This window comes from Adiantum capillus-veneris, chromosome 17 (genome assembly GCF_014529385.1).
Source record: "Adiantum capillus-veneris isolate H3 chromosome 17, ASM1452938v2, whole genome shotgun sequence".
In the NCBI taxonomy this organism is placed as follows: Eukaryota; Viridiplantae; Streptophyta; class Polypodiopsida; order Polypodiales; family Pteridaceae; genus Adiantum; species Adiantum capillus-veneris.
The window spans coordinates 120,244,051-120,385,517 of record NC_140947.1 but is presented as its reverse complement, the minus strand read 5'-3'; the positions used below and the strand labels follow the sequence as shown (position 1 = coordinate 120,385,517).

Below are 141,467 nucleotides of genomic sequence, written 5' to 3'. Positions count from 1 at the left end.
ACCATTTTTCAACAACATGCAAACTATAGTACCCAAAATTGTACGCCTAACAACTTGCGTGTGTGTACGCATACGCGTGTACACTATGTGTGTGTGTGTGTGTGTGTGTGTGTGTGTGTGTGTGTGTCACCATCACCGTGTGGGAAATAATTAATTTGCATTGAATTTGGAGTACTTCATGTAATTTTTAAAGGCTCTTTAATGTGTCTATAGCAAGGAGGACAACCAGCAGGGACTCAACAACTCAATTTTGGTGTTGATCCAACATGCTGTGCAAATCAACCAAAAGATGACAGGTGGAGACCCTCACCTTTCTCTAATTTTTCAAGCTCCATTAGAAAGATTATAGATAATGGACTATTGAACAATAGCCAAAAACTATTGTGTATGCAAGTGCTCCAGAAAAACCTAGGTTTAGTGTAATCCCACCTACAAATTCCTTGACTATATCTAATACACCTTGGAGGCCCCTGCCACATGACATAAGGAAAGGGCTTGGAGGGGATGAGAGTTGGAGTTGCCCCTAAAATTTCTCATATTTAAGTTTTTTGAGTTTTTGGGAGAAAGCATTGTGCCTCACCTTGATTTAGTGCAACCCCCCTTACAAATTTTTGAGATTTGCCTCAAAAAATCTAATTTGTCCTTAGGCGCTTGCAAAAACCTAGGTTTAGTGCAATCCCACCTATGACTTTTGAGATTCACCTTTGAATTCTGAGTCAACCCAAGGCAAGAGCAAGAAATCTAGCATAAAAACCCCAAAAATATCCAAGATTTTCCAGAGTTGCCTCTTGTCGTCCGCCTTTGCTATCTATTGAGGTCCGCTCTTGCCTTGGGCTTATACGCCTTCTGCCTTGGATTTGTCGGATCAAAATTTTCCAATTACGTTAATTCTCGATTTTGTAGATGTCAATGTTGATTCATGATTCTTGATTGTGGATTCTATTGATCGTCGCTTTGTTGATTGTTGATTGTAAGACCAATGCTTATTCTCCCTCCCCCTCTCTCTCATGCTAGTGTGATAGCCCTCTCTCTCTCTCTCTCTCTCTCTCTCTCTCTCTCTCTCTCTCACACACACACACACACACACACACATGATGAATGACATGGACCATTCTCTATTTCTCAGCACACACAAAATCTTGCAATCAATAATGTTGCATTCTCTCTCTCTCTCTCTCTCTCTCTCTCTCTCTCTCTCTCTCTCTCTCTCTCTCTCTCATACACACACACACACACAATGCGTGCAGGACATCCACAAAAAATCATTGGACTCCTATTGTTGAGCTCGCTGCACTTCAGTATTGCAATGCAAATGTGGAAGGCCTTTTTGCAACGCTCCCAACACCTCAACGAATGGCACGTCAACTCTGTCTCTCATACACACGCACACACACACACACAAAGGCAACAGGTCTCTCTCTCTCTCTCTCTCTCTCTCTCTCTCTCTCTCTCTCTCTCACACACACACACACACACACACACACAAACAAAACACGAATACATGCGTGCAACTATTGAGCTTTGAACAGTAAGGCTAGAGAGAGATCATTTACGACATGGAAGGTTTGTGCAATCCTACGAAGGGAGGTTCATTAGGACATGGCCACACAAAGCTTAGTTACCTATAAGCCTCGACAATTTTAACTAAGGTAGGATCGACAGTCCAAAACGTCACAGATAGCAGCAAGTAGTGAGGGAGAGTGAGATGCAAACAATAGAGAGAGAGAGAAAGAGGACTGATCGGCAAGAAACCGCCGTAGTTTAAAAATTACGCTCTTTTACACACAATAAGCCGATGAAAATCTACACCTAACGAACAAAAAGGCTGATGTAATGAACCACTAAGCTTCGCATGACCATAGCCTTAAATGACCCATGGAGGGAAGTTCCTTTAAAATGCAAAGGTGAAATTCCATGGCCTTCCCAAGAATTAAAACTATTATAAATATAGACAAAGTACTAAGTTTTCTACTTTACATTTCTAGGACTTAAAAGTCTTCTCATTTTATATCTTTCATTTTTGCATTTCTTAAGGTTTCCTTTTAAATGGAGCAGAGTGTGACACTTGGATGCCTTCTCCTTACTCAAAGATTTTAAGCTCCATTATAAAGAGTATAGATGTGCATTTTAACCAATACATTTATTCTTTCTAGAGGAGAAAGCATTTGACTTTCTAGGACTAAAGTACTTTCTACTACTAAAGACAAGGTGAGGAGTCACGATGGCCTGCAACGACATAGCTAGGCAATGCCGAGAAAAGAGAAAATGAAGGCTTCTTGTGAGAGATTGAAAGAGAGAAAAGTTGCAACCACTAGCGGATAGCCTCAGGTGACAGTGACGTAAACGCCTTCTCCACACCGTTAATACACTCCTCAGCAGGTTGCCCTTGTTTCCTCCTCTATCGCATCGAGTCGTGTCTTCCCCCGCCACATGGACGCCATCCGTCAAAGGATGCCCAACCCGATTTTTTGGTCCGCTAAGTTAAGTGGCAAAACTTACATTCACTTGACTTACCATTTGATGTAAAAATCGAAAGGCTTCACATAGCAGACCAAAAAATCCAAAAATTTATAGAAGATGATTCAAAAAATTCCTAGATTAACATTGACCGAAAGTATAAGATATAGACTCATGGTAATCATCCACAAGACAATATCCCCATCAACTACATCATCCACACAATCAACTACATGTGTGTCTATATATAGTCAGAGTGTGTGTATGTGCACGCACACACACACACAGACTATTTATAGACACGCGCGCGCACACACACACGCAAGCATACAATACAAACACACGAAAGTGTGAGCAGGTATGCATGTCCCTATGTATTTTTCATACATAAGTAAAAAATGTATAATCTAGCACCTACCTATCGTTATCTTTATCTATTTACCTCACACACTCACACACACACACACACACACACACACACACACACACACACACACACACACACGCACGCAAGCATACAATACAAACACACAAAAGTGTGAGTAGGTATGCATGTCCCTATGTATTTTTCATACATAAGTAAAAAATGTATAATATAGCATCTACCTATCGTTATATTTATCTATTTGCGTGTATAACTATATAACCGCACAACTGTATCTATCATATGTACAAACTTTACCAATAATATAAAGATATCCAAGTATATTCAAGTGAATGCAATAATAATACACATACATATGTACACAAGAAAAATTGAAAATGCCTAGTCGTTGACAGTCTAAAGCACCAATGCTGCATAAACATTTCATAAGACAGCACTAGTTCAGCAAACTTTAAAAATACACTTTCTGGAAGGAAATTCAGCCCAGACCGCAGCAGAATATAGATAATAGTGATCACAACCAAGAGCATACCATGTAAGTTCATCCCACCCTCCCCAGAAAAAAAACTACCTTTGCTGCACTTTTCTTAGTGACTGTGGTAGTCCTTGATCTTGCAGATCTAGCCTTGGTAGAGATGGCAAGGGCCAACTTGTTCTTATCCCCACTATCACCTGTCTCACTGAAATCCTCACTGAAGTCTTCAGTGTCAATTGAACCGTTGTACGTCCTGAAAGGAGACCCATTAGGAAACATTCTGTGAAAGTCATCTTGGGAGCCCAAAGCTTTGAGATGCAACTGGCTTGTTAAGTTGTCAGCATGCTGGCCTTCGTAGGCTTGATTTTCATGACTCTCATTTTCAGTATTTCCGCTCTTGCGTCTTGCTAGAAGAAATATCTTCCTTTTCTCAAAAGACTCAGATTGATTCATCGAGGGCAATGGTCCAGAGTGATTATATGCAGGCAATGGTCCAGAATGATTGGACACCACTATGTGCCCTTGATGAACACCAGTTGAAGGAGGGATTGAGAGGCTGTCACAACGGTGGCTCGCCTTGAACAAAGACCACCCATACTGTCAGCCTCGAAAACACCACTTGAGCTAAACCTGTACTAATCTGAGCTCCATTGAAGGACCTGCTGTAAATCCATTCTTATCTGATATCCATGATTGAAGCGACTAATGCTGACCAATCCAACGCAACGGCTCTACGGTTCACATGACCTGCCACATGCACAGTTCTCTTCAAAAAACCAGGGAACCCTCCGATGCATGCAGTCGGAGCGGAGCCCCAACAGAATTACGCGAAGTACCCAGTCTAAATGAATCTGTTGGGCTAGGAGTAGTAACCTGAGCTCGCTAAGGAAATGGGCCGCAACCAAAAGGCGAAATGAGAGTTCAGCGCGTATAGATCAAAGCAGAGAGGCTTGCCTGTGTGGACGAAGACTCGAGTAGCACGTCGAAGAAATGAAGGACAACAAAAGGAACAGGGGAGAGAGGGGAGTGGTCGATGAAGACAGAGGCTCAGAAAAACGAGGTGAGGGGTCACGATGGCTTGCACAGACAGAGCTAGGCAATGCCGAGGAGAGAGAAAATGAAGGCTTCTTGTGAGAGATTGAAAGAGAGAAAAGCTGCAACCACTGGCAGATAGTCTCAGGTGACAGTGACGTAAACGCCTTCTCCACAGCGTTAATGCACTCCTCAGCAGACTGTCATTGTTTCCTCCTCTATCGCATCGACTCGTATCGTCATGCAGCCCCCGCCTTCACACAAAGACCACTGGCCATCCACATGGACGCCATCCATCAAAGGACGCCCAACCCGGCCCAGCACTAAGGCCTTTCTTGAGCATGCCAAAAAAGAAACTCTTTTGATTTTACATTTTGACAAAAGCTGAAAAGCTTCTTACAATCTTAGTCTCCCTTTTGTATTTTAGAGAGGTTTTCTCTTAAGTGAAGCATGAGTGACACATGAAGGGTCTCTTCTTCCTTGAAAAATTTAAGCTGCATTATAAAGAGTATAGATATTGAAAGATTTTAAGTTGTTAGGTAAGGAACATCAATGAAGCACAATGCTTTTTTATATTTTGTTTGGTTATTGAACTTATTGTACTTAACTTGTTTGCTTTCAGGAATCATTATTATTGTGATAACATTTTAATGAAAGTGCATGAGTTTTTTGGAGGACTCCAAGGATACTTTCACATCAATGTGGCTTTGAATCGTATTGCAGGTTCAGCTCACAACGGGTTCGCGAGCTCGGAGATCGCTTATTGACCAATGCAAAATACTCTTATAGGGATAGGTATGAAAATTGGAGGATTGTATTGTACACCTTGCATGAGGGGCATCGTCGTTTCAGTAGGAGTGTTCGTTGTGTGGGCCCATGGGTTCTACAAGTACCAAATGCAACATCCTGAAGGTTGTCGTTTTGAAGTTATAACTATTTTGTTAATTAAGATTTAGTGGCTTTCAAAATACTTTTTCTTTAGAGAAGAATATTAGATTATGCTTACAAAGACTACTTACAGTAATGGAAGTGGATTGTTGTTTTCCTTTTAGTTTCTCTCTCTCTCTCACTCTCTCTCTCTCTCTAAAGTTAAAAAAGCCATGTTCTTCTTCTACTCTTTCTCTCTCTCTCTCTCTCTCTCTCTCTCCCCCCCCCCCCCCCCCCCAAAAAAAAAAAAACGTGCAATCTTTTAAGTTTATGTTTTATAGTTGTTATGTTCATTCAATTCTCTATGCACTTTCTATTGTCGCACAAAGTAGATGCGATTTACGTTGATAACATAAAGTATGTAAAACCTTATTGCACATAATAAAGTATTTAAGATATGATTGTCACTACCTTGAATTGGATGCATAAAGAATACTACACACTTTATCCCTTTGAAGAAAGGGGGAGGGCTTGAAGGGGGGTTACACACAATTGAATGATACTCTTCCTTGATCGCAACAACCACTAGTCACATACTAGTCTCCTTAAAAAGAATTGAATCCAAAATGGTACCTCCCTACCCTCTTCTTTACATTTCTTTAAAATCTCTATATCTGTCTTCACCTTACTTTCAAAGTTTCAAGGGCAAAGAGAATTTTCAAGTGCAAAGAGTACAACTAGTGGAGAGGACATATAATGAGAGCAAGAGGCAAAGTACAACAAGTGGAGATGAGAGGAGATATATTAGACAGCAAAAAGAAAAGTGCAACATGTGGAGAGGACCTCTGCTCGAGAAAAACCGTCCTTGGTTTTTAAGGTCAAACCAATGAGACATATGGAATATGGGATTTATGCCCGAGGAACATGTCCTCGTAGAGAGTAACCAAATACATCCAACGTCTTAAAAACTCATCCAAGGATAATTTTAACATCCCTTTGGGTTAGGGTAGAGCTTGTTGGGTTAATCAACAAGGGGAAGCTTCCCTTATAGCAACTTAAAAACAAATTGTGAAGGAAGTCAATGTCAAGGGACCCCTTCACAAACTAAACAAAGACAAAAAATAAACTTGCTAACCGGACAAAGCCATAAATTAAATATGTAGGTGTTTCTCCCATCCAGGGCTAGAAAAATACATTTTTTCTAACTGACCAAAAGAAGGGGAAACTTGAAATTCTATAGGTTTTCAGGTCAAAATTTAAAGCTTTTGTCAATATTTACACTAAAACTTGTGTAAATTTTCCAGTTTTCTTAAAGGCAAGCTTAAAATTTAATCGAGACTTGATAATTTCAACCTGTTAAAATACATTAGACCCCGGTTTTTTTTCTAACTAAGCTCCCATCTCTGAGTCCTCCACAACATGGTTTTATGCCAAGGACTACCTATGAGATTGCATCTTGGAGCCAAGTGCGCCTAGTGTAGCAGGGGCAAGAGAAAAAAAGATGACCTCTGGTTGTATCCGTAGAGAAAGACAAACTCGACTGCAAAGAAGGAGAAATTATCGATGAGAAGGGAGCACGTTGATTGGGCATATCCAGAGTGAAAAACGGTTCTACATTTCTTTCCAGAATGATAGCTTAAACTCTTGAAAAACATACGGGTTATTATCGCAGCTTTAGCAGGGCTTCTACAATCTTTGCACAAAAAGTCGGATTTTCTAAAGCTGGATACCTTCCTGCCCCCACTCCCCCCACAAACTCTGGGTGCGACTCAGCGCTTAGAAATAAGAGAGGGGGCATGGGGACCAGGTTTATGACCTCTTGGCAAATGAAGCTGAGGGACGGCCCAAGTAGGGCAGGAATATTTTGACTAGAGTTTAAAATATTTGTAACGTTGAACCTTTCATCAAGAAGATGTCTGACGCAGACACACACACACACACACAGAGGGAGAGGAATAGCGTGTCGTTTGTAAACACGACGCTGTGACTTTTGGATTGGGCAATGGTCCCTCTCTCTCTCTCTCTCTCTCTCTCTCTCTCACACACACACACACACACACACACAGCATTGAGGAGCTCCTTCAAGTAGCTGGCGGAGGTATCTCTCTCTCTCTCTCTTTCTCTCTCTCTCTCTCAACACATGTGTAGCATGGCACGTAGCGTTCTGATGAGCGCTGGTGATTGCCTATTTGCCAAGGCGGAATGGAGTGAGCATGGCGCAGCGGCAGTATGCAATGTTGGGTGTTGTTGTAGCTATAATGGGCAGATGTGTTCATAAACTTTCATGTGCATGTTGTTGCTCTGCGTTGTGTCTGCGCGAGTGCATGTGTGCGCATAGATGTGCACAGTCGGGGGCGAAGTGTGATGTATAGATAAGGACACAATTGTTGCCAATGCATGTCTCATGTTAATTAGTGTGCTGTTCAATCGTTAATTCATATTGTTCCACATGCATCCTGTACAGAAAAGAACATGGCAAGCTTGCCGAAGTCGCCCGACAGCTCAGATGCGGCAGAGACAACATTACATATCAGTGCGCTTGATGCACTCGTTAACGTCAACTCCATCTTCTCAGGAGTAGTATTCATAGGCTTGGCATTCAGCAGCAACTCTATAAGCCTAGTGGCATCGGGCGCTGACGATCCATGCAACCCATCCTCCAACACGGCCAGGCGCGTTGTACTCTGTGAAGTGTTGGCGTTTGCGGCGTACTTGCTTTCTAGCTTAATTGCACAGGGATTGAAGCTACAGCTGGCCTTAATAGGCGCAAAGAAGGTAGTACCAAACGCACTGGTGCCAATAAATGAAAGGTTCATACGGATAGGTATGGCGATCACGGCATTTTGCACTGCAATCGGCACAATTTTTCTCACGCTTTCCATTATCTTCCTCATTGAATTGCGGCTTGGTGCCCTTAGTTGCCCTACATCAGCATGGTCGAAAAGTGCGGCCATCCCTCTTGCCGTAGCTGTAATTATTGGTGTTTTGTCCTTCCTGTGCACAGTTTTGTATGCTTTTTTTGCTTAAGATTTTACTGATCTCTAAAGTTTGATAGTTACTTCCCCTGACTTTTTCGCTATGCGGGTTGCAAACTGCAGTGTAAGCCAGCTACAGTTTCTGGGAATTCAATTGCAAATGTCACTTAAAACATGTGAGGGATGATGCCAGTGTAAAGCTCAAGGTTCTTGATTGCTCACAAGCTTCATATTTTTTGTGCACCTTATCCTGGGAAAGTCTTTTTTCCTATGCAGCCAAGTTTCCGATGCAAATAGGAAATACTTGTAGAATTTTTGAACTATTTTCTCATATATTTTACTGGTTTTTCTTCCCTTTACCATGGTTTGCTACGAGCTAAATCTTGATTTTCAATTGGCTCAAGGCTAAGCCGAGGCAAACCTTTCCCGAACATTGTGGTGAAGAGATGGTGAAGTGGCTCAAAAAATGAGTATCTAGTGTTGCTCTCCCATTTTTCCAACACGAGGCTCTCTCGCTGAATGTGGGAAAAATGATGTGGTTTATGTCTCTGTTTACATCACACTAATGTAAATGATCTAATATCGATGCCATCTGTTGTATTGAAGTCTACAAGACCGTGTTTGAAATAGTGCCACTTACAAAACTATTCCCATATATGCAGAGGCATCGAAGAGCTTCGACAGATTGCCTCTTGATAGTTCCACCAAATTGAGACGTTGCACACTGCCCTGTCTTCTGTGTTCTCATAACAACCCGTGGAACGCAGACTATTCTAAAGCGTCTAAGCACAAGAGAACTTGTGAAGTTTGGTCTGGAAAAGAAATCTTGTTTTTGGCATGTTAAACATGCCTTAAGAGGAGAAGGGAGAAAGGCCTGCAAATAAAATTTGCCCTTTCTTTGGAAATAGGTTTCTTCATTTTTAAGTCCTCATGTGGCTTCTTTCCTTTTCTGTATTTCAGAATGCCACTGTGAGCCTTGGCCTTGTCCAAATATTGTCAACTCACAAAGGTTTCTCTTATGCCATACTGCTCCAAGATGTTAGGTGCCTAGGGCATATTCCTCTGAACTGAAGCTTAGCACTAATCGAAGCATTTCATGAAGACGGAAAATGCAACAAACAAGTAGCTAAGTTGGAGCTTATGGTTATGCTATTTTGCGAGTGACTACCACGTGTCTAACTAAGCCCACTTCCATGACATGCGAATTTGGCCTGTCTCTTGATACATGTAGGTCTCTATTTTATGCTCCAAGGGCAATGATTCCTTATTGACATGAGAAAACCAACCTTTGATGTATGCATAAAAATTGACTCACACACACTTGGTTGAATAGAAAGCTAGAAACTTTGTATTGAAAACTTATTGATACTCACTCGCTTACCGTGTCAGATTCAATCACAACACATTTGAGATTGTTTGAGGCAATGGTCATGCGATGCATAGTTATCAGTTAACTTTCAATATAATTGTGCCTCATGCATGGTCACACATGCACGAGTTATTTGTCTAATATGCAATTGTGCAAGGCTTTTTGTAACTATGCCGATTTTGGCATTGTTGCATCAGTAGGATACATCTTACTTTGCCATCTTATTGATAATTAATGAACGTGTGACTACATCCTAAGTTGTTGCTCATGATCATGATCCATTTTTTTACTCCACTTCCTTTGGTAAAGGATGGCAATCAGCCATGCCCCTTTAACTGGCTCCCTTTTGTGTGCATAAACATGTGTAAATAAGTTCCTCTCAAGGAGCCCAAGTCTTAGCATCGCCAATTTTGCTTTTTACAGTATGCTTTTTATGACTTACGAATGCCTTCAATGAGGAAAAATCATAAAAAGGTCAATGTAAAAAGCTGGTTGGTATGAGTTCTCTCCATCGTCCCCTGGCGCATCAATTAGGTGGCCATGATGATGCCTATGCGTGGCTCTTGCTCGATGGTATGCGGCCCTTTGCGCGACCATGTAACATGGCTGATATTTGGAATGGATAAGCACCTCCCCCTTCGAGTCCTCTGGTGTGTCGAGAAAAAATAAAAATAGAAATTTGGTGACAAATAGATTACATTTTGGTGACCTTTTTTGCACTATCACACGTAGTTGGCTAGGGGTGGATATATGTAAGCATACCATTTTTAAAAATTTTACTTGTATCATGGCTCAAATTTCTATCAGATCGATTTCTATAAATCAAGAGATTACAGACAAACGCTCAAGCATTGGCTACCACTAGCTCACTCACCTCCTTCATGTTCTATAGAGAAGCTGCAAGGTTCTTTTGTTTCTTTATATTGCATTCCTTTGTTATATATCAGCTATTTGTTGGAGAATCTGATAGAAGAATTTGTGAGCTCAGAGACAAGTAGGCATTGCTTTATTTGTTTTGCAATGAGGAGACATGTAAGTAGGGTTTTGGAAAGAGTACGTCACAAAACAAAATCCATTCACCACACACTTTTATATGCATTGGACGGCAGAGCTGTATTGCTCCTCTCTCTCTCTCTCACACACACACAATCAATCAATCAAAAGAGGGAAACGGAATGACCTTTCGATCACCCAAGTGTGATAGATTGGTTCTCCCATTTCCCTCTGGAGTAACAGCCTTTGAGTTCGACATAGATGGGCATGGGCATGCAAGCCAAAGGTGCTCAAAGCACATGAAGAAGGCATCATATCACAATGGCTGGGTTATTATTGATGGTGAGGTCATTGCATAGGGACTTGCGGCCTATGGGACACAACATGAGATCCACATTGCAATTTGGAATTGCAACGGTGATCTATGGACCCATCCAGAGCGACTAGAGGAGGTGATGAGCAATCGAGACATTGCCCTACTCGCAGAGACACGTGAGAGCCAGAGAGGGGCCTATTGAGGATCCGCGGATTCGAGTGGGAGTCCACCCACACCCACTAGAAGTGTACAATGTACTCGTCAAAACACTTCTCGAGGCTCAACTTTCACGCGCCGCAAGCGGTTCTTGTTTTTCCTTCTCTTTGTCAAGCATCAAGCATGATTGCTCGATGACCTAAGGTAGCCATACACTACTCTCTTTTACTCCTCCTAGTGAAGCAACTTCTTCAGAGGGTTGTCAGCAAAAAGAGAGGGTTGGCACTTGCATCTCAATGATCACAAAAGCACAATGGAGGTTGTGCACAGCAGAGCCAGTACGGCAGATGTGGCTGACAATGGCAATGCTAGTTCTGGCAGTGACAATGGTGATGATGCAGCCTAAAGTGCATACCACTTGTACTTTCAAGCTTTCTATGCCACATGCTCCAAGTGGCTTCTTGTAGACTTGATTGAGTATGTAGAATATGTCGTTTTTTATGTTGTCTCATCAATGAGCATTTCCTATTTATTCTAGTATAGTAGCACATGATAGTTTGCGTTGCATCAAACAGCCATTGTGCTTGAAAGATGCTCTAAATTTTAATTGATAATATGTTGGCATACATAGTGTGAACTTACCTGCAAGGAAGCCTACTCTTAAGTGCAACATGTGTGCACAGACTCACTCAAGAGCATATGTTGGCTTTTTTTCTTCAAGGATCTTGGTTATATCACCTACTACTACTAGTAAAATCAGCATGAACTTCTTGAACTCTTGAATATGAAGATAGTCCGTTTTCTGCTGCATGATTTTGCTTGCAAAGAACGTTCATGTCACTAGAATGTACACCTTATGTGTGTAACTATTGCTAAAAGTGAGTGTCTTACTCGTGAAAGTGATACTGCAGTTTTTGGCATGTTAAAACATGCCTAAAAGAACAAGGAGGAAGGAGTGTGTATTTTCGAACCCAACTTTTTATTTTGTAAATGGGTCCCTTTGTTGAAGAGCCTCATGACTTCTTTTGTTTTCGAAAGACTTAGTTTAGTTTGTAGATGGTCTCTATCTTGTTTTAAAACTCCATTTGAGTCATGACCTTGTTACATCGCATGTGGATATTCTAGGCAAAACAACCTTTGTCTGCCACAAGTTGGTTAACCTTTCGTTTCCTTGCAGAATGTATACATATATTAGGCTGTGCAATTCCTAAATGCATGTAGTGGTGCAAAATGATTCTTTGAAGGTATTTTACAATGTCAAAATAATGACCCACTCCTCATCATACCAACTGTTCTGAGGCATGCTTCCAGATCGTCTGTGTGTAGGCTGGCTATGGGGATATGCCTCTGTTGCTGCATCATGTAGCGTCTCTGTCACAATCTGGGTGAGCTCATCTAGTGGTCGTCCTGGCTCCTGAGTGCATAGCTGCCTGTATATCTCATCACTGTACACGTGATCCGTCTCCCTCGTGAAGGTATACCGAGTATGTGTGGAGGCCTCTCCCAATGGAGCTGTGTTGAACTGGAACGATAGAGTGAAAGACAATATAGCATGATCGACTGCTACCCCAACCGGCCTAGTTCCCACCACGAAATCCTGAAAGGAAGGAATGAGTCCTGGCGGAGTCATAACATAATCCACTGTACTAGCGCCATGCCGATGTGGAAAGCATGTAAAACCACCAGCTGCAGGGAATCTTTGTAAAAAATTCAAAATGGCCAATCCATGTGCAGTCCCCATATCAATCAAGTATCTGCCATACTCAGTGTGCTCCTCATCCTGTGATAATCTAGACAGGCCCAATTCTATAATATCAAGCTTCCGCATCAACTCCTCTGAGGTATCATAGCATAATGTCTGGTGATGGGCAATCCTAGCATTGAAATCCCCCAAGATAATAACGTCGCCATCTCTGGAAAACTCCCATATATCATCATCTAAAACAAAGAAGGGGGACTGTCCTGTAGGTGATGCACATACTGACGTACTAGGAGGGAAATAGCAAATAGCGATGTGGAGAGAGAGAAATGAAATGAAATGTAATATTAACGTCTTCAAAAGGCCAAAATGACCTATGAGACCAAAAGGTTACATGTGGTGAATCTAATACTAGGTCTGGGTACAAAAAGTACAAAGAACTGAAAAGAAAATAGTGGGTAGGAGTGGGGTGAAAGTTGATACAAAGGGAAGACAAAGAGTGAGCTGATACAATGGAGCTCTCTGACAGTCGAGGCATCATATACATATACATCAATATCCGGGACGGCTCCTATGTCGCGCCAGTATGGTATGGATCCTCTGTCGCAATCTGCGTTGATATCGAGAGGGCCCTCTCATCCGTGGGCGACGCAACCGCCCCAACTCTATCGCCCGATCAAGCAGTATGCCTTTGGTGTTGTTATGTTGTGGGGGCTGCTCGAACTTCTCTGTCTGTGACTGAAAGAAATCTGTGATCTTCTGCTATCGCTGGATCTCTCTCATTGTGCCCCTCTTCAAGAGACCCTCTCTGTGTTTGCGAATCTCCAGTAAGTATAATCCGAGGCATCTCTAATCCTGGTATCTCATGACTCTAGAAAGTGGCCCAAAACCCTCTCTGAATAGACAGTGAAAGTGGCCTCATATCTCATAGTATACTGGGCAGTGACATATGTAATGTAGCTCTGTCTCTGGCTCTATTTGGCATACCTGACAAATCCTGGACTCAGCAGGTACTCTTCTAAATCTGCCTGTCTCGATCTCTAGCTGATGTGAGGATGTGCGTATCTGACCGAGAGAGAGAGAGAGAGAGAGAGAGAGAGAGAGAGAGAGAGAGAGAGAGAGAGAGAGAGAGAGAGCCGAAATGAAATGATATACGAATGTCTTCAAAAGGCCAAAATGACCTATGAGACCAATCCGTTACAGACTGATGTATCTGATACCATGTCTGGGTTTAAAAAAAAGAGATACAAAAATGAATCTAGAAGTGCTACTAGCTGGATCTGCGTGGTGTGTATGTGTGTGTGCGTGCGTGCGTGTGTGTGTGTGTGTGTGTGTGTGTGTGTGTGTGTGTGTGTGTGTGAGAGAGAGAGAGAGAGAGAGAGAGAGAGAGAGAGAGAGAGAGATGACATGAAATGAAATGTTATATTAAACGTCTTCAAAAGGCCAAAATGACCTATGAGACCAAACTGATACAATCTTGGTGGATCTAATACAATGTCTGGGTACAAAATAAAAATGAAGTAAAAACTAAAATGATCATCATCATCAATGTCCAAGGATGCCCGGCATGGGGAGTTGTCCGAGAATGTATTGCATCAGTTGCTGAAGAGCATCATCAATGTCCGCCTCTGTAAATAGTCGTATTGGACGTCTCCCATGTGCTAGAATAGTCCTAATCCTTTGATGGAGCCTCCGTCGATGTGGTGGTGGCCGTCATATACGTGGGCGTCTAGCTCTTCAAGCTCAATGGCTCTGTCAGTTAGTATACTAGACTCGGCTCTAAAGAAGTCAGTGATCACCCTCAGTGAATGTCTCCCATTGTCTTATCTCCTCAGGAGACTCTTTCTCTGTTTGCACACCTCTAGCAAAAACAACCCGAGGCATCCCTGATCTCGTATCTCATAGTATACCGAACAATGACATATGTGATGGCAGCCCACTCCCTGAGAGATCGTGGACTCTCGAGATTAGAGACAGCTAGGGCGTTTCTTATTAGAGATATAGAGCCACCAGGACACACTATTACAGACACACGCAGCTACACAGACAGAGGATAGACAGTTGCAGCTCATAGACTTCTTTCAGAGAGTTACAGCCCCCCCCTCGTCCGACACTCAGACAGGAGTAACACTACCACATGCCGAGGCGAGCTGAGCTAGAAGACGACCACGAGTCACTGGCTACAAGGGTGTGAGCCTCCACCACCGACAGATTAAGGAGATCCGGGCCCAAGAGCACCATGCCACTGAGGAGCGAGTGGCTCAGATCAGTGTAACAGGGAATGGGCGGAACACAGCCCAAACGTTCCGAAACGGCGTTCCGGACGAGTCTCGTTCCCAAAACGGAGTCGGGAACGGAACACCGTTCCGAAACAGGGTGTAACCGGAACGGTGTTCCAGAACGCGGGGAACATGGCGGAACGCGAGGCGGAATGGCGGAACGGGCAAAAGTAGGCATTTGGGGGGCAGATTTGGGGCTGTTTGGGGGGGACATATTTGGGGCAGTTTGAGGGCAGGTTTGGGGACAGATTTGGGGTTGTTTAGGAGTTGATTTGGGACTAAGCTGAATGGAGGTAATTCAAGCCTTACTTTAGGCGACCGTTCCGGGCCCCCCTCCTCCCCGTTCCCGTCCCGTTCCGGACCCTCCCGTTCCCGGTTCCTATTCCCGTTCCGGATAACTATGGCTCAGATGAGGGCCGACCCTACAGCTTTCATCTGGGTAGCCCTGGCACCAGACCCGCCCATGTACCACATATTACACCCCCCCATTAGTACAGGATGGAGCTAGATAGCTTGATGCACTCTCATGATTGTACTACCCTGAGCATATAGACATGCATAAGAGATAGAGCTCCATCCCCCCTCAGATATCCCTTGGATATATCACCACCACCATCTCCAGTACATCACTACTTATTTCCAGTTCAGTTCAGTTTTGTATGAGTTCTATTTCATTTGTCTTTCCAATAGACGGATGACATATACACCATGTATATTTAATTTGTCTCATAGGCCGATTTCGGCCTGACATAGACGTAAAAACTCTCTCTCTCTCTCTCTCTCTCTCTCTCTCTCTCTCTCTCTCTCTCTCTCTCTCTCTCTCTCTCTCTCTCTCTCTCTCTCTCTCTCTCACGCAAATGGAAAATCCTGGCCTCTACTGGTATTCTCCTAAATTCGCCAGTCTCAATCTCTAACTGATGTGATGATGTGCGTATATGATCAACAGCACATCGTATCCCATGGGATAAATGAGTGTCCATATAGGCAGGATTGATCACATATCCTTCCTATGTGAGCTAGAGAAGATGTTCCATGTAGAAAGCCATCTTTGTGCCAAGCTGTCATGTCAGCTCTATCAATGTCCTCCTGGTGTCTAGCTGGATCAAATCTTGTCTGATGAGGTGGGTAATCTTGGTCCGTGTGAGGGACAAGGAGGGTGCATCCAGCAAGTACTGGAAAGGGGGTAGTCTGTCCATACTAAAACCATGTAGCTGAGACCATGATTTCATTTGTGCACACCAACAAGATGTGTCTTCCTGTGAGGCAAACTATCAATAGACTCCAAGGCTAGGCGAGCATATCTATCTTTGGGGGATCTGAGGTACTGTGAATAAAAGAGACGGATCTGATAAGTGCCTCTATGACCAGCAGGGGAGCAGTAAACTCTACACGAATAATCTCATGAGGTACAGAGGCCTTGGCCCTAATCATCTCGAAAATCATAGAGACCAAAGGCTTCTCCATGTATCTCCATCCATCATTACTGCCAAGTCCACTATGATGTTCTACTGATGGTCCCCATAGCTGCACCCCATAAAGCATAGCTGAGGTAACCAAAGTGTCAAAAAGGCAAAGCTTTCAAGGTTCATGAAACTGAATTTGCGAACACATCCTCTCCATATTTCCCAAAGCTGCATATGCTATCGTCAGTCTAGCCTCTATTGCTCTCTTGAAGGAGAACTTTGGACCACTAAAGACCACTCCCAGATAAGTGTATGAGTCATTATATTCAATCGTCTGTTGACCATATGTGAAGGTCAGTGCAGATCACCTGACCCACTGTGCTATGATGTTGAACACCATAACGTCTTCGAAAGGCCAAAGTGACCTATGAGACCAAAAAGTTACAAAGAGGTGAATCTGATACAAAGCCTGAGTACCGAAAAGAAAAGATTAAATGGTACTAAAAGAAAGGGTACTGAAAAAGATATTGTAACATCCTAAACTGCTGGAAGTGAGCTAAACAACTAACTGGAACTGTGTAGGATATAAGTAACAGCTAATACAATGATTAATGCAACCTCAATGCAGGTGAGTGGATAATGTGTGACCATCAAGTCCTAGGATATCCATCGTCGGTCGTTGGCGGATCTATCCTCCATGATGAGTCATCTCACATGCCGAGCTAGAATGGTCTGGATCCTCTGTTGCAACCTTCGTCGATGCTGCGAAGCTCCTCACAATCGTGGGCGTCTGAATCTCCCTAGCTCAAATCGCTCAATCAATCAACGTGCCTCTGGTGTGGGTGAGATCTGAGCTCTACTGTGAAAGCTGCTTCGTAGGCTCTCGAATGGCTGGTCTAAAGAAATCTGTCATGTACCTCTGAGGCTGGCTCTCCCCTAATCTCCTCAGCAGGTTCTCTTTGTGTCTACGCAACTCTAGTAAAAACAATCCAAGACATCTTTGGTCCTGGTATCTCATGACTCTAGAAAGTGGTCCAAAACCCTCTCTAAACAAGCAATGAAAGCGGTCACATATCTCATACTATACTGGGCAATGACACATGTAGTGCAGATTTGTCGCTGGCTCTAAATAGCATAAGCGACATATCCTGGCCTCTCTTGGTACTCCTCCAAATCTAACTAGTCTCAACCTAAAGCTAATGCGAAGATGTGCGTTTCTTACCAATAGCACACTGTATCCCATCATAAGTGTGTGTCCATGTATCAGGGCCTAGTCACAAAGCCATCCTCCGTGAGTTGGAGAAGATGCTCTTTATAGAAAGATCTCTCTCTCTCTCTCTCTCTCTCTCTCTCTCTCTCTCTCTCTCTCTCTCTCTCTCTCTCTCTTTGTGTGTGTGTGTGTGTGTGTGTGTGTGAGAGAGAGAGAGAGAGAGAGAGAGAGAGAGAGAGATGAAATGAAATGAAATGTTATATTAACGTCTTCAAAAGGCCAAAATGACCTATGAAGGCCAAACTGTTCCAAAATTGTGAATTTGATACCATGTCTGGGTACAAAAAGACTACTACTACTAGAATCCATCCTCATATGCACTCTGGATGTCGAGAGAGTATGGCTCGAATCCTCTGTTGTAGTCTTCGTCGATGCTGTGTAGCCCCTCTCCTCAATCGTGGCCGTCTGGATCTCCCTAGCTCCGGTGCTCGATCGATGAAAGTGCCGGTAGTGGTCAAATGAGTGTGGGCCGAGCTTTGCAGTGATGGCTGCTCCTCAAGCTGTCCCATATCTAGTGAAAAGAAATCTGTAAGCCGTCTCTAGGACTGTCTCTCTCTAGCTCTCCCCAATAAAGTGTCCATATATTTGTGTAACTCAAGTAGATATAGCCCAAGACATCTCTGATCCTCATAACTCATGACCCTAGAGAAAGGACAGAAACCCTCTCTGAATAAGCAGTGGAAACGGCCCCGAATCTCATAGTACACTGTGCAATGACATATATAATGTAGCTCTGTCTCTAGCTCTAGCTTGCATAAGCGGCATATCTTGTTGTCGGCTGGTATCCCTCTGGATCTACCAGTCTCGATCTCCAGCTGATGTGAGGATGTGTGTATCTGACCAATGGCACACCGCAAACCATGAGACATATGTGTATCCATGTAGCTGGGTCGAATCACAAACCCATCTCCTGTGAGGTGGAGAAGATGCTCTCTATAGAAAGCCATCTTCGTGCCCAACTTCTGTGGTGGCTCTATCCACATCCTCCTGGTATCCAGCTGCATTAGGTCTTGACGACTAAGTCTAGTAATCTCCACCCGTGTAAGAGACATCGAGGGTGTCTGAAGAGAGTACTAGAAAGGGGCAGCCTGTCCATGGTGAAGCCATGCCTCTGAAACCATGATGTCATCTGTGCATACCAACATGAAGTGTCCCCCTGAAGAGCTAATTGTCTGCCAGACTCGAGGGCCAAGGCTAGTCTAGCATATCTGTCTCTAGTAGTATCCCACAAGCTGTGCACAAAGGAGACTGATCCGGTAAGCGCCTCAATCTTCATAGGAGGGGCAGCTAGCACTGCTCGAATGATAGCGTGGGGTACGGAGGCCTTGGCTCTGGTCAGTCGAGAGATTATAGATACCAAGGGCCTCTCCATACGTCTCCAACCATCTTGGCCTACAGAAGATCCCCATATCTGCACCGCATACAACATAGCTGAGGCTACTAAAGTATCAAAGAGCCATAACTTTGTCCAAGGTTCCTAGAACTGAACCTGCGAACACATCCTCTCCGAGCCTCCCAAGGCCGCATAAGCTCTAGTCAGTCTAGTCTCTGCTGCTCTCCCCAAAGAAAACCTCAGCCCAATGAAGACAATCCCAAGGTAAGTGTATGCATCTGTATACTCTACAATCTTCTGACCATATGTGAAAGTCGGTGCTGATCTCCTGATCCACTGTGGTGTGGTGTTAAACACCATAACCTTGGTTTTACCAAGGTTTACAGACAATCCACTATCCTCTGCAAAACTGTGTAATGCATCCAACAGTCGCTGGATACCCTCTGGTGAGTCAGAGATCAACACAATATCATCAACATATAACAACAATGGGATCCACGTCCTTGCCAGCTGGGCACCTCTATCACCCTCTCTGTCAATGTAATCAGACACCTCATCAACATACATACCAAATAGAGTAGGAGACAATGGGCAACCCTGTTTCACCCTAATGGTGGAGTGAACTAAATCAAATATCCCCTCCAGGGTGCGTACATGTCCCATCAGTGATCTGTATAGAGCCATAACCCCCCAAATCAACACCATGGGCATCCCCATCTCCTACAATCTACGCATCAATCGAGCTCTCGGTACCATGTTAAATGATTTGCGGAAATCCATAAAGCTACAATAAATCCGTCTCCCATGTGACATGCCCTCCTCAATGATGGCTTTGAGTGTCAGAATATGATCAAGAGTAGAGAAACCTAAAACCGGCTTGGCCCTTTGCTCGTACACCCTCACCCTCTGTCCAATTACTCAACAGCTGCTCAAGAATGGATGCATACAACCACGCCAATGTGTGCCCAACCATAATAGTGCAGTAATTCCTAGGCTCTGTAGGATCACCTGTCTTGAAGATAGGCACAATAGTAGACAACCTCCAAGTCTCAGGTAACCCCTCACAGATGGCACGATTGAACAACACTGCAAGAACCTCTACCAGCATATCTCTAGCATGTATAAAGTGCTCTGCTACTAGACCATCATGATCATATGCCCTGTTGGTCCTCATCCTATCAATGGCTCTCTTTACCATCTCAGTGGTAAGCTAGGTGGGCATGGCTCTGTAGGATCTCGAAGGGGGTTATAACCGGCCTATACAACGTAGAGGGCGGTACTATTTCAATTACCTGTTAACTTTACACAGAGCACTGAGAAGGGAAGAGAACACAGTTGCGTCCAGCGACTAGAATGTCACTACGCACAGGAGACCGACACCCTGTAGGCCCCAAAGACTGGCGCCCCTTTCGGTATTTCTTTAATTTAGAGAGCAAGAATTACAAAAAGAGAGTCCTTGGAAGATAACACCTGCATCCAGCTAGTACGCTCCAGATTCGGCAGAATTTCGGCAACATAACGGTACCGAAATTAATCCAAATCAGTTTCCAAGCTCAAAACTCTATCCCACTGGCGTTATCCCTCAGTTGGGAGCACAAAACAGTAAATTCCAGGTCGCTGTAATTTCTGGTTCAGTCCTGTTTTTGACCTGATTTGGGCACACGACGGTCCCTACACTGTTCCCTGCACCTTGGGCTTGGTGCCCCTTGATTCTGGAAGCATCCCGGGCACAAAACAGTCTCAAAACAGAGTAAAAACAGCAAGCAAACAGTGCTGAATTTACTGCGCAATCGAGAGGTTATCACCCTCTCGTGGACCTGCTTTGGTGCAGCAGCTAGCTACACAGGTTCCTGTGCAAAGAGGCTCTTGCCTCAGCATGAAAGCATATTTCCCCACAGTTGTACATAGGTCAAATGAGAAGCCCACTAGTGGGGCATAACATACTGTACGTAGGGGAGAAAGAGAGCAGTATGTAGCGTGCGGGGCATCACTCCCGTAACCATACTGTGCATAGAGGGCAAGGTAAGCATTCCATAGCTTTTGTATCTGCTACAATCCACCTGAGGCTGAAAATGGCGCCCCCTTTGTTGATATGCAGCTCGTTTTTGCCTCTCAGAGTGGCAGAATCGCTCACAGGCTGACACGTCGCCCAGTTTCCGAGTTTGGGCTTTCCCTGCTAAAAATATCTCAACTAGTGCGTCAGTTGACTTGGCAGCAGAGCAATAAAATGTTCCCCTTGTCATTCCAGAGCTAATGACGCGAACACATTTTCCGGTCAAAAATAGCAGTTCCCTAAATTTTAGGAGATGCTTCCATGGCGTCCCTATCGGTCTCCTGACCATCATTGAAGACCACCATTTGACCAACATCTACAATGTGGGTTAATTTACTGGCCCCTTTCAACTTATAAAGTTGCAGTGACTTGACGAGTGGCCCAAATTCCAGTTTGGCACACACGAGCTTCCATACTCATCAGAATTCAGTGCTAACTGGCCCGGGCAGTCCCTGTCTGACCGACCTAGATCCCCGATGTGAGAAACCCATTTGGCTGCAGCCGTTTCACACTGGCCATGCAATGTCCACTTGCACCTTTTCAAGGGTTCCGGGACAAACAAGTAAAAATAAAATAAATATATCTAATACTTATTTACGGAAAGCAACAGGAAAAATACACCTCCTGGTGACAGGGGTCCTGTCCAGGAACTGTATATAACCATGTCGCATACTGGCCCCACACATCAAGAGAAGTAATCACTGGGGGAGGGGAGTGCTCATGAAAGAATTGCCATGCCTGTCCTGAGTCTCTACTCAGGAACAACTGATACAAGTCTCGCTCCATCTGGGCCAAATAAGGTCGTTTCTTCCGTTGCACAAGGCGCCAGGAAGCAATCCGAGACTGTCTGTAACTGATGACTCCTAAAAGAAGAATCTCTTTGGAGTTGGGCTCTCATCTCTCTGCACTCCTCATCATACCAACTATTCTGGGGTATGCTCCCAGAATGTCGCCTTCGACCAGGCTGAGTGTGTGGGTATGCCTCTGATGCTTCACCATGCAGTGTCTTAGTCAGTAAAGTGGTGCACTCCTCCACTGAGAGACCACGACTAGCTGTGCATAGACGGCTATAGATCTCTGTATAAACCGAGTCGGTCTCTGGTGTAAATGTATAACGGGTATGTGACCTGCCTCTTGATGTCTGGGATGTACTATACTGAAATGAAACGGACAATGTCAAAAGAGCATGATGCACTGCTACACCCACTGGTTTGGCTCCCACTATGAAATCCTGAACACGAGGAATAAAGCTCGGTTGTGCCATAACATAGTTCACTGTACTGGCCCCGTGTCTGTGTGGAAAGCATGTGAAACCGGCTACTCTAGGAAATCACTAAAAGCCATTAAGTATGGCTAACCCATGTGTGATCATCATCTCCGTGAGGTATCTCCCATACTTGTCTGCTCTCTGTCATGTGAGCATCTGTCAAGCCCCAAGTCACCCACATCCAACTCTCTAAGCATCTCATATGAAGTGTCATAGAAGACTGTCTGAGAGTTGCCCGTTCGGGCATCGAAGTCCCCTAGGAGGATGATATCACCATCCCTAGAAAACTCTCATATATCATCTAGTATAGAGAAAGGCGGCTGTCCTCTGGGTGCAGCATATACTGACGTACTAGGGGGAGGTAACATATGGCAATGTATAGAAATCGGCATGTGTCGGCTCTCAGCCTCACCCACATGTATCTAGCATGATCATCTCTCCGTACAATATGTAGTAGTGGCTGTAACTCCTCCCTAAATAGCACTGCTACTCCTCCTAAACCACTACTCCCATGCTCACATCTCGCGACTGTCCTGTGGGTTGTCTCCCATCTGTATCCCACCACAAGTCGCATAAGCTGTCCAGGGGCCAGATGAGTCTCTAAGAAGAAAACAATGTCCCTCTATCTGAAACTGTCCTCAAAGGCACCAACGTCCAACCTCATAGATCCATTACAATTCCAAGTAGCCATCTTCAGTGTGGTCCCATAGGTCTCACACCATCATGTAGAGTGCCGCTCTACAATCACCACCCGACCATCTCTGTAAAAGGCCGTCTTTCCCTTCTCCCTTGCCGCCGTAATCTCTGGCATTACCTCTCTCATATGCGCAAGCTGTGAGAGAGTGAGATCATCACTAAGGAAAATACCTGTCCTCTTGAGAGTAGGCCTCTTTTTCAGGAATTACTTCTTCTCTTCCAAGGAGGGGAAGCGTAGTATGAGAGCTCTCTCTTTTGAAGATTCTTCCGGGCCACCACTCTTCTTGCCCACTCTCCATGCACCCCCATCATGTATGTGAGGACTGTGACCTCTTTTTCCACATTGTTTATGTCCTTGAGACCGGTTACGCTCACATGTAGAGCCCGCATCCTCCTCCTTTGTTCCTCTTCAAGGGTCATGTTAATAAGAGTGGGTGTACAAGGAGCTTCCTTACCTTTCCCTTTCTTGGTGACCTCAATCCATTTTTTGGCCTCTTCTTCTTTCTTCTGTGTTGCGGAGATGACCGCGGCCCATGACTTCTTCTCCTGATCTTCCTTGACCCGTATTTCTTCTGTCATGGTATTCAATTCTTCCATCATGGATGGCTAAATTTCGCCTTCTTCGAGCCGCCCACTTTTCGCTGCAAGAAGTTCACCTTGGAGAGTTTGGATTGTGGCTTCTTGTGAAGCCGCTTGCTCTTCGACGCGAGAAATCCTTTTGCATAGGTTCTTCTCCTCTTCCATTCCTCCATCTTTTGAAGAAAGGTTGCCTCCATCTCTTTCTTCCACTCATTCACTTCAACTTCCAAGTGTTGATATCTGCTTGTTGGTAATCGAGAACTTCATGTTGAGAGGGAGGCGGGCTATAGCCACTGGAGAGGCCATGTGAAAGGGAGTCAATGGGTAGCCCAATGGAGGGAGACCATGAGAGAGAGAGAGAGAGAGAGAGAGAGAGAGAGAGAGAGAGAGAGAAAGACTAAAACAACCAAAAAAATACAGGAAACTCTAAAAAATAGCAAGAGACGCTTGTGAAACTCTTAAAAACGAAGAAAATCAGCTTCGGAACTTTAAAAAACAGCAAAACACATTTGAAACCTTAAAAAACCGCAAAAATAGTTTTGAAACGCTGAAAAACACAGCAAGAAACAATGACGAAACCCTAAAAAACAGCAAAAAACAGTGGCTAAACCCTTAAAAACAGCAAAAGACAGTTTTGAAACCCTAAAAACAACAAAAAAGAGGTGATGAAACCCTAAAAACGGTGAGAGTCCAAACCCATGGGGGGGGCACACACACACACACACACACACAGAGAGAGAGATGAAATGAAATGTAATATTAACGTCTTCAAAAGGCCAAAATGACCTATGAGACCAAAAGGTTACATGTGGTGAATCTAATACCAGGTCTGGGTACAAAAAGTACAAAGAACTGAAAAGAAAATAGTGGGTAGGGGTGGGGTGAAAGTTGATACAAGGGGAATACAAAGGGTGAGCTGATACAATGGAGCTCTCTAACAGTCGAAGCATCATATACATATACATCAGTATCGAAAAGGCTATATAGATTCAATGTCCTACAAGGTAGGCACTCTATTAGGACGGCTCCTATGTCACGCCAGTATGGTATGGATCCTTCGTCGCAGTCTGCGTCGATGTCGAGAGGGCCCCCTCATCCGTGGGCGACAGGACCGCCCCAACTCTATCGCCCAATCAAGCAGTATGCCTCTGGTGCCTCTGGTGTTGTTATGATGTTAGGGCTGCTCAGACTCCTCTAATTGTGACTGAAAGAAATTTGTAATCTTCCGCTGTTGCTGGATCTCTCTCATTGTGCTCCTCTTCAAGAGGTCCTCTCTGTGTTTGCAAATCTCCAATAAGTATAGTCCGAGGCATCTCTGATCCTGGTATCTCATGACTATAGAAAGTGGTCCAAAACCCTCTCTGAATAGAAGTGAAAGCGGCCTCGTATCTCATAGTATACTGGGCAGTGACATATGTAATGTAGCTCTGTCTCTAGCTCTATCTGGCACACCTGATAAATCCTGGACTCAGCGGGTACTCCTCTAAATCTGCCTGTCTCGATCTCTAGCTGACGTGAGGATGTGCATATCTGACCAATAGCACATCGTATCCCGAGAGAGAGAGAGAGAGAGAGAGAGAGAGAGAGAGAGAGAGAGAGAGAGAGAGAGAATGTGTGCCACAGCTTCTGCAACAAGCGTTGCATCTCCTTATTCCTTAATATTGTGGTTAGAATAACAAGGAGTTAGTAAGGTTATGAGTTGGGCCGCCGGACATAGCCTACCGAGCACAATGGCACTTTAACCCTTCCAGTCACGAGGTGTAATGACTCATGAGCTTCAAGTAAGCAAGTTTAGCTTCACACACAAGACAAGGCCTTATAAGGAGGTTCAAAATAAGCAGAGCTCATTTTGAGTTGGCCGAAAGACCAGTGCAGCCACTAGTAGAACTGGGAGTATGTCAGATTTTTAATTCATCATTCCCCTTTTTCATATGTTTCTTATCTTAAGTCCAAAAGGCAGCTTATCCAGAAGTAACTAGTGTTTCGTTGTAATTATCAATTGCCTTGACACCTTCACGCACATACATACAGGAGCAAAGCCAATTTGACACATACTTGACCATCATCTGCGGTAGAAACTCCTCAGCACATATTACAAAATAGCCCAAAGGAACTGTTTGTTTCCTTCTGTTGAAATGATTATTGTTAAGAGCACCCTTTCAATGCCAATGCAGGTTCCAAGTACACAACCTGGAAACATAGATGTAGGCACATGGTACAACTTTTTAGGGTTTGAAAAATAAGGAAGCTGTGAAAATGTCCTGAGTGAGATTCAATTTTGGGTGTCGTCAACAACTCTTTTGATAACCTATGCCAAGGCTCTGAGAGACTTCACTCCCATCGGTTTCATTTACTCGCATGAAACCTCCTTTGCTGCAGCTCTTTCTGCATATCTTTTGAGCGATCAGCATTTGGAAGAGCTGAAAGATGCACAGCTCTCGTTGACTAAGCAAAAAGCAACATAGAAAAAACAAACTTGGTTGTCCTTTCATACCCAAGTGGCCACCAGCTGCTCTTCTCTGTCCAGATCAACAAATCTTCTTCAATGTCATTCGCCTCATATGTTGCCTCTTGGAAAACTCGAAGATGCCAAACTCCGCAATGTAATCACTGTCTAAGGAGATAAAATAACTTTGCACATCAGTGTTAACAAGTGTGTTCCCCTTCTCAATTGAATCAAGCATTGGTCCTGCCACTGTCAGATATCCATAAAACCGGCAAACAAGCTTTGGCATGTTTTTCATCTGCACCTCAAACCAAGAAAGCTGCTGAAACAAGCCTCAAATGCTCAATTCTGTGAAAATAAGCCTCTATCTTCAGCTTCTGCAATCATTCTCTTAATGTCAAGATGTTGCTGCATGCTTGTCTCAATCCGATTCTCGTCTCTTGTGGGCAAGAAGCAAGGAGAAGACTTGCTATGGCTCTTTACCATAGAATCTTCATACACAGACTTCTCTATGTGGGACGTTGCCTGACACATAAAACTCTCGTGGCACATCTCCTTCGCAAATTTTCCTGGCATGGGCTCAAATTGTAACATCTTAGCATACTCAAGCAGCAAGTGTAGCATGTAATCGTACACATGCTTCATGCTCAATTCCTTCCTAATGAATTCATTGCCTGCCTTCCCCATAGCTTGTGCCTATTTGTTCACACAAAAATTATTGGACACATCAAGAACATGTTTCCATAAAGATTAAGAAAATGCATTTACATAGACCAACCTTGAGAAGCAACTGTTGCTAAAATAGCTATCTTTGTACAGTTCAAGTTTGATCGAATCTATTTTTAGTTTAAACGTGTGCACATTGGATTTCTTGGTTAAGTAGATCTACAAAAAGATTTTCTGGATACGTCATAGAGCATCGTAGATAGCTATCAATTCTCCTGGCGAATCATTCCAGAGGAATTGTAATAGACTTGGACACTCCAAGTCAAGAATCAACCGCGACAGCACCAAATAACCACTTCAAAACAAGTCACAGATCACAATAGATTTACACTGGCCCGGCGGAGTTCCGTGCCTAGAGATATTGGCTCCAAAGACTCGCGCCCCTTTCGGTATTTCTTTTTATATTAATCATATCAAAGTACAAGAGAGTGGCTCGGGGTTCACTCTCAGACTCTGCGTCCATATGCTCTGAGAAGTGAGGCCCTCACCACTAATTTAAAGGTTACAAGGGATGCCCAAAAGCTTCAAATCAAAAGCAATTGCTCTCTCTCTCTCTCACAGAGAGTCAAAACTTGAAAGCAAAAGCATTCTCTCTCTTTCTCATTTAGGTAAAGAAAAAGCAAAATTTGTGTCGCTCATCTTTTTTTTTTTTTTCAACCTCCGCGATTTCCGGAAATTAGGGTTTGCAAGAATTTTAGGGTTTCTGGCAGAAATTAGGGTTTCTGCTGTCTGCCACATTATCACTTTGTGACATACCCCCCTCTTGAAAGCATTGTAATCGACCGCGATTACGCCTGCAAAACCGACAAAAGCCATAAACCGTCTTAGCAGACACTGACTGTTAGTACCTACATACTAGGAACACACATCTAGCACATGTACAAAATCGACAGTCACATCACACGACATCATAGGACATCACCAGACATCACATGACATTCAACATTCATTCAGATCTTAGACCATGATTTATCGGCAATGTAGCTAGCAATCACATCTAGGTCCAATCGGAACCTCATCGATGTCCGATTGACTAACCCCTATTGCAACCATGTCTATTCGAGATCAATCAGACCAAAATGCTGCAGTCATTTCGGCTATCAGTTCCTGCACTCAAAAGAAGTCAAGAACAAATCAGTATCATTATCAGGAATTCCATTTCATAAAGTCATCCAGCAGAATACTATCAGCTCTCAGTTTCCCTAAAGCTCAAAGAGACATCAATGACTTTAGTATCAAAATCAAGGCATCTGTTGACAAAGGAGCGGAGTAACTCCCCTCTTGTGCATCCCACTGCAGCAGATCTTCGGCCAAGCTGAATTTATGGGTTCCGTTTGGCATCAGTAGACTAAGCTAAACCAAAACATCGAGGTAAAGTTTCACGATCTGAGGAGTATCTACTAGGTCCCCCTCCTCCATCCACTTCGCATCAAATGCAAGAAAGTTCTTGAACTTAACCAAGAACTGCCTTCGGACTTTACCTTTCTTCGTATTCGTATGTGCCAAAATCTGTTCAAGAACAAGGGTCTCCTCGTTTTCTTCCACTGCGGGTTGCTCATCAGGCTCCCCATCATCAGGCACATCACCCTTCACAGGTATCAAGAGACTCACATGCAATGCATTGTGAATCCTCCAAGTATCTGGCAGTTTCAATCGGAAGGAGACATCATTTATCTTTTTAATAAGCTGGAAAGGTCTGTAGTATCGCATACTAAGCTTTGGAAAAAGCCTCTCCTTTCCCTTTTTCTTTCTTAGGCGTGCCTTCTCAAAACATAAGAGCACCCAATCATCCTCCTTCAGTTTCAAGTCGCGACGATGGCGATCCGCTGCCTTTTTTCGTCGTTCTTGAGACTTCTGCAAAGTCTCGCGAACCTTGGCAAAAGCCGTATCCAAATCTCGCGAATATTCATCCGCTTCAAATATCTAATCTTTCGTACTCAGGAAGGATGGAACCTTCGCAGCACTTTCAACAATCTCAAATGGCGTCTTCCCCGTCGAAGAGTGTATCTTGTTATTGTAGGCAAATTCCACCCAAGGTAAGTTCTTTTCCCATTGAGTCTTCCGATCCGAGATACAAGACTTCAATAAATCTAAAACCACTGAATTGGCAATCTCAGATTGGCCGTCAGTCTGCAAGTGGAACGATGGCGAGAACTGCAACTGCGTGCCAATGTTCTCCTAAATTGCATTCCAAAACAAACTCATAAATCTGGGGTCTCTGTCGGAGACAATCGTCTCAGACGTGCCATGTAATCGGAAAATCATTGTGATCATTCTGTATTCTCGGGAGATCAAAAATGAAATCCACTTCAATATTTTCCCACGGGCGGGTGGGTATGGGTAAAGGCTGTAACAATTCCTGTGCCTTATGCCTGTCAAACTTGACCTTCTGGCATACTGCGTACAAACTCTTCCACATCCTTTTTGAGTCTCGACCAAAAGAAGTATCTCTCTACCCCCTTCATGGTGGTAGCAATGCCGCGGTGACGCCTTAAAGGTGGACAGTGGCATTCAGTTATAACCTTTTCCCTCAACGGCTGTGTAACGCACAACATAGTCTTTCTCATCAAGTAGCCTTCCTGAAGGGAGTATCCAACTACTGTCTCCCCATCCCGTATCCGTGTGAAAATATCTGCAAAATCTGTATCTATGGCATCCTGATCGACCATATCCTCGAAGCTCCTATGATGTATCGCGGAAGTAGCCAGAACCAACGGCTTCCGAGACAAAGCATCTGCCACCACATTCTTCAGTCCCTGCACATGGACAAACTGGAAGTGAAAATGTGACAAGATGTTCGCCCACCGCATCTGCTTTTCCGAAAGCTGCTTCTATGACAAGAAGTAGCTCAAACTCTGATGGTCTGTAAAGACAGTAAAATACGCTCCGAGTAGGTAATGCCGCCACTGAGCAAGAGCATGGATAACCGCCAAAATCTCTTTCTCATAAATCTGTGCTGTCATCTCCGGCCTAGAGAACAATCGGCTCTCGTAAGCAATGACATGGCCTTCTTGCATCAAGACCGCACCCAGACTACGACTATAAGCATCACAATATACTTCAAATGACTTCTGCAAGTCCGGCAAAGTCAAAATAGGTCCCGTAGTCAATTTCTCTTTCAATGTCTGAAAGGCAATCACCTCTCTGGATCCCCACGAGAAAGGGACTCCTTTCTGTATCAAGATATGCAAAGGGGAAGCAACCTCTGCAAACTTTCGAATGAACCATCTGTAGTACGAACACAGTCCCAAGAAGCTTTCAACTTCATGGACATTCTTCAAATCGGGCCAATCACGGGTAGTGTCTATCTTGGCCGGATCCATTTGCACTCCTGCTGCTGCTACTGAGACAAAGTATCCCAAAAAAAAGTGTATCTCTAAAGCAGATGATCTTTGTGTTCTGCCTCATTCTTGGAGAAAACAATGATATCATCAAAGAAAGTGCCAACAAATAGCCTGTACTCTCGAAAAATCCTATCCATCATCCGATTAAATATCGCAGGAGCATTGATTAAGCCAAAAGGCATCACCCAAAACTCAAATAACCCAAAAGTCGTCCGAAAGGCTGTCTTGTAGACGTCTCTCCGCGCGATTCGGATCTGATGATATCCACTCTTCAAGTCAATCCTGCTAAAGCACGAGGATCCCTGTAACCTGTTGAGTATATCATCGATCCTAGGAATCGGAAATCTGTTCTTGATGGTGATTTCGTTGAGAGTGCTATAATCGATGCACATTCTCCAAGATCCGTCTTTCTTCAAAACCAACAAACACTGGAGAGCAATACGGTGAAGTACTAGGTTGGACAAGACCCTTTTCCAAGTGGTCTTTCACTTGGTTCATAATCTCTTCATTCTGTGCTCGGCTCACATGATAAGGTGGCCGATTCGGTGGCGTGCTTCCAGATATCAGATCAATGGTTTGATCTTTAGGCCCTCTGAAAAGCAATCGGCATGAGTGTGGAGAAAAATCTTGGCGTTCTTTTGATCAGGTCAAAACATATTCAACCTTTATCCATCGTTCACTTCTCTTCCAAAAGAATGAGTAAGAAACTGAAGTTCATCAAGTACAATCTCTAAGCCCTTCATTTATCAAAGTCGCTTTCTCGGCCCGGTAGTCAACCACGGCGTAGTTCTTGTGGTACCAAGGGATCCGGAGTAGAACGTCACTCGCGTGCCCTGAACACCCCTGTCATTGCAAACAAAGTTTGCCAATGCTCGGTGTAATGGCAACATCCCACCCGGGTGCCAGTCGAACTACCTCCGCCTGTGGCATCAGTCTGTCGGGCGTAATTCCAAATCGAGCCGCCAATTCCAAGTGAAAAGAAGTTGGCCTTGGCTCCTCCAGAAGAGCTTCCTGATCCTTCACTTTGCCCCAAAAAGCGGCAAAGTTTGTACTTTCATTCATTTGATTCGGTGCAAGTCCCACGCCATGTGGTACAGTTCTGCTTTTCTATCTACCTTTTCTGCCACGTTCCTCAGCTGCTCTCGAACTCTCTGGCCTGTCGTCGTCTTTTTCATTCTGTTCTTTCTGTGTCTTTTTAGGGCACTTCGCGGAGATATGTCCCTGTTCCCCGCATCCAAAGCACTTCCCCTCTCTGATGAAGCGAGCTCTCTCCTCAGGAGTAAGCTTGGGTCGTGCATCCTTTTTCTTTGGGTTGCTCTTTTTCTTTCTACTTTCATTCCCAAAAGTCTATTCGGCTCGTTGCGTCATGGCCTCATCTGTGGGGTAGGTCAGACTGCCAGAGTGAATGGCAAAGCCCCGCTTCGCATGACTCATCAACTCCTGAATAGAAGCTGACTTCTGTTCCAAGCAGTGATCTCAAATCTCTGTAGGTAGACCCAAGGTGAACCGCTCAATCTGTTCTCTGAACGAGATCTTCTTGAATGAAGAGGCGGGTAGAAAAGAGCTCCAGAATCTTTCACAATAAGCATTGATTGTATCTTTCTTGGTCATCCGAAGATGATTTCAAGCTCGTATATCTCGTTCATATTCTTGCGTCAACCAAGAAGAAATAAAAAGCTTCTTAAATTGCAGCCATTTAACTGGCGCAGTCTTGTTTAAAAGAAGCGTGGACCACCAAGTACGAGCATTCCCCTTAAAATAAGAGGTGATGAGCGTACGGCAGTGTGTGCAAGTGAAAGAGCACGCCAGGAAGTGCAGTGTGTGTGCAAAGAGGGAAGGCGAAGGCCAGCAGGAGAGGAAGCGCTAGCAGAAGAGAGAGGGCTCACGTTTTTGGGAAAAACTCAATAAGTGAGTTTTGGGTTTTCCCACTTTTATTATAAGTGACCTTTAAAAAATGTGTCCAGGTTCAAAATAACTATAAAAATGTACAAAAAGGGGTTATTTAGGCCTTTAACCCAACAACCTCCCACTTAAAGGCATAAATGGAACCTTTAAGCTACGTGACTCCCACCATCTCTATGCATAGATGATGTTGTGCTTTGGGTAAGCACTTAGTGAGAGCATCGGCTGGATTTTGTGATGTATGGACCTTAACCAATGTAATAAGGCCATCCTCAAGCACTTCTCGTATGAAGGGATACCGCACATCACTATGCTTTGTACGTGCATGAAACATGGCGTTCTTTGCCAGACATATAGCACTCTGGCTATCACAACCAAGCATAGGTGCCTTGGCAGGCAAGCCAAACTCATTGCATAGGCGTGCTAACCAAATAGCTTCTTTGGAAGCCTCAGTGGCTGAAATATATTCAGCCTCTCTAGTAGACAATGCAACAATCTTTTGCAAACTAGAACACCATGAAACAGCACCTCCAGCAAGAGTAAATACATAGCCACTTGTGGATTTCCGTGTATCCACATCACCAGCCATGTCAGAGTCACAAAATCCCTTCAACTCCATTGGTCCTTTACCATAGCAGAGGCATTTGGTTTTAGTCCCTTTCAAGTACCTCATAGTGGACTTCACTGCATCCCAATGCAACTTGCCTAGATTAGCCATAAACCGGCTCACAACTCCCACTGCATGGCTATGTCAGGCCTAGTAGCAACCATAGCATACATAAGTGAACCACAAGCTGAAGCATAAGGCACACTTTGCATGTCATTGGCTTGACTTGGGACAATCATCCTTGGAGATTTTAACATATGACTGTAATGGCACACCAAGAGGCTTTGCTTCAGCCATGTTAAATCTGTCCAGCATCTTTTCAATGTACTTTTCTTGCGACAAATACAATAGGCGCTTGTCTCTTTGCCGTGTAACACGCACTCCAAGTATATGTTCAGCTGCCCCAAGGTCTTTCATTGAAAACGCAGATTTCAGCTGCCCTTTAAGAGTATCTACAGTGCTTCTTTTCTTTGCAGCTATCAACATATCGTCTACATAGAGCACAAGAATGATCTGGCTGCCATCCTCATCACGTTTGGTATACAAACAATGGTCTGCATGGCTTCTTTTGTAACCATGTTTAAGCATGAAGGGATCAAACTTCTTGTACCACTGTCTACATGATTGTTTCAACCCATACAAGCTTCTATTGAGCATACATACCAAATGTTCCTTGCCAGGGATGACAAAACCCTCAGGTTGCTTCATGTAAATCTCTTCTTCCACATCACCATGCAAGAAAGCGGTATGTACATCCATTTGGTCCATTTCCAAATCAAGAGCAGCCACAATGGCAAACAATACACGCAAAGTGGTCATCTTCACAACAGGAGAGAACACTTCCTGAAAGTCTATGCCCTTGGTTTGAACATATCCCTTTGCCACAAGCCTTGCCTTATACTTGGGTTTTGCATCAACAGTTTTGATTTTATACACCCATTTGTTAGGAATAGCCTTCCTTCCTTTGGGCAATTCAACCAAATCCCAAGTATGATTAGCATGCAAAGCTTTAATCTCTTCCTGCATAGCAAGCTCCCACTTGTCGCTGTGCTCACATGTCTTTGCCTCTTTATACGTAAGAGGCTTTCCCTCATCTGTCAACACAATGTAATGCAAAGAGGGGTCATATCGACTCACAGGCCGTCTTTGACGAGTAGACCGCCTCACCCAATGATCCACATTATCCGGCAATGGGTTTACATCAGGTGGCACGACAAAATCATCAACAATGGGCTGCTGTACATCATTTTCAGCATTGTTTCTTGGCTGCAAATGCCCTTCAGGAGCCTCAATTTGCTGTTCAACACCATCTGGCTCAAAGACCACTAGATCATCTACATTTTCAGCCATTTGTGGTGCATCCTGAGGGTCAAAAATAGGCCTAACAGGTGGCTGGTCATGCTGAAATTTCACCCTTTTATGGTCATGCTTTGAGGCACAATTCTTTTCGAGCAACCTTGCCTCATTAAAAACAACATCCCGGCTGCGTACAACCCTTTTGAGCTGAGGTAACCAAATCCTGTAACCCATTTCGCCTTCTTCACCATATCCCATGAAGAGGCCTTTAATGGACTTCGCATCTAGTTTACTCCTCAACTCAGGTCTAACATGCACAAAAGCTTCGCAACCAAAAATGCGTAAGTGATCATATGAAGCAGGCTTGCCAGACCAAACCTCTTCAGGGATGTCACCTTTCAAAGACATGTGAGGGGATCGATTGCATATATGCACTGTAGTTTTCAAAGCTTCTCCCCAAAATCCATGAGAGAGATTAGTTGTGGACAGCATGCATCTCACCCTCTCACAAAGTGTCCTATTTAATCTTTCAGCCACACCATTAGAAGAGGGGCTGTATGGCACAGTAAGCTCCCTCTTAATGCCCAAACTTTCACAAAACTTGTTAAATTCAGCACTTGTGTACTCCCCCCCATTGTCTGTACGCAAGCATTTTAGCTTTCTACTTGTTTGGGTGGTCACAAATGCATGAAATTTCTTAAACGCAACAAAGGCTTCATCCTTAGACTTAAGCAAATAAACCCAAATTTTCCTAGAATGATCATCAACAAAGGAGACAAAATAACATGCACCACCCATAGACTTAGTAGGCATGCTACATACATCAGAATGTACAAGATCAAGCACACAAGATTTACGAAAGACACCAGAGTAATAAGAACGCTTTACTTGCTTGCCATATTGACATTCATTACAAAAATCAAGCTTTGTGCCTTTAGCATCAAGCTTGTTCAAAGTACAAAGCTTAGAAAGGCCCTTTTGGCTCATATGGCCAAGCCTCTTGTGCCACAACTCCATGTGAGAGTTAATTTCAACCAATGCAATAAACTTGCCCAACACGGCCTTTCCATGCATGCAGTAAAGTGTCCCTTTCTTTGTGCCCTTTACAATCAGCCTTGAGCCTATGGTCATTTTCCATGATCCTCTCTCAAACAAGATGCTGTAACCATGCATATCCATCTGACCAACAGAAAGCAGACTCTTCTTGATTCCCTGCACATATCTAACATCATGCAAGACAAGCTCATTTGTGCCATCTATGGAGAGATGCACAGTGCCAATACCCTCAATGGAACATGCATAATTGTTTCCAAGGTATACATGGCCACGCTTGCCTACATCAAAAGTAGAGAAACACTCCTTGATAGGAGTCACATGAAATGAAGCACCGGAATCAACAATCCAAGTCTGGGCAATGCATCATTGACAGTCAACAAAGCATCAATAAGGTCACTCTTCGTGATCTGCATGTCCTGTGAATGAACATTGAGAGAGGCATCATAGTCATAGGCATCATCATCTGACAAAGTGGCACACAAGATGTCCTCTATATCTGACAGCTCCTCAATCACAACACTAGAAGCCACATTGGCCTTCTCTTTGTCCTTTGAGCTATCCTATGCATCTGCCTTGACTTCCTTCTTCTCTTTCTTTTTGTCTCCGCCATTCTTTTTTCTTTCTAACTCAGCTTTATAGTACCTGCAATCGGGTTTCTTGTGACCTTTCCTGCCACATTGATAGCAAGTCACATCACCCTTGCCTTTGCTTGCATCGAAAACAACAAATTTAGTTGTTTTTAGCCTCAGAAGACATACATAAGGCTAATACACAACCTTTAGAAGCATGTAAGCGCAAAAGCCCCAATTTGTAGCATCAAAATTGCATGAAATTGAGCCACAAATGGTCATACATCGATAAAATTTGTCAAATGTGCATAGATTGCATCAATTTGCACTTTCCCCAATGTAATCGCACCATAAAAACACTTGCAAAAACCTACGTAAATCTGAAATTTGCTTAAAACACCTGTTTTAGAGCTTGTTTTTCGGCAATTTCAAGGTTTTCGAGTAACGGGGACTTAGCAAAAGTATTCACACACCTTAATACATCATTTGTAAAACCTGTATTTTGCTGTCATAACCTGTAATTTCCTATTTTTGACCTAATTTCAGCATGTTTTAGGTCAATTTTGGTTGCCGGGAGCTCTCTAGTGTCCGGGGACGAGTCCTTTGGCGATGAAATAGCAAAATCTCGCGTGAAAGTTGACCTTCTTGGCTGAAATTCAGCGTTTGCAGGTTTGGGGGCAAACCCTAATCGGGCTCTGATACCAGTTGATGAGCGCGCGGCGGTGTGTGCAAGTGAAAGAGCACGCGAGGAAGTGAGGTGTGTGTGCAGAGAGGGGAGGCGAAGGCCAACAGGAGAGGAAGCACTAGCAGAAGAGAGAGGGCTCACGCTTCTGGGGAAAACTCAATAAATGAGTTTTTTCCTCAATAAATGAGTTTTGAGTTTTCCCACTGTTATTATAAGTAACCTTTAAAAAATGTGTCCAGGTTTAATATGAACCTGAACAAAGTATAAAAATGTATAAAAAGGGGTTATTTAGGCCTTTAACCCAACAAGAGGCAGCTCTCTGAATCTTGGAGTGCTCTGAATAGCGTCCTCCCGCAAAAGCGATGTCAAACTGCTGTATAAAAGACAAAGCCTTCGAAGCATCTGAGTATCCTGAAAAAGTATCAAACTTGATCGAGTGGCCACCTTCCTTAAACTCTCGGACTTTCTTGCTTTTATCTTTGAGAAAGTCATATTGGTTGGCTTTGTAAAAATTCTTCTTGTTCGCATAGAAGTTTCCATCATCAGAATCTGAGCTGTCTATAAACGAGTCCTCAGTAGAACTATCAGGCTCGGGGCGAGATTTAGCCTTCTTTGGCTTTTTCTTGCCCTTTCCGAAGCTTTGTTTCTTGCTTCAATTTTTACCTTTTCTGTCTTCTTCGCTCGAATCTGAAGAGCTAGAAGAACTGTCAGAAGAAGAAGAAGAAGAAGAATTGGGTACTCCTTCAAATCGAACACGCTTCTTCTGTTTCTTTGCCTTGTCAATAGTCGACTGACGACCCAAATATCCCAGGAAGTCAGTGCTTTTCTTCTGCTTTTTGCCGTGCTTTTTGGCTTTCTTTTGCGCGTCAAAAAGCTGGGCCATCCGTGCATCAACCACCTCTTCTAATTCCTTCTCTGAATATTTCTTGTAATCAGAAAGTTTCTTGAGAGCGGGTTTCAATGGTGGTGTAGTGGTTTTCTGCCACTGTTCATGCACTTCCTGAAAAGAAGTCTCGCTCATATATTTTGCCAATTTCGGATCCTTCGCAAAACTGAGCATCATCTTCGTTGCATCGCCGATTAATTGACGACGCTCCATCTCTTGTCTCTCCGCCTGAGTAGGCCGACGGGCCATACTCTCTGCCTGAATCTTCGTTGTGATCCCAGCCCGCATCTCCAGATGCAGAGGGAGTCGACTGATCCTTGCGTGAAGCCATAGGTACCGCGGGAAAAAAAATTGGGGATCGGATTTCCCGCAGAAGAGAAATCGGGCGTGCTCTGATACCACTGTAACAGACTTGGACGCTCCAAGTCAAGAATCAACCGCGACAGCACCAAATAACCACTTCAAAACAAGTCACAGATCACAATAGATTTACATTGGCCCGGCGGAGTTCCGTGCCTAGAGATATTGGCTCCAAAGACTGACGCCCCTTTCGGTATTTCTTTTTATATTAATCAGATCAAAGTACAAGAGAGTGGCTCGGGGTTCACTCTCAGACTCTGCGTCCAGATGCTCTGAGAAGTGAGGCCCTCACCACTAATTTAAAGGTTACAAGGGATGCCCAAAAGCAGAGCCCCAAAAGCTTCAAATCAAAAGCAATTGCTCTCTCTCTCTCTCTCTCACAGAGAGTCAAAACTTGAAAGCAAAAGCATTCTCTCTCTCTTTCTCATTAGGTAGAGAAAAAGCAAAATTTGCGTCGCTCATCTTTTTTTTTTTTTTCAGCCTCCGCGATTTCCGGAAATTAGGGTTTGCAAGAATTTTAGGGTTTCTGCTATCCGCCACGTCATCACTTTGTGACAGGAATGGTTGGAGCATTGTGATTGGAAAAATCTGGTAGACCACCTAGAGGAGATGCTTTTGATGTGTCACATTAAATGGCTCACTAAAGCATCTAGAGGAGGTTTCTGACCATCCAGATCAGCCACTTTTAATGCATCATATGATGGGTGACTTAGAGCATTGCAAAGAATTTGTTCCGTAAGTCTAGACTCTAGTGAGATTTTAATTTGAGGGTCCAACCCTCCTTGGGAGTGTGATTCGTTCTCATTGCTATGTAGAGAACATTTGTCAAGGAACATAGAATCCTTGACACATCTTCACTGTAAGGTGCAGCGGAAGTGAATGTTGAACTTTGCTCAAGATGAGTACTCCGAACTGTGCTCAAGGTTCCTTTTACTAACGGAAGGGAGAGCCTTCTGTTCCTTTAATGAGAGAGTGCAAGTGATCACAAACAAAGTGGATAAACACTGTGAATGAAGGTGCTGAGACTGAGAGATAGAGAGAGAAGAATACGACACCAAACAAGGTGTCAAACCCTCCTCCAAGGGCCCCTCTCTCAATGGCGAGAGAGGTCTATGCTATTGATTGCACAAATCCGGTACAAGATGCCGATACAAGTTCGTGAGGCTGTGATGCAATGTGGATCTAGATTGGAGACGATGGCGACGACGAGAGCCGCGATGACGTATGGCTGAAATGCTATCTGCTGGCTGTTTCTCTAACTGCTGAAAACACTGATTTCATGCTGTCCAAAACGCTGATTTGGCTGGCTGAAAAACGCTGTTTTGCTGGCCTGGATTCGTTGGTTTTGCTGGCTTGGAAAAACACTAACTTGCTGATCTTGAATCGCTGAATTGCTTGCTGAAAACGCTGATAGTACAGGGCTGAAAACGCCAACGTTTCAAGGCTGAAAACGTTAGGGTTTCTTGTTTGGGGGGGGGTTCTTGCATGAGAAGCTATCCAGAGGGCCTGCTGGCTTGGTGCCTGTGCTCTCCTTCCTCCTTCTGCCAGATTCCACTAGCGCTAGGTTTTCTTTTATATTTGCTTGGCTCAATTGCCCTACCCAATTCCCAACAAAAGTCACTTAAAAATAATAAGTGAAAAATGGCTAAAATAGGGAAAATAGGTTCTGTGCACTAGAAAATGCTCCTGATGGATTTTGATGGTAATGTTGATGATCATGTTGTGTGCAACCAGAGGATATGCATCTACTCTAAGTGCCTGGACATGCACGGTCTGCCAACAGACTCACAAAAGTGCCAGAAAACTTCCTAAGCTAGGCTAATTGAACCCTTGTCATGAAGTAGCTTGTCCACATGTGCACGTGACATCCCCTCCTTTTTAAAGTGAGGTATTGGTACCGAGCTGCATGGCTTCTTTGTAGTCTACCAACAACTCTGGGTAATCTTAGAAAAACTCTTCGTCTACCCACACCTTCGTGGGTTCCTCGATCTTTGAACTTCAAAAAGTATTGTCTCACTTGCGTCTTTGAACCATGTCGAAACCGATGTAACAACACTTGCTCCGGCTCCATGACTTCTGCTTCATCGATGATCTCAGGTTCTTCTTCTTCCGAAATGTCCTTTGGAGGCGTTCCCTGAAACACTTTCAACCAATAAACATGGAAGACGTTGTGCATTGACCATGAGTTAGGCAATTGCAATTTCATCGAAACCTCATTTATCTTTTTAATGAGTGGAAATAGACCATACATTCTAAAAGACAACTTTGGACACTTCTTTCCAACTTGCTTAAGACGTTGCTTCATGATTCTTAAATACACCCAATCCCCTTCCTTGATCGACACATCCTGACGATGCTTATTTGCCTGCTATGAATAAGATTCCTGAGCCTTGCTTAGCCGAAGCTTCACACTCTCAGAAATCTCATCCAATGACTGACTTTCAGCATTGGCATCAGGCATTTGACTGACCGAGCAAGTCAAAAGTGACTGGAATGGACGGCAAAAAGCTGCCTCATACGGAGTTCGACCAATGGCAGAGGAATAAGAGTTATTCAAAATAGCTTGACCCAATGGGAGATAGAGCTCCCAATGAGACTGTTGATCATGCACATATAACTTTAAAACATCCAAAGCCAACTGATTGTAAATCTATGTCTGACCATCTGACTGTGGATGAAAAGCCGATGGAAAATTCAACTTAGTGCCAAAATTTTCAAAGAGTGCGCGCCAAAAATTGGATGTAAACTTAACATCCCTAATTTGAAACAATTGATTTTGGCAAACCACAGAGAGGGTACCAATACTTGATCAGCAACCGTGCTACATCTTGTACTGTGACTGTGGCCTTACAAGGAATTAACATGCAAAACTTGCTGAAACGATCAACAATTGTCAAACATTGAGTGTTCCTGGAATGCAAACTAGGTGGAAAGTTAGTCACAAAAATCCATGGAAATATCTTGAAAAGGTCAATCGAGAATACGCAGCGGAAGCAAGAGGCCTTGCTGCTTACCCCGAGGAGCTTTTACCTTTTGACATATAGTGCACTGTGTGACATAACGAAACACATCTTTTCGCATTTTAGGTCAATAAAAGAATCTTTCTATTTTTTCCAAAGTGGTGTTCATTCCCCTGTGCCTACCCGTGAGAGTCATGTGCATCATGCAATATGGTTGGCCTAAGAGAGGGCAACACACATAGACGTTGACGAAAATACAACAATCCATCACGAATGAGATAATTGCTTGGCCCTTGGGAAGCAAGAGCCTGCAACCATTGCTTACCAAACTCGAAATTCACACTGGTTCTTCATGCTGTCAAAAGACGCACCATCAATAGAAATTGTGAATCTTGACTCAAGAGCCAAAATCTGTCCTTTGCAACTCAACGCATCTGCAACAGGGTTAGCTTTTCCAAGCACATACTCAATCAAATCTCCAAATTGCTCAAAAAATCGTGACCACCGTGCTAAGCGATCACTCCAATGTGCACTAGGCATAGACTGGAGCCACTTGAGGGCTTGGTGATCTGTGCGAACTGTAAACTCTTTACCACAAAGAAAATGCTTCCAATGCTTAAGAGAGTGAATGACAGACAAAAGTTCTTTATCATAAACTGAATAGTTCTTTTCTGCACTATTGAGCTTCCGACTAAGGAAAGCTACGGGACAACCATGTTGCTGAAGCAAAGTGCCTATGGCGACATTGCTCGCATCCGTCCATACCTCAAAGGGGTCATCCCAAGAGGCAAGGATAAGACACAGTGCTTCTGTCACCACAACCTTGAAAGCTGCGAAAGCCTCAATGGCTGCTTCGGACAAGTCTACACGCTGACGGCGAGTCTTTACCCCTTTCAAAACATCAGTCATAGGTGCGGCAATGCGTGCAAAATTCTCTATGTGCGAACTATATGCTTGACATGAACAAAGAAAGGAACGCACATCATATGCAGTATTGGGCAAATCCCAATTACGTACATGTTCCACCTTCGCGGGGTCGAGCTTGACACCTTCTGCAGAAATGATATAACCAAGATAAGTAACTTCACTGAGAAAAAACTCAGATTTCTTAGTTGCAATGTACAACTGACACTCATCCAAACGGGTTAGTACCCTTTCGACATCCTTTTCGTGTTGTTCCCATGATGCAGAAAAAATGAGAATAACATCAAGAAAGATGAACACACATACACCAACCATATCGCCGAAACGGCCTAACACGAGACGATTAAATGTACCCATGGCACCTGTCAACCCAAAAGGCATAACAACATACTCCCATTGCCCTCGCTCTATGCAAAAAGCGGTTTTGAAGATGTTGCCTTTGAATACCCATACCTGATGGTATCCACTCTTGAGATCGACCGTACTGAAAACCTTTGCCCCATTGAGCCTCTCAAGGATATACTCAATGCGAGGCATCGGAAACTTGTTCTTGACGGTCATCTAGTTCAATGCCATGTAATCAACACACAAATGAGACGAACCATCTTTCTTGCGGACAAACAAAATAGGAGCAGCAAAAGGGCTTACACTAGGACGTATGAATTCTCTAGCCACCAACTCCGTGAGTTGCCGCTCTAACTCTTCCTCCTGTGTCTTGTTCAAACGGTAGGGAGCCTTACTGACAGGCTGTGCCTCCTCCGTAAGCTCGATGCAATGGTTCTCCGGCCGCTCGGATGGGAGACGGGGTGGAAGATCATCTTGCAAAAAGAGATGCTTAAACTTGGTAAACAAAGCTGAATACCTGTTTGGAGCCTGAATGCTCTGGGTAACTGGAGCAGCATAGATGAATGACGCTTGTGCTCCTCGTTGTAGTTTACGCTTTACTTGCACATGAGAAATGAGAGGAAAAGAATGCAAATTCTCCTCGGCACGAATGATCATGGGAGAGTCACTCTTGGCATTTAATGTGAGAGTGTTGGCCTCCCAATCAATGAGAGGGTTATGCTCACGAAACCATCTAATACCCAAAAGCATATCACATCCTGAGAGAGGAGACACGAGAAATTTCCTACGGAAAGCAGCCTGTTGAACTGTAAACAACACATCAAGGCACTCTTTCGTGATGAGAGAGTCCATACCAGGACCGAAGCCAGATACCTCGAGAGGAGATTTCTGACTAACCTCTAGGACGGCTTTCTCAACAAGAGAGGCACTAATCATATCATGCATACTATCTGGATCAAACAATATGATAAAACGCTGACCCTTTACATGACCATGAGAGACTCATCGCATGTGTCAGAGACATGAGAAGATTCAACTTGGTTCATTAAAGTGCTTGTGGCTACTGTGGGTGCCTTAGATTCTTTAGGTGGGGCTGTCTTAGGACAAGCCTTCTTAATGTGACCCTTGACGTGACATTGATAGCATCTACCTTCCTTAGCATAAATCACTTGTTCTTCAGCCGTTATGTATCCTCTTATAATTCCTTGTGCGGCTTTTTCATCCGGGGTTAGCTTAGGTTTTGCAGGTGTTTTAGCTTTACCCTTAGATTCATTTTGAGAGTTCTTTTCCGAAGGATTAGAGGAAGATGGGCTAGAAGAGTTACCATTCTTACCATTCACCGTTCTTACCATTCTGCGGGTTCTGAGAAGTCTGAGAGGTTCCTTGAGAAGTCTTGTTCTCTTTAGGCTTTTCCTTATTGTGCTTCATCTCCTGTGCGAGAGCAATCGCTACCGCCTTGTTGAGATCGATTGGATCAAGTACCTCCACATCAAACTTGTTATACTCGTCCAAGCCATAAAGGAATGCCTCTTTGCCCTCCGCATCCGATTTGCGTAATTGAGTGCGGAGGTGCAAAACACGATTAGAGAAAGACATAAATGGCATACCATTTTGCTTGAGACCGCGCCAATCGTCCTTTAATCGTGCGAGGTACTGGGGTGGCATAAACCGCGCCTTGAGCTTGTCTTGGAAGTTGGCCCAATTGAAAGAAAGGGGCACGCCTTCCTTGGCTTCCTCTCGGTGCGTGGTCAACTGTGCCTCTTGCCATGCGTGATACCAATTAATGACATCACCGGCAAGGTACATAGCTGCCGTCAAAACCTTGCTATTTCTTGTCTTCTTAGTTGTCGCAAAATAAGCATCAAATTGATGCAACCAAGAATGAATAATAGTAGCATTCATCTTACCATCATACTCACTGAAAGTCAACTTCTCGGTGACTGGGTTGTTGGAGTCTGAATCTCAGCTTGCGCCACTGGATGAACCACCAACATCTTTGGCCGGCTCGGATTTCGCGGTGAGAGCCTGTCGGGCCAACTCTTGCATCCGTAAGTCTCTCTGCACCTCACGCTGTCTCCAAGGCCGCACGTCTGTCTTCGGCCACCAAGCGCGCTTGCTCCATAGCTGCCTTTCGTTCAGCTTTTCTTTCTTTTCGTTCCTCGGCCGCCAAGCGCGCTTCGCGATCCAAGGATGCTTGTCTGTCTTAACGTTCACGTTCCACGGCAACGCAAGTCGCTTCTTGTTGTGCCAACATGTCCATCGTCGACTTGACCAAAGCCTCCATAGGATTTGGTGCAATTCGTGGCGTAGATGGGGAAGGGGGAGGGTCAGAAAAACCTTCTGGTGGGGAAAATTCTTCTTCGCCACTGCCATGCTCATCACCTCCATGAGAAGTATCCATTCCGCTTCGGGTAATGACCATACACTGAAGTCTTGGGTTCTTAAGTTCACGAAGAACTTAGGTTCTTGTGGTTCTTGGGTTCTGGGGTTCTTGAGGGTCTTGAGTTCTTGAGGTGCTTGAGGGTCTTGAGGTTCTTGAGGTTCTTCCTTAGCTTGCAATCTGTGTTAGAGAAGGATCTTCTCTTTACCCAAGTTCTTCTCTTTCCCGCGGGCGCACCCCTTGGCGGCCTTGCACTCACACCAAGGTTGCTTTTTACCACCTCACGTCGATTGGCCGGCCGCTAAGTGCACAGTCCGCTCTCAATGAGTGAAAAGAGGCACAAGGGGAAGCTGGACAAGCCCTTCTTTCCTGGGTTTCCTGTCACTCTTCAAAAACACGAGTAGGAATCGACACGCCCAAGAGGACTTGGGTTACGTGCGACCGCAACAAACAAAAAAAATTCTTGTGGTTCTTTCCTTGAGTGATACAGAACACTGCCAAAGCTCTGATACCAATGTAAGGTGCAGCGGAAGTGAATGTTGAACTTTGCTCAAGATGAGTGCTCCGAACTATGCTCAACGTTCCTTTTACTTACGGAAGGGAGAGCCTTCCGTTCCTTTAATGAGAGAGTGGAAGTGATCACAAACAAAGTGGATAAACACTCTGAATGAAGGTGCTGAGACTGAGAGATAGAGAGAGAAGAATACGACACCAGCCAAGTTGTCAAACCCTCCTCCAAGGGCCCCTCTCTCGATGGCGAGAGAGGCCTATGCTATTGATTGCACAAATTTGGAACAAGATGCTGATGCAAGTTCGTGAGGCTATGATGCAATGTGGATCTAAATTGGAGACGATGGCAACGACGAGAGCGGCGACAACGTATGGCTGAAATGCTATCTGCTGGCTGTTTCACTAACTGTTGAAAACTGATTTTATGCTGTCCAAAACGCTGATTTGGCTGGCTGAAAAACGCTGTTTTGCTGGCCTGAATTTGCTGGTTTTGCTGGCTTGGAAAAATGCTAACTTGCTGGTCTTGAATCGCTGAATTGCTTGCTGAAAACGCTTGATAGTACAGGGTTGAAAACCCAACGTTTCAAGGCTGAAAATGCTAGGGTTTCGGGGACGGGGAGGGGTCCTTGCTTGAGAAGCTATCCAAAGGGCCTGATGGCGCCCTACCCAATTCCCAACAAAAGTCACTTAAAAATAATAAGTGAAAAATGGCTAAAATAGGGAAAATAGGTTCTGTGCACTGGAAAATGCTCCTGATGGATTCTGATGGTAATGTTGATGATCATGTTGTGTGCAACCAAAGGATATGCATCTACTCTAAGTGCCTGGACATGCACGGTCTGCGAACAGACTCACAAAAGTGCCAAAACACTTCCTAAGCTAGGCTAACTGAACCCTTGTCATGAAGTAGCTTATCCACATGCACATAGGGTTAGATGTGCACGTGACAATCACTTTTCGAGATTCCACTAGGGATGGTTCACTCCTCAGATACCTGTGTAATATTTGGGATGTCAGGTAGGTCTTGACTTGATGTACGAGCAATAGATTGCGCCTCAGCCCTCTCCTCTAATTTGAGGTTGCAAATGACACAGGGCTGTATGTGCAGGGCCATGAGGCCAATTTACAAAGGAGCCAACAAGCTTTGGGTATGATGATCGACTAGTGCAACGATTGCTTTTGGGGATGGTAGCTCACTCACCCCTAAGTGGTCTCCTAGAGATGGTTTTCGGAAGATTTGTCAAAAAATGATGACATGTCAAGGTCACGCTCTACGAGAAGAGAGTAGAGCCAAGACGGGAGCAGAACTTAAAGGCCAAATCTGATTACAAAAGCTGCTCGAAAAACGCAACCAGATTCGTGCCTAAAAACACAAGCCTGTATACACTCTGCTGACATTGCACAGTATGATTGATGAGGTGGCAGCAACGTACAGATTTTTGTTGGCGTGGTAAATTTTACAACGAGGGTGCTTTTCTGGGCACCAATTTGTAAAAGTACATGAGTTTTAGATACTTTTGAGCACTTTGTTGTCAATAGCACGTCTACAAGTTTCTTTTGGGGCCCACATGCCTATAAGTAGGTGCCCAATTTTTCCCAGATTGTGTGTGGTCACATAAAACTATTGCAACTGCAACAGCTCATCAATAAGATAAAGAAATACCTCCAAGGGTGCCTAGTTGAGGTGCCAATATGTTAATCCTCACGGCTCACGGACACCCTATTACCTACGACGGACACTGTAACCTACGGCGGACATTGTATTATTTATTTGGTAGAGTCAGGTACCGGGCTTGTCGGTCCAATAGGAAAAGGGTAAGAGTGATCGCCGATGAGAGGCGCACTCTAACTGGAACATTCAAGAGATTAGTTGGCTAAGCATGGGCGCCCAAGTGTGAATGGGGCGAGCTCATATAAAAGTCAACTAAACCTAAAATTCACTCATTCTCTCATTTGTGCAATAGAAGAGTGCTCTTGCTCCATCTCCATCTCCATCTTCTTCTTCTTCACCTCCTTGTGTGTGTGTGTGTATGTGAGAGAGAGAGAGAGAGAGAGAGTGTGCGATCGAGCATTGCGGCGGCACGACGGCGGTGAGGCGGTTGAGCGCGGCGTAGCGGCGTCTCCTTCTTCTTCGCGGCGAGGAATCCTCCACGAAGCAAGCGTAGAGCGGTGAGTGACACACCATCGCCTTCTTTGAGCTTACTAGTTTAGGCTTGTTGTGTGCTTGGAGCCATTTGTGGCTCGCACACGGTGTATCGGCAAGTTCCTTGCATTGACACGTGCGACATACGCGCACATTTTTGGCGCCGTTGCCGGGGAGTGCCATACATGAAGCTCGAGTAGCACTCTGTGCTTCTCCGTGGTGCAATTTCTATTGTAGGAAAGGTAGGGAAGGAGTGTGTGTGTGTTGAGAAGAGGGATTTGGTGTTATACTGTGTGTTTTTTTTATTAATGGAGTTTTCAAAGGTTCTGTGTTTATTCTTTGTGTATTAAGGTAGTTAGTTTTCTTTGTTAATAGAGATTTCAAAGGTTTTGTGTTTATTCTCTGTGTATTAAGGTAGTTAGTTTTCTGTGTACAGTAAGTAGGAAGTAGATTAGTGAGAGTTAATAGAGTGTGTTAGTGTGTAAGAGTAGGTGTATTAGTTAGAAGTAGGTAGAGAGAGTGTGTGTGTGCTCTCGCGCAGGCCGCGGTGGCCTTATCCTTTAAATTTAAAAAAAAAATTAAAAATTAAAAAAAATTAAAAAAAATTAAAAATTTAAAGGTAGGACCGGGATAGGGAATATCTCCCAGACCCGAACCCAAACTCACGCTCAGGCCTAGGCCTAGGCCTCAGTCGCCTTTTAAAAAAATGAATTTTAGCTTCACACGTAGCTAAAAATTGATTTTTGAGGACCAACGGAACGTCAGATACCCGAAAATTGTGCTGTAAAGCACACAACGACCCTTTAAGTGATACGCTCGTTTCGAGCTATCACACACTTCAATCAAAAAATCAAACATTAAAAAAAATTCAAAAAACATCAAAAACAAGAAAAAATCAAGTAGAAAACAGGGTGCAAAACACCCACAAAACAAAGCAAGTAACGTTAAGGGGTACTTGCCGACACTTGTAGGGCACCCAAAGCACATGTATCTACGCTCTGGTCGTGTGCTAGAGTCTGAACGACTAGCTAGTGCTTCGATTTACGGGGGTACTCACTATCCTTCCACGCTAGGGTCTACGTCCTCGGCGAGGACCCAAGGTAGTGCAACCCAAGACCCAAATATAGCGGCTAGCGACTCTTCCTCTGACTTCGATATTATGGAAGAGCATCTTACACAAAGCCCTGGGGGAACAAATGAAACCGTACCTAGCTGGGCCCAACAACCTGGAACTAGTGTTTTTAGCCGTTTGATGGAAACTTTTAGTAGAGCTACGCGCACTGAACCTACGGCTAGTGAGGTAAACGAAGGGGGTGGGAAAGTAGAATCACCATTCACATCTCCTGTAGACCCCACACTCCCTCAGAGTGTCCACGTGGACATTCTACCTACCTCATTTAATGAGGGCCCTACCGAGCTACCACCTTCCAAAGTCGCCTCTAAGGTAGCGGTGACTAAAAGTCAAAACACGAGAAGCAACATTCCATCCACCTCACGGCAACCCTCTAGTACACCAAGTTTGGACGGGGTATTTCTCAATGAAAATTGGGAATATGACCTACACACGGAGACTTTGACCGACCTATACATGGGCTACACATACCATGTGGGTTGGTTAGAAGTTGTACAATCCACATCTAGTGCCACTAGTCTAGAGGAACAACAACACATGATCTGCAATGTTATCCATAGGATTATCCAATCCGAGAGGCAAAATCGAGGAATAAACATACCTTCGACGGGTCCTATGCGATTTTTAGACACGGGCAAAGAGAAACAACCCACTCTATCACAAATGGAGACTCCCCCAGTGAGTCCCATCGATCCCCCATATGTTGTTTCGCCAGGGGTCTCAATGCAATCTGAGCCCACAAGTGATAGCTTTACTTTTCCAAGTCTAGCTCATCTTTCCCTTGATGACACCACGGCTACCATGCTTACCCCAATGATGGGCATGCCAAGAAACACGACATGGACCTCGTTTGTTAGTAAAGCACCGCTACATGGTAGCTCAATGCCTGCAATAGTACCTACAAGTGCGAACCAATCGTATGCACCTATGGGTCCACGTACTCATGTAGTCCCTACCCCTCCCATTGTTTCAACTACCTATGCTCCACAACCACAATACACAAGTTCTTATTTCCATGGGACTATACCGGCTAGCATTAGCGTGTCACATCCGACGTCTGCTATGCCTAGGGCCACTCATATGAACTATGGACCACCACATGGCACAACATCGTACCCAACGTGGAACCCAAGGGCTTCCTATGCGCCAAGCCCAATGCCAATACCTACTCCACATGTAGTCTCTGGAGCGCCTTCACCCACGGTGCCTGCTCACTTAGGTGACTTGGCAACATTTGCTCAAGCTATTGGTCGATCTATTGCTGAGAATATGCGTAACACGCCTGATAGAGAGCCTAGAAGTAAGGCAGTACAAATAGCCAAGCTCACACAAAAATTTAGTGGAGACGGGGATGTGAGGAAGCATATCGAAGTGTTTGAACAAATATGCGACTCTCTAAGAGAATACAATGACCTACATAAGAGCAATGCTTTAAGCCTAACTTTAAGTGGAAAGGCTGGGGATTGGTAACCGTAAGGGTGGAAGAAAAAACGATTTACCCTACTCTTAGGAGACTGTTCTTAAAGGAATACATACGAGAGGGAGTGCTTTGGGGTGTAGCCTCTCAGCTCCAGAAAGCCCAACGAGAGGAAGGAGAGTCGGTGAGAGACTTTATAAGTCGCTTGAAGCATTTGAATTCTTGTTGTAATCCAAATGCGCTGTTCAACAATAACCAATTGCTTGATAGATTCATTAGGGGGTTACGACATGAGGATATCTACAATGGCCTAGTCATTAGAGGTATCACCACTTGGGAAGCAGTCACCACCAATGCAATCCAATTGGAGGATAATTTAATGATTCAAGGAGAAAGAGTGTCTGTTTAGCCTAAATCTATTAGTTCGCAAGCATCAGGGCATCAGCCAATGACCCTAAAGCCTATTGCTAAGGAGCCAAAGATATCTGAAATGACTTTAGCCTGCCTGCCTGCCTTGATGCCGGCCCCACCTCTTGAACAAACAGCACAACACATGGTCCCTAGGGCCCAAAATGTTGTTCAAACAACACCCTTACCACCTCCAGTGCTAGGACCGCAACCACCACATCCGAGAATCACTTCTGTGAACCAAGTGGGTTGTGAGTCATCTATTTCTTGTTTGGAAGGCTGCGATTTTGAGGAAGATATAGATCCTAATATCGCCTATGGGATGGATGTGCTTGAAGAAAGTCCACAATACTACATGGAGGACTATTGGGGACAAGTCAAACCTGTATATCAAGTAGCTGATCTTGCGGCAAGAGGCCAAAATATCAATTACACCGCTAAGAGACCACCTCTTCAATGCTATGAGTGTGGAGATCCACATCGTGTAGCCGAGTGTCCTATTAGGCTACAAAAGAACGCCACACTAATGCAAACCAATCAAGCGAGCACGTGTACAATGCCGATACTCATGTGTAATCGATGTGGCATAGATCATTTGATTGCCCAATGTCCAAATAATCCAAATGCACCGAAGATCACTCCATTAAACTTGATTGAAGTTACCGAGGAGCCATCACCAAGTACACCCATGGTACCAGTAAACGTACTCACACAATCGATGCTCCAAAAACAAAATTATATTCTTGAGGAAAGAGACACGGCATCAATTGCCCAATCTCAGAAAAAGAAGAAAACATGAAGAAAGAGATCGCAAAAAGCAGCGAAGTCAGACCCCAGTTCAAAGACCAACATAGGGACTGGTGACGACCCCGTATATATGAACGACGCTGAAGAAGATTCTAATTCAGGTGAAACCATGGAGACCAAAACGACCACTAACATAGAAACCAACAAGGAAGATCTTCATGAGCCACAATGGCCAGGATCCAAAAAGAAAATAGGAACTTAACCAAACTCTACAGAGGAGATTGAGCAAGTCAAGCAATTAAGGAGTTTGGTAGAAGATACCCAAAGGGATCTAGAACCAGCACCTAGGAAGATCCAGATTACAAACACCGTGTTCCCTACGCAACAACAACCTCACCAAGTCCATAGACCCTTGGACATACTAGTGTCATCCAAGAAGATAGTGACTTAAAGTCATGGGAAAGTGGGCGTACTCACTTCTTGATGGAAAGAATGTTTACAGAGGGACTACCCGATCCTATCGAAGAAATGGAGATCCCATCTTCCCCACGTCAAGGGACTCAAGGCCAAAAGGTGCCGTTAAACATTGCCAAATTGATGGATTTCAGGTCTTCAGAAGTTAGAACCACCATCATGTCCAAGCTATATAAAGACCGTGAGCTAGTCTCAGCTCTTCAAGCCTTCCTCAATGGAGAACTAAAGTTTGGGCTACCACAATTTGCACAGATGGATGGACCTGAGGAGATGCCAATAGAGGAGGAACACTTAGATCCACAACCCAACCTAGATGAGAACCTTGTTATAGAAATACCTGTTAACAAGTTGGGACAATACTTTGAGGGTGATGAATCCAATGCGACCATACCAATCACTACTAAGGGATTAACTGTGAAGGGAATCCTTGGTGGTGGCGCTGGGGTTAGCATTGTGACTAAAAATTGCTGGGAAACTATGGGAAGACCTCACCTTGCGACCACAACCATAGTAGTGAAGATGGCCAATGGGTCTATTGTTAAACCTATTGGGATGCTAGAAGATCTCAAGATCAAGGTCTTTGGACATAAAATAAGGATTACCTTTATTGTTATGGATTTCTCCAAACACACTATGGCATCGGAGATGATCTTAGGACGTCCTTTCATGAGGGAAGCAAAAATGGTGCATGACTGGTCTAAAAACCATGTCTACTTGCAGTTCCAAGATTCTGTCATTCGAGTGGATCTTGTGACGGGTCGAGCACATCCCCTAGGAAACAGGTTTATAATTGATCATAGATCCGACACCACAGTTCACTCGGCCCCATTGCAGTATTGTTACACGTGTAAAGCGGACACTGATGTTGGGGAAGATTCTCCTTATATGGATGTACTACCTGGGATGACTAAGTCGGACAATGTGGATTGAGTCCACCTAGCAGCAACCATAGACACTTGGGGAAACAGGGGGACGACCTGGGTAACACCTGAGGGGGATGAAATGCCTGTACCCTTAAATATGCTACAAGCAAAGCATATAGCTTCTGACAAGACTCATCCTAATGTAACGAAAAAAACATTCAAGTGGATCCCTAAAGCTTCTTTAGCGACCATGGCTAGTACTAAAAAACAGAAGCCTTGTAAGAAACATACCACTCGCCCCAAGAAATGTAAGAGAACGTGGCGTTGGATCCCTAAACGATTATTGGAAGCCCAAGGCTACTATCGAGGAAATGATCAAATTTGGGTGCCAAAACGTAGATTGTGTTCTTACCTGTCACCTGATCCATATGAACCCACTCCTGTAGCTCCAAAACAAATCGACAATCGTGGAAAGAAAAAAATCACAGAATGCTACACACCCGCTCCAAAGCTAGTTTGGGTACCAAAGAAAGAACGATTTGTTCCACCTAGCTCAACAAGGGGGGAGTCCCATGAAGCTTCTAGCTCCTCATGTAATGCATCCATAGAGGTAAAAGCTTCTCCACATCGTCGACCTACAATAGTGGACCTCCATAAAGCTACAAAGGAATCCACACTTCCCAGCGTTCAAGAATCACCTGATGAACCACTTCAAGTCCGATCCTGGGAGAGTACCTTACCACCCTTGCAACTCGACGAGGCACCTAAGGTAATAGAAAACTACTGGCAGAAATCCCCACCTATTACCAACTGGAACAATTGGTTTCAAAGGGTGACAAGCTCATTTCAAACGGTATGATCTACCCAAGGAAGGGGGGAGTGTTTGCTGACAGTCATCATTCACTCATTCTCCTCTCAACCTTCCTCCCTGACCTCTCAATCTCCCAATCTTAGGGAATGTACATATAAAGCCTTATACTCACAAAAAAAAATAATAATAATAATAAAGAGCAAGAGCAATTAGCAAACGAGTGCACAATAAAAGTCAAAACATTGACGCAGACCTACACATTCACATCCGGAACACTGAAACAGAAACCTATGCCATAAAGCACCTTTGATTCTCATCACTCGAGTGATGGAGGGTAGGTAAGATTAGTACGACATGAGTGTTTCTGTTTTAGAGTTGAGTGATTAGCAAAGTCCCTTTTTCCCACTGATGTGCCTCCTAGAGGTATTCTTTGTGTTTCATAGTGTGTACAGGAACATGTTGCTGTTGTTAGGATTTGGACCTTCATGGAATCTTTCTCTCGTTCACACTTCAGATCAAGCGCGACCATCAACACAAACAGGTGTTTCTTATCCATTAGCATTGCCCCTTATCTTTTTGCATCCATGTTTGTCTGCTTTGATTGTGATTAGTAGCATAATATTCAGCGCATTTGCTTAGTACCAAACATTAAATTCAATGTAATTTTTTGTCATAATCACTTGTCTAAGTTTAAAAATCAAGCAAGTTCGACTAAGCTAGTTTGACCAAGTTCGGTGTTAGAGATCTTCTCTTAATACCATGGGGAATGCCTTCCTAATAATCAATGGTTACTTAGGTTCTTAATCCGATTTAGGCAGCATTGTGTGAAATGTACTAGGGCTTTCTAGTGGGCTTGACCCTATTGACCTTTAGCTTAAGTATTATAAAGAGAGTTTACTTGTGTGATGAGCCTGGGGAGGTGTATCAGTGTTATATGACCCCCCAAAGTTACAAAATTAAAATGCTGAAAATGAACAAACAAAAAATCAAAGTGCTACATTGTAAAATCTTAAGCTGGAAGAGAAATCTCAGCTTGATTGGGTACTTCACTCACATGTATCGCCTATGGTACTAGAGCCCTAGAGGTTCCCACTGTGGGCGCTTTTCCTTCAAAAGCAAAAAACCCAAGGCATACAAAATAAGCACACACATCAAAATTGAATCACTGTGAAAAGACTTTGGGGCGTCAAAGAAAAGGTAATCAGTCAGGCGATCATTTCATGAGAAATTCCTTTTATCGTAGCTTAACTACAAGGTCTTCTAGGTATAGCCTCTAGTCAGCCCTCGAACATGAAATACTTGGCTCTCGCGATTAAACAACTTAATTGACCAGAGAAAATTAAGAAGCTTACCCATGGTATTAATAGTCGATCTCTAGTGCCTTTCGACCGTTAAATTAGCGACCCCAGACTTGTTTAATTTTTTACCTTTACATCTGTTTATGCATTTGATTATATTGCAATTTAATGTTTATTGCTGACAAATTGTTTAAAATTCTGTTACCAATCAATTTGTCTGCCTAAAACTGCATATGCTTTTTAATCGCTTATGAGAATGCAATTACTGTGCCAATGTTGTTTGATTTTGCAGTGTGACTGAACAAGGCTAAGGACATTCATCTCAAATGCTCTTCCACCTCAACCAACGAGCTTCAACTCAATAGCTTCCGAGGACGGAATCTACATCAGGAAGGAGGGCATGTTAACCCTCACGGCTCACGGACACCCTATTACCTACGACGGACGTTGTAACCTACGACGGACATTGTATTATTTATTTGGTAGAGTCAGGTACCGGGCTTGTCGGTCCAATAGGAAAAGGGTAAGAGTGATCGCCGATGAGAGGCGCACTCTAACTGGAACATTCAAGGGATTAGTTGGCTAAGCATGGGCGTCCAAGTGTGAATGGGGCGAGCTCATATAAAAGTCAACTAAACCTCAAATTCACTCATTCTCTCATTTGTGCAATAGAAGAGTGCTCTTGCTCCATCTCCATCTCCATCTTCTTCTTCTTCACCTCCTTGTGTGTGTGTGTGTATGTGAGAGAGAGAGAGAGTGCGATCGAGCATTGCGGCGGCACGGCGGCGGTGAGGCGGTTGAGCGCGGCGTAGCGGCGTCTCCTTCTTCTTCGCGGCGAGAAATCCTCCACGAAGCAAGCGTAGAGCGGTGAGTGACACACCATCGCCTTCTTTGAGCTTACTAGTTTAGGCTTCTTGTGTGCTTGGAGCCATTTGTGGCTCGCACACGGTGTATCGGCAAGTTCCTTGCATTGACACGTGCGACATACGCGCACACAATATCTCTTAGAGTGGAATTCCACCGCTTTGTCTCTCTAGACTACAGTGTTATTTCGAGTTCAATTTGCTAATTTCCATCCAGTTCAATGTTGCTGTAGTGAATTTTCCGTCTTGTTGCATAACTGGCTAGTTAGTAGTATGAGAGCCCAGACGATTGTTCTTGTTCAAATAGTCCATCCAAATCTGCAATGGTCGACCATGAAGCAGCAGTTCCTAACACCAAGAAGAAGAGTGCAAGTATATAGAAGAGGTGGTGGACAAAGAGGCCAAGGACAACAAAGGTGACAACAAAGATCATGATGAAACTTGCGATGACAAATCACGATGGCCATGCAGGGCAGTTTGAGACAGCATAATGCACTTAGTATGAAAAAGCTCATGAAAACAAAATCGACATCCCCATGGAGCATCTTCTTGCCTAGGCATCCGTCCTCTAAATGGGCAACAGTACACTGAAACCCCTGGAGGCATACCAAACTGGCACTTGACGGCCATATTTGAGAAAGTTGGATTTCTGCCCACAAAGCCCAGGTAGGGTGGCATCTGCCGCTTCTGTTGAATATATTGATTAGCAATCAATTTGGATCCCTTCTTCTTGCTAGACGCTTTGATTGCTTTTATTTTCACTTTTTCTTTTACCCCCTGCCACTGTGCGACCATTGTGTTCATCGGCTTTACCCTTCATGTACTTTGCGTAAAGTAGAATCCCGGAATAGCTTTATGGGAAGAATGTATGGCACAATGCCTCTCATGCAAGGATAACCCTATGGATTCCAGGTTTTAGATTTGGGGTTTCTACGTCTAGATCGAAAGTACAACTGATCACTGCGTACTTTCGTCCCATCACAGAATTCCCCTCTTTAGAGAGGTGGTTCCTACCAAACTTTGAGTCATAGCAAGAATCTTGCAAGCCGCGCAATGACTCTCTCTCCCTATATTCTCTTTCTCTATAAAGGGTGCTGATTTTCTCTCTAAATCTGAATTTTGTCTCTAGAACAATACTCTCTCTCTAGAAATGTGCACTTCTCTCTGATCTGTATCAGTTATTTATAAGTCAGAACTCAGGCGAAGCATGGAGGCTATTCCACGAGCATTCACCACCACCAGCGGTCACCTCCACTGAGACATAGGGGGAATATGCCACATCTCTCTACACAGCATCAGGGCAACCACCTCTGCCGGACCCACTAGAGACATGTTCTTTCTTTACTGCAAGGAAAGCCATTGACAGGATGAAGACAAGGAGAGCACATGATCATGATGGTCTGGTAGCAGAGCACTTCATCCATGCCAGAGGTATGCTTGCAAAGTTCCTGGCTATGATGTTTAATCGAGCCATGTATGAAGGCTTCTCGGAGACTTGGAGTATGTCTACGATTGTGCCTATTTTCAAGTCAGGAGATCCCATGATTCCCGCGAATTATCGCACCATCATGGTTCGTCACACATTAGCTAGGTTTTATGCATCCGTTCTTGAGCAGGACCTGAGTAGATGGGCAGAGCGAGAGGGCATAAGAGCACAAGGGCAAGCACGTTTCAGGAGAGGTTTCTCCACTCTTGACCAGATTCTGACACTCAGAGCTATTATTGAGGAGGGTAGACACCATGGCAAGAGGATCTATTGTAGCTTTGTGGATTTCCGCAAAGCTTTTGACACAGTGCCGAGAGCCAGACTTATACGCAGACTACAGGACATGGGTGTGCCTACAGAGCTGATATGGGGTATTCTGGCTCTATACAGGACAGTGATGGGGCGGGTACGCACCACTGAGGGAATGTCTGACATGGTTCACTCCACTATTGGAGTAAAGCAGGGATGCCCCCTATCCCTGACTCTTTTTGGGATGTATGTGGATGAGTTTTCGGACTATGTAGAGCGTTAGGGGGACGGGGGGGCTCAGCTAGCGGGGACATAAAATTCTGTTGTTGCTACATGTTGTGCTGATTTCTAACTCTCCAGAGGGGATGCAGCGTCATTTGGATGCTCTGCATAAATTTGCTCGTGACAGTGGATTGTCTGTCAATCTGGGGAAAACCAAGGTTATGGTGTTCAACACCACACCACAGTGGGTCAGGAGGTCGGCACCCACATTTACGTATGGCCAGGAGACTGTGGAGTACACAGATGTATATACTTATCTTGGGGTAGTCTTCGGTGGACCAGTGTTTTCACTAAGGAGAGCATCAAAGACTAGACTGACGAGAGCATATGCAGCTTTGGGAGGACTGGAGAGGATGTGTTCGTAGGTTCAGTTTCAAGAACCGCGAACAAAGCTCTGGCTTTTTGATACTCTAGTGACTTCAGCTATGCTCTATGGAGTTCAGGTATGGGGACCCTCAGTAGACCACCATGGGAGATCTGGCAACACAGATGGATAGAGATGTATAGAGAGGCCTCTGGTCTCTATGATCGCTCGAATGATTCGGGCTAAGGCCTCAGTACCACATGAGATTATCTGAGCCAAGCCCGCCGCCGCTGCCCCCCCGCCCCCTTCCCTCCGTGGTGGAGGCATTGACTAGATCAATATCCTTTATGCACGGTCTATGGGATCTCCCCAGGGACATCTACGCTCAGCTTGCCCTGGAGTCATCTTGACAACTAGCTCTACAAGGCGATACAGCGTGTTGGTATGGACAGATGACAGCATGGTTTCAGTCACATGGTCTCAACATGGATAGATTACCTCCGCTTCAATATTCCTTCCCTGTCACTCACACGGACAGAGATCACCAGACTCATACGTCAAGATCTGATTCAGCTAGATACCGAGAGCACATGGATAAGCCGACACAGGAGTTGGGCACGAAGATGGCCTTCTACAGAGGGCATCTTCTCCAACTCACGGAGGACGGCTTTGTGACTAGGCTTGCATACATGGATACACACGTATCTCATGGGATAAGATGCGCTATTGGACAAATACTCACATCCTCACATCAGCTCCAGATCGAGACTGGCCGATTTCGAGGGGTGCCAGCAAGGGTAGGATATGTCACCTATGTAACTTAGAGCCAAGAGACAGAGCTGCACTACACAACCCGGCATACTATGAGATACGCAGCCACTTCCACTGCCTGTTCAGAGAAGGTTTCGGACCTTTTTCTAGAGTCATGAGATACAAGGATCAGAGGTGTCTCGGTTTGTTCCTGCTAGAGCTGCGCAGACTTAGGGAGAGCTTGCTGAGGACATCAGGGGAAAGACAGTCTCAAAGACGAATCACAGATTTCTTTACACCAGCCAGAGGAGAGCCAACGAAGCAGTCATTACAGCAGATCTCAGAGCCTACTCATACTAGAGGTACGCTGCTTGATCGAGCCACTGAGCTTGGCAGATCCAGACGCACATGACCTCGGGGGGTCTCCCGCTACCGACGAAGGCTGCAACAGAAGATACAGATCACTCTAGCTCGACATGCAAGACGCCAAACCAGAGTACTGACCATGGAGGAGGTCGATGAGATCCGACAGCGACCGATGAGAGATTTCATCTGAACCCACAACCCCCCCCCCCCCCCCCCCCCCCCCCTTTCCTTTCTCCTTAGTGTTTTAGTGTTAGTTCTTTGTAACTTTGTAAGTTTTGTACTAAGACATGGTATGAAATTCACCAATTGTAACTTTTGGTTCTCATGGGTCATTTTGGCCTTTTGAAGACGTTAATATAACGTTTCATTTCATTTCATTTTCTATAACAACCGGGGATTGTTTACTTCTAGCAAAATTTCTCTCTCTAGAATTTATGGCAGATTCTCTTTCTAAAACAAAGCTCATTTTCTCTCCGGTAGTGAAAAACTGTTTTTTATAAGCTCTTGCTTTTGGTCACAAAAAGCATGTGCTTTTGCTTTTTCCCAAGAAGCACTCGCTTCTCCTTTCCCCCGAAAGAACTTGCTTTTTGCTTTTTCATGAAGCGCATGTCCTTTTGGCTTTTCCTGAACTTGCTTTTCTGCTTTAGTTTTTAAGTTTGTTTTTGCTTTCAAGCATGTGTGGGAGGGCTAAAAATCCCAAGGCTTTTATAAGATTGCTTTTAAGCTTTTAAGAAAGGAACCTATATACGTAACTTTTTAAAGTAGGCAGTTTCACACATCTACACACAAAGTTTGCTTGTAAAATACCCAACCGGGACGCTAATAGTGGCGATTCAAGGCCACCAACCCTCTTTTGCAGGAGCATCCCGCTCCAACATCTTCTCCACTTCCTTTCACTATCTTGTTTTGTTTAGTTATCAATTTTTTCTTAAGCGTTGAAGCATATCAACTTATTATCAAGTCTTGCACATTGTGGTGCGTCACCGTTTTTTGCTTGACTGCTCGTCGAGAGTGGTTACAATGGTATCAAAGCTCAAACACTTTTTTATCATACAAGAAAAATTTTTGGGATGCGTATTACCAGTAGCTTTTTTTTGGATGGTTAATTTGTACGAGCACATGTAAAGATATTGTTGTAGATTGCCCCTTGAGTTGAAGATGTATTGCCTAAAACAAAAACCTTCAAATACAAGGGATGATGGCCCATGCATACATTGCTCACTAGAAAGTTGACAATTGGAAGTGAATAATCGGATAAAGAGATGCAGAACAAGCAAAAGAAGAAAGGGTTTGCCAAGAGGAAAGTCAAATCAACTGATTCTGCAGCTTCAGAATAGAGAATGGAATGGTGGTGTCCTTCCAAGAAGGAAGACAAGTAAGGTAAGACATGAGCAAAATAAGTGCCTAAAAAGACAAAATTTCGTAAATTTGTAGAATTTATATGTAACTTTCTTTTTCACTATTAGCAAGACAATTTTTTGAAAAATTTGTGACTTTTCGTTTGTACAAGTGAGAAAAGTTTCTTGGTTTGCAAAGGTACAGATCAAAAATGAATAAAGAACATCTCTTGGTGACATTGTTGGGTCTGAGCTATGTTCATAGTTGCCACGGAGTTTCGAAACGTTTCGTTTGAAACGAGTTTCAGAGGTTTCGAAACGGTTTCGTCCGAGAAAGAAGCGCCAAAAAAAGAAGTTTCGTGCAAACTAAAGAAATGTACGTAACTTTAAGTGGTATAAGCTGAGATCTATGTTTTAAGCATTACCTTACAATTAGACATGAAAAAGAGGGAGAATAGGACTAACTTTCATGATTAGAAGCAAGACAGAAGCTACATTCATGACATTGAGGATTTCTTGACCGAAACAAAGAACAAGAGGCTTCAAGGTTTACATGTAACATGAGCCTTGACTTTACCTTTGAAACGTCCAAACTCATATAGAAACGTTTCTGAAACGTTTCATGAGTGAAGAAACGCGTTTCTTGACACTCGCTATGTTGCACCCTGTATGTGTGCGAACACTCTCTACCTAAGTGGAAGCTTATGTGGACATGGCTATTGCGTGAACTTCCTCTTACAAGTAGACAGACATGTGTAAAGCATATTCTTTGAAGAGTGCATGAGAAGCCACATGCAATGTGCATGCCTCGTTGTAAGCCTATGTGTCAAGAAGCTGGCTCTATCTCTATGCCTATATAGAGGCACATTGTTCTTCTCTATGCATATAAATTTTAGGTTATATTTTGCACAACTTCGGCTGAAATCGATCCAAATTACCCCTCTTTGCCACACAGAAGTCTCCAACCGGCTGGCTGAAGATCTGCAAAGGTACCGTGCACGAATGGTCACACTCGAATCACCTTCTGGTCTTCATAACACAAGCCAGATCTCATCCAGCTCCACGTTAAAAATCAGAAACACTCCTCGGTCATCTTCCGGCTTAAAAACGCAAATACACAAGGGTTTTTTGCAACAAAAATGCAGCAAAGACAGATCAGCCTCGTCTTGATGCAAAAAAGCTGGTCCAAAAGTGCTCTCCACCACAAAAACGCAGCCGCAACTCGCCCTGCTGCTGGCTGAAAAACACAGCCACAATCAGCCTGCTCCGGATCCACTAGGCGTCGTCAAGCTTAGTCTCTGATACCATATCAAACTGCAACAGACGGTGTGGCGACAAGGAACACACGACAGTATGACGATATTCATGGCAGCTTAGATTGGGCTGAGAGGCAGTGCTACGCCTTCATTAGCCTTTGGTAGCCAGGACCCTTCTTCATGGTGGAGCCCTTCTTCATGATGGAGCATGGTCTTCATTGGCAATTCAGACCACCTATTGGGCTTTCCTCCCTACCCATTTTATGATGTAGCCATTGTATATTTGTTTCCTCTTGAAAGGGTCTCCGCTCTTTGTACGTAATCCCTTCGGTAGGGGTTGATATAGCCCATTATGCAGTTTTTAACTAATAGAAGGATCTATCTTGTGCAAAAAAATAAGATACTTAATTATGAACAACTCTTTGGATAACTAGTTTCAAGGAATCTGATGTAATAAAGTGAATCAAAGCAATACAAAGTTGACATACCTCAACCGTGTTGTTGTTGCCCCAATCAGATGCAAATTTTATTGATCTGCATAGTTTGTTCGTTCTGATTGGCCAATAATGCTTCATCGGTGTTAAGCCCCTAGAGAAGAAGTCGTAGAAGTTTGGACTCAAGAGGAAGACTGGAGAATCACATGCAAGTATGTACTTCAAGCTCACAGACCATCCCCATCCTTCTACATAAATTTTGTACCTGCAACATCAGAGAAAATTTAAAGAGATCACATTGAACATTGTGTATGTATTGAGTACGTGGACATTTTCTCTTATCCTCGCCAGCAAAATATAGTGTTCCTAATCTTGTGTTCTTTAATGTTTTCATGCATTGATAGTAAATCTATGAATGACTTACGACTGGAAATTTGAGCGTACCTATGCTTGCATTGCTGGGCTAACTTTGACTCTTCAGAACGCATGTTAGTCTCATTGTTCCAATTCTGCATAACAAAACTCAAATATGCTTTTGATCCTTCCCTCTACAAGCATGGTAATAGATTTTCTCTCCTAGGATATCAACTGCCTGGCATTGCTAATTATAATGTATGGCTCCCAAGCAAAGTTTTAGCTACTAGACACACACACACACGACCCGACTCTGCTCACAGTATTCCATCAAAACAGACATGATCAAATATATCTGAAACATTGTATTCATTCACTTCACCTGATGAATGATCTCAGCACTACACTTTGCAGCATTGCAATGCTGAAGATCCTTCCTTAGTTTACCGCCAGTATTTGTGTTTCCTCTCCAAAAAGCTGTTGGTTGCCTTTTCTCCCAGATCATTGCACTGTTTTCTTTCAGAATTTCACTAAGCTCTTTGTCCCAAGACTTGATGTGCAGTTCTGGCCTGCCAGAAAGAAGAGAGAACACAATCCACGATCAGTTCTGTCAACACATGACAGAGAAGATTGTGTCCCAAATTTTATCTCATGAATTCTAGAAGTTTAAAGCATAACTTACCATCCCCAGAACGACCAATCAGGAAAGGGAATGTCAAAAGAATTCATATTACTACAGTATCTGAAAACTGGTGGAGGCTGGGGCCGATAAATGAAGGTCCTCTTATGGACTTTTGGGGTGTCTTCACATCCAAAAAGCATGTCTATATCAGGTACAAGACCTGGATAAAACTCAATGAGTTGTAAGAGTCCCCATATGCTAAAAAGGGCCCTTGTCTGAAAGCAAGCTGCATACGGCTCCACGAACAATTTTCCCCCTTTAATCACTATCCTAAATGATGCAAGTGGTTTTGCCTTATCTAACAATTTCTTTGTTATACCTCCATCTGCCCATGGCGCAAGATCTTCATGGATATATCTGAAGTAAAAAGGGCAAGAATTCTGATTGTGAGAGGAATCTGTTGCAGCTATGAGAAGAGTCTGATTGGGATTTATTACTGCTTTGCATGCTGAAACAGTGCACTGATAATACGGAGCTGACTCAGCCGTGAGCTTCTGCCAGAATTGAAAATTTCTCCACTGATTTGTATCATTGAAATTGCGCCTTTCGTACCACGAAATCAAATCATTCTGCATAGCAGTCATAACAATCACAACATGAACGGGCTCTCAGGCCCCTGATATTGTAATTGAAGCAACTGATGTATTCAATAGTTTTAAAAGCATACTTAAGGTGACAGTTTCACACAAGATTCAGATGTCTGTGAAATCTTGAGATTGTCATGAAATCTTAAAACAAGGAAAACCGAACTATTCTTGATAGAAAACTACAAAACACTGACATGCCAAAATTCATCTATTGCATTCTAACATCCACAAAAGATTTTTACCCACCTAAAGTAAAAAAAAAATCAGCAAACAACTTTGATTCCTAAACTCTTCTTTCTTTGGGCAAAAAAGATCCTTCCATTAGTTTGAAAGTCTGCCCAATGGGCTACACGCCCCTATCTTGAGAGAAGACTGCACAGAGAAAGGATATTCTCTCAGAATGAAAGACAAAAGATAAACAATGGCTACATCAATTAATGGGAGGGGAGAAATCCAAATAGGAGCCCTGTAGTGCCAATGGAGATTATGTCCCACTGTGAAGAAAGGTTCTGGCAGCCACAGACTTGTGAAAGCTTGGCGCTGTCTCTTAGCCCTGTCCGAGCTCCCCTGCATGCTTTCATTTTGTCCTCTGAGTTTATGTATAAGCTCACATCAGAATGCAAAAACCAGCAGCAATCGATGTAGGTGGCTCAGCCCGCCCCTCGAAGACACGGTAACATTGAGCCCTCCAAATGAATCAGTGGCCCTGGCAACTGATCGACTCCCATCTAAGGTCGCGCTTCTGACTCCATGCCGTGATCAAGAAGTCCAGGATAGGCACAGTTGAGGGCGCCTAATGGCTAGGCTGTCCTGCTACTGCTGCCCCCAAGTGAAAACCATGCCCGCCAGAATGGAAGCCATCACACGAAAAGTTCTGAGCCAAACCTGCCTTGTTTGTGGGCAATCTCATAAGCAATGGCCCTGAGTCTCCATTGGATACCCACACCAATTGCAATCTGAGGGGTGTCCACTGTTAGCTAGCCAGACTACCACAGCTGCCCCTTGTGTACTGAAATACTATAATCCTGCATGCTTGGTGACTAATCCAGAGCTGTGACCAAACAGATTGAAAATCCTCAGTAATGCCCTAGTGCCGCAGTGCTCCCTCAGCAGCCTCCTCTTGGACATCAACATATAGCAGCTCATTCAACAGCCTCGACACGACCACTCTCCAGGGTCCCACTGTAAAAGAAAAGAAAATAATTGGCACACATGTTAACATTTATACTAAATATTATGGGCAACAATGGCAATGCGCATAAAGGGTCAAGCTGGCTACACATACCTCGATTACACCTGAAAACTTATCTATGGCTGATGTCTCATACTCCAACATAGTGGAAAATATGTTAGAATCTCCTATTCCCTCTCTTGAATAACAGGTCTTGAGTTTAACTCCTCGTCGGCTAGGTCTTTAAGGTCTCTTGGGATAGTTTCCTACGATGTTAAAACTCTCTTCTTCTTCTTCTCCTTCTCTCTCTCTCTCTCTCTCTCTCTCTCTCTCTCTCTCTCTCTCTCTCTCTCTCTCTCTCTCTCTCTCTCCAGATCTGTCTCCTTCATACACAGCATGTGGGAACTTCCCAGAGACAGATATGCACGCCTTGCACTTGAGTCCTCTCGACAGTTAGCCATGCAGGGAGATACAGCTTGCTGGTATGGGGAGATGACATCATGGTTTCAAGCGCATGGGTTCAGCATAGACAGATTGCCTCCCTTCCAGTACTCACTGGATGCGCCCTCTCTGACTCTTACACAGTCCCAGATCACCAGGCTCATTCGCCAGGACTTGACTCAGTTAGACACCAAGAGGACATGGATACAGCCAGCGCAGGAGCTGGGCACGAAGATGGCTTTCTACAGAGAGCATCTCCTCCAGCTTATGGAGGATGGTTTTGTGACGAGGCCCAGATACATGGACACCCACTTGTCTCATGGGATACGATGTGCTATTGGCCAGATACGCACATCTTCACACCAGCTGCGGATCGAGTCTGGGAGATACAGCGGAGTACCAGCATAGGCCAGGACATGCCCCCTGTGTGACATCGAGCCTGAGATAGAGTTGCACTACACATGCCACTGCCCCGTCTACTACGAGATACGAGGCCGCTTCCATTGCTTGTTCAGAGAGGGTTTTGGACCATTCTCTAGAGTCATGCAGTACGAGGATCAAAGATGCCTGGGTTTGTTTTTGCTCGAGTTGCGCAGACACAGAGAGAGCCTGATGAGAGGAGAGACTAGCCAGTCTCAGAGACAAATCACAGACTTCTTTAGAGCTGCCACTGGACACCCGGAGGAGTTACTACCACAGCAGAGCTCGTCGCCTTACACCAGAGGCACACTGATCGACCGAGCGACTGAGCTGGGGAGATCCAGACGCTCACGAGTGTGGAGGACTACACAACATCAATGGAGGCTGCATCAGAGGATTCGGATCACTTTGGCTCGACATGCATGACGCCCGGTCAGACTACTGACCATGCAGGAGATTGATGAGATCCGCCAGCGACCGATGCTGGATCTCCTGTGATCTAGCTATCCCAGCTAGCTGTTTAGCTGCTTAGTTCACACCTAGCAGTTTTGGATTCTACAGTATTTTATTTTGTCATTATGTCATTTTGTCATCTTGTTACTCTGACTTTGTATCAGATCCACCACATTGTAACTTTCTGGTCTCATAGGTCACTTTGGCCTTTTGAAGACGTTAATATAACATTTCATTTCTATCTCTCTCTCTCTCTCTCTCTCTCTCTCTCTCTCTCTCTCTCTCTCTCTCAATCGCAACAGATTCCCTCAGAGGACATTGCGCGCTCTATTCTCTCCAAACGTTTCTTGGTCAAAGGCATATATGAAGTTTGGGGAGTAGGAAGCTCTTATGATGAATTGTGCAAAGCAATTGAAAGCTATCCAGATGATAGAAAAGCTCCTTATTTGACTGCAGATAGCACCTTCAAAGTGGTGGTCGACTGCTTTGGAAGGGGTTTGAGCCTTCAAGAGCAGACACAACGCATCAATAGTTTGCATTATATTCCTTTTCAGCTCTCTCTCTCTCTCTCTCTCTCTCTCTCTCTCTCTCTCTCTCTCTCAGAGGAAGTGAAACAAACAAGCAAGAAGATGCCGGCGCACTTCATGGTCACAAGCAAGAGGATGACAGCCATTGAAAGAGAGTTGAAAGAATGCAAATTTCACATGGAAGAGTGGAAGAAAGAGAAGAGCTCACTTCTTGAATGGAAAAAGAGGGGACGCCTTGAAGATGGAGAAATTCAGCCATCAATGATAGATGAGCTGAATATTATACGAGCGCAAATCAAAGAGATAAAGGAGGAAGGAGAAAAGAAGACCTCATGGGTGGAGCTTCTCTCCAAAACACAAAAGAAGATGGAAGAGGCTGAAAAGTGGATTGAAGTTGTCAAGAAGAGGAAGGGCAAGGACATTCCGGTTACACCCGACATCATCAACAAGACACTTGAAGAGGAACAACGAAGAAGGGTACACGCTCTACACGTGAGAGTGACTGGCCTAAAAGATTCAAATAAGGTGGACCAAGAGGTGAAGAGCCTCATGTCAATGATGGGGGTGGAGAAGCCCTCGCACACACAAGCTTGGAGAGTGGGCAAGAAGCATGAAGGTAATGGGGAGAGTTCAAAAGAACGGGCTCTCATTTTGCGCTTTCCTTGCACATATGAGAGAGGTCATGCAGGAGATTATAGCAGCAAGGGAGAAGGGAAAGTTAGCCTTTTATAGAGATGGGCGAGTGGTGATTACAGAGCGCCGCTCTACATGACAGTGCGAGACCTATGGGACCACTCTCAGGATGGCGGTTTGGAACTGTAATGGTTCGTATAGACTTGATGTGGGGGCCTTTGAGGACAGCTTCAGAGACAGAGACATTGTTTTCTACTCAGAGACTCATCAGGCTCCAAGACAGTTGATGCTGCATACATCAGGATACAGATGGGAGACAACTTGCTGGACATGCACCAGATCTGAGCATGGGACTAGAGGATCAGGAGGTGTAGCAGTTCTTTTCAGAGAGGAGCTCCAGCCACTACTGCACATAGTTCGGAGAGATGATCAGGCCAGATACATGTGGGTGAGGCTGAGGGCAGAGACTGGACGTTTCTTGTACATCGCCATATGCTATCTTCCTCCCAGCACTTCAGTATATGCTTCACCCAGAGGACAGTCTCCTTACTATGTACTTGATGATGAAATTTGGGAGTCTCCAAGGATGGAGACATCATACTATTGGGGGATTTCAATGCCCGTTCAAGCAGTTCACAGACGGTTTTCTATGACACCTCAGAGGAGATGCTCAGAGAGCTAGAGCCAGAGGAGATGGGGCTTGAGAGATGCTCACACGACAGAGAGCATACAAAGTATGGGAGATACCTCACGGAGATGACGACTACTCACAGTTTAGCCATACTGAATGGCTTACCGACCTTCCCATCATCTACAGGTTTTACTTGTTTTCCACACAGACATGGGGCCAGTACTGTAGACTATGTTCTGACACATGCTAGCTTTATCTCTCACATTCAGGATTTTACAGTGGGGCCCAGGCCTGTTGGGATAGCAATAGATCATGCACTTTTGACATTATCAGTCTCCTTTGAGTACAATATATCTCAGGCCTCACGGGGTGGTAGACATCACGCTATACTTTTACACCAGAGACTGACTCACCCTATGCAGAGGAGATACGTAGACTTCTATGCACATCAGAGCCAATATACATAGTGGAGGAGATCACATCTATGCTGATAGTGACATTACATGGGGCAGCGGCAAAGGCATACCCACACACACAGCCTAGTCAGAGACGTCGTTCTGGGCACATGCCTCAGAACAGCTGGTATGATGAGGAGTGTCGACAGAGGAGAGCTCAGATCCAGCGGGAGCTTGCATTGGGAGTGATCACCTATGACAGTCTCGTATTGCTACACGACGACTAGTACGACGGAAGAAGCGAGCTTTCTTGGTCCAGATGGAGCAAGATTTATATCAGCTCTTCTTAGTAGAGATTCAGGAGAGGCTTGGCGTCTATTCCATGAGCAATCTCCCCCACCAGTGATTACTTCTACGGAGATATGGGGGCAGTATGCAACATCATTATACACTGTACCTAGACAGCCACCACTACCAGATCCACCACAGCCATGTCCGGCTACGAGCACCTTCTTTACCACTAAGATGGTAAAGGAGGCCATTGACAGGATGAAGACCAGACGGGCACAAGATGATGAGGATTTGGTAGCAGAGCACATTATACATGTTGGGGACTTGTTGGCAGAGATGCTTGCACGGTTGTTCAACCGTGTCATGTGTGAGGGCTTTCCTGAGTCTTGGAGATTGTCTATTGTTGTACCTATCTTCAAGACAAGAGACCCCACAGTGCCAAGGAGTTACCGTACTACACATTGGCACGGTTGTATGCATCCATCCTTGAGCATAGGTTGAGCAGTTGGGCAGAGACTATGGGCATACGGACACTTGGACAGGTTGGTTTCAGGAGGACTACAACTCGTTGTAAGCGTCCCTCACCCTGTAACTTGAAAAACAGGGAGGGTACAGTCTCTAAGCAAGCCCGAACTGAGATGAGAACCTCTAGTCGCGTGAAGGCTCCCATCCATTTGGGCGTGGCTGGCTCAAGAGGTGTGAGCCACTCAGCTGGTACTGCCTCTGAGATGTCCTGGCACATGCTCTGCACCCCTCTCATGCCCTGTAGCTGAAAGCCCTGTTGCTCCTTTGACAAGCCTGAAAACTGTAACCAGTCACCTAAAGAGCGTGATGGACCCATTGCCATGGGACCCTAGGAAACATGTAGTTGAAAGCCCTGTAGCTGAAAGCCGTGTTGCTACTCTGACAAGCCTGAAAACTGTAACCAGTCACCTAAAGAGTATGCTAGACCCGTTGCCATGGGACCCCAGGAAACATGAGGCCGACTACCAACCAAGTGGCCTCTCTGAGTACTAACCATGGGATTCCAAACAAGGGGCCGTCTCAGGCGCTCCTCCGTGCAAGTAGCCTGACGCTGCTCCAGGCCTCGCCGCAAATGCTCCCAAGATCAAGCAAACTCACAGCGAAGCGGTCCTCCAATCTCCTGCTCAAGCCAACTCTGCGCATCTCTGTGAAGATCCATCTGGTCAAAGGTCGTCAGGGGCCTCCAGCCTGAGGCACCCTAGCACGAAGCCACTGTAGCAAGAACTCCTTCCAAGGCTCCTCACATGGAAGAAGTCCTCTGACGATGAACTTCCCAAGAAGGGCTCTGCTCTACTGTGCTGGGTCTATGATCCCAAGCCCTCCCTGAGAACAAGGAAGAGTGATGACCTGCCAAGCCACTTTGGCCCGAGCTATCTGAATGTCACACCCTCACCAGAGGAAGTTCCTGATAAGCCTCTCTACCTGGCTGATACAAGAACTCGAGAAGATCCAACAAGAAGTGATGTACCACATAGTAGCCAACAACACCTGGTTGGCCACTACAACTCTGCTTGCCAGAGAAAGTCGTGCGGAGCTCCAATGTAGCAACTTCCTCCTGATAGACAGGAGGAGGGGAGCAATCTGCTGCTTGGGAGACAAGTCCAAACCAACCTGACAACCCAAGTACCAAACTGCAGTCCCTGGGGGAATCCACCTGGCATCCAATCGGGCATAGGAGCAGTACCAACCGAGAAAACCACTGTCTTTCTCCAGTTGATCAGTGCGCCAGATGCACAACAGGTCTCTAGAGCCTGCTGACACCTGTGAAGGTTGGCCTCCTGGCCATCCAAGTACAAGGCTGAGTCGTCTGCAAACTCAGCGTCCAGTAGCTCGTCTCCCCGAATAGGAAGTGCTAAGCCCCGTAAACCAACCTGCTGCGACACCGAAAACCTGCTCATCGCCTCAGCATAGAACAGAAAGAGGAAGGGGGCAAGAGGGCAGCCCTGTCTGACCGAACGTGTGAGCATGAAACGATCACCTCTACCTCCTGACAAAAGTACCTGACTGTGTGCCCGTCTGTACAAAGCTAACACCCCTCTGATCCAAGCATCTGAGAAGCCCATCCTACGTAGAGTGCCCTCCAGAAAGTCCCAGTCAACTCTGTCGTAGGCCTTCTCAAAATCGAGAAGAAGAATCACCAGATCCTCACCACGGAGCCGCGCTAGGGCAGAAGCCTCCCCAAAAGTAAAGATGTTGTCAAGGATACTACGCTCCTTCACAAAACCTGTCTTGAGTCCCATGTATAAGGCTCTCTAGAAGTGGCTGAATCCTCAAACTCAGAGCCTTGGCAAGAATTTTGTAGGCTGAGTTGAGGATGGTGATGGCGCCACTGTCGAATCTCATCCAAGGAGCCACCCTCCTTGGGAATGAGGTAGATCAGGCCCTCACTCATGCTGTCAGACATCTCTCTTGTGTGTAATATGTACTGAAAAGCACTACAAAGATCTGGGCCAAGCAAGTCCCAGTACTCCAAGAAAAAACTGGGAGTCCAGCCATCCTCACCAGGACAGCTACCATGGGGGAGTGCACTAAGAGCCGTGTGCAACTCCTCAAGCTGAAGTGGCAGCTCAAGCCTCACGAACACAATTCCAAGAAGCTTCTAACTTCATGGACATTCTTCAAATCGGGCCAATCACGGATAGTCTCTATCTTGGCCGGATCCATTTGCACTCCTTCTGACACAATGTGTCCCAAAAAGTGTATCTCTAATAGGAAAATTTCACTTTTCTTCGCATTAATCACTAACTTGTGATATTGTAATGCCCGAAAGACCTGAAGCAGATAATCTCTATACTCTGCCTCATTCTTGGAGAAAACAATGATATCGTCAAAGAAAGTGTCAACAAATAGCCTGTACTCTCGAAAAATCCTGTCCATCATCCGGTTAAATGTCGCAAGAGCATTGGTTAGGCCAATAGGCATCACCAAAAACTCAAATAACCCAAAAGTCGTCCGAAAGGCTATTTGTAGACGTCTCCCGGCGCGATTCGGATTTGATGATATCCACTCTTCAAATCAATCCTGCTAAAACACGAGGATCTCTGTAATCTGTCGAATATATCATCGATCCTAGGAATCGGAAATCTGTTCTTGATGGTGATTTTGTTGAGAGCTCTATAATCGATGCACATCCTCCAAGATCTGTCTTTCTTCAAAACCAACAACACTGGAGAGCAATACGGTGAAGTACTAGGCTAGAAAAGACCCTTTTTCCAAGAGGTCTTTCACTTGGTTCATAATCTCTTTGTTCTGGGCTTGGCTCACACGGTAAGGTGGCCGCTTCGATGGCGTGCTTCCAAGTATCAAATCGCTTGACAGGCCCTTTGAAAAGCAATCGGCATGAGTGTGGAGAAAACCTTGGCGTTCTTTTGTTCAGGTCAAAACATATACAACCTTCATCCATCGTTCAGTTCTCTCTCAAAAAAAGTGAGTAAAGAAACTGAAGTTCATCAAGTACAATGTCTGAACCCTTCATTTGTCAAAGTCACTTTCTCAGCTCGATAGTCAACCACGGCGTTGTTGTTGTGGTACCAAGGGATTTAGAGTAGAACGTCACAACCTTCCAAGGCAAATACGTAAAACTCCTCGTGCCCTAAACACCCCTATCATTGCAAACGAAGTTTGCCAATGCTCGGTGTAATGGCAACATCCCGTCCGGGTGCCACTCAAACTACCTCCGCCTATGGCCTCAGCCTATCGGACGTTATTCCAAATGGAGCCGCCAATTCCAAGTGAAAAGACGTTGGCCTTGGCTCCTTCAAAAGAGCTTCATGATCTTTCACTTTGCCCCAAAAGCGGTAAAGTTTGTACTTTCATTCATGTGATTCGGTTCAGGCCCCACGCAAGGTGGTACCAGTTGTGCTTTTTGTCTGCCTTTTCTGCCACGTCTCTCAGTTGCTTTAGAACTTTCTGGCCTTTCTTCATCTTGTTCATTCAGTGCCTTGCTAGGGCACTTCGCGGAGATATGCCCAGTTTCCCCGCATTCAAAGCACTTCCCCTCCTTTATGTAGAGAGCCCTCTCTTGAGGAGTAAGCTGGGGTCGTGCATCCTTATCTTTCTGTTCTCGGTTGCTCTTTCTCTTTCTACTTTCATTTTTCGAAGTCTGTTCGACTCTTTGTGTCATGATCTCATCTGTGGGGTAGGTCAGACTGCCAGAGTGAATGGCAAAACCCCATTTCGCATGACTCATCAACTCCTGAATGGAAGCTGACTTCTGTTCCAAGCAGTGATCTCGGATCTCTGTAGGAAGACCCAAGGTAAACCGCTCAACCTGTTCCTTGAACGAGATCTTCTTAAATGAAGAGGCAGGTAGAAAAGAGCTCCACAATCTCTCGCAATAAGCGTCCATTGTATCCTTCTTGGTCATCCGAAGATGGTTCCAAGCAGTTCGTATATCCCGTTCATACTCTCGAGTCACCCAAGAAGAAATAAAAAGCCTCTTGAATTTCAGCCATTTAACTGGCGCAGTCTTGTTTAATAGAAGCGTGGACCACCAAGTTCGAGCATTCCCCTTAGAGTAAGAGGTAGCTCTCCAAATCTTATAGTGCTTTGAGTAACGTCCTCCCGTGAAAGCGATGTCAAACTGCTGTACAAAAGACAAGGCCTTCGAAGCATCTCTATAACCAAAAAACGTGTCAAATGAAATTGATTGTCCACCTTCCTTAAACTCTCGGACTTTCTTGCTTTTGTCTTCCAAAAAGTCATACTGGTTGGCTTTGTAAAAATTCTTCATCTTTGCGTAAAAGTTGTTGTCATCAAAGTCCGAACTGTCTGTAGACGAGTCCTCAGTAGAACTATCAATCACAGGGCGAGATTTAGACTTCTTTGTCTTTTTCTTGCCCTTTCCGAAGCGCTGTCTTTTGCTTCGCTGTTTGCCTTTTCGGTCTTCTTCGCTCGAGTCAGATGAGCTAGAAGAACTAGAAGAACAAGAAGAAGAACTGGGTACTCCTTCAAATTGAACACGCTTCTTCTGTTTCTTTGCTTTTTCAAATGTCGACTGACGACCCAAATAACCCGAGAAGTCAGTGCCTTTCTTCTACTTTTTGCCGTGCTTTTTAGCTTTGTTCTGCGCGTCAAAAAGCTGAGCAATTCGTGCATCAGCCACCTCTTCTAATTCTTTCTCTGTATACTTCTTAGGAGTAGTAGGTTTCTTGAGAGCGGGTTTTCCGGGTGGTTCTGTGGTTTTCTGCCATTGCATGTGCACTTCCTCCAAAGAGGTCTTGCTCATATATTTTGCCATTTTTGGGTCCTTGGCAAAATTAAGCATCATCTTTGTTGCGTCGCCGATCAATCGTTGACGCTCCATCTCTCGACGCTCCGCCTGAGTAGGCCGAGGCGGGCCATATGTCACCAGGAGGTGTATTTTTCCTGTTGCCTTCCGTAAATAAGTATTAGATATATTTATTTTATTTTTACTTGTTTGTCCCAAAACCCTTGAAAAGGTGCAACACATTGCATGGCCAGTGTGAAACGGCTGCAGCCAAATGGGTTTCTCACATCGGGGATCTAGGTCAGTCAGACAGGGACTGCTCGGGCCAGTTAGCACTGAATTCTGATGAGTATGGAAGCTCGTGTGCGCCAAACTCGAATTTGGGCCACTCGTCAAGACACTGCAACTTTATAAGTTGAAAGGGGCCAGTAAATTAACCCACATTGTAGATGTTGGTCAAATGGTAGTCTTCAATGATGGTCAGAAATACCGAAAGGGGCGCCAATCTTTGGGGCCTACAGGGTGTCGGTCTCGTGTGCGCAGTGACATTCTAGTCGCTGGACGCAACTGTGTTCTCTTCCCTTCTCAGTGCTCTGTGTAAAGTTAACAGGTAATTGAAATAGTACCGCCCTCTACGTTGTATAGGCCGGTTATATGGTTCCATCGACGGGATAGTCACTTTTTCTTCAAAAAGTGCAGCGTGGATTGTTGTGGGTGAAAGCAACACAGAGATTGTCAATATGGCAGAGAAGAGAGACCAAGTACCTGAAGAGGGATCTTCCTCACATGGCACAGAGAAAATTCCTTCAACTCTTCAAGAAGAGGACAGGTTGTTTAGAACTCAACTGCATTGTTGCATGGACATGTTTCAGCAGTTGGCTAACAACCCAAGGATGCAGGAATTCTTACAAGCTCCGACACAGGGTTTTCAGCCTCCTACACAGGGCATGACTGAGCCGCTGCAGGAAAAGGAGATTTCCAATGTGCAGAGGACTCATGATGCTCGAGGGAAAGCCCATGTGGTTGAGCAACTAGCGGTGTCCAATGATCCAAAGCAACTTGCTTTAGCTGGACAGGAACCGTTTGTGAAGGGTCAAGGGAGCAATGAACAGGCTATGCGTCAGCCCCTTCCATTACCTAATACTTATCCTGGTTATTATGGAGGTGGTTCAGTGTTTCAAGCTATGGCTGGACCTTCCACAGGTTATATGCCAGGGAATGTGTTCGGGACAACAAACAGGTATGGGTAACCCTATGTATGCAAACATGGGTGTCCAACCAGGTTTTCAAGGTGCCTATGGCCAGTTTCGAGTGCCTGGAACACAATTTGGTATGGCTGGTTTTTCGCAGCCATACGTACAAAATGCAAATATGACAGGGAAAACAGTTGATGCGAGTGCTGGAATGAACACTCATGGAGCACCACTGCTACAGGCACCTGTTTATGATAATGTGGCTCCTTTGAGTCAGCCTAAGGATTACAAAGAAGGTGGGCAGGGAGTGAAGTTTGAAACTTTCAGAGGAACTGAGGACCAATTAAAGGCTTTGACCTTTATACAGCAGTTCGATGCAACTTATGCTGGAGGCAACTTCACGGAATCTTCAAAGATACGCAAGGCTGCCACTTTCTTGAAAGGGAATGCGCTCCAATGGTGGACCGCATTGTTGAACCAGGGTCAAGCCCCAACAACGTGGGTCCAATTCAAACAACTTTTTGCGCCTGCATGGTTGACAAACACTTTTGAAGTGGATGTGATGACAGAATGGCACGAGTTGAATGCTAAACACTGTGCGAATTTGGAAGAGTACAATAAACAGTTTTGGGCCGCACTGTTGCCAGTCACCTCTTATTGGTTTGTGCCATTGTCAGAACAGATTGAGAAGTATTGTTGCGGATTGCCCAAGAAAATCAGGGACTACTGCACAAAGACTACTGTCATGAATATGTTTCAGTTGATAGAGAATGCAAGAGTGGCCAGCAATCTGTCGAAGGGAGATTCCGATGGATTTAATAGCCACAAGAAAGGGTCCCACGGCAAACAGTTTTCAGCCAAGGGCAATGTTGCAGCAAAGCCTTCTGAGCCTCCCACAAAGAAGCCCTCCACTGAAGAAGCTGATACGTCCAAGAAGCAGTCTAAATCTTCTTCGGAACGAGGACAAGGACAAAAAAGGCATTTTTCCTGCAAAACTTTTCAAGAAAGGAAAGCTCTTAGGGAGGCCAAGAAATGCTACATTTGTGAACAAGAAGGACACTTTGCAAATGAGGACCCACAGAAGAAGTCACAGGATAAGGATGACAAGTCAGACCATAAAGGGAAGAAGCCAAAGCCGAGTGCAGGACTTGTTCCAGATTTGGTTGGAGATCAGCCAAACACAGATGCCACGGAGCTGTGCAGAGCTTGGGGCAAAGTTAGAGACCAGACAGTGCTTGTTTTCTTTGATCCAGGAGCCCGTGCAAAGTTCATATCACCAGAATTGGCATCAAAGTTGGGCATTCGTGCAGAGGAGATGGGTATGACAGGCGAAGCAGGTTTGGCATGCCCAGGACATTCAGAGCCTGTTACTCCCATTCTGGGAAAGCTTCGTCTGCACATTCAGAGTTATGTGGATGCGGAAGAATTTCATATTATGCCGCTTGAGGGCTGTGATGTGTTATTGGGTATCCCATGGTGTTACAGGTTGCATGCTATGGTGGATACTTACAACAAAAAGATTACCCTTGTATATAGAGGAAAGACTCATGTCCTTGATGTAAAGCTTAAAGGCGAGGCTGTTCCAGTTGTTTCTGCTTCTGCTATTTCATCTGTAATAAAGAATCATCTTTCTGCGTACTTGATCTTTGCAAAAGAAGTACCTCAAGTTGTATCTAATTTGTCTACCTTAGATAAAGACAGGTCAACTTTTTTGAGTGGTTTCAGTGATTGTTTTTCGGACTCTTTGCCAGGGGAGTTACCTCCTGAGAGACCTGAGGATCATACTATAGATCTTGTGCCAGGTTCTAGTCCACCGAATAGACCACCATACAGGGTTAGTGCAGCCCAGCAGAAAGAGATTATGGGTCAGGTCAACGAGCTTTTAGAGAAGGGGCTGATTCAGCCCAGTTCATCCCCTTTTTGTTCGCCTGTACTCTTAGTGCAGAAGAAGGATGGTTCATGGCGTATGTGCATTGACTATCGCGCCTTGAATAAGAATACCATCAAGAACAGGTTCCCCATACCGAGGATAGATGACATTCTTGATCGGCTTGAGGGAGCGTCATTGTTTACAAGAATAGACCTAAAGAGCGGGTATCATCAGATACGCATTAGACAAGAAGATGTCCATAAGACTGCGTTCAGGACAACATTTGGTCTCTATGAGTTTCTTGTCATGCCATTTGGTCTCACAAATGCTCCTGCCACATTTAATAGAATGATGGACATAATTTTTAGACCACATAGAAACTTTGTGGGTACCTTCTTTGATGACATGATTGTCTACTCAAAGTCTGAAGAGGAGCATAGGGATCACTTGACCGCAGTTTTCAATGAGCTACGCAAGAATAGGCTACTCATCAATGCGAAGAAAAGTGAGTTCTTTTTGCAAGAAATTCACTTCCTTGGGCACATTGTTTCAAAGGATGGGGTACGCATGGATCCTGCTAAAGTGGAAGCAATTAGGTCATGGCCAGACTTGAAGTCCGTACATGACATTCGAAGCTTTCTAGGCTTATGTTCCTATTACAGGAGGTTCATCCGAAATTTTGCTGAGATTGCTTCTCCACTCCATGCACTGCAAGGAAAAGGAGTTACTTTCAAGTGGACAGCCAAGGAAATTTTAGCGTTCAAACACTTGAAAGAGAAGCTGACTTCAGATCCGGTAATTATTTTGCCAGATCTTTCTAAACCTTTTGTGGTTCAATGTGATGCGTGTGGCCATAGTCTTGGTGCAGTTCTAATGCAAAATGGCCGAGTAGTCGCATATGAGAGCAGAATTCTTTTGAAGACTGAAAGGAACTTGCAAGTCTATGAGAAAGAATTGCTGGCAGTAATTCATGCTCTCACTAGTTGGAAACACTATTTGCTAGGGGCTGATTTTGTTGTCCAAACAGATCATCAAACCTTGCGATATTTTCTTACACAGACGAAGTTGTCTGAGAAGCACATGCGATGGGCAAACATCTTGTCAATGTTCCATTTTCAGATTGTGCATGTGCAAGGGAAAAAGAACGTGGTGGCTGATGCGTTGTCACGAAAGCCCCAAATTTCAGCAGTGTCAATTCCGTACCATTGTGAACTAGACGAAATGAAGACACAATATGCTGAAGATTCAGATTTTGCAAGGATCTATGACCAGCTTGTTGATGGGCAACATCATGAGCACTATATGCTTAAGAATGACTTTCTCATGATGCATGGAAAGTTATGCGTTACTAAACAGTTACGGCCAAAGATTTTGATGGAAAGTCATGCTCCACCTTATGCTGGGCATCGTGGAATTGATGCGATAGTGAAAGGGGTTGCGGCATTCTTCTATTGGCCAGCTTTGCGTCAAGATGTTGACACATTTGTAAGATCATGCTTAGTATGCCAAAAAGTCAAATTTGACAGACAAAAGCAACCGGGATTGTTCCAGCCATTGCCAATCCCTGATAGGCCATGGGAAAGTATAGCAATGGACTTTATCTTTGATCTTCCAAGGACGCAAACAAGAAATGATGGGATTTGGACTATCATTTGTAGGTTCAGTAAGCAGGCCCATTTCATTCCTGTTAGGAAGAAGATAAAACCACAACACATGGTCAAGATATTCATGAGCAATATCTTTAAATATCATGGGATGCCTCAGTCAATTGTCAGTGACAGGGATCCACGTATGACGAGTCTTTTCTGGAAGGCATTGTTTGAGAACATGGGCACTACGCTCAAGTTCTCTTCTTCGTTTCATCCGCAAACTGATGGACAGTCAGAAGAGGCAAATTCTACTGTCTTGGACCTACTCAAATGTTATGTCTCAGAGCACAAGGCAACTTGGGAACACCATCTCCCATTGGTTGAATATGCTTACAATAACGTTGTGCATACATCAACAGGTAAGGCACCATTTGAGATAGTGGAAGGAGGAAAGAAAGTCCCGCCCATTTTGCAGACTAAGGACAAGATATTTGAGGCAGACAAGTATGTGCAAGATATGGATGAAACATACAGGAAGATAAAGATTGCTCTTGAGAAGACTCAGGCTAAGCAAAAGAATGCTGCTGATGGTCACCGTCGTGAACTTGTATTTTCACTTGGTGATTGGGTACTTTTGCGCTTTGAAAAGGCCATGTTAAGGAAAAGGAAAGGCAAGGAACGCTTGTTTCCTAAGCTCAGTATGCGATATTATGGTCCTTTTCAGATTTCAGAAAAGATCAGCGATGTAGCTTACAGGTTAAAGCTACCAGAAGGCTGGAAAATACATAATGCTTTTCATGTCAGCCTTCTAAGGCCCTTTGTTGGTGATGTGCCAGAGAATATGCTTGATGAGGAACAACCCGAAGTGGAAGAATTGGATGAAATCCTTGTTCCTGAACAGATATTGGCACATAAAGAAAGAAAGGTTAGAGGAAAAGTTGCAAGACGCTATTTGGTGAAGTTCAAGAACTATCCATCATTAGATGCCAAATGGATGGAAGAGTCTGAATTGCTTGATTCACCTCAGCTATTGCAATTGTATCTTGAAGCCTTTCAAATGGAACCCACAGTGACTTGATGCAACCTTTTTGGAGCAAGGCAAGAGCATGGTTCATGATGCTCAAGAGAGTAGTTAAGCAATTGTATCTACTCTTTCCATACAGAATTTAGCTAGAGAAGTTTGTGCTCAAGAGTACACTAGAAGATTTCTATGCTTGATATATGTGTCGTAGCCAGGTTGGTGGGATTGTTTAATCGTCCAACGCTACATTTCCAGAAGCATGTATATCTTGGATTCCCATCATAGAATATATGTGATATAAGGAGATATCTGCATGTATTATTGGCATGCAAGCGAGGTCGCTTGCAGTATTTCAAGGGTGGGGTGTGTCACCAGGAGGTGTATTTTTCCTGTTGCCTTCCGTAAATAAGTATTAGATATATTTATTTTATTTTTACTTGTTTGTCCCAAAACCCTTGAAAAGGTGCAAGTGGACATTGCATGGCCAGTGTGAAACGGCTGCAGCCAAATGGGTTTCTCACATCGGGGATCTAGGTCGGTCAGACAGGGACTGCTCGGGCCAGTTAGCACTGAATTCTGATGAGTATGGAAGCTCGTGTGCGCCAAACTGGAATTTGGGCCACTCGTCAAGTCACTGCAACTTTATAAGTTGAAAGGGGCCAGTAAATTAACCCACATTGTAGATGTTGGTCAAATGGTAGTCTTCAATGATGGTCAGAAATCATAGTCACAAGGGACGCATTCCGGGACGGGGGAACGGGGGACGGGGGACGGGGCTGAAATGGATTTTTAGTGTAAAAAAGAGAGCGGGACGGCAAGTGGGGACGGAAAAGTGGGGACGGGAAGCCCGAAAAAGGGCGTCCCCTGTTACTATGTCAGAAATACCGAAAGGGGCGCCAGTCTTTGGGGCCTACAGGGTGTCGGTCTCGTGTGCGCAGTGACATTCTAGTCGCTGGACGCAACTGTGTTCTCTTCCCTTCTCAGTGCTCTGTGTAAAGTTAACAGGTAATTGAAATAGTACCGCCCTCTACGTTGTATAGGCCGGTTATACCATACTCCTTGCCTGAATCTTCATTGTGATCCCTTCCCGCATCTCCGGATGCAAAGGGAGTCGACTCATCCTTGCCTGAAGCCATAAGTGCCACGGAAAAAAAATTGGGATCGGATTTCCCGTAGAAGAGAAATTGGCCGTGCTCTGATACCACTGTAACAAACTTGGACGCTCCAAGTCAAGAATCTACCGCGACAGTACCAAATAACCACTTCAAAATAGTTCACAGTTCACAATTTATTCGACACTGGCCCAGTGGAGTTCCGTGCCTAGAGATATTGGCCCCAAAGACTGGCGCCCATTTCCGTATTTCTTTTTGTATTAATCTGAGTTCAAAGTACAAGAGTGCGGGCAGGCGCTCACACTCAGACTCTGTGTCCAGATGCTCTGAGTTGTGAGAGGCCTGCTCACATATTTAAAGATTACAAGGGATGCCAAAAGCAGAGCCCCAAAAGCTGAAAAGCTCTGTGGAAAATAAAGCAAAAGCTCTCAACAATAAAGCAAGGCTATTTCTCTCTCACACAAGCCCTCTTTTTTTAATAAAGCAGAGCTTTTAGCTCTCTCTCTCTCTCTCTCTCTCTCTCTCTCTCTCTCTCTCTCTCTCTCTCTCTCTCTCTCTCTCTCTCTCTCTCTCTCTCTCGCCAATTGCGTAGCCAATAAGCTGAGCCAGCATTTGCATAGAAAAAAGCAGCCCAATTGCATAGCCAAAACAGCCCCCGCTTTTCAGCTTTTTACCGTACTCTGCTGCCACGTCAACGGTCCGTGAATGGCGCCGCAATTTCCGGACAGGTCCGGACAAGCCCGCCACGTCACTGCCAGCAGTTCTGGGAGTTTTCCATCGGGGAGTGTGAAACCGGCCTGTTCAATCCAAAAAGGGCGGTAGACTTTACTTTAAACCTTGATTTAGCTTTCACCCATTATTAGTCGTCTATTTTACCTGTACTTTCAAGACACATCAAAGGGGAGAGGGATACAGGCTGCTAGATTGCACCTGTATGAGTAGACGGACACCAGATTGGCCCCTAACTTAGGCGCCCCTTTCGGTATTTCTTTATTATTCAAAAGAGGGAATAAACGTTGTGGTTCCTACAAGCTGCCCCGCACAAACTCGGCTGAATTTCCACTGTTCCAGCCTGATTTCGGCAGCATAACTGTACTAGAACCCTTCACAGTCAATATTCCCACGCATTGGCCGACTTTCCCGACGCATACGGGCACTTTACAAAACCTGGCGAGAATCTGCAGCACGCTGAATTCTCTGTTTTCAGCCCTGAAAATGCTCCAGATCGCCTGTACAGCGGTCCCCTTGCGTCCCCGAACCTCTGGGGGTATTAGGGTCCGTTTAGGGCCAAAACCCTAAACCTGCAAAAATACACAGCAGGCTGTAATTCACTGTTTCGGGCTCCGTTTCGCGTGCCGGTCGCATCCCTAGCAAGTCCTCGAGCTCCCGCACCTGTAGGGCTACTTGCCCTTTGAATCGGACGAGATTTCTGGCGTGAAACCTCTCCGAATTCACCTGTACCTGCGGGGGGAATTGAGTTGAATGTAATGGGATTGTGGATAAGGTGCAAGAGGCTTTTCGAGATGCGCATAAAACCACACAACTGTACATTGGTCAAATGAAGAGCCCACTAGAGGGGCATAACATACTGCCAAAGGGGAGAGAGAGGCAGTGCGTAGCGTGCAGGGCATCACTCCTGGCACCGCACTGTGCATAAGAGGGAAAGCAAGCACTCCATAGCTCTTAACCTGTGACAAAATCTGAAAAAGGCTCTCTCCTCTTCAAATTCAGCGCACTTCGTGTTGCATAAGGCAAGTGCACCAGAAGGTGCCACTTGGCACTTTTACAAGCATTTTCCCGTTTCGGGGTTGCCGCCTAAAAATATCCCAACCGGTTGCCCAGTTGACTTCACCAGAGTAAGAAAATGTTCCCTTTGTCATTCTGGAGGTAATGACGCCAACACATTTTCAGGTCCCAAAATAGCAGTTCCCTAAATTTTAGGAGATGCTGCCATTGTATCTTTCTAGGTCATCCGACCCTCTTTGTACACTGCGGCCACATCCAGAACTGAAATGTAGCCTCTGTAGCAAAGGATTCCACTTTGGCTAGTCAATGACCCCACTTGGCTAACCATAGTCCTTGTCCAACCTTAGTGCTCTCTTGCCCTCAGGCCTGGACTCCCTCTGGACAGTTCCACACTAGCTATGCAATGCAGGGCAGTTAGATTTCCCGAGGGGTGTTTCCAAAAAGTGAAAGTAAATAGATAATAAGAAAGAAATCAACAAAAAGGATAGATAGTAGTCACACGCTGGTGACATACCCCCCTCTTGAAATCTCAAACGTCCTCGTTTGCATCTATGTCGTACATGCTTACTGTCAACACTGATGTATTCAACACCTGTCAACACATATACGACACATACATGCTCATTGTCAACCCTGGTGTATTCAACACCTCGTCGACTCATGTATTGCTGCGTGTGAACCCTGTCCCAATGACATAGTGGTAGCTTCGCACTCTGCCATTGCTTTGAGTCACTAACTTTCCAATGACAAAATGGTAGCTGCACATTTTGCCACTGTCTTATAGTACACGTTGGATCCCGTAACACTTTCGAGCATACCCAAACCGACAGTTTAAGAATGCAGTTACACATGTACTCTTTAATAGAAGCAATCACTGTATCCTTGACAAACTGACAAGAAATACTCACTTCTATAGCACTAACCAAACTTTTGGACATTCCATAAGAGCAATTGCCAAACTGACAATCTGTACAGCTCTAACATTCATGTAACAGGTATTTGATTTGAGCTCACTTTAAATACCATGTACATCATTTGTTTCAAAAGCCATTGTCACACTGACAATCCATGTAGCTTTGAAACTCAAGGGGTCAAGGTAGGTTGCAAATCGAAGGCTTCCAGGTAAAGTGATAACACAGTTGGTGACTCTGCAAGTTCACCTTCTTCCATCCACTTAGCATCCATTGGTGGATAGTTTCTGAACTTTACCAAGTAACGCCTAGCAACCTTGCCTTTCACTTTCCTTTCTTTGTGTGCCAAAATCTGTTCAGGGAGCAAGATCTCGTCAAGTTCCTCGACTTCCGGCTGATCTTCAGCTGGCATATCTTCTGGCACATCACCCACATAGGGTCTGAGAAGACTCACATGAAACGCATTGTGAATCTTCCAACTGTCAGGCAATTTCAGCCTATATGCAACATCACTGATTATGTCGCACACTTGAAAAGGCCCATAGTAACGCATGCTGAGCTTTGGAAACAGTCTTTCCTTGCCCTTCATCTTCTTTAACCTTGCCTTTTCAAACCGTAGAAGCACCCAATCACCAAGTGAATATACCACTTCACGACGGTGACGATCAGCTGCTTTCTTTTGCTTTGCCTGAGTTCTTTCTAAGGCCACTTTGACCTTCTTGTACATTTCATCCATGTCTTGAACATACTTATCTGCTTCAAATATCTTATCCTTTGTATGCAGTATGGGAGGAACTTTCTTGCCACCTTCAACTATCTCAAAAGGTGCCTTGCCAGTTGATGAATGCACTGTATTATTGTATGCATACTCCACCAATGGCAAATACTGCTCCCACTTTCCTTTATGCTCTGACACATAGCACTTCAGCAGATCTAGGACAGTAGAATTTGCCTCTTCTGACTGCCCATCTGTTTGAGGATGAAATGACGAAGAGAATTTGAGCGTGGTACCCATATTCTCAAACAAGCCTCTCCAGAACAAACTAGTCATGCGTGGATCACGGTCGCTAATAATCGACTGTGGCATGCCATGATACTTGAAAATATTGCTCATAAACAAGCGTGCCATCTGATCTGGCTTTATCTTCTTCCTGACAGGAATAAAATGAGCCTGTTTGCTGAATCTGCAAATAATGGTCCAAATACCATCATTTCCTGTCTGCGTTCTCGGAAGATCAAAGATAAAATCCATAGCAATACTTTCCCATGGTTTATCTGGAATAGGTAGTGGTTGCAATAACCCTGGTGCCTTTTGCCTGTCAAACTTGACCTTTTGGCATATTAGGCATTCTCGCACAAAGGCATCCACATCCCTTCTCAATGTAGGCCAATAGAAGAATGTCTCTACCGCTTTAACTGTAGCATCGATACCACGATGCCCTGCATACGGTGGAACATGACTTTCTTCCATAACTTTGCGTCGCAATGGCTTTGTGACACACAATCTGCCATGCATCATCATGAACCCGTCTTTGAGAAGATAGTGTTCATGACGTTGTCCATCCATTAGCTGCTCGAAGACCCTTGCAAAATCTTCATCATTTGCATACTGTTCTCTCATATCATCAAGTTCATGATGATAAGGAATCGACACAGCTGAAATTTGTGGCTTCCTTGACAAGGCATCAGCCACAACGTTCTTCTTGCCTTCCACATGCACAATCTGAAAATGAAACATGGACAAGATATTTGCCCATCGCATATGCTTCTCAGATAACTTTGTCTGTGTCAAGAAGTATCGCAAGGTCTGATGGTCCGTTTGGACAACAAAGTCTGCACCTAGCAGGTAGTGTTTCCAACTTAAGAGCGCATGAATCACAGCCAGTAACTCTTTCTCATAGACCTGCATGGTCATCTCTGGCCCTTGCAAAATTCTGCTCTCATAGGCTACTACCCTGCCATCTTGCATTAGCACAGCACCAATGCTACTACCGCAGGCATCACACTGGACCACAAATGACTTCCTAAGATCTGGCAACACAATGACTGGATCCGAAGTCATCTTTTCCTTTAAGAGATTAAAAGCTGAAATCTCTTTTTGTGTCCATCTAAAGGTGACTGCCTTCTTTTGAAGAGCATGTAAAGGTGAAGCAATCTCAGCGAAATTTCGGATAAACCTTCTGTAATAGGAGCATAGTCCCAAAAAGCTTCGGACATCATGCACCGTCTTCAAATTTGGCCATGACTTGATCGCTTCGACTTTTGCAGGATCCATTCTGACACCGTCCTTTGAGACAATGTGTCCCAGAAAGTGAATCTCTTCCAGAAAAAACTCACTTTTCTTTGCATTGATGAGCAACCTATGACTGCGTAGCTCTTTGAACACCATGGCCAAGTGATGCCTATGCTCCTCTTCATTCTTTGAGTAGACTATCATGTCATCAAAGAATGTACCAACAAACTGCTGGTGTGGACGGAAAATTCTGTCCATCATCCTATTGAACGTAGCAGGAGCATTTGTGAGACCAAAGGGCATCACTAAAAATTCGTAAAGGCCAAACGTTGTTCTAAAAGCAGTCTTGTGCACATCCTCTGATCTAATGCGGATCTGATGATACCCACTCTTTAGATCTATCCTGCTAAACATAGCTGCTCCTTCTAATTTGTCCATAATATCATCAATTCTAGGTATAGGAAACCTATTCTTGATGGTATTCTTGTTCAGTGCACGGTAGTCGATGCACATACGCCATGAGCCATCCTTTTTCTGCACCAACAACACTGGAGAACAGAATGGAGATGAACTGGGCTGAATCAGCCCCTTTTCTAACAGCTCCTGTACTTGGCCCATTATCTCTTTCTGCTGAGCCGCACTAACCCTGTACGGAGGCTTATTTGGTGGGCTACAGCCTGGCACCAAATCTATCGCATGGTCCTCGGGTCTCTCTGGCGGTAATTGAGACGGTAATGAATCGGAAAAACAGTCACTATACTGTTGTAAAAACATTGACCTTTCTTTATCTAGCACAGATAAATTTGATTCATCAAAATCTGACACTTCACGTGCAAAAACCAAGTACGCAGAAAGATGCTTTTTCATTACAGAAGTAATAGCAGAAGCTGATACAGTAGGAATAGACTCCCCTTTAAGCTTTACATCCAGAATGTGAGTCTTTCCCCTGCTCTGTACAGTGATCTTTTTGTTGTAGGCATCCATGATTCCCTGTACACGAAACAACCAAGGAATACCTAACAACACATCACATCCGTCCAGTGGCATGATGTAAAATTCTTCAGCATCTACATAGGACTGGATATGTAGACGCAACTTTCCAATGATGGGTGTCACAGCCTCTGTATGGCCAGGACATGCCAAACCTGCCTCTGCTGTATACCCCATCTCTTCAGGTCTGATTCCCAACTTTGAAGCCAATTCTGGGGAAATAAAGTTGGCTTTGGCACCTGGATCAAAGAAGATAAGCACTGTTTGATCCCTAACCTTTCCCCATGCTCTGCAAAGCTCACTTGCATCTGAATTTGGCTTGTCGCCCACCATATCTGGCACTAGACCAGCCATGGGCTTCTTTCCTTTCTTGTCTTCCTTGTCTTCAGAATCAGCTGGCCTTTTCTTTGTAGGACAGTTGTAAGCGATGTGGCCAGGCTGCTCACATATAAAGCATTTGTTCTCTGTCCTCAGGACCTTCTTTTGCTCTTCTGACTTGCGAGGAAAACGTCTTTTCCATTTCTTTGCTGGTCCTTTTTCTGATTCAGCCGTAGCTTTGTCTTTCCCTGCGTTGGCTGACTCCTGAGTCCCTTTAGGAGCCTCATTGGGAACGTGCTTCTTGGCTGAATTTTTCTTGCCTGATCCTGCCTTGACGCCAGTGTTAAATTCACAATCTTCTCCCTTGAGCAAACCATTGCCAGTGTTTGCTACCTCGATGAGCTGCGTCAAAGTAGTGACTTTTGTCTTCGTGCAGTATTTTCTCAATCCTTTGGGTAGGCCACAACAGTATTTTTCAATCTGTTCTGTCAATGGCACAAACCTATAGGAAGTTACTGGAAGTAGAGCTTTCCAAAACTTCCGATTGTAATCATCCAGATTTCTGCAAGTGGCAGCATTTAGCTGGTGCCATTCTGTCATGACATCTGCTTCGAAATCATCAGATAACCATGCTGCTGCAAAAATCTGCTTGAAGTAAATCCATGTGGACGGAGCTTGCCCTTGAAGCAATAAAGTTGTCCACCATTGTCCCGCATTCCCTGTCAAGAAAGTGGCTGCCTTGCGGACCTTTGAAGCCTCTGTAAAGTTTCCCCCTGCATAGGCCTTGTCAAACTGCTGGAGGAATGAAAGAGCCTTCTTCCTGTCATCAAACCCTGTAAAGGTCGTGAATGACACTCCTTTGCCACCTTCTTTGTACGGAGTTGGCCTCTCCAGCGGCGTTAAATTGTCATATGGAAGTGACTGAAACATGGGAACACTATTAGGGTTCATCTGTGTTCCTTGGCCGCTATTAACTTGACCTGGAAATGCCATATTTGGCTGCTGATTTGTAATTCCAGCCATACCAAAATTTGCTTGTGGCATCCCAAATTGTCCCTGAGTGCTTTGAAACCCTGGTTGCATACCCATGACACTGTACATGGGGTTAGGCATCATCGTTTGAGCACCCGCAAACACTGTTCCTGGCGTATAAAACTGATTTCCAGGTGCATGACCAGCCATGCTCTGAAATACCGATCCACCTCCAAAATAGCCAGGGTGTACTGAAGGTGGTGGGAAGACCTGTTGCATAGCCTGTAGGTTGCTTCCCTGCCCATTAGAACCAGCTATAGGCTGCTGAAAGGTGGCGGGCTGAATTGGTACAGCTTGAAAAACTGGCATCTCAGCCACCTGTTCTTGCACCTTAGGCACAGGTTGTGGAGACTGCATGTTCTCCGTCAAGTGTACAGGTGTTTCCATTGACTGTGCGGTATGAATCACCTGTGCTCGAGCCTTAACAGGCTTTTGAATATGATCCATTGACCCAACTTGCTGAGACGGAACAGGAGGTTGCAGAAAGGCTAAAAACCTTGGGTTCTGCATTACTTGTGTGAACATAGCCACAGCAGTAGCCAACTGGGTCCTGAATATATCATCATCAGTCTGTGGTGGTCTTGAGGACTCACCCACTTCATGTGTCTGTTGACCCTGTGAAGAGGAAACCTCTTCAGTCACATCATCTGGTCTGTCAGCCATAATTACAATTCCCTGTGTCTCGTCTATGATCCCCTGTGTCTTCAAGCCCAAAACTGACCAAGGCTCACTTCTATGGGAAAAAGTGATTTAATCCCGTCGATGGAACCATGAAACCGGCCTGTTCAATCCAAAAAGGGCGGTAGACTTTACTTTAAACCTTGATTTAGCTTTCACCCATTATTAGTCGTCTATTTTACCTGTACTTTCAAGACACATCAAAGGGGAGAGGGATACAGGCTGCTAGATTGCACCTGTATGAGTAGACGGACACCAGATTGGCCCCTAACTTAGGCGCCCCTTTCGGTATTTCTTTATTATTCAAAAGAGGGAATAAACGTTGTGGTTCCTACAAGCTGCCCCGCACAAACTCGGCTGAATTTCCACTGTTCCAGCCTGATTTCGGCAGCATAACTGTACTAGAACCCTTCACGGTCAGTATTCCCACGCATTGACCGACTTTCCCGACGCATACGGGCACTTTGCAAAACCTGGCGAGAATCTGCAGCACGCTGGATTCTCTGTTTTCAGCCCTGAAAATGCGCCAGATCGCCTGTACAGCGGTCCCCTTGCATCCCCGAACCTCCTGGGGGTATTAGGGTCCGTTTAGGGCCAAAACCCTAAACCTGCAAAAATACACAGCAGGCTGTAATTCACTGTTTCGGGCTCCGTTTCGCGTGCCGGTCGCATCCCTAGCAAGTCCTCGAGCTCCCGCACCTGTAGGGCTACTTGCCCTTTGAATTGGACGAGATTTCTGGCGTGAAACCTCTCCGAATTCACCTGTACCTGCGGGGGGATTAGCCGCTAGCTAATCCAGTACCTGTGCAAGAGGCTCTTGCCTCGGCAATCGCGCATGAACCCACACAACTGTACATTGGTCAAATGAAGAGCCCACTAGAGGGGCATAACATACTGCCAAAGGGGAGAGAGAGGGCAGTGCGTAGCGTGCAGGGCATCACTCCTGGCACCGCACTGTGCATAAGAGGGAAAGCAAGCACTCCATAGCTCTTAACCTGTGACAAAATCTGAAAATGAGGCTCTCTCCTCTTCAAATTCAGCGCCACTTCTTGTTGCATAAGGCAAGTGCACCAGAAGGTGCCACTTGGCACTTTTACAAGCATTTTCCCGTTTCGGGGTTGCCGCCTAAAAATATCCCAACCGGTTGCCCAGTTGACTTCACGGCAGAGTAAGAAAATGTTCCCTTTGTCATTCTGGAGGTAATGACGCCAACACATTTTCAGGTCCCAAAATAGCAGTTCCCTAAATTTTAGGAGATGCTGCCATTGTATCTTTCTAGGTCATCCGACCCTCTTTGTACACTGCGGCCACATCCAGAACTGAAATGTAGCCTCTGTAGCAAAGGATTCCACTTTGGCTAGTCAATGACCCCACTTGGCTAACCATAGTCCTTGTCCAACCTTAGTGCTCTCTTGCCCTCAGGCCTGGACTCCCTCTGGACAGTTCCACACTAGCTATGCAATGCAGGGCAGTTAGATTTCCCGAGGGGTGTTTCCAAAAAGTGAAAGTAAATAGATAATAAGAAAGAAATCAACAAAAAGGATAGATAGTAGTCACACGCTGGTGACAGAGTGTGTATGAGTATACCAGGCAGCCAGCAGCCACGTCACCAGTTTGTGACAACCAACCATCAATAGCATCATGAGGGCGGGGAGGTTGGGGCTCAGAACGGCACGGAGATCTCGAACCATACGCCCAAAAGCATGGCATCGAAGGCACTAATCCAAACGACCATTCATCATCAAGCGTCGGTGCCAGGTGCAGTGGAAGTGCTTAAACATTTGGCTCGGATGTAACCAGCCCGTGGGGTAGTAGGCTTTGGCTTTCACCCGAAATTCTTTACTTTAGACACACACAAAGAGAAAGTGCAAAGGAAACCTGCGACATGAATTAACACTTAAGTACACACACGGCTCGGAAGCTAGAATGCTCCACAACATGCGAGTGTTCCCTATCCTGCTGAGTTGCATGAAGTACTTGGGCTTGAGCCTCAACCATAGTAACACGGAACGGGTAGAACGGGGGGTAATTGTACCGAAACGGCGTTCTGGCCGGTTCTGTGTGCCGAAACGGTGTCGTGAACGAAAAAGCGTTCCGGATCCGGCACGTAACAAGGGAACAGGCGGAACAGGCATCCGGAACGGGCAGCAAAATTGGAAAAAAAAAATAGAGTCAGAGAGAGAGTGAGAGAGGTGGCAGTTTGGGGGAGATTTCAAACATCTCAAGACTAACACAAGGAAGGGGCAGGGGGTCCTTTTTTCTTTAAAAGCTATCAATATGGCTCAAGCCTCAAGGCTCAACCACCATCAATATGGCACAACTTACAAGCTTCATTGGGGGGGGGAAGGTGGGTATCCTTCCCATCCTCTCCTAGATAATCCAAACCCTCAAGCTCTCAAGAGTAAAAAACAGGCCCCCTCCCATGGCATATTTTAGGTTCATCGTTCCGGCCTCCGTTCCCGTTCCGCTGTTCCGAGGACCCCCCCAGTTTCAGGAACGTGCCGGAGGCCCCGGTTCCCATTCCATGTAACTATGGCCTCAACAAGCTCTGTACGCGGTGTAGGTTGCCTATTTTGTTGTTGCACTAGTGGCGCTTGCAAGAACTCCATAAACCTTGGATTTTGCACCAGTTGCGAAAGACATTCACCGTGGCAACTAACTGAGTCCTGAACGCATCATCCTCGAGTTGCCCAGTCATGAAGCCGTGTACTATTGGAGGGACATTCACATCAACAGGAGGTACAGACTGACGTGGCCGTGAGCTCTCGCCAATCTCGAACACCATAGCAGTTTCCTGTTTGTCCTTCGAAGAGAAACCCTCTTCCATAATGCCCTTCCCTTTGTCGGCCATAGTGTAATCCCGCGTTCCTGTACTCTGTGTCTTTACCCAAAACAACCGAGGCTCACTCTTTGAGGAAAAAGTGATTGATGTCCCAGCAACAGAACCTTGAAACCGGCCTGTGGGGCGGTAGGCTTTGGCATTCACCCGAAATTCTTTACTTTAGACACACACAGAGGACGTGCAAAGGAAACCTGCGACAGGAATTAACACTTAAGCACACACACAGCTCGGAAGCTAGAATGCTCCGAGCAGGCCGACAACCTGTAGGCCCCAAAATTGGAGCCCTTTCGGTATTTCTTTACACTTTGAGAGGGTAAACTACAAAGTAGAGTCCTAGGAATCCTTTACTTGTATCCAACTAGATACCACCTATTTTGGCCAAATTTCGGCACCACAACAGCCCCAAAACTTGCGCGAAACCAATTCCCCTGCTAGAACTCACTTCCACTGGCATAAACCCTCTAATTCCTGCCCAAAAACAGTAAATTCAGCACACTGTATTTACTGGTTTTTGCCCTGTTTTCAGCCCCTAACAGTCCCCTAACTGTCCTCTGCCAATGGGACACTATACCCAATGGTTCTGGCGTCCGTATCGCTGAAAAACAGTCAATTTACAGCGCATACACAGCACTGAAAACGCACCTGTACGATGAGGTTATGACCCTCACCGGTGCCTGCTTTGGAGTAGCAGTTAGCTACCCATGTTCCTGCTCAAGGAGGCTCTTGCCTCGGCACAAAAGCATGAAACCACACAGCCGTACATCAGTCAAATGAAGAGCCCTCTTGTGGGGCATCACATAACTGCACGTAGGGGAGAGAGAGAGAGCAGTGTGTAGTGTGCAGGGCATCACTCCTAGCACCACACTATACATTGAGTGGAAAGAAAGCACTCCATAGCTCTTAACCTGTGACAGGAAGCAAATGAGGCCTCTCCAAGCTTAAAATTCAGTGCCCATTTTTCTGAATGAGGCAAGTACACAAGAAAGTGCCACTTGGCACATTTACAAGCATTTGCCCGTTTCGGGTTACCCCCTAAAAATCTCCCGATTGGTTGCCCGATTGACTTCGCGGCAGAGTTGTAAAGTGTTCCCTTGGTCATACCGAAGGTAATGACGCAAACACATTTCACGGCCCAAAATAGCAGTTCCCTAATTTTTAGGAGATGCTTCCGTTGGGCGCCCACTGGTCATCTGACCATCTATCCTCATTGGGACCGCATCCAAAAGTGCAATGAGGCCCAACTGTCGAATACTTTCTGTTGGTGATCCCACCTTAACTTTATGCCTTTATTGAGTTCACTTCCTAGTATCGACCAACTTGCTAAGTGCGACGGGGGGACCTACATGATCTTGCATTGAGCCTAGACATCCTCTTACTATACAAATTCCAGTGCCGACCAACTTCCCGTCTGCAGGTGAAACTACCGTTCACATTGGCCACACAATGTCCGACCGTTTGCAGCTTCAAAAAGAGGGTCTCAAAAATAAAACAAAAATCATTGGAAAGAAACCAACAACTAAGGTTAGCAGTTCCCACGTCCTCGTGACATCGGATCTAGTACTCCGCACAAACACAAGGGACACTTTACTTCACTTGAAAAAACTAAACTAAGCTCAATGAAAAGAGAGACGCAAGAGAGAAAAGAGACGACACCACATGTCGGGTCCCAAACCCTCAAGGGCCCCCTTGCTCTGTTGCCAGAGAAAGTACTCTTTATTATTGCACAATGTTGATACAATGACTAAATGTTGATGTGATGATGCTATTGGGCACTCATGCTAATGATGTTGGGTACTGATGATATTGGGGTATTGTGGGTTTCGGGTCAACGATGATGATGTCAACGACGAGGTAGTGATGGGGTCTCAGACGATGATGTCGAGGACAAGGTACCGATAGGGTCTATGTCGACGACAAGGTACTGTTGGGTTCTATTCTATGTCGACGACAGTGATGTCGACGATGGGGTACTCATGGGTTCTGTGTCGACGATGATGACGATGAGGAGAAGGTATTGATGGAGTCTATGTCGATGACGATAATGTCGACGACGAGGTACTCATGGGTTTATGTCGACGAAGATGATGTCAACAACAAGGTATTGTTGGGTTCTTTGTCGATGACGAGGTACTGAGGGGTTCTATGTCGAAGATGACGCTATGGTTGAATGTCGGTAACTGTTAGCGATGTCGATGGCTAGGGTCTGCAACCATGACAAAGCTAAGGGCTGAAATCTGATGCGATCATGCTAGCTGAAAACGCTGGCTGAAAACATTGATCATGCTGGAAACACTAATGGAGAATTGCTGGTTCCTGTGGCATTTGGTACAACTTGGTTTTTGAGAGGCTCCTTCACTGCTCCTCTACCTTCTACTGGTGCCCAAAGGATTTCTTTTATAGGTTCTTTAGCCATTTGCCCTACCTATATTCCAACAAGGGTAAATGAAAAGTCATTTATTAATAAAAGCACTCTAAGAGGTGGTTCACGCGCAGTAAATGCCTAAGTGCTAAAATGTGGTCCTGTGCAAGAGAGGGTATGCAACTGACCGGCTAGGACATACACGTCCTGCTAGAGAGAGGCTCACAAAGGTGCCAGGCTAGGTCCTAAGCTAAGACTGACGCTAGACTGTAGCAAAAACTTGTCGACATGGCGCAAGTGCAGTGCACACGTGACACCCCCCTGTTAGAAGTGAGGCACAACTGCCGAACTTCTATATATACTTCTGACGTTGAATGCTTCTAATGCTTGTGAATGCATAAACCGATGAAAACTCCTCCAAATGGGTCGATATTGCGGATGTAGATCGGCTGCAATGTAAACACCGACCACACGAGTTACTAGGTAGTTCTACTATTGTCGCATAATACCAACCTTGGTGCTGACTCTGCCTTGCAAGCAAGTATGACCACTCAAATAGTCCTATCGTGAGAACATTGAGGGTGAAGATGAAAGGTAAGGGTGCTCGGAGGTATTTCCAAGGGTTGCTTGTCGACGGAAATGCATGCACGCTACATGCCAATGCGAATGCATAAGAGGTTTAGGGATCTTGTTTCCAACTTCTTCCATATCCGCATCAGAGCCAACTAGATCATGGTACTCAAGATCTGGGTTTTCGTGTATCCGCTATCGATCTTCCTTCAAAGACAATGATGTCAACGACGAGGTACTACTGGGTTCTATTCTATGTCGACGACGGTGATGTCGACGATGGGGTACTGATGGGTTCTATGTCATTTAGCCATTTGTCCTACCTACATTCCAACAAGGGTAAATGAAAAGTCACTTATTAATAAAATGCACTCTAAGAGGTGGTTCACACGTAGTAAGTGCCTAAGTGCTAAAATGTGGTCCTATGCAAGAGAGGGTATGCAACTATGACCGGCCTGGACATGCACGTCTTGCTAGAGGCTCACAGAGGTGCCAAGCTAGGTCCTAAGCTACGACTGACGCTAGACTGTAGCAAAAGCTTGTCGACGTGGCGCAAGTGCAGTGCACACGTGACAGCTAAAGTCAAAAACTGTCTATAGTTGGGTCTTTGAGGGGAACTCGATTTATAACATAGTATGGCCTGGAGTCAAAAATTGTCTATAGTTGGGTCTCTGAGGCAAACTCAATTTATAACATGGTATGGGCTGGAGAGCAGACCTGCACATGTGGAGACCCAATCTTAGTAGCCAATGAGCCTAGCATGACAAGGCTCTAACAAGCAGCCACACTAAGAATTAACCTGACAAGTGGACAGGAAGAGAGAGAAAAGATAGGGTGACGAGAAACTGAGAATTCCGTTGTTGGCGATCAAACTAATCCACATCGAATTCAGGATTCCAATGCTCCAATACCAATAGACGGGTCCCTGCGAGAATAGGTGACCAACGCAAGAGAAACTCGCAGCAGTGCTCATTGAAAAGCTGAACCAAGAAGATGTCACGGCCCATCATAAGGAGCTCCAAAATACTATCCTTGGAGCCTCCAAGTGAAAGCCACTCACAAATAGTGGAATGTGAGAGAGAGTGCCCCACCATGCTGCCAACAACAAGAGTTCGTCCAATGCAATGTCGAGTGGCAGCCTTAATACTCGCAATGTCCTTTGGCATCAAATCATAGGTAATAGGTTCAGGAGCAGCCTAGTGGTACTCATAACTAGTGTGGCGGCCGCCATGGAGAATGATCCAAAGAACACATGCAAACAGGGTTGTGAATTGAGGGTTGAGTAACTCTCTCTCTCTCTCTCTCTCTCTCTCTCTCTCTCTCTCTCTCTCTCTCTCTCTCTCTCTCTCTCATAGAAGGCTCTCCATAGGCCCTCTAAGGTACAATTGGGGCTTCCTCCACATGGATGTAAAGTGCCTAATATAGAATTGGCACCTATACATGTTTTTGATGGGGATTGCCTCAATAATGCTCCACATGTCATGAATGCCTTTTGAGCCAGCTATAGCCTTGCCCATTAGTCTCCACTAGCTAGACTAACTACTTGGAATGGTAAAAGCCCCAAAAGCAGGGCAATCCCCATATTAAGAACAAACCTTTAGTATAGGGCCAAGTGGTTTGGATAGTCTCTTTGGGCGTTTTCAAGTCTCGTACTCGTGTGTCAATGCTTTGGCATACATGCATTCAGCTTGTCAATATTCCTAAAATCTCAAAGAGAAATTTGCGACTTTATTCAATCAAAGCAATTTATGACAACGGAGTGGAGTGGTTCCCCTCTTGTGCAATCTACACCACACCACATTCAACCTGCTTATTTGAGTATAGACACTACTAATAATCTAAAGGCTTCAAGGTGCATCTCAAAGTGCCCTACCATGCTGCCAAAAACAAGAGTTTGTCCATTGCAGTGGAGTGGCAGCCTCAATACTCGCGATGTCCTCTGACATCAGATCACAGGTAACAGGTTCAAGAGCAGCCCTAGTGGTACTCATAACTGGTGTGGCGGCCGCCATGGAGAATGATCCGAAGAACAAATGCAGACAGGGCTATGGATTAAGGACTCTCTCTCTCTCTCTCTCTCTCTCTCTCTCTCTCTCTCTCTCTCTCTCTCTCTCTCTCTCTCAAGGCTTCCCATAGGCCCTCTAGAGTACAATTGGGGCTTCCTCCAAGTGGATGTAAAGTTCCTAATACAGAATTGGCAGCTACATGTTTTTGATGGCATTGCCTCGACAATCCTCCACATTTCACAAATGCCTTCTGAGCCAGCTATAGCCTTGTCCATTAGTCCCCACTAGCTAGACTAACTACTTGGTATGGTAAAAGCCCCAAAAGCAGGGCAGGCCCCATATTAAGAAGACACCTTTAGTATAGAGAAGTGAAAATAACTGAGCATAGGCCCAAGTGGTTTCGATCGTCCCTTTGGGCGTTTTCAAGTCTCATACTCGAGTGTCGATGTTTTGGCATACATGCATTCTCTGCTACTGAAACATCTGTTCTCTAAAAACAAAATAGTTGATCGAGAGTTCTCCATTCATCCCCGGACTAATTAACAGTGGCATGCTCATTTGCAAGTACATGCCTTGTGATCATAACATTAGCGGGACAAATTATAAACCACCAAAATCGATTTCACACAGGACCAGATTTGTCTGCTGAACCAATCTTTGAGCCAAAAACAGAGAATAGAAGTACTTCAAGACAATGCCAATGCATTTCATTTTTCCGTTACAAGAATTCTTCACAAGAAACCACAGAAGCGAGAGCGCGTAACAAGGAAATAGCTGATTACCCTTCCAAATTTTGTGCTCAAGAAGGCGACGACGAGGAAGAGGATGCAAAGGGAGCAGAAAAGGAAGCCAACGGAGCGTCTTCTCATAATCGAATGCAAGATGCACGTCATCAAAACAAACTGGACGGCATTGGCCAAATACATTTCCACTTCTTGGCCTCCCTCCTCAGGACTAAGTGACACGGGCATGGATCTAGACATCGAGCACCGTAGATCTTATCAACATCGCCAAAAGTAATCTCGGGTATAATCATGGGTACCTGAGGTTACTTTCGGTCACATTTGGTATATGAGTAATCTTGGTCCCATACCATCACAAAAAACGTGCGGGTGCTCGTGGATAGGACATGGGAGTCGTATAGGTGAGATCAAGGGTTCGAGGTTTGGGTGCAAAGTAATCTCGGGTACTTAGCCACGATCTACGGCTCTCCTTCATCCCACCGTGGATCCCACCCCCTCAACGCCCATGTCACTTAGTCACCAGGCCCACCCCTCAGCACTAAGTGACACCCAGCCTTTAATGAGGGGTGACAATGGGGTCGAGGACATCTACGTTTGTCATCGTGGAGGTTCAAGAAAGCATCGTGGAGAAGACAAGCACAGAGAGAGAAAAACAAAGAAGTGTCGTTGTCCTTTCAAGGCACGAGTGCAATTCAAAGAAGAAGTCGATGAAGTCACTATTGTTCTCCATGCTATGCATCACGGCCATGTTCCTAACTCTCAGCTTGACTTATACTGCCTTTACCAGTTCATCCACGAGTGCTTCATTGTTGCATGGAAGATTACTTTGATGTTAGTATATCTCGCCACTTGCCAAAATATATATCTCAAAACAAAACTTTCACATGCAACAAGTGTCTCCAGTAGATTGCATGACTTTTCGATTCTTCATGATCCCAAAGGAGGTCCAGCAGTTCGCATATAGCTTGCAACTTCAAGGTAGTACTTTTCATTGCTTATGCTCTCAGTCTATATAGCATTTTCTTCACCTAAGAAATTTTTTATTAGGTCGAGCGTCAGAAAATGATTGGTCAGGCATGTATATGGAGGCTTTGAAGTTACGAGTTGATGGGAAGGTAGCCTCTTTTACAGCAATGGTTTCGTTTTCACTTTTATATGTTGTCCTTGTATCCTTATGTAGATGCTTGCTGTTTTTGAAAGGTCATATATGTCCAGCCATACAATTCAAATGCATTGCAAGACATCCACAAGCCATTTGTTATCATCATTCAAGATACTTGGATGTTGGAGATGTGTATTCGCTTCTCATGACATAATGTATGGGTTGTGGATAGCTCAAATGTATATGGGTTGCCATTATATGCACCTATTTTTCCTAATCAAGCTGGAATCAGATTGCCTATGTGGTTGATGATGTGCGCATATGACCCTGGGACATGTCAGGAGAGCATTGCCCTTAAATTGACCATCCGCATAATATTCTCAATGGATGGGTAGCATTCGGCCGAATGCAATTCTAATAGATAAGTGCCCTCAAGAGCTGAATGCTATCTTGAGATCCATTACGAATGATGATGTGTGTTGGGCTCAAGACAACGGAGGGTATTGTTGCATGCTATGTCTTGCTTTGCTGGTTTCATGCCAAGAAGGCTTGGCTAGAGAATCTTTTGCCCCAAGTGCCAAAAGACTTGCGAGATCAAGTATATTCTATGATGTGCAGCCTTATGCATTCAAAGTGTGAGGATGATTTCGAAGCTCGCTTTCAAAAACTCTTATTGGACTACTCCGAGCATGCAAATATTCAGCGTTATGTATCCAACGGATGGTGCTCAAAGTCATGTATATGGCGCGAGTGTTGGCCAAAGTTTAGGCGCTTATTTCCCCATGGCAATGTGGACACTACAAATCTGGTGGAGAGATTATGGCAATATATCAAGTACACTTTGTTGAATGCAAGGATAAACAGGTCGGTGCTTGACCTATTACATGCAGTGGAATGTAATATTTCATGGCCTAGTAACTTGTGTGTAGCGAAAAATAGCATAGACATAGTGAGCATTTCATTAGAATAGATTCCTATAATGAGCATAGCAAGAGTGCTTGGGTGGAGAGAGCAACAAAAAGCATAACACCAAGTTAGATAGGCATGAACAATACTTCAAAAGAGAAAGAAATTAAGCTATTGACAACAGTTGAGGACCGGATTTACATGGAGCTGGTCCCCCCTCCAAAAAGCTTTGTATTATAGGTTTCCCCCATCAAGGGAGACATTTTACGATACAATTCTTTGTGTTCCTTCAATAACTAGCTAGTGCAATGAAGATGGAAACTTCAATCACTAAGCAAACACTTATAAAGCACAACATCAATTCCCTCACGGTCTCAGACCCAAGACCTCACACACCTTCGAAGATGGTGAGAGCTAGCGGGGTATGAGAGTAGATTGAGAGGAAGAAGGAGTAGTCTTACGAGAAAGAAGTATATCTCCTCACATAATCACTCATAATAGCTTAGCATAGCTTAGTAATTACAATGGTTGAGGAGATGAGCATGCATTGAAGCTTGGCTCTTGGTTGGATTTGCATCACAAAGCCAAGAGTTGTTGGTGTAGGCCTCCCTTCTCACAAGCTTGGAGTAGATGATGAGCTTTCCATTAAAGCTTGAGAAGGAGAGAGAGAGAGAGAGAGAGAGAGAGAGAGAGAGAGAGAGAGAGAGAGAGAGTCTTCTTGATTCACACATGAGATTGTGTGTGTGTGTGTGTGTGTGTGTGTGAAAATGCCTTGCCAAAATCAGTCCCCCTCTCTCTCTTGGTCGACCCCTCTTGCAAATTTACTCATGATGGCACCCCATTGGACCCTGCAACGCTTAGCCAATCATAGTTGAAAATCATAAGTGATAGCCTTCTGACATGTGTCCCCTTTCCCCTTTTGTGAGAGCTTTAGGTAATAAAATGATGCAATTAAACTCTCATTGGACCCCTTTGTCTTCTGGAATCAGGCAAGCCATTAGGCTATTGAATGCTCATTGGACCCCTTGGGAGACTAGCCAAGCTTCTAAAGAGCTTAATTCTTATTGGTTCTTTTATTAAGTGTTTTTAAATGAATTAAACTAGATTTACTCTAGCCTAATTCTCATTTGTCCACCTCTATGGCCATCCAATAGGATTTGAGTGCACCTTGTGGGCAATTGGGCTAGGGAGCTGACATGTGTCCATTATGCCCTTTGTGTAAAGGGAAGCTTTGGAGAGTGTGTGTGTGTGTTCTCTCACCTTTTCTCTCTCTTTGCCTTCCTTTAGGGATCGCCCCCTCCTATGTAGGAGTCTTGAAGACTTTTGTGTACACTCACAAAGCATCCAATTTCCCTAAGGTTTGACCATTGGACACAACCTTTGAATTTTGGAACCTTAGCATTTTGGAAGTCTTAATGGGCTGAACCTTAAGGTCTTTGGAGCCCATTGTTACACGTTGCTCTTTTGCAGATGGCCCCCCCTTTGGTATCCCTATTTTCCCTCCTTTGGAGCCCTACTATGGCCGGTCTGCCAGCATAACCAATATTCTAGCTTTTTCTCCCCTGGTACTTCCCCATATTAAATGATCAGTTTAACATGAGAAAATCATTTAGGAGAATTATATATTGGTTATAATGACATTACCTCTCTCTTGAAATCATAGTCGTCCTCGACTATGGGGTAGAGAAGATAAAGCCTATTTATTAGTCCTTTTTCTAGCGGGTAGAGGATCCCTATTTTACCCTGCGACATCGTTCCAGAATGGATGACTAATTCATTTGGTGCTTGAGAGCCTAAGCTTCCGCAAGCATGTATGCACATTAGTCCTATCAATCTTCCATAGTAGAGTGACCAGCTCTACTAGGTGTTTAGAAGACTTTGTCTCCACAAGCTTGATTCTAAGCATGCATACTACTTAACATTTGTGCACAATAAAGAAAAAGAGAGTCTTATAACACAAAACTTTGTTCATTTTAAACATTTGTACATTAGCTTACTCTAGGGAAGCATTGTAAGCATTGACAAGGTTTAGGTTATCCTTTAATTGTATGCCTTGCATCCATCTAGCATCTTCAAAAGGATAATTCTTAAACTTAATAAGATACCGTCGAATAGTCTTACCACCTCATAATACCTTGTCTTCATGTCGGAGAATGGACTCAAGCTACTGCATCACCTCTTCTTGGTCCTCGATCTCCGGTGGGCCCAATAGTTGGTTCTTGAGGTGGCTCTCCTTTGTAAGGCTTTAGTAGGCTCACATGGAAAGCATTGTGTATGAGCCAATGGCTGGGAAAATTGAGTTGATAGGCCATCTCATTGATTGGTCAAAGAATCTGGAAGGGACCATAGTACCTTTTTGCTAATTTAGCATAGTACTTTTGGTGTACCGTAGAATTCTTGCCCGTCATGTGTCTTAATCGAGCCTTGGGAAATTTAAGCAAGACCCAATCATTTTCTTTAAAGGCTTGGGCTCTTCTGTGCTTATTAGTAGCAGCCTTTTGCATTTGATGTGAGATAGAGATAGCATCCTTAATCTTTTGGAAAGATTCTTGTAGGTCTCGGCTATACTCATCTGCAGCAAAGATCTTCCCGTGTACCTTAAGTAGTAGGGGACTTTTAGATCTTTCCTCAATTACTTCGAAAGGTGCTTTGGCCATTTCACTTTGGCCATCCGTTTGGGGGTGATAGGCCGAAGAGAAGTTTAGCCTTGTCCCTAAATTCTCAAAGAGAGCCTTCCAAAAATTACTGGTCATTCTAGGATCTCTATCCGACACTATGGACATTGGCAAGCCATGGTACTTGAAGATTTGTGATATAATGAGGGTTGCCATTTGATGGGCTTTGATAGTCTTTTTGACAGGTATAAAATGAGCTTGTTTGTTGAACCTGTCTACTATCATCCATATTCCCGTATTCCCATGGATAGACTTAGGCAATCCAAAGATAAAATCCATGGATATGCTCTCCCATGGTGAATTAGGGATTGGCAAAGGTTGAAGCAATCCAGGTTGCTTCCCTCTATCAAAATTCGTCTTTTGGCATACCACACATTTAGAAACATACTCTTGTATGTTTTCTTTATGGTAGGCCAATAGATATATTTTTGAATCCCTTTTAGGGTAGACTGAATCCCACTAAGTCCCGCATAAGGAGGAGCATGAGATTCATACATTACTTTCTCACGTAGTGAGTTAGTAACGCATAGTCTATTGCCATAGAGAAGATAACAATCTTGTAAAGTAAATGGTTCCTCTTTCTTCCCTAATGCAAGCACTAAAATCACATCTCTAAAATCGGGATCAATAGCATACTCATCTATCATAGAAGATAGATCATTGTGAGTGGCTATGGAAACCGCATTCAATCTCGCCCGTCTTGAGAGTGCATTGGCTACTTGATTATGCTTGCCAGCAATTTGAGCAATATGAAAATGAAATTGCGAAAGGAAATTTGCCCACCTCATTTGTTTGTCGGAGAGCTTGGTCTGCGTCATGAAGTACTTAAGGCTTTGGTGATCCGTCCGCAGAATGAAAGGAGTCCCCAGTAAATAGTGCTCTCATGAGTCTAAGGCCACTACAAGAGGCTATTCATATTAGCGACGCTCACACAGCGACGCTAAAAAAAAAAAAATCCCGGCGTCGCTATGAGCGTCGCAAATTTACAAAGAAATTTGCGACGCTCATAGCGACGCCGGCTGGGCTAAAAAAATAACCGAGCGCGCCCAAAAACTCAGATCTCAGATCTGAGTTTTTCGGCGCCCTCAAGCAAGGAGCAGGTAACGCTCTCCCTCACTCTCTCTCTCTCTCTCTCTCTCTCTCTCTCTCTCTTTCTTCTCCACATACACACACACACACACACGAGGAGAGGAAGGAGAGCCAAGTATGCTCCTTCCCTCTCCTCATTCTCATGTTCCCTTCCCCTCTTTCTCTCTCCCTCTCTCTCTCTCTCTCACACACACATAGTGTTTTTGAGAGAGAGAGAGAGAGAGAGAGAGAGAGAGAGTACAAACAAAAACAAAAACGCACACACACATACATAAACAAAGAATGCACACACACATTGAGAGAGAAAAAGAGAGAGAGAGAGAGAGCATGCATAAACAAAAAACGCACGCATTGAGAGAGGAAAAGAGAGAGAGAATATGCATAAACAAAAAACGCACACATTGAGAGAGGAAAAGAGAGAGAAAACATGCATACGATCCAAAAAAACGCACACACATTGAGAGAGAAAGAGAGAGAAACTAATTTAACATCGTAGGAAACTAATTAAAATTAAAAGACCTAAAGATCTAGCCGACGAGGAGTTGAACTCAAGACCTATTATTCAAGAGGGAAATGGCATAATCAATCTATCATACTTGGCATGGGTGATAGAAAGGTTATACCATTTATCTCTTTTTATTGGCACACACATCCACACACGCGCACACACACAAGAAGAAGAGAGTTATAACGTCGTAGGAAACTATCTTAAAAGACGTTAAAGATTAGGTTATATGTAGACTTACATTAAATTAGATTTAGGTTTATTTTTAACTAGATTTACGTTTATTTACGCTAGATTTAGATTTACGTTATATTAGATTAGATTTAGGTCTCCATAGACTGCGATGCCTGCATGAAGCGGGTGAAGAAAGCCCTCAATGGAATATAGGGTATTGCTGCCTTCACTCATGGTGGGCTCTGTCGATCCAAAAGTACTGGTGAAATGTCTTCAGAAGATAGGGAAGAAGGTGGATCTTCAGGGCGGCAAGAGTCACTACATCCCCGACACAATGACCATCTAGACAACCTCTAGTCATTCAACAGCAACTTCAAAGTTAGTAACAAGAGCAAGAACGGTCTAAAGGGCCAATTGCTGTCGTCAGATGTGGATGGAGATGAGGCAGCGTCACCGCTGGAAGTTAACTCTCACATCTTTAGTGATGAGAATGCCAACTCTTGCCGAGTTATGTGAAAAATTATGTGTTAAATCAGTTTTAAGGTTCTTATAATCCCTGTTAGTTTAGTTCTTTGTTTTTAATATAACATAATTTACGTTAGATTTAGATTTATGTTATATTAGATTAGACTTAGGTTTATTTAGGTTTACCCACACACACACACACACACACACAAGAAGAAGAGAGTTTTAACGTCGTAGGAAACTATCCCAAAAGACGTTAAAGATTAGGTTAGATGTAGACTTACGCTAAATTAGATTTAGGTTTATTTTTAGTTAGATTTACGTTTATTTAGATTTACGCTTATTTACGTTAGATCGAGTCCACGCAAGAATTACTTACGGTTTAGGGTTTAGAGTTAGACGAACAGTGAAAAGATCTACTGTGAAAAGATGTTAAGATGCTGTGAAGTGCTACAGCTAGAGAAGAGGCAAAGGGGTTTTGTCCACTACATGCAGTATCATGTAGACGTGGGTGTGTAGATTTCTTGTACCCACAAATATAGGTATTGACCAATAAAGACGAGATTATAACCCGGTGGTTCTGATCTCCGTGCACCTCTAGACCGAGGTGTGCGGGGATTGGACATGACTAGAGAATGTGAGGTAAAGAGAGAGAGAGAGAGAGAGAGAGAGAGAGAGAGAGAGATAAGACGAAGAATGCCAATAGAATATTAAATTTGTTGTCCAGGTTATAAGTTTTTTATCCTCATTATGAGTAGCGACGAGGATGTGGGACCGTCCAACCGAAACACCTATCTCTCAACGAGGGTCTTATGTCCTTGTAATCAATGCAAGCATGTTGTGCGACGGACAAGACGTGTTTCTTTGCAGCACATTCGCGAATTTGGCGAGTTCGATCCATCTATTATAGATCGAGTTGTTGCCAATTATAACTCGTCGGACTCTGACGCTGGCCAACAAGCAGCAATCTTGCAACCCAATAGACGTGTTCGCAGGCGCTTTGGTCAAGCAGCATATGTGAGGCCACAAGATGTAGCCTCTGACAGCTCGGGGGATGATCATGCAGAGCACATTCCCAACGAGGCAATGTTTGAGCCCGAGATTGATGAAATGATCGAGACGATCATGGATTCAGAAAGGCTTATCTATGATGATATGAAAAGTGAAGCCGATACGCCATTGTATAATGGAGCACGTATGTCTAGATTGAAAGCACTCCTGGTTCTTCTCAACATGCATGCAAAGTTTGGATGGAGTGACACTAGCGTCACAGCGCTTTTCAGGTGATCTATTACAATTAGTTTACTTTAATAAAACTCTAAATGTATAATGATCTGATAGATTTTTACACGACTGTATCATATTTTTATGTTGTGTAGATTGCTGAAAGAGCACATACTACCAGTTGACAATGTGATGCCAGATTCCCGAGATGAAGCAAGAAAGATTTTGCGAAACTTGGGGATGGATTACAATTCTATCCACGCTTGTCCTAATGACTGCATTCTTTTCAGAGGGGAATACATAGACATGGAGAAGTGTCCGAAATGTGATTCCGAAAGATATCGAGTAGATCTCCACGGGACAAAAATTCCACAAAAGGTTTTGCGACATTTCCCTCTGCTTCCTCGCATCAAGCATTTCTTCGAATGTAAGTCCATGGCCGCCCTAGCATCATGGCATGAGGAGAATAAATCTTCGGATGGTGTGCTACGAATTCCTGCAGATTGCGTAGCGTGGAAACATATAGATGGAACATGGTCGGATTTTGCCAGGGAAGCTCGAAATTTGCGCTTAGGCCTGGCTATGGATGGCGTAAATCCATTTGGTCAAAGATCAACATCTTACAGTGTATGGCCCGTTGTCATCGTCAACTACAACATTCCCCCGTGGTTGACTACGAAGAAGGGGCACCTATGGCTAAGCTTGATTGTGCCAGGGCGATATAAAGTGGGGAATATGGATGTGTATCTTCGTCCACTATTGGAAGAGCTACAACAATTGTGGATTGGCATAGAGGTGGTGGATATGAGCCGACACACAGGACGACGGAATGCTTTGATCAGAGGCATTCTAATGTGGACCATGCATGACTATCCCGGGCTAACAGAATGCTCAGGTGATCTATTGACACTCCTCACTCAGACACTGTAAATCTTGTTTTTTCCCATAGTTGATCTATTATCATGTGTATACATGCAGGGCTTCAAACAAGCGGATACAGAGCATGTGTCACATGTGGACCTAGACTGAATGCACGTAGGGCACCCTCACTGAAGAAGCAAATCTACGAAGGTCATCGAGCGTATCTTCCAGAGAATCATGTGTTACGCGACGGCTTTTTGGGAAGAGAGCCACCAAGGATGTCTGCACAAGCATGGTTAGAGCAGAAGGAGATGTGCGATGACGGATTGCCTCCAGGGATGAAGAGACTATCTCTATGGTACGAGTTACCATACTGGCCCCGACTCATGATCAATCACTTGCTCGATCCGATGCACATATTAAAAAATGTGGGTAATCTACTATGGGACCATCTGACCGGCAAGAAAGATACTTTGGGAGCCAGAGTTGACCTTAGAAATGTGAATTGTATGGAGCAATATTGGCCGCAAACAACGTCTGATGGATCGATAAAACTCCCTAAAGCACCATGGATTTTCACAGGAGCCCAAGAACGCAAAGTAAAAGAGACCATTCGATCTTTGCGGACCCCCACTGGCGTAATGCACTCGCTCCGAACGTGTTTTACTAAAGAAGGAAAGCTTACCGGTTTGAAGTCACACGATTGGCATAAAATGTGTCAGGTACGTTCATAGTGGACTTTAATATCATTGCATAAAATGTGGACTTTAATATCATTGCTGCACATACTTTACAGTTTATTTTACCGGTTGCCATTGAGGGATGTTTGTCTCTCGACATCCGTAACCCAATCTACAAACTTGCAAAGCTGGTGCAATGGATCTCACAAAAGGAGATCAACGTAGACTCCATACCATTCGCCAAACTAAATGCTGCGGAGCTTGTGTGCATGTTTGAGAAACATTTTCCTACTACAATGCTAACCATTCAGGTGCATCTTCTTGTTCACATAGTTGATGAGGTGGAAATAGCTGGCACAGTTCATTCCAGATGGATGTTTTTCTTAGAGCGTTTCATGAAAACGCTTAAGGGATATGTGCGTCAAAAGGCACGTCCGGAGGGTAGCATGGCAGAAGGTTGGTTGGTATCAGAGTCCCTAGTGTACATTGGAGAGTGGCTAGACGGATTTGATAAATCCCGGGACACGCTATGGAGAACCATAGATGATGAGCGCATATCTGGGATTGTCATGTGCAATCTCGGTGTTGAGAAGAAGATGACGGAAGATCTAGAGGCTAAAATCAACCGATTTTGCATGCTTCACAATCCAGTGATGCAAAAGTGGATTTCACAATATGAGGATGCAAAGCAAGAGCGACAAAGGGCACGAATCGAGTGGAGACGGGGAAGACGACCACCGATGCACTATCCAGCGGTTCTGGAGAGCCTACCAACCTTCATGAGCTTAAGATGGTTGCACAACCAATTGAAAAGCGCACAACAATGCGGTGACGAAGTGACTGAAGAAGAGTGGGAGTACTCTCGGGGTTGTGTGACCAAGGTAAGTTTGCAATGTACGACTAGCAAGTGACTTTATTTATAAACGTTTGAACGGCCACTCATAATCTTTGTTCGTTGTAGTATAAGTCATACACAGCAGCATGGTGTAAAGGTCGACATTTTAGGGTGGAACGAATCGACAAAAAGCGTTTTACTCAAGATTGTGGAATCATGGCAAAATTTGAACAGTCTAGTCGACGACGTTCCTCTGATGCAGATCCTGTGGTGGCGGAACTCACTTACTTCGGCACGCTGCAAGAGATTTTGAGGATTGATTACAGAGGATTTTTTGTCGACTTGTTCGACGTGCAATGGTTCAAGATAATCATGGAGGGTCGCAACGCTATTGTGCGTAGAGGAGAGTCTGGTTTTCTTGAGGTGGATTCTACTAAGAAATGGACTGACCTAAGAGACACTTTCGTACTACCCGAGCATTGTGAACAAGTAAGTATGTAAATAGTTAACATCCCCCTTTTACAAGTTATGTGCTTGAAAGCTCTCATGTAAGTTATGTGGCTCTGGCAGGTAATATTTCATCCTACAAAGTCTACATCAAACTGGTGGTACGTCATAGAGGTAGCCCCTCGTAGTGCAAGGACGTATGAAGGCTACCATGTGCCAATCACAACGACATCAATGGAGGAGATCAGAGAAGATGCTCAATCAGAAGCCGCTGCGGTGGTGCCAGACGAGCATCAAGATGCTACTACTCTATATGGGGTGCATGCAGAGGAGCTACAAAATGAAACAGAGGATATGTGTTTAAACGGAGAGCTCTATATAGATATAGGAAGTTATGCTGAGTTATGCGAGGATGAGAGAGAGATCTCTTAAAGCCACAAATATTGTATTTGAACAATTTTGCTCCGTGTTGTAAAAGCTCTGGCTCTCTAAGTACCTTCCATGGTGTATAACGCTCTTTTCTACTCGCGCTCACATCTTTTGATTGAAAATTCTTAGTTTTCGACTTGCCTCTTCTATCACTCAATTCATTGCGTCATTGTATTTATATGCGTCATTACGTCATTGTATTTAATGGTCTTTGCGTCATTGTCTACTCTATTCATTCAATATTAAGTTTAAATATTCGTGTGTTTAATGCAGGTATGGATGATGAGGAGTTTCTTTCTTCTTTGTCACCGCAGCAGAGACAGTGGTACGTGGAGCGTCATCGCTCTGGCGCATCATCGCGCGTTCCTACTCCATCCGCATCTCCCTCTCTTTCGGAGCATTCGGCGCGCTCCGAAGCTTCGGCGTCGACGAGACGAGCTTCACACTCGTCTAGACACCGGCGCTCTAGTGGTGGCGGTGGCGGTTGTTGTGGGGATTCCGCCACCGATGCCTCCACACCGCCTCGTGTTCGACGAGGCTCTTTACCCTCCCCTTCTTTGCCCGCCCCCACACCAGCCACAGCATCGCCATCTACGCCAGGTTTTGCACGGTTGACTGTTCCTAGAAGCTACACACCTCTACCTACTCCGCCAGGAGCCACCCCACTCGACACTACTCGCTTCGGGGCCCCGACGCCGGTGGAGACACTTGACGTCCGTACCCCCATCGACACGCCGCTAGAGACCCCTGCCGGGACACCCAGGTTTACGCGTCACCGGCCAGAGGGCTTGCCTTACTCCGTCGACATCAGCGGCGGCATCATCATGGATGATGACGGCAAGAAGGTGATCTCGCGCATGCGTGGTCTTTGCTCTCAGCTGTTTAGACACTACATACTAAACAAATGGAGTGAAGTACCAAGTGATTTAAAAAACAGAGTCATCAGCATACTTCATGATGAGTTTCCCGTTCCAACACGGGATCAGCGCTTCAATGAAGACCTGATGAAGATTCGAATGCGCGAATACTGCAAACACAAGCGTTCCGAAGTGCAAAAAGCAATCAAGTCGAATGGGTGGAACAGGCCAGATTGGCTGGCCAAAGAAGATTGGAAGAATGCGAAGAAAGCAGCGCGGGAGAATCCCGACAAGTGGAAGCAACAATAGGATGCAACCAGAGCGCGAGTAGAGGCAGGGAGCTCGCACCACTTGGGGAGCGGTGGATGGGCATCATTTGAGGCCAATTTTGTAAGTGTTTTCACATTGCTCTTTATGTTCGATAGTTTAGGGTTTATGAGTTTTTTAATTCTAACATAATGAAATCTTTGTATGTTTTGACAGTGGTCGATGACAGGACGTGATCCCACACCGTACGAGCGCGAGTACCAGGCAGGAAGGGCTTAAACGCCCTGATGGACATTCTCAGTTCTCGCGGCGGCATGGTTAGTATTAGGGTTTACTCTTTTTTATTTTTTGTATTGTTTTATAAATGTCGTTATATGTTTATACTGACTGAAAGCTGTCTTATTGTCTTTTTTTGCAGAATCCGACAGATACGTCGCTTGGACGCGATGAGACGTCTGACTAGACGACGTCAGTTTAGCCGTAGCTAGATAGCATTAGTTTAGGGTTTCTCATAGCTTATGTATCATGAGACGGATTTTATACGTCTTTTTGAACCATGTATATTATTACATTTGTCACCGCAGTTCCTTTTGCCAATCAATTCTTTATGCCCATGATGTTGTACAATTGTCATTATTACATTTGTCAATCAATTCATTTTGCCTATGATGTGTACAATTGTCAATTTTGCAAACAATGCGTCTTGTGGGTGACTATTTTGGGTCTATTATCTACCCTTGCACTTTTTTTAAAAAGTGAATCAAGTACAATATGGTTGATGGGTGGCAGGGCATTCAATGCCCTGCCATTGAATGCTCTGCCACCAAAAAAAAAAATCTCTCGGGCGTCGCTATAAGCGTCGCTATTTATGGCTCTGTAGCGTCGCTATGAGCGTCGCTATAGTCTTCTGTGTAAACGTCGCTATAACCGTCGCTATGAGCGTCGCTATGTGCGTCGCTATATAGCGACGCTTTTAGCGACGCATATAGCGACGCTCTCGTAGCGACGCTCGTAGCGACGGTTTTAGCGACGCCGGGGGTTATAAAAACCCAGTGTATTTCTGTCGCTAACAGCGTCACAAGAGCACACAACCTCTTGTAGTGGGCATGTAGCTATAGAACTGCAAGGAGTTCCTTTGTAGAAAGCATTAACTATCCCTTCGAAGGTGGAGAGCTAGCAGGGAATGAGGGTAGGGAAGAGGAAGAAGAAACATTTCATAGGAGAAAGAATTGGTTCCTCACTTATCATCACTCTTCTTGCTAGCATACATAATAGCATAGTAATGAAGATGGAGAAGATGGTAAGCTGAAGCATTGAAGCATGGCTCTTGGTTGGATTTGCATTCCATAGCCAAGAGTGTTGGTGTAGGCTCTCACTTCTCAACAAGATTGGAGAAGGAGATGGAGTTCCTCTACCTTCACCAAATGAGAATGTGTGAAAAATGAGTGTGTGAGAGAGTGTATACCCCCAAGCACACCCCTTGCTTGTTTTGGCCGACCCCTCCTTTTGCTCAAGCTTAAAGCTCATTAGACCTCTCTAAGCCTAGCCAATCACATGCACAATGTATTTCAAGCAACATGGGTAGCATTAGGACAAGTGTCCTCCTTACCTCTTTGAGAGAGAGAACTTGAAAATATCTAGATATTTGTTGAATTGAACTAGAAGCTCATTGGACCCCTCTTTAGCCAAGTCAATAGGATTCAAGAACAACATGTGGCTAAGCATAGGGAGAGCTTGACATGTGTCCATGTGCCCCTTGAAAAGGGGGTGCCCTTTGAGTGAGTGGAAGGTTAAGTCAAAGATTCCCCTAACTTTGGGGCTTTCCTCCTCCTTTGTAGGGTCTCTTTTTTACTCAAGCACCTTACCCCCCATGCATGGGAAGCTTCTCAAGCACCTTCCTCATCAAGCATGACAAGCACCTCAAGCACCTTAGTCATCAAGCATGACAAGTACCTTTGTCAACGAGCACAAGAAGCACCTCAAGCACCTTAGTCACCAAGCATGACAAGCACCTCAAGCTTGGGCCGGGTTCCCACCTGAAGCACAGCCCTAGCTTGTCCCGGGGCGGTCACTTTTTAGAATGTGTATGATATCACATGAGTTAACCGGAGAGGATTATTAAAAGACCAAAATATATAAAAATGTATACATACAGAGGGGGGTGGGGGTTTTTTAAATAGGCTCACAGTGTAAGTATAGTATGTATATTGGGGTATTATTAATTACCTCTTGAACGCACGTGATATAGGGGTCTTTTGATAAGTGACTGCCCTGGGTAGCTTGTTGCCTAAGGTCTAAGGACTTTTAACACTAACCTTTGGAGGTCTTTAATGAAGCTAACCCTAAGGTCTTTTAATCTCCATTAGATGCACGCTGCTCTTTGATAGACTATCTCCTCTTGGTCCCTTGCTGAGATAAGTCTAGAAGCACTTACTACACATTGCTAGGCTTCTTCTCACCTGTGTTGCTGGCAATTTTTCACCAGGAGACATGGGGGGACCTGTGGAAGCTCTCCTCTTGAGAAGGTAGCAACTCTTCATGCGCCTCACTGACACCATCCACATGCTCAAGGATGTATCCCTCTACCTTGCCCTTTGCATCCCCTGGATTACCCCTCTTCTCAGCTAAATCTATGAGCCGCGTGGAGTTGGCTCGTTGTCGTGATGTGCCGTGTCCACTAGGAGAATCTCAGTCAGGACACACAATTTTGGATAGTATCATCCCTCAGATGGATTATCATGATATCAGCAAGGAAAAACATGGCATTGATAGTGAGATTGATTGTTCTCGGAGATGTGGAGTTTTTGGTGAAGTCCTTATGAAAGAACAAGAGAAGGACCATATGGTAACATATTATCCGAAAGGCTCTAGAGTGATCAAGGGAGACTTTGCGACATGGATATCTTGATCCAAGAAAACTAACAACCTCAACATCAATTGTCATGGATGAGGACCATCAATTATGCTTGAAAGATGACAACTAGAACCCTCGACCTAAACATATGGACTTAGAGCATCGTAATGGTGAAGAAGCATGCTTGTCTTTGAGTGTTTCAAATGCGACTGGCAGCGAATAAGGGGCAACAAAGAGGATTGTTTGAATGTGAAGCTTATGCTTGTAATTGGAAGGACATTAATGGCCGCCTAAGCAAGTCGCTTCATACGAATGGCTTCTTAAAATAAGGAGTGAAAATTAAAGCAGGCTATTTTGAGGAAAACAAAAAGCTTATTAAAAAAAACCGAGCAATTGCTAGAAGGGAGTCTGCAGAGCAGACAACGACAGAGGAGATTGTTGTCAAGCACATAGCAGGAGACCAAGGGTGCTAGCTTCAACAACCTACGGTTCAACAGAGGGCAAGCAGCAACTCCGTAAAAGAAGGGCGCAAGGTCTGCACCATGGGAGTTGGCAGGTTGTCAGTTGTAGTGCAGATCCGAGGAGGAGCACCGGCACTTAAGGAAGCCGAATTGCAGGGGACGGGCTTGAAGCAAAGAAGGGATCTGGAGAAGATTGTTAGATTATCAGTGCTGGTCTATAGACGTGGAACCCAATGGAGGTGATGAGTGGAAAAGGGTAAAGAGGATGGCGAGCAGTTGGGGGTAGTCAACCAGCAGCGTCTGAAGAGAGCAGGGAGACGAGCCGACGAGCAAGATTCTGGTAGAAGGTGGCGAGGGTGAAGCTTGGAGGAGAAGGACAGTTGGTGCCATTGACGTAAAAAAAAGCAGGAGTCGTCAAGCAAGCTTTTGGCGAGCAGGAAACGAGGGACAAAGGAGAGGTTATCATGCAATTAGACAGAGCACGCAAAGGACCATATCAAAGAGGAGTTGATGGTCTGCAGGAGAAGGAGCACCGCCAACCAGTCAACGAGCAAATGAGTAGAGGATGCCAAGAAGCAGCGTTTTTTAATTAAAACTCAAAGTTTTTTAAAGAGATCCAACCGCTTTGATTCTCGGCTCTACGAGCCATTATAGACGCGACTAAAGGATTGTTTTAAAGCATCAGCTAGATCGTTGATGTGAAGTTTGGAAGGATCTTTCGACAGTAAGAAGTAAGCTCGGGTACAAAGAGGTTAACAGAAGCGGGTAGTGCAACGTCAAAGGAAGGGTAAGGCGAGATACTGTGTTCTCGTGCTCTATCGAGCGACAAAGGGCACCGTTTCTTGTATTTTTTGTTCGTGTTTGAGCATTTAGTTGGATTTATTTTTATATTGTAGTTCAATTTTAGTCGATCTTTAAGTTGACAACGATAAGAATTTGATTTACAAAGTGTCGCTTGTATCTCCAAGATTTTATTTTGTGTCATTTCTCTCACCAGTCCCCACATCATACAACCCGGTGTTGATCTCGGATCCCTAACAACACCTATTTTTCCCCGACATCGTGTCATGCGAGAGGAAGTAACTCCCACACAAGTACTCTTGTCAAGATTTTTTCTAAGTGATCACCCCATTTTTAGCGGTGCTTACTGCTAGGCACACAACCATTAGCACAACGATGCATTCATATTCATGAGAGTGTGTGTGTGTGTGTGTTTGGGATGACCTATTATATTTGTGTCTGTGAGGGTGTGTGTGTGTGTGTGGAGCAAATGATTGCATTCATGTGTGTGTGTGTGTGTCTGGCAAAAGAGAAAGGGGAGATGCATTCATTTATCCACAAGCAGTAGCATATGCATACCGGGTAGCTATCACAAACAAGTGTGCCTTCCCCCTCTTCATTCAGCACGTCAGATAGCAGCACTTGCCAAGCTCGGCTTGAACACAAACACCCCTCATGAACACCAGTTGGTCCCCAACTGCCTGCATGTCTCGCTACCTCACATCATTGTGGCTGATTCTGTTCGTCCAACTTCGGTGTCTTCCCATGCCACGCCTCATGCATGCATGCATGCAAAAATGACAGGAATCCCCTCCAAGCAATGAGTGGAAAGGCCAGCGTGGAAGTGCTAGTGTGGATCCCTTTTCGTCCATGTTTACGTCCCAAATCCGGTTAGGTGGACATGCTATCCGGGTTTAGTTTTTGCTGAGGTAGATTGTCAGGCCAACATGTTGTCCGAGTTTACTTTTTATCGAGGTGGATGCCTCAGATTTCACTGATACCCGTGTGCACACTTCCCCTCCCTTGATCCCATTGCCACCCCTCATTAAAGGATGGGTATTACTTAGTGCTAAGCACCCCCCCCCCCCCCCGGTCCTCCCTTCCCCCCTTGAAACGAGTGTTATCGGGCACTTTTCAACGAATTGTGGAGAGTGCAGGTTGATCTCAAATCGCGTGAGTGCCAAGCTGTAGCACAAACACTAGCACAACCATGATTGGTTTGTTGAACTGTCTGACACTTACCCTAAATTGCTACCTCCGCCTCTTGTGAACAGCCACTTGGAGGCAGTTAACGAGCTCGCAGGTTTTCACCCCGCTTGTTTGAACCTGACCTAAAGCTTTCAAGTAAAAAAAATTACCTGCAATTTTCAAAATGCCCCTCTCTTTGACGAACTTTGATAATCCAAACATTCCTTAAGGCCCCTGTCACACACATCCGCTCGGATGTGTGTGACGATGCAATGGCAAAAGATGATTGGCTTTAGAACGTGTTTGCTGCTCTGCAAACAAAACCGGGATAGACCCTTCACCCACCTAACCTCACTGGCTAACGTCCATAAAATAAGCATCGAGAAGAAGAGCTAGAAGTCTTGAATCCACCACGGCAGCCACGAAAGGCGGAATCCCTTCCACCTGGACTAAAGCAATTGGACGATGTTATGTGCAAAAAAGAAATATTGAAGTGTGTCTGCCTTGTGTGACAAGCAAGGTGCCCAAATTTACCTTTTACGACCCTATATGCTGCTCACATGTGACAGGGACCTGAATTGTCCAAATTTCCAAGTACATCCTCTTGTGATCACTTTCCCAAACACTCTCTGAGACATTATTTTTATTTCCAATATTTTCAAGGAAAATTTGCATCCTCGCACTCCTAAGGATTGTTTATAGTACTTTGGGCATTACCGACACAAAGTCCATTATATGTCAGTTCATTGCTCATTGATGAAAAGTTTTGTGTCACGCACTTTTTGATAGATCTTTGTCTTCACATGGAATCGGCCGTGTAAAAAGGTAAGCAATTTATCTAGATTTGATACAAGAAATTTATATTTTCACAAATATTTGGAGAACTTCCACGATATATAAGGGTATTTTGGCAATTCATCTAAGAAAAAATCCACATTCTAAAACCTTTACTCGTGACATCAAAAATTCTCTTTCTTCTTCTCATATGCATTTTTCAAGTGTCCAATTAAGGCGCTATGATGCCATCGAAAGACACATCCTAGTCATGCAAATCAACAAGTATTCATAACTCATAGTTGGCGATCATAACAAATAATGTAAACATGGGTTAAAAGGAATAGACCCAATTCTAAACATTTCTAATAGCATCACATTAATACTTTTATTAGAAGACATTTTATATGCACAATGAAAGTGCATAGACTTGCATAAAAGTGAGTAGCAAAGTATCACATTCCCCTTCCACAAGGAGTTGCTACTTCATTGGCAAGGAGGGTAAAAAACAATCAAAGTGAAGTCACCAAAATAATGGAAGCTAGCTAATGCAATCTAGTGGGCCCACTACAACGCTAGAGACACTCTTCATCCTTGAGCTCTACACTTACTACTAGGAATTAGCAGTAGTGGGGGTAAACCCTCTAAGCATATACTGACAAGAAATAAGGTCTACATTTGATGCAGTTTGAGAAAAAATTTAAGTGTTGACATTACCACAAATTGTAGTTAAAGAAGCGAAAATCAAATGGGCAACCAAGGTAGCATTATTGAGTAACATAATTGATTTGTAGTCCATGATAGATTATGGGGGCAAGGTAGTTTATGCTTGATGTTCTACAATGTAACAAGCTTGAATAAGTAGAGGGAGGTGAGAATGATCACACAATAACCAAACAATCCCAATAATATATTGATGGTAGTATTCCTCAGCCTAGTAGTTAACAAAAAAAAGGGGAGTTCCATTTCTAGTGAGGCCCTACAACCCTTCATCTTGCTATGCTTATAGACTTATACACTAAATGCAGCCCCTTGAGCAGAGTGATGAAAATAGCATTTGACTATCTCTTGCAATATTGTTCCCTCATGGCTATAAAGGCTAGGTTGGAAGGTGATTGACACTAGATACAAGGAGTGATGGGCAAGAGGTTCCTTTTAAACCTTCACAAGAGGTTAATGAAGTTTAAGTTCCCTCTATCGAATGTGTGGGCAAGCATCACACAGGTTGCAACTAATTGAAGGGTCCCACACATGAGAGAGAGAGAGAGAGAGAGAGAGAGAGAGAGAGAGAGAGAGAGAGATGTCTTTGGTGAACTTAAGCAAATGTATGCTTAGCCTCTGTTTCATACCTCCATTCCAATTTTAACCAATGAGCCCTTTGCTTGTATTGGAGGCAAGCAAATATAAAAGAAAAGACCTATTAAGGAAGCTCATAAAAAACTTTTGTGCTTTCTAGAGTACACCCCATTCAACATACATGTTTTACCCAACCAAAGATGCAAGGGCAGATTATAGTAACAAGAGAGATCTCGCCATGCATACATTCATCCATATCAACTTCTTGGCTAGTGCAACATGCTGCCATCAAGTGTAGGCTATAAGGATATGTCCCCTTCAAGCAATACACTCTTGTGACTATCAACATGTGTTTTGTTGCCTTGGTAAAAAGTCCCCTCGTCAACCACTTGCCTTTCGAATGTGAGCATGGTTGATACCCTCAACCATGTCCAACTAATTGCATACTGCTATATTAAGAAGCAACTCACCAAGGTTATTAAATCCACGGATTCATGGGTGGGTACTTGTCAGGGCTGAACTAGTTAATTGGCTTCATAGTCCCTATGTCCTGAATTAGGGAGGATGTGTTTCTAACACTCAATACTTGGCAAAAGGATTTTTCTCTATGCAATTTAGTAACAAGACATCGGTGGCCAAAGTCTTAGCCAAAATCCCGCTATTCCCCAACCGGGCACCAATGTGTGTGCTCGCATGGGATCCCTCATTTGAATCCCCCGATGCATTCCAAGATATGTGTCCAGTATGGGTATAATTTGTCAACCTCCCAATGTGGCTGGGGAGCAATTTGAAAGACCTGGCTGCTGCCCTAGGTACCCCCCTTTTTATTCCATCAAACAAAACTACAAGTACCGCTGTATTTAAAGTGTGTATCTGGTGGGATCTCAAGACGACTCCTTCAAACCATTTTAATGCCTCAAACCTTCATAAGGACACATCAACCAAGAAATAGTGATTCTTTTGTTCTTGATGTACTTCCAAATGAGGATAGGCTAGATAGTATGAACTAGTCTCTTTGGTCTTCCTTGGTTAAGTAAGCATTTGTTGCATGAAATTTGTGAGATTATGTGGTTGTCTCGGAGATTCAAGTGTCGAGTGTTGCTCTAGCCACTCCACAAAGAGACACTGTGAGTACTATTTGTAGTACCTGTTGTTGTTGGGACACTAGAGCAACGGAGATGGGATTAGCATGATGCACTTGCTTTTGGTATCATTTTGTTAACATATAAAAGATCTATTGTGCCATAAATAAAGACATGCTTTGGTTCTTTTTTGGTTTAAATGCACATAAATTCTTATTTTGATTCTTGAAAGCATTAAAATATGAGGGATTTTTTTAATCTTCTTTGTTTGATTTTTTACAAATTTAATATGCTTCTTGTTGTTTTTAAGTAAACATTTTGGATTCTGTATGCTTGATTACAAGAATTTATGGTTCTTTTGTTGATGTTTGCAGCTTCTTCTTCGTAATGGATTTTCCTTTTGGTGATGCTCGTGTTTCTAAGAAACAAAAAAGAGATTAGCAATCTACTCTTGCTAATCAATCTTCATCTACTACAATTGGTTCAGGTCATACAAATTCACTCACTCCATCGTGTAGTAAACCTTCTCCCATCAACCCTCACTTTCAAGCACCTAGGGTACATGTGTCACTAGTCGGAGAAAATTCTAGAGGACATCTTCTTCCACCTCCTCCCACTTTTGGAAGTGGTGCTCCTCGATGACAATTGTTAGCTGCTCATCAGTTTCCAAAACAAGCTCAAGGTATTGATGAGACTTTACCGATGGTACATTTAGATAGATCCATTGTTCCCTCTAGAGGTATGCTTACTACCTCTCATAAACAAAAAAACCCATAAGCTCATGATGTTCAAGTCCTTTGGGAGCATGCACAACACAAGGAGCATGAAGGTCATTCTTGGTCAATTTGAGTAGGTGTTTTTTGGCGGAATCGAACAATTATTGAACCTCTTACTCCATTTATTTGTGTTGTGCATGAGGAAAGTGTTTTCAAAATGGTAGGTCGTTTTGTTGGATGTGAGAGAAAATACCTCGCAAGACATCGTATATTGCCTTGTAGAAGGGAAAGAAAACCAATTTGTGAATGCACAATTAGAAGAAATACGCTTTCAAACTTGCACGCAAGGATTTCAAGATAGAAGAAGTATATTCAAAGGTGCCATGCTTACTAGGAAACGAGTAAGTGGAACTAAACTTTTTTCAATTATGCTTGAAGTTTGTGTTCTGAAAAACAAGTACTAGTTTCATGTATATGTCAAATAGAGTTGCATGCTACTTGTTTTAGAGAAAACAAGTGCTCTACAATTGTATTTTGGAAGACAAGTACTTTGCACTTGTATTCTAGAATATAAGTACTTTGCACTTGTATTTTGGAATACAAGTGCTCTGGACTTGTAGTAGTGCTCTAGGATTGTATTCTAGAATACAAATGTGCACACTAGAATGAAAGTACCCTAGGGTGATCACTATAACTTTGTTATGAGTTAGGCTCAAGATTGTTTGGTTTTGATTTGATCTCACCTTTTGGGACAACAAAGGCATATTGTGGGTAGCACTATTAATGTTTGGCATCTGTAGACCTTTTGCATAGTTGCCTATGTATCTCCATGAAACATGACGTATGATTTCCCAAGTCAAGCTATAGATGGCACTATCTTCACCCTGATATTGTCTATCCCATGAGTCTCCTATGATCTGAGCTTTTGTGGTTTCAGGACCCAAGGCATCATAGATCTTAGAATTTCATCTATATCTATGACTATTTTGGACAAACTAGATGCTCGTCTGGTCACAACGTCGCAGCTTGATTTTTTATGGAGGAGAGTTTGGCTCTGAACATATTTATAGGTTTGCTCGGGTAATGTCATTTAGCTCTAGAGAGGATGGGCTTTAATAGATTCTATCTTCAAAGATAAACCATCCTTTTTATCTATCAATGGACACACTTATGTGAGCTAGTATGTGGGCCGTTCAAACATTGGTTGATCCTTTTTGTACAATTGCCCTTCTTGGTCTACATAGTGTACATATTAATTATGTGTGACATACAATGCTAACATCATTTGCATTGATATGTCCCTTAGACTGGTGAATGATTGCATACTTGTGGTAGTGGATGCAGAATCATTTGCAAACCTAATAGTCTTTTCAACATTCCGTGATATCTGGCACTTTGACTAAATTCATGCATGAATTTGTTGTTCAAAGAATCAATTTTAAGATTTTCATGCGCCTATGCATCTTCATGCAAATTTATTGGTGCTTCTAATGGTAATGCATGAACATCTGATTGCACCAAAAGTGATGAGTTAGATGCACTTACATCGGGATTCGCATGTCCAGTTTAATGCATGCTTTGCTTTGCTATAGCCGTACCCCTGTTGTCTAGATTTCTTGGATAATCTTCTAGAAAATGTTCAACTTTTTTTCCACAATCTGAGCAATGCATAATGACTAGTGGTATTTCAACTGATTCGTCCATCCCTAGCTCTTGCTGGGAAGTTTCAACTTCTATACTCGCGAAATTGTCGGCATCTTCTTTCAGAACACTGAGCATCAAGCTATAGACTGCTCCATCTTGAACTTTGTACTGCCTTTGACTTGGTTCTCCAATTAGACTTGCTTCTATTGGTGGATCTGTTGGATCTTCCAATTCTAGCTCTCGATTGTAGATCTGACTGCTATAATACATGTACAATGATTCTGATTGCATATGCACCAATTGTGTGGCTAGCTAGCTTGTGCAGATGTCTACGCTTCGATAGTGGAAGCTCTAGGAGTCTCATTGCAGACATTTCTCTTGGAGAAATAACGATATCCATGTCCTTGCTCCCCACACTTAAAACATTTGCGATCCTTGCGAAAAGCTTCAAGCCCTTGAGGAGAGAATTTATTTTTACCTTTGTAAACTCCCTTCTTCTTGGACTGAATGTTGTTGTTGGAATTGCCTTGGGAAGAATTTTGGGCATTGGTTTTCCCCTTTGCATCACTTTTTTCTTTGTTTTCCATGGGCTTGACATTCCTTCTAGACCTTTGTTGGAAATTGATGGGCGAAGAAACCATAGTGTGGTGGATTACTTGGGTGATAGAACCAGCTCAATGGGAGTTCATGTACTCGGCCATCTCTTTAGGTAATCCTACACAGAATTGTTGCTTTTCCTTGATGAAGTCTACCTTTCAAAAGACAGTAGCCTTGACAGTAGCCTTGTGATGTAAATCCCAAAACTTATCCACATATTTGTGGATAGACTCATGGGAGAGAAGCTTCAAACTCCGCCATTCGGTAAGCACTTTGTCATTTTCATCGCTTGCAAGGAATTGCTTCATGATGGAAACTTGTAGAGTTTTTCATGTCTTTGCGGCTTCGCCATTGCTACAAAGGCTAGCCCACCTTTGACAAGCATATTTGGAAGTGCATAGCTACATGGCATAGCTTGGAGGACTCTATGAAGCCCTCATCTCCAAAGGCCACATCAAATTGCTGGATAAAGGCCAATACTTTGTCGGTAGCACCAAAGGTGCCATCATAGGTGAGAAAAGAGATACTATTTCATCCCTCTTTAAACTTCTTGAGCTTTTTGGACCTTCGCCATGCAGGGTAAAATTTGTGATGTCCTCCCCTCTTGTATTCTCTAAGAGAATAGCTGTAGCTTTCATCAAAAGAGGAGGAAGGTGAAGAAGAAGGAGAAGAAGTTGACCTCTTTCTTACCCTTTTCTTCCTTTGTTTCCTCTCTTTCCTTTTGGAATGACAAAGAGAAGGACTATGGGTTGATCGTTTTCTCTTGGGAGGAGTTGGCGATCGTTTAGACTACTGTCTTCGTGGAGCCACATCTTCAGAGGAACTTAGGTATTCATTACTTTCTCGTTCTTTGGATTCCTCCTCTCGTATGGGAGAGAGTCTTCTTTTAGGGGTCTTATCAAGAGGCCTCCTAAGCTCTCTCTCCTCTTGGAGAGGAAGGGAGATCCCATAAGCACGAAGTTGTTGAGTAACTTTGGCTTGCAAAGCAGGGTTTCCCATAGCTTGCTGCAACCTAGTAACAAGATAATTGACAAACATGGGGGACATCATCATTAGCACCTTCATGTGAAAAATCAAATTTATCAATGTTCATTCTATTCCTTTGGTTATTGTCAGCCATGTTAATTAAACTTATGTATAGATTACTTTGTGCTTTGGTACCCTCAAAAACCTTAGTCGCTACTCTTCTTTACCTTTGAAAATCAGTTCTCAAGAAGCCACACCCGTGGTTTAGATACTATTGATTGCAAAGACTAGTGGATAGGTCTTACATTGCTCGGTTGATTATGGTTCCTATTGATCTTGCTCGTAGCTCAATAATAGTTAAGCAAAAGGCAAGCCCCGAGAGGCTCCATATTAAGACTATAGTTCCAAACGATGTACCTTGAACTAAGTCCTTCTCAACCAAGATAATAGATCCCTATCCCACTTACCCTATTGCAATAAACATGTCCAACCTTTCATGGACAACTTAAGGACTCTCTTCTTAAGCAAGAAAAGAGAAACCAATAGCTCTGATACCAATGTAATGAAAATGGCCTATGAACTTTGAGAATAACAGAATTAAGAGAATTAGAGTGAGCATTTTTGTGAGACTACTTTGAGAACATAGAGGGTGAACTTATTTAGGGGTATCAACTTAATCCTAACACTTAATTAACTTGGCATGAATAATACTTTTGCAAGAGAGAGAGTTTAGAGAACTTAACAACAATTGAGGACCAGATTTCGGTCCCCCCTCCAATAAGCTTTTGTATTATAGATTCTCCCATCAAGAGAGACTTGGTACAATACAATCTTTGTGTTCCTTGTGACCTAAGTGATTCAATGAAGATGGAAAACTTCATGCATCACGAACATAACATACTTTGTAAAACGCATTAACCATCCCCAGCCTCAGCCCCAAGGCCTCAAACACCTTCAAAGGTGAAGAGAGCTAGTGGGGAATGAGGGTAGGGAAGAGGAAGAAGAAACATTCATAGGAGAAAGAAATAGTTCCTCACTTATCATCACTCTTCTTGCTAGCATACATAATAGCATAGTAATGAATATGGAGAAGATGGCAAGCTTAAGCATTGAAGCACGACTCTTGGTTGGACCTGCATTCCATAGCCAAGAGTGTTGGTGTAGGCTCTTAGCATCCCTACTAGCTTGGAGAAGGAGATGGAGCTCTTGCACTTTTCACTTCACACAATGAGTGTGTGCGTGTGTGCGTGTGTGTGTGTGGGAGAGAGTATACCCCCCAAGCTAGCCCCCTCCTTGGTTTGGTCGACCCCTTGTTCTAGCACCATCTGGCACTTGATTGGACCTCCTCAAGCCTGCTGGCCAATCACATGCTTATTGCATATCAAGCAACAAGGGTAGCCTTGGGACAAGTGTCCCCCTTTCCCCTTTGAGAGAGAGGACTTGATAAATGCATACACTTAATTAAATTAACTAATTTATCATTGGACCCCTTGGGAGGCCAACCAATAGGCTTTAGGAATACCATGAGGGCAACATGAGGAGGAGCTTGTGTCCTAGATGCTTTCTTTGTACCAAGCTTGCCTTGTGTGAGGGTGTGTGTGTGTCTCTCTCTAGCTCCTACAATGAGGGCTCGCCCCCCCTTCACAAGGGACAGAGAGATTGTGATGGTTGTGCAAAGGATTACCTCATCCAACACTGTGCTAAAAACCCAGAAAACAAGTAATAGTGACTGTGAATGCCATTGGAGTTTTACCTTGTTCTAGTGGATCTAAGTCAGACCCAACAATTGCTGTCAAGGTGGTGACTAGAGATCAAGCTCAGGAAGTAGCAAAAAATAAGCCAATGGCAGACAAGCTAGAACATCTAGAACAAACCGGGTTTGAAAGCGGGTCATGAGGACTCAACGAAAATCATGGAAAGTAAAACATGATAGAATGAAAACAAAGAGGCTGAAGAAAAAGACGGACTTAGAGACAAAACTAAACCAAACGAGGGAACAACTCAAACATAAACAAGAAAATAAAAAAAACATCAAGGGAGAAAAAGTGCAAAAAATAGTATCATACAGTTCTGTGTTGGTTGAGCAAGTGAACAAGCACTTAGATGCCATGCTGCAAGCCTACAAGGAGAGGCTAAAAACAACCGAATACTAGAACAAAAATTGTAGACCTATTTGCATCTTGAAATTGAAACCAAACAAATGGAAATGTGTAGAAGGCTCATAGAGACAATTCAAGCTCTAATGCAGCCAAAAACATTGAAAATCCCTAAGCAAGTAGTGCATGTGCCAGAAAAAAAGAACGTAATTATACTAAATGAAAACAACATGGGTGAACCAAGCATATCAAGAAATGAAAAGCCATTGGATACGAGGGTAGTGGCAAACACAACGAAGGAAGCCAAGTCTCATGAGATGCAGCCAATTCCTAAAGTAGACAAGTCGCGGCCACAATCCTTATGGGAGATAAATCAAAAATAGGAAAGACAATAGTGCCACATTTTAGTAAGCACCAATGCTTGAGATCAACATGGACCATGACATATATAGTGGGGATATACAGCCATTGTACAAAGATGTAGGGACAAAATTATCTGCAGAGAGTAAACCAAAGACTTTAAGGACTTTACCTTGTTTTATAGGGGAACACAAGACACAATCCGAGGTGAGAATTGTGCCATCTAAATGGAATCCAATTCCATAGATGACTAACATAAAAGCATGTATAAACTGATGTTGTCCTCTATAACATGCACCATTAATCTTGTAAAACTTCTATAGGTCAGACCAATTGGTGGGGACAAATGAGCAAAAACTCGAAAAAAATAGGATTGAAAATTCCTCCATAGGATAAATTTGTAGATGAAAACATGGAAACAACTCAACCAGAGAGGCAAAAAACAAAGCATGTAGCGATGAATAAGGTAGGTGACTATTACAAAGGAGAAGAAAGAAACACCACCTTACCACTAAAGTACAAGGGAGTTAAGATGATAGCAATACTTGACAACGAGGCTCGAGTAGCCATTGCTACAAGGGAAATTTGGGAGAAGTGGGAAAGATCTACTCAAAATGCGTATGAAGTTGTAACTAGCAACGGGATTTTTAGAGAGACCCTTGCGAATGCTTGAACAGATTATTGTATCCTCTTGTGAACTTGAGTACAAGCACACTTTTGTTGTAGTAGACTTTGGAAAAAGCAACAACTTTGTGGTTATTTTGGGACGACCATTCATGCATCAATTCAAAATGGTTCAAGATTGGGATTATGACCACCTCTACTTGAGACACAAGGACATAACAAGGAGGGTTACCACAAAGGATTATAGTTACAGAGACATAAATTGCACCACAATGGAAAACTTTGATGTAGCTATGGATTTTGAAACACAACTTCCTGCTTGGTTGATGAAACAAGTGCATCTTTGGATGTGTGGAGCATCTGAATGTGGAAGCCAAAAAAAGGAAGATTGTAGAAGATAAATACTATATAAAAGAGCCATTTCAAGAGGAGTTATTTGTAACTTTGGATGGGAATAGATATTGGCAACTCTAGATGTTTGCATAAATGAGATAAACTCCACAACATTTTGCAATGAATATCGTTATGACATAATGCCCTTTCATATGTAAATGCTATCGTTGAACCAAAAGAGGAAACTGACACCATAGAAACTCTTGAAATGATTGATAGAAAACTAATAGTAGACAAAGTTTTTGTTCGTGATGATAACAATGAGGAGCTCCATGATTTGCGGAGTGATAGAGTTAGAAAATGATGTTGAAGAGAAACTCTCAAGTAGCTCAAAAAACAAAAATGCACCAAAAGGAGATGATCTAGTCTTCTACGAGTTTCCTAACCAAAATTGATGAGACAAAGGAGATCAAATGAAACAAATGAGAAAACAACAAAAGTGATTTGAGAAACCCATACCTTGATTGATGAGAAAAACCAATACCTCATGCTCATGGAAGTGGATGATTGTGTTCGAGACGAAATCACCAAAAAACCATTGAAATTAACGTCTTTTCAAACAAATCCAAAGAAGCAAAGCAAAAAGAAACCCAAAGACACAGCCAAAACATCAAAAAAAATGTCCAACTAAACAAAAATACGAATAAAAAAGTTAAAACAAACGTTGAAAGAAGTTTGGACAACGGAGATGGAAAGTGAAGAGAAATCCAACACTGAGAAATTTGATGTACCCTCTCACTATAAAAAGTACAACATCCAAGAGAGATGGATTATGGTTCAAAACCAATGAGGGAACTTAAAGAACCAGGAACTGTAAGGGCGTTCCTCTAGCCCTTACGCAAGGCCAACACATCTAAGCCATTGACTTAAAAGATGAAAAAGAAAATAATAGAAAAAAAAAGTTCAATTTTTTTTTGGGCTCAATTTATGCAGCAAGGTATACTAACGAGACAATTCCGGCTTATGCCATGGGAACATGGACATCACCAATGCATAGGAAATTAGATTTCATTTTGAGATAATTAGCATAAAAGAAAAGATAAGATAAGGGAAAAGGAAAAAGCAAAAGATAAAGGAGAAAAGGAGAAGATGAGGATAAAGTGAGTAAGTAACTTGTTGAGAAAGTTTTGATAAGTAAGTTATTAGAGAAAGATAAGTATTAAGATAAGTGAACACACTTATAAAAACTTATCTCCTTCATTTTCTCAAGGTGCAAACTTGAGAGTAAGCTTGAGAAAGCCATAGCCAAACCTCTTTTACACACACACCTCCTACACACACACACACACACACACACACACACACACACACACACACACACATCTCCAAGAGAAGCCATGGCCAAAACCCTAATCAAGTTTGTCAAAACTTGATCTTCTTCTTCACATTACACTCTCCATCTCCTCTCTCCTAATTCTTAATATTTCTATAGCTTGAATTCCTTTTACCTCTTACCTTTCTCTCACTCCAAGTAGCCAAATTAATGGTCTTCAAGTGAAGTGAAGAGCCGACTACATCGAAAGCAAGGAGAAGACTACACCATACACACACGAAGGTAATGTTTTCTTGTTCTTTTTATGCTCTTGCACTTGCTTGAAAGTGATGTACTTTCATGCTTACATAAATTTATGTTTAAGCTCTTATTTTTCCATAAGGAATCCTTTTGCTTGGGAAGAAGAAATAACTACTTAATATTGTTGTTTCCCTTTAATTATGGTTCATTACTAATCATAACTAACCATGTTGCTAACAACTAACCTCGATGTTATTTCAAGTTTTGTTGTTTCAAGTTCTCTAGATTACCAGACTAATATGGAATAGAGAGAGTATAAAGCACTCTTTTTAACCATAGGTGAATGGAGATCATATTTATATATCAAGTTCCATTCTCTAGATTACCATCCTAATATGGCAGAGAGAGAGTATAAAGCACTCTCTTTAACCATAGATGATTTGAGATCATACTTATGTTTCAAGTTCTGTTCTCTAGATTACCAGACTAATATGGCACAGAGAGAGTAGAATGCACTCTCTTTAACCATAGGTGACTGGAGATCATACTAAAAGAGCATGCATATTGGATGATGATTAATATCTATGAGTATCCTTAAACCCCACCAAAAATATATATTTTTATTTTTAAGATGCACATGATAATTGCTACATAATCACGAGCAATTAAGTAGTGGAATTTTTTGGAATTAACCATTCTATTCAAAGTGGCATTATAATTTACTCTAAAAAGAATGCTCTTATGAAAGGTTCACATGTTTTTCTTTAATTTAAGAGATAATATTTTTCTTCTTTCAACGAGAGGAAGAGCAAGCGTGTACGATTTGTTTAGTGATACAATAAAGTTAATACTAATTCTCTCAAGGAGAGTTAAGTTTTGAACGGTAGCCCTATCTTAATCAAAGGAGTTTTTCCTTGGAAGTGAAACTTTTCTTCCAATTAAGGTTATCTCCCCCCCCCCCCTCCTCCCTCTTATCAATTGGAAAGTCCCAAAACCAGAAGCCTCTTCTAGCTACATAATTAATTCTCTCCACTGTAGCAAAGGTATGCCTAAATTCCTTCTTAAAGAAGAATTTGTTAGTCATTCATACACTATTACATGAGCATTTTTCACTACACTAGCATGTCCACTCTTAGGAATGTCGTATTTTCAACTCTTACACTACCATGCATGGAAGGGTTTCACTCTTGCATAAGCACTTAAAGGAAGTTTCTTGATTATTTGTCTCAAGATTTCAAGTTGGTGCATTTCAAAGTTTTGTGTTTACCACACATAGATCACACCAAATCAAAAATTCATGGTAGAAAGCATATGCATTGTTCATTTCAAGTTTGTCTAAGTTTGTTTTGCAAATTCAAAGGGGGAGTAAGGGGATAGCTTCACGGATGTCATGACAGTGTTTCTTCAACATAAAACTCCCATCACTTCTATGGAGATTTCCCATGGATGGCAAATGATGAAAAGGGACCAAAATGGGATTCATCGAAGTCGGGGTTAACTTGAAACTTACGCCGAGACAAAATCCTAAACTCCCAAGAGACTTGTTGTATTTCTTAAGGTCTTGTTTGATTAAAGATTAAAATGAACTAGGAAGCAAGAGATTATAACTCAAGGAACTTAATCTAAATTTAAAGTAGGATTAAAACTTTACCGAGAAGATTTGACGTGGATAGCCCTAGTATAACATAGAAGATTTAAGTGCGAACTTTGTCTTATATGCTTGAAAAAGGTCGGCGTAGATGTTCACCTGTGGAATAAAACGGGGGATGGTCCTTTTCGGATAGGACTAATAACCATTGGTCTATGTTTTGACCTCGGGTTCATTCATTGCCCTAAAATGGGATTGAATGGGACTATGTCCCGGCCGGGTGATAGGGACCCGCGGATGCCACTAGAAATCGGCCTAGTCCAGGTAGGCTTGATGCCGACGGGAAAAGGAGGAAGGAAAATGGATCCATGAAGGGATCAAGATAAGGGAGGAGGATGTGATTTAATTAAGGAACTTTTCTAATTGTTTGTTAAAAAAGAACCTTGGAAAGGCTAGGAACCTAAGTGGGCTATTTCGTAACTGTCCTCATCAGCCAGACCTTTGCTCTACTTCTTTGATTATTGATTTAAAAGGAACATAAATTATATTATTTTTGTAAGCCTTTCCCACACAAGATAAAGAAAAATAAGAATTGGAAATTGTGTCAAGGTGCCGCCTCCACACGTGGCGAAGGAGACAAGATACCCAAGTCGAGGATAGGGATATGCCTAGAGGAGTTTATGTGATTGCTTGAAAGATGACTATATAATTTTACTAATACAAAAGGAAAAGTGAAGAAAAATATTCTAAAAAGGAAAAAGGTGGGAATGACCTGATAAATGCACACTTGCAAGGGTATGCAACAATTTGCATGCTGCTTTTATATGATTGAAATGTATTCGTAGTTTGACATGATTTGAATACTGTTTTCTAGGCAAAAGATTGGTGCCTCTCTACCTCATCTCCTTTGAAGTCCATCACATATTGCACTTTGGGTGGCAACCAAGTGACTCCTTTAAAAGTGCACTATGACAACTCCATAGCTTCCTTTGCCAAGAATTCTACCATTCTTGATGTCCTTGGGTATGAGATAAACATCAATGGCACATTGGGACATAAAATTGGGTGTGTAATAAATGCTCGCGGTTTGCCCTAGCTTGTGCATCAGACCTTACCACTATTGCATCTTGAGAGGAGGCTGCAAAAAATATGATGGTACTAGCCTTGTGACTGTGGACATCTTACAAATTAATATTGCACACTCTTTTGGATTTTGATCTCTCAGCATGCCATAGATTGGTCCAATGTTGTAGCTTTGCTAGATCCACATCTATTGGTGCATCAACACCCAAGTCTCTCAAGCACTGTGTCATATTTCCCACTACACTATCCATCAGTCTATGGATAGCCTTCGCATTGTAAGAAGAGAAGTATGTCCAAATTGCTTCAATTATGTTCTCAAAGAACCGCTCTCTGCATGTCTCACTCCTTAACGTAGAGGTGATCTCCTCCATGGCCAGGGCATAGATATATGTGACCATGAGAGTTCCAATCTTTGTTTTTAACTCCTTTGTTTCCACAAGTTCCATCTATGCTACAATAAATACATGTTTTGTGATTTTTAAAGACAAGTTAACTTGAAATTTGATAAATAGATATGAATTTCATTCAATGAAACTAACAACAAATATTGCAAGCATCAAACTAACTTAAAGAGTAGGACATCATTCAATGGGACTAGAGATAACTCCAACCCAATAGTAGAACTGATGCCAAGAGTAACACTGAACTAGCCTAAAAAGAAGGGCATCATTCAATGGGATTAATGACAACTCCATGCCAATAGGAGAGTTGATGTCGATAGCAACACTAAACTAGCCTAAAAAATAGGGCATCATTCAATGAGACTAACAACAACTCCAACCCAGTAGTAAAGCTGATACCAAAAACAACACTGACCTAGCCTAAAAAGAAGGGCATTATTCAATGAAACTAATGACAACTCCAACCCAATAGTAGAGTTGATATTGAAGGCAACACCAAACTGATCTAAAAGCACATATACATAGATCACACAAGACATAGAAAGTAGCCTATTAGATTGTACGATGGCATTGCCAGTCCAATAATAGAATTGATGTTGATGACAAGACTAATAGAACTACCCATAAGTCAAACATAGCCAATCATCTTCAACAACGACACTTTCAGTCCAAAATAGAATCCATGCCGAAGCAGAAATAGTGCCCACATTGTAAAACAAAGTAGTTTCATCAATTTGCATGATGAGACTGACGATTGAAAGTAGAATTGATGCCAAAAACAAATTGATTAACTACTTATAATTCATTTGTGATTGCTAGTCTAGCATTTCACAATGACACTTCCGGTCCAACTGATGCCTATGTGAAAGGCTAGATCAACACACTTTAAAGCAATCTTTTGCACAAGAAAACACATGAAATTAAGCGAAGGATTATGCCATTGATTTTTATCAGGCTTGGGAAAGCTTAGCAGAGCTTAGGACAGCTTGGAAGTTCTCAAGGATGGGAAGCTTGGAAATTGGGAAGATAGTGGGGGCCCCGATGGCCCTCTTATATAGTGCCATGAGGGCCCGTCGGGTTGTGTCCCCAATGGACTATGCACTTATGGTAGTGGGGCCTGGCAGGCTAGGGTGCTATACCGGCGAGCAAATCCAATCGACATACTATGTTCCCTTCATGTCACATTTTCATTTTTTGTGAATGTGAAGAGTTGTGAATTGAGAATTTTGTTAATTAAGACTATGGTCACAAAAAAAAAACCGTGATTATGTGAATATGAAAACCTTGGATTCGGTGAAGGCAACCCATCGTGCTTTTGGACTACTGAAAATCAAGGTTTTCTCTCTCACACATCTCGCGCACAACTCGATGGAAAGGTAGCTTAGGGATAGCTGGAGATATGTGCCTTTGCAGCTTTTGAAGCTCAAGTAGTTTGCTTCAATTCTGCTCGTACCTTCGACTCTGCATTGTTACCAATACATTGGAAAAAAAATTCCCTGCTATATGTGGAGCTGATGGTTGACCGGCTTCCAAGTAAACTTTCCTAATTCTCTGCTTTGTGGGAGCCATGAAAACCACAATTTTGTGCAAAAAGGTTACAAGAAAAGGAGAAGATTGATCAATCAAGTAGTAGAATTAGGTATGTTGGCTCCTAGAGGTGAGGAGAGAGGTCAAACAACAATGGGATCTACCAAAAATAGGAATGTTATATATTTGGGGTAGGCATCATCATCATTACTAGTTGTGCGATTTTTGTAAGAGCAACGCCCGCAATTAATTGCTTGTCATTGGGAAGTGTGCATCACAGCATGAGCAACACATGGCAAGGTCGTGCACAGAGGCGTTGGTGGGGAGAGGTATTATGTGTTTGTTGTGGAGCAACACGATATGGGGGGGGGGGGGGGGGGGGGGCTTCACAAAGCACACCCACCATCTCGCATTGTGTTGTGACATTTACCTTTGTCTAGATGTGACTGCTTCTTTACATTTTTTGATATCACGTTTGGCCTTATGTAGAAGTATATGTCGCACCATAGTGCGATATGGGGTGTCACTATGATGGACTGCCCCCCATATCACTTGGTGGCATGATATTAATAAAATGTTGTGCCATAATACGGTATGGGAGGTGACAATGATGGACGTCCCTCTGTACCACGTTGTGGCATGACATTAATAAAGTATCACACCACAATGCAACATGGGGCGTGACTACGAAGTACAGATTTTGATATCGCATTGTGGAGTGACACCAATAAAGTGTCATGCCACAACACAATTTGGGGGCTGACTACGATGGACGTCCCTTCATATCGTGTTGTTGTGTGACACTTTGTTGTACCACAATGCATATTGAGGGTGACAACAATGGACATCCCTCCATATCGTGTTGTGGAGTGACACGATATGAAGGGTGACAATGATGGACATCACTCCATATTGCCTTGTGGTATAACACTTTATTGCAAAACACTAATAAAGTGTCGCACCACAATGCGATATGGAGGGGCGAATAGTAGCTCCATGCACTATTTGTGTTATAATGCAAAATTTACCTCTCTCACAAGCACATCATATTATTGCATTTTGGCAAGACACATATAAGCGAAGAGCTCATGTGAATACTCGTAGTGTCACAAAAATAGTTGTCACACCACAACGCAAGGTAGTGAGTGGTCATGGAATGCAGACCTCCTCCTTGTGTTGTGTCATGACACTCATTGACACTAAGTTTGGCATTATTACCAAGCATCAAAAAATAAAACATAGAGGCACAAGTAAAGGAACAAGATAGTATGACAATTACGTAATTTCAAAGAAAGATTTGCAATAAATCCTTCGTTAGTAGACAAGCCCAAGAGTGACCTATACACTATCTTGTTTATCTCTTCCTACTATTCTCCCTCTTCCTTTATTGTCGATGGTTTCTTGTTTGAACTGCTTCCTGTCAAAGCCTTCCCCTACTTGTTTGCTTTGTTTTTATTTTTCAGTTCCTTTTGCATTGCTTTTGCTTCAGTCAATGTTTTCTCTACCTCCTCCATGTCCGCCAGCATCTTCTGAGAGAGCTTTGCTTTGCCGCTCTTCTTGTCCTCTATACCCGCAATGTGTTGATGTGGGAGAGTCTAGGATTGTGCATTCAAGGTGATTTATATAACCACGATACTCACCCAACCTTGATATGTGTCATTGTGTGGTTAAGATTGCCTTTGGTTGTGTGCCATTTTCAATGCACCCGTATTATTGCAATCATTAGGGTGATTGAAATGACATCATGGACTTCCTATATATATATATATATATATATATATATGAGATTCTTCTTTTCCCTCCTTGTACTACTTGTACATAGTCAAAGCCTTCTTAGTCTCGCCCTAGCCATTGAAAACTTTTTTGCCTCCTTCCACAAATGGATCCCTTCTAGACCGAGATAAAGGAGGAGCTACCTTGCTTGAAGGAGGCACCTAAGGACAAGCTCTTCCACTTTCTCTACCAAAATAGGCTTGAGAAATGAGAGTAGTAAATGAAGGCAATATTTAACCCTAGCTTCTCATTGCAAGAGTCGGGGGTTTTGCAAGACATTTCCTTACAAAATTTCATTAGACATACGAGCAACAAACATTAAAATTTAAGTTTGCATGTGCCGCGACACTCCCATTGGAATCAAAGTTCAAGGCAATATAGGAAAGGATTGGAATCACAAGGATGGGGAGAACTACTCCATCAATGATGTTTGCACCATCGTCATCCCCTACAATCGAGAGCACACACAACTTATGGAACGTTGCATTAGCCGAGAAGATAAAAATCCAAAGGTATAATTTTATTTAAGTGTGTTTCATAGATAAAGAGTTTCATGTGTATGTACCAACACTCGGATTTATTTGTCATAGCTTGTGGTCTATGATGATGAGTTCATACCTCCATATTTGTGGATGAGGCAAGGGAGATTTGGGAAAGAATTCCTCCCTTGGATAGTACTTGGGAAATTTAAGCGCTCCAAATTCCCTTTGATTTCATTCCAACTTCTCCAAGGACAAGGCAAAAGCTCCTATTTTGAAATTGAAGACACTCTCAAGATAAAGGCGTAATTATTAAATGAAACACGGACAAGGTCATGCTGCTAGAGAAGCAGGCATTGGTTTCAATGTTTGTTCTTGGTCCTGGCATATATGGCGTGCACAGTCGCTACTTTTTGACACATGTTGTGTATGGTCTAGCTTGTGGAATCATAGGCCCACGCTAGTTAGCACAATAAGGAAAACATGATTTTCTCTAAAATAGGTAGCCAGTCATTCAACTTATAAAAGAGGCCACACAATTTGAGGCAAATGAGGAAACTAAATTATTGGACCTCAACGCGCACACGATAGATGCTGATGAAGAAACACATTGCTCAAAAAGACCAAGGAATGAGGAAGAGGGCCCTTCCAACAAGGGGATTTTATATTTGCGAGATTTTGTTTTCAAGCTTTTACAATTGAAACTTTATTTCTGAGCTTTTTAATGCTCGCATTACTCTAGTGATATCTTAAATTATAATTGTGGCATGAAAAAATCTACACTGGATTGTGTATTCCTTCAATTACCAAAAAATTTAAACGTGACATGCATGCATGTCTATGCTTGAGGGAATGTAAGCTTAAGCACTCCCTTATTAGACTAAAATGTGGCTTTAAAAAATGCACCATTTGTAATTAGTTCAAAGTTAATATGCGACTTTGAAGAATACCAAACAACACACATAGTGTCCAAGTAACCTACTAATATAGTCAACTCAAATAGGCACAAAACCAAACTAGATTCCAAGTGGTAGTGCGACATATCATACTACATAGTAAAACCCCAATCACATAATCTAGTCACACGATTATCAAAATGCCATGTCCACATCATGTCATTACCATATACACAAAACACACAAATGATCAAAACATCAAAATGCAATGTCTAGAGAAAGTAACCTACCAGATCAACTCAAGGAGCTTAGAAACCAAACTACATTCCAAGTGGTAGTGTGACATGCATCTCATACTATTATACTTGAGGTGCTTGTTGTGCTTGTTGACCAAAGCTGCTTGAGGTGCTAAGGTGCTCCATGACTAAGGTGCTTGAGGGGGTAAGGTGTTCAAAAGTCAATGCATATCCCTACACAAGGGGGGTGAGCTCTCAATGAAGAAGCTAGAGAGAGAACACACACACCCTCACACAAGGCAAATTTGGTACAAAGAAAGCATCTAGGACACTTGTCAAGCTCCTCTTCTTGTTGCCCTCATGCTATGCATAAAGTCTATTGGTTGGCCTCCCAAGGGGTCCAATGATAATTTAGTTAATTTAATTAATTGTTTATCCATTTATCAAGTCCTCTCTCTCAAAGGGGAAAGGGGGAAACTTGTCCCAAGGCTACCCTTGTTGCTTGATATGCACTAAGCATGTGATTGGCCAGGCTTGAGGAGGTCCAATCAAGTGCTAGAAGAGGGGGTCGACCATAGCAAGGAGGGGGACTAGCTTGGGGGGTATACCACCCCCCCCCCCCCCCCCCCCCAACACACACACACACACTCTCTCTCTCATGGTGTGAAGTGCAAAGGGCAAGAGCTCCATCTCCTTCTCCAAGCTAGTAGGGATGTTGAGAGCCTACTCCAACCCTCTTAGCTATGGAATGCAAATCCAACCAAGAGCCATGCTTCAATGATTAAGGTTGCCATCTTCTTCATCTTCATTACTATGCTATTATGTATGCTAGCAAGAAGAGTGATGATAAGTGAGGAACTATTTCTTTCTCCTATGAACGTTTCTTCTTTCTCTTCCCTATCCTCATTCCTCGCTAGCTCTCTCCACCTTTGAAGGTGTTTATGGCCTTGGGACTGAGGCCGTGGATGGTTAATGCTTTTTCACAAAGTCTATGCTATGTTCGTGATGCATGAAGCTTTCCATCATTGTATTGTACCAAGTCTCTCTTGATGGGAGAATCTATAATACAAAAGCCTATTGGAGGGGTTATCGACTCCACATAAATCCGGTCCTCAACTGTTGTCAAGTACCCTAAATTCTCTCTGTTGCAAAACTATTGTTCATGCCAAGGTATTTAAGTTGCTACCACTAAATAAGTTCACCCTCTATGTTCTCAAAGTAGTCTCACAAAAATGCTCTCTTTCATTCTCCTAATTCCGTTATTCTCAAAGTTCATAGGCCTTTTCCATTACATTGGTATCAGAGCTATCATAGGCCTTTTCCATTACATTGGTATCAGAGCTATTGGTTTCTCTTTTCTTGCTTAAGAAGAGAGGTTGTTAAGTTGTTCATGAAAGGTTGGGCCTGTTTATTGCAATAGGGTAGGTGGGACAGGAATCTATTATCTTGATTGAGAAGGACTTAGTTCAAGGTACACCGTTGGGAACTACAATCTTAATAATGGACCCTCTTGGGGCTTTCCTTTGGCTTAACCATTATTGATCTACGAGCAAGCTCAACAGGAACCATAATGAATCGAGCAATGTTAGACCCTCTCCACTAATCTTTGCAATCAATAGTGTCTAAGCCACGGGTGTGGCTGCTTGAGAATTGATTTTCAAAGGTAAAGAAGAGTAGTGATTCCGGTTTTTGAGGGTACCGAAGCACACAGTAATCTATACATAAGTTTAATTAGCATGGATGATAATAACCAAGAGAGTAGAATGAACATTGATAACTTTGATTTTGCACATGAAGGTGCTAATGATGATGCCCTCATGTTTGTTAATTACCTTGTTACTAGGTTGCAACAAGCTATGGACAACCCTACTTTGCAAGCCGAAGTTACTCAACAACTTCGTGCTTATGGGATTTCCCTTCCTCTCCAAGAGGAGAGTGAGCTTAGGAGGCCTCTTGATGAGACCCCCAAAATAAGACTCTCTCCCATAAGAGAGGAGGAATTCAAAGAACAAGAAAGAAGCAAATCCGTAAGCTCCTCTGAAGATGTGTCTCCATGAAGACGGCGGTCCAACTTGTCCCAAAAGGAAACGGTCAACCCACAGTCCTTGTCCTTGTCATTTTGAAAGGGAAGAGAGGAGAAAAAGGAAGAAAAGGGTAAGAAAGAGGTCACCCTCTTCTCCTTCTTCTTCACCTTCCCCCTCTTCCGACAAAAGCTACAGCTATTCTCCTAGAGAATACAAGAGGGGAGGACATCGCAAAATCTTACCCTGCATGATGAAGGTCCCAAAAGCTCAAGAAGTTCAAAGAGGGAGGAAAGAGTATCTCTTTCTCACCTATGATGGCACCTTTGGTGCTACCGACAAAGTATTGTCCTTCATCCAGCAATTTGATGCGGCCTTTGGAGACGAGGGCTTCACGGAGTTCTCCAAGCTACACCATGTAGCTATGCATTTCCAAAATCCACTCGTCAATGGTGGGCTATCCTTCATGGCAATGTTGAAGCCCCAAAGACATGGAAAACTCTACGAGTTTCCATCATGAAGCAATTCCTTGCAAGAGATGCAAAGGACAAAGTGCTTACCGAATGGCAAAGTTTGAAGCTTCTCTCCCATGAGTCTATCCACAAATATATGGACAAGTTTTGGGATTTACATCTCAACGCTACTATCTTTCAAAACATAGACATTGCCAAGAAAAAGCAGCAATTTTGTGTGGGATTACCTGAAGAGATGGCTAAGTATGTCAACTCTCAACGGCCTGGCTCTATCACCAAAGTAATCCACCACACCATGGTTGCTTCGCGCATCAATTTCCAACAAGGGGCTAGAAGGAATGTCAAGCCCATGGAAAACAAAGACAAAAGTGATGTAAAGGAAAAAACCAATGCCCAAATTTCTTCCCAAGGCAATTCCAACAACAACAACAACAATCGGTCCAAAGAGAAGTTTAATTTACAAGGTAAAAATAAACTCTCTCCTTAAGAGCTTCAAGCTTTTTGTAAGGACCACAAATGTTTTAAGTGTGGGCAGCAAGGACATGGCTATCGTTCTTGCCCCAAGAGTAATGCCTGCGATTCCACTATCGAAGCTCCAAAAGAGGATGCTCATTGCAAAGGATCACCTCGCTCCTATGCTTAGGGAAAGGTATGGGAGCAAGATGCCATCATCTTGTTTGACCCTGGCTCTACTCACAATTTCATATCAATAGAGTTGGCCACCAAGTTGGGCATTCAAGCTTTTGAGATGGGAGAAACTATAAGCGATACAGTTTTCAAGGGACATCAAGCCTCTATTACTCCCTTGATTGGGAAGTTTAGGCTTCATGTCTAAATCTACGTCGACAAAGAAGACTTTTTCATCTCTTCTCTCCAACATGAGGATGCTATCCTAGGGGCACCATGGTTCAACCACATGGATGCCAACATGAAGTTCCCTAAAAGGAGGATCTACTTCACCTATAGGGAAAAGAGCATATATATAGATGCTAGTGAGTCTGGTTGTATGATACGACTTGTAAATCCTCCTGATTTTGATTAATCAATGAAAAGCTCAGTTTCTACTTACATGATTTTGTCAAAGAGTCCCTAAAAGATCCTAATGTTTCATCAAATGTAAATGGTAGGATTTAAAAAGAGTTTGACTTGTTTATTTTTCTAAAAGGATTCCAAGATGTGTTTATCGATGATATCCCTATGGTAATTACTTCCAAAATGAGGGGATGATGACCATCGAATTGAGCTCCTACTAGGAAGCTCACCGTCTAACAAGCCTCCTTATTGAGTTTTTCAACCTCAACAAGAGGAGATCATGAGGCAAGTACAAGAATTGGTAGACAAAGGGACGGTGAGGCCTAGCTCCTCTCCCTTTTGTTCTCTAGTCCTTTTAGCGCAAAAGAAAGATGGTACATACCGCATGTGTGTGTTTGTCTAGTTGGAGCCAAGTAGCACTCAACATTGGCCTCAACCACATACTATTGCTACATACACATCAACCAAAGATTTTCCAAGTGGGATGCTACAACTTTGTTCTAAAAGTGCATTTTTTTTAGTGCAATGCCACATTTGTCCCTCAAATTATCAAAATGTTGCTTCCTTCTACGAGTAAATGTGAAGAGAATGCATCTCAAGGAAATTTTCATTCTATGTTTGCTAAAAATGGCCCAAAGATCATATGTTCACAAAAAGAGCATATTTTGCAATCTTTATAGTCCAAGAAATCACTTACATAGTGGAAAAAACCTTGCTTCATTTCCCATTTTTCTAGAACAAATTGGCCTCATGTGCTGCATAGTTTAGCACCCATGCTCAATATCCCCCTGTCATGTGGGAACAAAAAATCAAACTAGGAAGCTTTTTGAGAGGAAATCGCTTAATATCCTTGTTGGCAAAATTACCTAATAGGCATCCTTCTAGTCGTCTAAACTACACAAAGCCCATGATTTTGATGTGATCACATTATTCTTTTGGAAAAGCTTTGTATAAAATAGAATTCATGATTGTTGAGCCGTATTTTTGTACACTACAAGTTGTAATACTTTGGCCCTGAACCCAAAAGCCTTGTAAGCCAACCATTGTCCAAATGAGAGGGCCTAGGTATAAGGTTCAAAGTTTCTAGTTTGAACACACTATTGTAACAATATTTAAAGTTTTTTTTAAGATCTCTGTACATACGGTTGAGAGCGGCAACTCAAAAGCACCTTGTAATCCATTTTTCTCAATTTTTGGTAATCAGAATATAATTCCAAAAAGTGCATTGTGTTCCTTGTCTCTTGTTCTTTCATTTAAGTGTAATCATTCTCAATTTTTATTTGTGGTTAGTGAGACAACCTATCTTTGTCAGCTAAATTTGCAGTTTGAGTGCAAATATGGTTGTTTTTTGGCAATTTGACCATAGGAGAGTGATCCTACACCATAGGGTGACCTTTATGGATAGTTGTATTGTAGTTTTCAAGACCTAGATCATGATGGATCATGATTTTGGTACCTTTCTAGATGATTGCTAGACTTTGTAGGATACTGCCCCTAGGCCTATTATAGCTCCTCATAAACTTTTGTTGCATTTTGAGTTCGTTTAGTGGATAAAATGGTGTGATGACATAGGACATAGGCAAATTTTTCACAGTAGAGAGTAATAGATTTGCTAGTGTTGATTATAGCTTAGTTCCGTAGGTTCACTTGTTGAAGTTGACACCCTCAAAAGAGTCTCTATGCCCCATTTGAATTGTTTCCCTGAGTATTGACATTATGTTAGTGCGAGACTGCTATGTTGTAGACATCCGATTACGATGACCCGCTAACATTGGTGCCGTTGTCGGGTAAGATGATCCTTAGGTTGTGAGTGACCTAGTCATATTCATAGCCTTCATTTCCATAGATTTTTGTTACCCATTCCGTATACACCTTAGCAGTCAGGTAGCTAGACTCGGGGTTTAGTGCTTGGTAGAGACTAGAAGTTAGGGACTTGCTAGGTCTAGTCTTGATGGGCAAAGAAAGTCATGACTGAGATACAAAAGGCATTTCATTTTTCATTTTTCTCGATGCTTTGAAAGTACTATTCCGTTATCCGTTTCATCTTCAAATTGCATTGTCTTGTCTGTTTTTGTTCATAGATTCATTTGAGTACCTAGGAGTACGGTAAGTAGCAACCACTACCATCAAAATGAGCTGAAAGTTCAGACTAAAAAACATTTGGAAATCGTCTTTTGGCAAGAGAGACCATAACTTTGAAAACTAGGAAATTTGATGGCCAGATCTTGAAAGCTAATCAAAATTTAAAATTTTGGTGCAAAAGGGGATTAAAGAAACTTACAAGAAGCAAATTGGGAAGTTTCATCTTGTTTGGTGAAGGAATATGGATTGCGATCCATGTACCTCAGAGGACAGGTTGGCCAAAAACTGATACCATTAGATTGAGAGTGCTTCTTAGAAATAGGATCCACAATTTTGATGGTATTTATTGAAATGCTCAAGGAGCAACATGTTTTCACTAATCACTATTATGACGCTGCAAATGAGTTGGAAGAAGAAACACTCACAACGGAGGGATCTAACTCAAAAAAAGAACACAAGAGAGCAAAACATCTCTCAAGGGAGGAGAAGAAAAGTTTTTTGAATTTTCAAATCAGCATCAAAGATGCCAACAAAGATATCAAAGAAAATAGGAAAACAACACAAAAAGAAAAACATTAAAACCCGCAATGGAAACCAAAACTCCATCCTTGATGAAAGTGGATGCAACGGACTGCATCAAAGACAAGATAACGGGGCGGTATCCTGATATGAAAAACTCACATCAACAAACCAAATGAAACAAAGATCGGATAAGACTAATTGAACTACAGGAGAAGAACCTCCAATGATGAGAACTGAACATAAGTCAAAATATAAGGAGCTAAAACGGACCTAGAAAGAAGTTTAGACCACAGAGATGGAATTAGAAGGCGATAAACCACGAATGATCAGTTTTTTGTCTCATTACAAAAAGTACACTTTGCAAGATCGGCGAATTGTGGTGGAGCAACCATTACGACACCAAAAGAACCAGGGGAATCCTATGAGGGACCAAAGAATGCCAAACAATTTGACCTTGTAGAGCTTGGAGAAGAGTCAAGGCCCACATACATAGCCATGGATCTTGCAAGAAGAGGAAGAGATTCTCATTCGAACGTTAAGGGAGTGTAGGGATGTTTTTTGTAAGATTTAATGGCCTAGTAACTTGTGTGTCGCGGAAAATAACATGAACATAGTGAGCATTTCATTAGAATAGGTTCCTCATGAGCATAGCAAGAGTGCTTGGGTGGAGAGAGAGCAACAAAATGCATAACACCTAGTTAGATAGCATGAACAATACTTCAAAAGAGAGAGAAATTAAGCTATTGACAACAGTTGAGGACCATATGTACATGGAGCCGGTCCCCCCTCCAAAAGGCTTTGTATTATAGGTTTCCCCCATCAAGGGAGACACTTTACAATACAATTCTTTGTGTTCCTTCAATAACTAGCTAGTGCAATGAAGATGGAAGCTTCAAGCACTAAACAAACACTTATAAAACACAACATCAATTCCCTCACTGTCTCAAACCCAAAACCTCACACACCTTCAAAGATGGTGAGAGCTAGCGGGGTATGAGAGTAGATTGAGAGGAAGAAGGAGTAGTCTTATGAGAAAGATGTACATCTCCTCTCATAATCACTCATATTAGCATAGCATAGCTTAGTAATTAGCCTGGTAGAGGAGATGAGCATGCATTGAAGCTTGGCTCTTGGTTTGATTTGCATCACAAAGCCAAGAGTTGTTGGTGTAGGCCTCCCTTCTCACAAGCTTGGAGGGTGATAAGCTTTCCATTAAATCTTGAGAAGGAGAGAGAGAGTATTT

At 43.6% G+C, this 141,467-nt stretch overlaps 2 protein-coding genes across 4 annotated transcripts; one reads left to right on the top strand and one right to left on the bottom strand.

Moving 5' to 3' along the window:
• The first annotated feature begins 7,022 nt into the window (after positions 1–7,022).
• On the top strand, positions 7,023–8,366 carry LOC147437982 (uncharacterized). Its single transcript, XM_086486047.1, has 2 exons — positions 7,023–7,314; positions 7,681–8,366. Exon 2 carries the CDS (start codon positions 7,689–7,691, stop codon positions 8,241–8,243), a length of 555 nt encoding a protein of 184 aa, XP_086342173.1. The 5' UTR covers positions 7,023–7,314; positions 7,681–7,688; the 3' UTR covers positions 8,244–8,366.
• Positions 8,367–25,572: 17,206 nt separating this feature from the next.
• On the bottom strand, positions 25,573–96,491 carry LOC147437981 (uncharacterized). 3 transcript variants are annotated; one of them, XM_086487371.1, is made up of 7 exons: positions 96,291–96,416; positions 64,129–64,280; positions 62,257–64,025; positions 61,957–62,143; positions 61,665–61,729; positions 61,275–61,485; positions 25,573–26,746 (listed from the first exon to the last, which is right to left on the bottom strand). In XM_086487371.1, exons 3-7 carry the CDS (start codon positions 62,838–62,840, stop codon positions 26,393–26,395), a joined length of 1,401 nt encoding a protein of 466 aa, XP_086343497.1. In that variant the 5' UTR covers positions 62,841–64,025; positions 64,129–64,280; positions 96,291–96,416; the 3' UTR covers positions 25,573–26,392. The 3 variants fall into 3 exon arrangements, with proteins under 3 accessions (XP_086343497.1, XP_086343495.1, XP_086343496.1); XM_086487369.1 differs by lacking the exon at positions 64,129–64,280 and having other exon boundaries at positions 62,257–62,825; positions 96,291–96,491; XM_086487370.1 differs by lacking the exon at positions 64,129–64,280 and having other exon boundaries at positions 96,291–96,430.
• Between the last annotated feature and the right edge of the window lie 44,976 nt (positions 96,492–141,467).

Bases quoted from the DNA above. Each gene is read 5' to 3' on its own strand.
- LOC147437981 (XM_086487369.1), bottom strand. From the start codon at position 96,491: ATGTCTAGATCCATGCCCGTGTCACTTAGTCCTGAGGAGGGAGGCCAA. The intron at 62,826-96,290 runs GTAATCAGCTAT...ACTGCTATGCAG, and splicing joins TGAGCACAAAATTTGGAAGG to AATGATTTGATTTCGTGGTA. The intron at 26,747-61,274 runs GTATGTCAACTT...GTGAACAAATAG, and splicing joins GCAACAACAACACGGTTGAG to GCACAAGCTATGGGGAAGGC.
- LOC147437982 (XM_086486047.1), top strand. From the start codon at position 7,689: ATGGCAAGCTTGCCGAAGTCGCCCGACAGCTCAGATGCGGCAGAGACA.